At 47.6% G+C, this 101,172-nt stretch overlaps 3 protein-coding genes and 1 long non-coding RNA gene across 7 annotated transcripts; 2 read left to right on the top strand and 2 right to left on the bottom strand.

The window, feature by feature from the left end:
• Positions 1 to 2,522: 2,522 nt before the first annotated feature.
• COL13A1 (collagen type XIII alpha 1 chain) lies at positions 2,523 to 56,607 on the top strand. 2 transcript variants are annotated; one of them, XM_064429771.1, is made up of 42 exons: positions 2,523 to 2,552; positions 3,179 to 3,205; positions 5,486 to 5,536; positions 9,213 to 9,248; positions 10,699 to 10,725; positions 11,507 to 11,533; positions 12,597 to 12,623; positions 12,723 to 12,749; positions 13,020 to 13,046; positions 15,053 to 15,109; positions 16,801 to 16,866; positions 20,367 to 20,483; positions 20,930 to 20,971; positions 21,787 to 21,813; positions 22,548 to 22,583; positions 23,839 to 23,901; positions 24,485 to 24,511; positions 28,129 to 28,173; positions 29,889 to 29,921; positions 30,455 to 30,481; positions 31,002 to 31,064; positions 32,839 to 32,892; positions 33,888 to 33,974; positions 34,420 to 34,473; positions 34,674 to 34,718; positions 35,288 to 35,356; positions 35,913 to 35,936; positions 36,351 to 36,404; positions 37,061 to 37,105; positions 37,391 to 37,543; positions 38,318 to 38,416; positions 39,584 to 39,625; positions 40,118 to 40,144; positions 41,374 to 41,454; positions 43,784 to 43,819; positions 45,859 to 45,912; positions 46,186 to 46,239; positions 47,015 to 47,050; positions 49,803 to 49,889; positions 50,803 to 50,880; positions 53,821 to 53,859; positions 54,303 to 56,607. In XM_064429771.1, the coding sequence occupies exons 1-42, from the start codon at positions 2,532 to 2,534 to the stop codon at positions 54,303 to 54,305; spliced, it is 2,094 nt and encodes a 697-aa protein (XP_064285841.1). In that variant the 5' UTR covers positions 2,523 to 2,531; the 3' UTR covers positions 54,306 to 56,607. The 2 variants fall into 2 exon arrangements, with proteins under 2 accessions (XP_064285841.1, XP_064285842.1); XM_064429772.1 differs by lacking the exons at positions 23,839 to 23,901; positions 24,485 to 24,511; positions 28,129 to 28,173; ... (1 more) ...; positions 53,821 to 53,859; positions 54,303 to 56,607 and adding an exon at positions 52,738 to 53,807.
• Positions 56,608 to 63,575: 6,968 nt separating this feature from the next.
• Positions 63,576 to 68,485, bottom strand: LOC135306187 (uncharacterized). Its single transcript, XR_010367005.1, has 3 exons — positions 68,175 to 68,485; positions 67,218 to 67,344; positions 63,576 to 66,881 (listed from the first exon to the last, which is right to left on the bottom strand). It is a non-coding gene; the product is annotated as an uncharacterized LOC135306187 (long non-coding RNA).
• Positions 67,930 to 88,618, top strand: LOC135306186 (core histone macro-H2A.2). Of its 3 annotated transcripts, none has more exons than XR_010367004.1 (9): positions 67,930 to 68,087; positions 72,949 to 73,182; positions 79,682 to 79,788; positions 80,989 to 81,186; positions 82,459 to 82,569; positions 82,941 to 83,040; positions 83,941 to 84,030; positions 85,768 to 85,880; positions 87,920 to 88,157. XR_010367004.1 is itself a non-coding variant. In XM_064429778.1 (9 exons), the coding sequence occupies exons 2-9, from the start codon at positions 73,011 to 73,013 to the stop codon at positions 88,083 to 88,085; spliced, it is 1,119 nt and encodes a 372-aa protein (XP_064285848.1). In that variant the 5' UTR covers positions 67,930 to 68,087; positions 72,949 to 73,010; the 3' UTR covers positions 88,086 to 88,618. The 3 variants fall into 3 exon arrangements, 2 of the variants coding, with proteins under 2 accessions (XP_064285848.1, XP_064285849.1); XM_064429778.1 differs by having other exon boundaries at positions 85,706 to 85,880; positions 87,920 to 88,618; XM_064429779.1 differs by lacking the exon at positions 67,930 to 68,087 and adding an exon at positions 68,733 to 68,845 and having other exon boundaries at positions 85,706 to 85,880; positions 87,920 to 88,618.
• A 416-nt stretch (positions 88,619 to 89,034) lies between these two features.
• AIFM2 (apoptosis inducing factor mitochondria associated 2) lies at positions 89,035 to 93,560 on the bottom strand. The gene is made up of 8 exons (XM_064429776.1): positions 93,346 to 93,560; positions 92,433 to 92,548; positions 91,652 to 91,771; positions 91,227 to 91,319; positions 90,849 to 90,957; positions 90,511 to 90,663; positions 89,992 to 90,192; positions 89,035 to 89,496 (listed from the first exon to the last, which is right to left on the bottom strand). The coding sequence occupies exons 1-8, from the start codon at positions 93,518 to 93,520 to the stop codon at positions 89,342 to 89,344; spliced, it is 1,122 nt and encodes a 373-aa protein (XP_064285846.1). The 5' UTR covers positions 93,521 to 93,560; the 3' UTR covers positions 89,035 to 89,341.
• Positions 93,561 to 101,172: the final 7,612 nt, after the last annotated feature.

Below are 101,172 nucleotides of genomic sequence, written 5' to 3' on the forward strand. Positions count from 1 at the left end.
TCACCCCTCATTCTTTCTGTCTGACAGTACTTTGATCAGGAGGCCCCCAGCATTCATAAGGTGGTAGAAAGTAGACTTGCTTAAAAAATGGGACATGGAATAGAGTATTGCAAACAGGACATGGCCCATTCAGTGTAGGGACCACAGGAGCTTTGTAGGTCCAAACTTAAAGGGTAGCATGATCCTCATGAACCCTCCTGTGTGTAGGAAACATAGTTTTGAAGATGTCTTTGAGGGTCTGGTTGAAGAGGCAAAGTGTTCAGTGTTCTCACTGATGGGATTTGCTAGTTGCAGCAGGATTTAGAAGGCCTAAGTCACCTTGGGACAAATGCAAAAATCCATAATAACAGTATCTGCATCTGAGTTAGTCATGACTGAGGAACAGCGTGGGTTTTGGAATTGTAGCAGCGTGATTTCCTGGTGATGGTTCCCTGCTCCCCAGGCTGTGGCTCACCTGGAGACTGCACGAGCCATAACAGGCAGTTTCCCAGTGAAGGAAATGCAAACTGTGCTGCTGGCTCTCCCCTGGCTCAGGACAGGGGCTCCTGCTTGCCTTTCATGCTCTTTTAACTCTGATGTGGGAGCTTCAGGCAGCTTTTCATGGCTTTATAACCAACCTACACAGTATCATCCACCCACAAGTGCTCTTTCCTGGCTCCCTGTCCCAGGCAACCTTTCCTTATAAACATCTGGCATTTATTTGCTGTCCTGCTGGGAGCTCCCCCTCTGCTGTAACTCTGCACAGTCACATTCCAGACACGGTGCCGTCATGTACCACTCCAGGTGCTCACGGGGGACCTGACACAGCTCAGCCCCGACCTTGGGCTCTTCCTGCTCGGGCACCAGCCACAGCAGAGACAGAAGAAGCAAATTCAGCTTTTACCTCAAAAACCACGGGGGAAATCAGCCTGGGCTCAGCTCTGGAGGAAAGCAGCATTGAAGGGACTAAAAGCAGAGGAAAGCTCAGTATTATGTTTTCCAGCAGCCACAAAGTAATCCCAGGGCCAGATGCCAACACCAGGAGCTCTGCTCACTGCTGGCACAAAGAGATAGACAAATATTAGCAGGGCTGAGAACCCACCTAGAACCCTAGAAAAAAGCAGTTTCCCATAATATACCCTCAACAAAACTTAAAGTCGAGCAGCTGTTCAGGGTTTCATCCATCTGAAAGGGGTGCTTTTGCAAAGTGTACATGGCTCTTCAGTTTATCACAACATATGCTGCACTGGAAAGGAATGCCCCCCATACCAAACAGCCCCCCCAGCTCTGCAGAGGGAAATGGCTGAGCTTCCACCAGCGAATGGTTTGATCCCAAGCAATAACGTTTGAGTTTGGGATACACAGCCTTTGTGTACACCCAGAAGGACAAACAGAGCTAAGTGCCTTCCCTTTCCAGAGATTTCAGATTATGTTCACACGCGCTAGGACTGAACGTGTGGGGAGGCATAAAGAGGTGGCACCGATGGGGCTGGTGTGTCCAGCTGCAGAAACCAGAAAACCAGGTTGATGTCTACAGACACAGTCAGCCAGGGGCAGGAACATTCTGTTTTACATAAGGAAACCCCAAACATCGCTGGAAACAGAACTGAGGGATTATTATCACGTCATTTTTGCAAAATATAGAGCAAAAGCTACGTGACTGCATAATCATAAAGATCCTTTAGCAATGAGATGCTATCTTGCAGATCTGCACAGCCTTCAGTTTTGGTGACCAAGAATGCAGAAGGGGTAATTTTTTTCTTTTTTTTTGGTAATTGCATAGTACAATTTAGCTGTAAGAGGCAGCCAACTGCCTTGTAGGTAAGTGGGTGAAGAAAATTGTTGCTGGTCCAATGTTCATGTGTTTACGAGGCTCTGTCCAGTATCACCTGACCCAAAGTCATTCCCAAAACCACTGTTAGGATCACTCACATGCTAACAATGCACTGGGAAGTATCTCAGAGGGGTAGAGGACACTGAAAACAGCTGCTCATATGTCTTCTTCCAGACATGCTTTTTCCTGTGTCAGCTTGTGTTCTCACATTTTTCTCTTACTTCTGGACAGGACAGTATTTTTAAGTCTAGAAGAATTGTGTTTTAAAGTGATAACTCTATAAATAAATAGCTAACACCCAGATGACTTTGGTCAAGAAAGAGAAAAATGTGACAGTTGGCCACTGCAGGAAGCCAGTTCCCAGGACCTGGATTTTATGAAGTGTTGGAAATAGGGATAGTACTTTGTTTGACTGGAGACTCCTGTCCTTGTGCTGCCTAAATTGCTGTGTGTAATTTCTGTTGTGAGACGTGTGGGTTTGTCATATATGGAAATGAACTGGTGGCTCACACATTCTAAAGATGGGTTCGGGCACACGCAAACACGTTTTACTCTTTAACTTTCTCCCTCTCAAAATCCCTGGACACTTGCACCACAGTGTGAAACTGCTGCTGTGGCTTAGTTCAGTTGTGCTGTTTTATAACCTTGCTTTTGGCCAATTACCAATTCCCTCTGATTTCTCTGATTTTTCCTTAATTGCCAGGGGGACAAAGGTGCGATGGGAATCCCTGGGCGGCCGGTAAGTCAAACCCTCTTTTGTGTGCCTTGTCATTCCCATTCTCTTCCAACCCCCAGGATTTGGGGGTGGGGGAGGGTGGCTTTCAGGATAATCCTTGTCATTTTGAGCAAAACTACTCTCCCTGAGCCTCACACCTGAGGGGTTCCCCTGGTCTCAGCACGGTGACCAGCCCTGCAAGCCACATACATGCTGGGGAGGTGTTTCCCTTTCACCTGCTGTACTATCCAGGCCCTTCTCTGGTTCAGCATCCCCCTGTTTGGGTGTCTCCCGTTGCCATCTCGTGCGCCAGCTGGGCTTGCTAACCCTGGGTTTCCTAACACACGCCCCTGCTTGCCACTGGCAGCTGCCCCTTCCAAATAACTCTGCCCTGTGCAAAGGGGGCCATCCCCTGCCTGGCTGAGTGCTGTATTTTGGAGCTGCTCCTTGCTCAGGCATCCCATGGTGAGGATGGGGAAGAGGATCAGGGCAGGAGCTGAGGCCACCCTGCTCATGCCAGCCCTATAGCCAGGGTTGTGGGGTGGGAGAGCGTGCCTCTGCCGCTGACGCCTGTGTTTGTCTCTCTCTCCTTTCTCTCTCTCTTCCCTGCACCCTCTTGCATGTGGCTGTGACGGCTGCCACTGACCCAGGGACTAAAAGGGCAATCTGGAGAGAAGGTGAGTCAGCTCCCTGTAGTCTGTAGCACCCCCAAACTGTCCTCTTCTAGGGCCAGCCCGAGCTTCCCTGTCACAGCCATGGCCACTGCAGCCAGCTTTGGGCTTCTGTGGGGTACCAGTTGTTGGTTTCTTTGAGTCTGGAGTGAAGGCACTTGAGACAGTAGTTCATGTTCAGACTCAAGTGTTTATTATTTCTTATCAGTAAAACAGGCTCACTACTGTGAGTTCTAATGTACCTTTCATTAGAAGGTACAAAATGGCCAACAATCTCTTGTTACAAGGTCTTTTAAGACTAAACTATCCAATTAAGAACTGACACCTAGATTATTTTCCCTTTTAACCCAATAACTGATCCCAAAGAGCCCAATTACAAAATGCCACCCAAACCCATGAAGAAGGAAGAAGAAGCATGAAGAAGAAACCCAGGACAGCACCCTGTGCCCTCCATCTTGCTTCCATCCACAACATACTAAAAATCCCAAAACCTAAATTTCTCACCAAGTGATACACCTACACTACTCTCTAGAATCTATTTCACACTTTTGTGGATTCTGGTCTATCTTGAAGTCTAGGAAACTTTTTCTCCATGAATGAGGGTCAAAGTCAGTGCTCCCCTGGGGGTCAGGGCACCCTGAAGCAGACAGAGAAATATTCCCAATGCCCTGGGCTTCCACAGGCTTCCACACCCCTGGGCTTCCCCATCTTCCGTGTCAGTGCAAGTATATTTCCTAAATTCCTTCCAGGCCAGTCAGCCTCCAAAGATGCTGTGTGTCTTGTTTATGACAATTTACTAACAGCCTAAGAGCCAGTGGGTACATGCAGGGCTTCCTTCAAGGCTTCCTGGATTTTAACCATTGACTTTCTCCCCCTCTGGCAGCTCTGCTTGTCCCGTCCAACCTGCAGCTCCCCTCTATCTCCCAGGTTAGCCTGATCCCTGGTGCAGGTGGGAGCAAGGAGTAAAAGTGGCATGGCATGCTCCTATTTCTGACATGGTGGGACCTCTTCCTCCTGAGGAAAGCTGGTGGTCTGTGGGACACCATCTCCCAGACTGTTTGCTGTGCAGCGAGTTGAGATTTGTACCCACAAAGGAGTGCTAGTTTACAAAGTGATCCTACTGCTGGCCCATTTTGAAGTGTTTGGCTTTTCAGTGCTAGTATATTTTCCCCAGGGCTGTACCTCCCACCTGGGAGAGCAGGGAAGTTGAGGTGTTTGGGATTTGGGAATAATTGAATGTGTAGAAATTAAGAAAGGTGTGGATATTTACCTCACAAGGAAGGTCATCTGTGCAGTACCATACCAGACCCATTTGCTCCTCTTCATAATAGGGAGAAAAACACAACAAGGAAGGGGGAAGTAGGATAGAGATTCTTCATCCTTGTGTTCACTGTTTGCTTATTGGAGCCAACCAACATCCACCAGACCAGAATTTCCCACCCAAAGCCATTCTGCTTTTTTCTCTGCATGTCCTTGCATTTGTTTCTGGCCACAGTTTTCATGAAGGGACAGCAGATAGATACAGACAAAAATGGAAAAAAATCACTTCTAATTGCCCCTGCTGCCCCAAAGGCCTCCCTGAGAGCCCTAAGTCTTTAGCTTTGTTTTTCAGAGTGCTTTGCTTTCTTGCAGGCTGCTTGGTTTGTGGGATGCTCTGTCCCAAAGCTCCTCAGCCCTGGGCACTTCTGGAGCTGCCTGTCAGGAATACATCATGCTTCCAAAGAGAGTGACATGTCCTGCCCATCACACACTGTGGGTGGCTAGGAGTTGGAGAGGCAGCTATTTCCTTTTCCAGCAAGCACTTTGCTTTGTTTTCATCCACATCTCAACTGAGTTTGAGAAGTATGCAAGTGAGGCATTCCTGGAGGCAATCAAATAGGCTGCCTGCAGCTCCCATTTCCCTGGAGCCCAGCACATCCCTCTTTGTCTTTCTTCTGCAGGACACAACCCTCCTGGAACTCGCAGGAAGGAAACAGAAAAGGTTTCAGGCCATCTTTCACACTTGCAATGGGGCAGAACATCTGTTTTGCCAGAAAGTGTTTTATGTGTTTATACTTCTCCGTGCTGTGCAGCTTCCATTTTCTGGCACATCTGAGCAGCTCTCAAGGACATCTTTTTTCCCCAAGTGTCAGGCAGGAGCTGGGGGAGGCCAGAACAGCAGCTGCTCCATAAGCCCTGAAGATCTCACACCTAAGGCATCCTCATTTACCCTCAGTCTTGACAGGAATATCATTGTGTTTTCCTCTCCTATTCTCACCCCTTTTCCTCTGCTTTGTCTCTCTGCAGGGTGCTCCAGGAGAAGCTGGCATGTCCATCATTGGGCCCCGTGGTCCACCCGTAAGTGGCTTTTCTCTCTATTTTTGTCTGATGCAGGATGTGGGCTAGTTACTGGGAAAGGCTTAGGAGGGGCATGAAGACTCAGCATCATCTGGAAAGAGCAAAAGCCCTGTATAATGTGGTTCCCATGCTGAACCAGCCTTGGTTTTATACTGCTATTATATACTATATATAATGAAATTATAGCTCATATTCCAGAACAAATAAGGAAGCCTTCCCTTGGCAAGGAAGGGCAGAGTCCTGCATTTAAAAGGAAGAAGCGTATTTCCTTTGTGCAACAGGACTGCTATTACTTCTGGAGAAAATTTGCCCTTTGCCTAGCTAATTTCAGCCTTTGGTTTAATCAGCAGGGAATAAGCCCCCTGATTTTACTAGGAGCAGGATCAGAGCTAAGCCAGTGACTGGGGAGCTCACAAAGACACAGAGTAGTTCAGAGGTCTTAGTCACGTACCCAAAGTCTTGGAAGCTCTTTGTTAGCATGGTTACCACTTCTCTGGCTGAGAAAAGGTAGGATTTTGCACCCTCTTCCAGTAAAAGTGTCTCTACAAGGTGCAACAAGTCAGCCAAGATGAAGGGTTGGAGTGTTTACGTGCCCTAAATGCTGGATGCTTCTTGCACTGTGGCTCAGCCATCAAGCCTCTGCTTTTGTGCGGGTGCAGCCAGACCTCTCCACTCCATCCCTGCACAGCCTCCACCGGAGATTTCCATGAAAAAAGACCTGGAGATTCAATTCTCTCCCTCCCAGTGGGCACTTCCGATTTTGATTAACCTGTGAAGAGCACCGTCCTTGACCTGCAGAGAGGATGGCCTGCTGGCAGCCTTTGTTTCACAGCCGAGGTCAAGTGAGAGAGACCCAGGCAGTGCGAACACTTGGCTACATCTGGCTTTCCAATTAACTTCCCAAAAGCCCCATGACAAGTGTTTCTAATAAAAACCAGCTTTGCTGGTCCCCAGGCCCACCTGCCGGGGATGCTGGAGTTTGAGAAGCGGCAGAACCAAAGCCCGGGACCCAAATGGGTCTCCCCAAGTGTTTTATGCCTAGCAGATGGTCCTTGGCCACGTGTCCAGGCAAGGAAGAGGGGCTGGCAAGTCTCTCAAGCCAAGCTCTGAACAAGACCACCCTGCTCCACAAACAGCAGATTTTGGAGGGTAAGCGCCCCGTTGCTTTTGCTGTTTCTCACAAGCTCTGGCTCTCAGCCTTCTGAACAGAGTAATTATAGTAATCAGAGAAAAAAGCCATCAGGTCCTGTCCATGTAGGTCCTGCAAAGGAGACAGTTTTCTTGAAGTGCCTGGGCTGCAGGACAATGTTGTCTGCTTTGGTGCTGCTGCCTTTGCTGCTGTTTGGGAAGGTGCAGAACACGTTGCGTCTTTAAAGCAGCAGAAAAATTAGATGGCAAATAGTATCTGAAATGGGGTTTTGCAAACTACACCAATCAAAGCCCTGAGGTGCCAAGACCAGCCCAAATCCACACTTTCCCCGTGCAAAGCCTACTGTGAAGATGATCCAGTTTCCTGGGGAGCTGGTGATAGGTCAAAGGGATGGCTGAGCACTGAAGACAAACACGGAAACCCTGGCCAAGGGGCCACTCGGAAAGATGTGGGATGACAAATAGTTTCCAGATTTTTGTTTGGAGGTTAAAGTTTTTGCCTGAGCTGCTTAGCTCCTGGCCAGAGAGGGACAGAGCACCGATAGTGGCAGAAACAGACGGTCTCCATGATTTGGCAGCTCCCAGGATTACATACTTCATACAATCAACATTTTAAAAAGGAGACAAGGAAAACCAGCCACCCAACAAAAACAGTCTCTTGGAATCACTCGCTGCTGAACTGTTGTCTTGGCGTGATACCGTGCAAATCATTCTGCTGTCCTCCAAGGAGAAAGAAGCAGCAGTCTGTAGTCTACAGAGGAAGCCAAATTGCACCATTTCCAGGTTTTCTCCCTAATTCTTTTTTTAGCACTTTTTGTCAGGGAGGTGTCCAGCAGGGAACCAGAATTCTGGCTGGGCTCTTCTTGCTTCTTGCCTTTTCAGAAGCCAGCGGTGGACAGATCCTTTAATTTATAGCCTATCTTCCCTCCTGGTCACTGGCCAACAGGGCCAGGTGGTTTTGTGTGTGTCTTGCAAAGCAAAGCTGACCAAGTTCAACTTTGCAGAACTAAAGAAATAGTGCAAATGTGATTAAGTCCTGCTGGCATTGCGTCGAAAACCAGAACCCTTCAGTGCAGTGTGAGGGATTTTTGTGGTGGGGGCATCCCTCAAACCCTGCAAAGAGGCTCTTTGGGGCAATCCTCTGCAGGGGTAAACCCTCACCGAGTCTCTGCAGACAGAGGGTGGCTGGAGATGTTACCTGAAGGTGAAGGTTTTCCCTATCAGTGCAACTCTGAGGTTTCCCAAAGGATTATTTATTGCTTCACTGTGCCAAACCTCAGCCTCACAGCCCAGGAGCCCCATCTCCTCCTCCCTCTTCCCTTCCCTCAGCACCACATGGGATCACTCTAGTTAAGGCAGAGATGCAGTCTGTTTATGCCTAGCTCTACCCTAGGAAACTCCTGTGGGGCTCCAGTAGTCCAGTCATGGTAGCTCAAATTGCTGAAGAAAGCATTTTTTTCCCCCAAAATGAGAGAACACATAAAGAAACTGGGCATTTTGGCATCATAGCCCAGCTTTCAGGGTAGGCAGGATGCCACAGTGGTCAGCTGATGAGCGTGGCACAGGATTTACCTCATCCGACTGTTTCTGTCTACATGAGAGTGCTTCAAGATCTGCTGAAGTCTGGCCAGATGGACCATATGCTTCCTGACCTTTTTTTTTTTTTTTTTGGAAAACAGTTTGAAAAATCCTTAAGTGAAGTGGTATCTTCACCAACAAAGCTATGGTAACTGTGACCTGGGATGTCACATGCTCCAAAAACTGAAGAACTACGAAAAATTAACAGCCAGGACATTTTCTCCTTTTTTGGTGTTCTTAAGTAGGGCATGAAGAAGCTGCCAAACACATCCCAAGCCAGTATTTGCTGGACCTGATCCCAACCTGGTAGCCATAGCTAGCTAACCAGGAAGGGCAGGGGGAAAAGTGGTGGTGCTCATGTTCCTCTCATCACACAGCCTAACTCTCCTTTTTGTCTTAGCTCTCAGAGGATAAAAATAAAAATTAAAAAAAAAAGAGAGAAAAAAATCATCTCCAGAATTATTTCTGAGGAAAATGAATGAGCTGGGATATAAGATGAGGAGTGGAGGAGGAGAGGGATGGTTGTATTTAGACATCAGTGACCTGCAAGGCTTGTCTTGCACAGAACAGCACCCTGCATTAAACATCTCAGGTTTATGGCAGCAAGAACTGCCATAAAATGAGCTCAGCCTCTGGAATATACTCCAAAAGCCTAACATATGGGCTAGGGACACCCATCTAATTAATGTAGAGACTTCAAGGAAACTGCCTGCAATCCAAACTGGAGCTGCTCCAGCATTTTCTTGGCCCTGTACAAATTGGAGAGGGGATGAGAGATTTCCCCTCCTTCCCAAGACACTTTCCCCTTGGAGGGGAATTGGGTATCTCTTCAGAGAGTTGAAGGATAATTGGTCAGAAGCTGGAGGAAAGGCTCTGTAGAGAGGACTTAGGATCCATCAAAATTCACTTCAGTTCCTCTAAACTGCTGTCTCTGTTTCATCCTTCCCAGGGACAGCCTGGAACAAGAGGTTTTCCTGGATTCCCGGTAAGTGTAACTCTGAATTTATGAGGTACGGATGTGTGATACTACTAGGAAGCCTCATAAGTGCTTGCTGTATCTCATCATTTCTTCCTGAAACCAATGACCTGATCTGATATCACTGGAAAAAGCAATTTTTTCTTCATTTGTTTTTCTGCTACTTTTTTTTTCTTCTTTTAAACGATACTTAGGGAGGAAAAAAACCCTACCAAATCAAGCCACACAACTCTGAAAGGAAATTAATTTTAAAAAATCCCCAAGTGTTAAAATAACATAGCTAAAGCCAGTAAAAGAAAATCATCCTAAGAAATACCCCTATCCCAAACAAAGAAAACAACCCCTAGGTAGGGGAAATTCCAACTTTAATTGAGCTTTTAGATGATATTCCAATAGCAGCAAGTGCCTGGGCTCCAAAAATGGCCTTGCCTGCTGAGGGTCAGCTGGGGACTGTGCTAGGCTGAACACCCTGGTCATGCCAAAGGGAAAGGACATGAGGGGGAATTCTTCTCCAGCACAGTTGCAGGGGAACAGAGATAATGCCCAGGAGAGGACAAAGCAAATTTCATTTCAATCCTACAGTTGCTGGCAGCACTCTGTGAAGTGCTGAGGCTGCTGAAGAGCTCCAACAGATGCTATTTATCCATATGCATTTATCCTGGACAGCTAGGAAGCCTGAGGCAAACACTAACACCCCCCACACCCCTGCTCCTGCCAGGCAGCTCAGCTGCTGCTCCAGGACACTGGACGTGCCAGAGCAGGTCTGCAGGGGGGACTCTCACGCCTGGAAAATGGGAGCAATTGGCAGCCTCCCGCTGTCTGCCCGGGCTCCACGGCTCTGCCCCTTGTGACAGGGGGGTGAGAGCTGCCCCTGGGCTGAGGAGAAGCAGATCTCTCCAGGCCCTTGTGGTCTTTGGCTTTCGGAGGAGCAGAAAACAAATCGGCCCAGCTCATGAGAAAGTGCTGGGTGGGACAGCGCTGTGGAGCCTGTTTCTCATCAAACAGTACCTTCAGCATGTGCTGAGCTGTATGTCACCTCTTCCCTGAGACACTTCTATTATTCTGTCATTTGCAAAAAACCCTTCCCCCAAAGGTGGGTGCCCTTTTAAATCAAAGTCTTGGGAAAACTACTGATATTCAGCTAGTTTACTGAACACCGTCAAATTTTAAATTCTGAGATTTTTTTTTTTGCAAATTGCCTATGAGTCCTTCCTTGCTTCTGTTCCTGTGTCCAGCATTGCTGCTGAAATGTGCTGACAGTGAGCAGGTCCCTGCTGAGGCAGTTTGAAATCTGGGCTGGTTCTCAGTGGGCCAGGACTGGACAGGAGGGCAGGGAGTCACCTCACGTCACCCCAGCCCTGCAGTCTTGTGGCACATAGTGCTTCCTGGGGCAGGTGGACAAGATGGACAGACTCCATGGGGAAAGCATTTCTCATCATTTTTTCCTCTTGTATTTCAGGGCCCTATTGGCTTGGACGGCAAACCGGTAAGTGAAGAACTCTGCAGGATTCTGCCCTGCCTCCTGCTGGGCCCCAGCCTCTGTGTCACACCACGTGTTTCAGGGACAGTGTCATGCACATGCATGGATTAAAAGAAAATTAGGAGGTTGGCAGGCAGGAGGATGCCACAGATGCCTTGGGGGAGATGCAGGAGTCAGGAGATGAAGGAAGGCAGAGTATGGCCTCTTCCTTTCTAGGTAAATCTATAAAATAGCAGTTCACAAGTGCAGCAGCCTGGCTGCTGCAGGGAAAGCCTTAGCAGGCACTCCCACCCAGAATCAGACAGGCAAAGCAGATCCCTGAGGTACCAGCCCTCTGCCTTAGCCAACAGCTTCCTGCTCTCTGCTCCCAGGCAAAAAGAGCTGCAGTAGAGGAGGGAAGGATCCTAAAGACTCTGCGAGACCTCCATGCTGTCCTTAGAGATTTGCAGTAGAAACCCAAATTCTTCCCATCCTTCAGAGCTGGGCACAAAGGAGCTACTCCTCCATGAACCCAGTGGGCATGAAACCCATATCCACGTAGCAGCCATGTAGCCAGGTTCCCCACCACACTCCTCCAGTCCTGTAGTGGAGAAGGAGCTGGTAGCACGTACCTCTGGCTTCTGATTTCCTGTTCTTGCCATGAGCAACTTCACCCCCAAGAGAGATGTGGCAGCACCTTTCTTGCACTGCTGTGGGGACACACACTTCACTCAGCAGAAGCTGTTAAATCAGCATCATCTAGAGTCTGCAGTGGCCAAAGCTGATGTGTATTTCCTTTCTTTTGCAGGGGCATCCTGGACAGAAGGGAGAGATGGTAAAAATCCATATGTTTGTCTGTGGGTTATGGGTTGGTTTGCAATTATGTTGTGCCTCAGCTGGAAACAAGCTCAGGGGCAGGGTAGCAATCTTACCTCAGCTGATGCACTAGCTGCATCCCTAATTCTGTAACTTCATAATAGCAGTGCTGGGATGCATGTCTGTAATTTTTGCATTATGGCTAGCACATTCTTCATGTCACAGCAGCAACTCTCTAGTTACGCATGGGATGTGTTTTCCTTGCACTTAGCAATTATGTTCTTTAAATATATTCTGGGAGCTGACATTTTTCGTGGTTGGCCTCATAGGACAAGTAAAAGTTGATGGAAAGATTTCTGAAAACCCATCTGGCAGCTTTCAACTTATCTAACAACAACCAAAAAAAGCATACTTTTTGTATTAAATGTGGTTCCCACACCACCCCCCCTCCCCTCACCCTCTTGAAGCTCTGTTTCATATGTGCATCATACTAAAATGCTTTTGGTTGAAAATGATAAACTTAGACTGCACTTCATGGAAGCCCAAATGCTGTCTTGTTCCTCTTGACATCTCTGATGATGAAATCCCAAACATGAGTCTGTCAAGAGAGAGGCTCTGTAGTCACCTTCACTCACTAAAGTGTCGAATGTTTTCTTCTGCTAATTCTGTAATTCTGTTTTTGAGCCTGAGTGTCAGCATAGCCCTCTGGCAAGCACATGTTGAAGGTCCCCCTCCCCACTCCCCTGTTGCACAATCCCAGCTCAGGCTTCAGTCCTGGCTGCTTCTGGTTCCATCCCAGAGCGTGGCCGAGGAGACCCAGTCAGCTGAGGTCCTGGGAACAATAAGGGTGTGTTTTCCTCATGGTTCTTTCCCCCTCTCCTTTTAATATTTCCCCCCCTGGTGCAGCCAGAGCATGTGTGCATTTTTCACTCCTCCAGAGTAACAAAGGGAACCCGGATCTCTCTTGGGAATTTTCTTCACAATTGTTTTTAAGAGCTTAGTTTTTCACCTACTCCATACACTGTTTTTTTGTCACTGTAAATGGAAAATCATCCCGTGTTAAATTCTGTGTTTCTTTAAAGGGTGCTGCAGGTCCCAGGGGACAACCTGTAAGTATCCCATCCCTATCCCATCTCTCCCCCTAATCCCTTGCATTCACTGAACTCCTTCATTTACTGAGGCCTTTTTGGATCACTTTTCTCTTACAGGGACCCCCAGGACAAAAAGGAGAGAAGGTAATTTCAGTGGGGGCCTTGTTAAAAGAGAGGAAGGGACGTGGTGGACTTGGTGCTGCTTGATCTGACTGAGTGAGGAGTACTAAGAGCAGAGGGCTCAGGGGATGGGGACAGGAGGCAGGGTGCTTATCGGGTGCAAATTGCCAGAGCTGCACTGAGTTTGATAGAGTCACAATGATTTACACCTTCTGGGGCTGACCCTGCGTGCCTATTTTGGTCGCCTGTGTTTGTGGTTTAAACTCTTTCCTTTTTAATCCCCTTCTTTCACAGGGTCAGTGTGCAGAGTACCCGCACAGGGTAAGTCATTAGCGTTATTATCCTCTGTCCCGTGCCTTCCTGCATGTTAATCCTCCTTCGTTTGAATGGCTTTTTGTTGGAGGTAGAGATCGTTCCATTAACAAGATGCGTCATCTGGGCCCCCGGGGCAGTGCTCGGCTGATTGATGTGTTTCGCAGAAAAGCAGCAGATAAGGTTTTCCAGGAGGGATGTTGGTTCTCCGGTCTGTTCCTGCCCAGCAGAGCTGACCCCTGGATAGCTGCAGTCAGTTCTGCTTCCTGGAGACCCTGCTGTGCTTTGTGCTGGAGAGGGGAGGGTCCATGTCCTGAGCCCAAAACCCGGTGAAACCTGGGGGTTCTGGAGGAGCAGAGGTCACCCACTCCTGCCTTGAGCTGCTGCACGGGCTCCGTGGTGCTTCCACAGCCTCTGCTCTGGTTGTGTGGCCTGGAGCAGTGTGGGGCTTGAAACCTGGGGGAAAATCATCATTCCTCCCTCTTCTCCCTCATGCTGGTGTCATCCCTGCACAGAGACAAGGGGAAGGGTTGTCTCCCTGCCTGAGGGTAAGCCTGCTCTGCCTGGCCATGGTGCTCTGTCAGGTCCCCCGTGAGTTGCTCCCCAAGCCTGATGGACTTTCTCCCTGCAAGGAAGAGGCTGAGCAGGAGGGTTGATGCCAGCAACTGTCTATGAAAGCCAGGATGTTGCCCCACCTGCCCCTTCTTCTTGGCCTGGCCAGCATGTGCTGCAGCCAAGAGTGGAGAGAGAACATCATGGGGTTTGGAGGGGATTTAACCAGTTCTAAAAACAGCCAGAGTGCTGAAAATCCACTGGAAATGCATTGGAACAACATCATATGAAGTGGCTGGAATTTGTAATCTGGGTGTACAGGGAGACAAGCTTAAGAGCTTTCTGTTTATTTTTGATGTGCCTCTGGATAATCAGCTGGGCTCTGGTCCCTGGCCCGGAGGGAGCGGGGCTGGAGCAGCAGAGCACTGGAGAGTGAGCTGGGCTGGCAGCAGGGAGAAGGGGGCTGTGGGGAAGTGCCAGTCCCCGTGCAATAACAGCCGCTCAGCTGTGTTTATTTAGTGAGCCGGCTCACTAGATTGTTATGTTAAAAAGAAGCCAACAGCACTGGTCACCCGAGCAGTGTCCTAAGTTCCTGTTACAGCCCTTGGCTCTGACTGTCCCCAGTGCTCAAGGTGAAAAGCAGTGGCAGGACCCAGAGCAGCACTGGGAAGGGAGCTGGTGCATCCCTGGAAGTAGCCTGGGCTCAGGCCTGGGGGCAGAGGCACACTGGTTTGGTGGGTCAGGGTTGTGGGGGTGGCTGGTGAGCTGCAGGGCTGTGACAGCAGGAAAAGGGTGGGTGCAAAGCCTCACATCCTACCAGCATTTCCTTGCCTCTCGTGGAGATACTTTTGGTCTCATGAGGCACCAAGCTCAGCATTATAAAAAGCCCATGAGTTGTTCACGGCTGAGACACGCTCACAGCAAGGGTGACTGTCCTCAGATCAACTCAAGGATGGGCTGTCCTGAACTGCAAGTTCAGGGAGCCAGAGGCACAGACCAGCCAGCAGAGGTGCAGTTCTCTTTCTTCCTCCCTGAATGAAAATTAGGATGGGTCTTGTTGCAAAAATGTGACACTGCTGACCGAATTGCAATTTATTCTTGCTTTTGTGTTTGATAAGGCTCTTTGTCAGATGTTCTGGGTGAGGAAATGAAAACCAGCATCCTGACAAACCGGGGATGCTGTTTCAGTTTTGTTTCATATTTGTTTTCTTAGGAAGGAAATACAAGGTTAGGATATGTGCCTTGGCTCTTGTAGTTTCCTATTTTTTTGTCTGTATGAGTCTGTGTGGCCTGCACTGCTGTGAGGGATGAGCCCATGCATTGGTGCTGCCCATTCAGGGTGAGAGGGCCCCTGAAATGCTGCCCAGTGCCAGTCAGGGGAACGGGGGGACCAGCCATGCTGCTCAGAAATGCTGTTTGTCTCACTGACCCCGTTTGTCTCGTGTGTGTTCCCTGTTCCCCAGGAGTACCTAAGTACCACACTTGCAGCCCTGCGCTCTAACCAGATCCTCACGCTGAAGGTTTGTGGGTGGTGCTCTGAGGGGACCCAGTTCTGATGCAAAGGCTCGAGGGTGCAGATCCAATATTGCACGCTGCTTTCTGAGGAAACTTCCCATTGGAACACAGAGAGGGCAGGGCAGGAGCTGGGTGGAAGTGCCTTCAGATTTCTTCTCTCCTCAGTCCATTGCAGGGTCTTGTCTTGCCTGTTTTCAGGACTGGTTCTCTCCATTTTCCTCCTTATCCTTTCCAGCATCCTCCTTCAGTTTCCCTGTAAGCTGTGTGATATTTCAGGTGCCCTTCAGCACTTAAGCAGCCAGGCAAAGCCAGCTTAGCTGGCTCTCCTGAGCTAAGGGGCCTCCTGCACTGTCTTTTGGAAAGGGGAGGTTTGCCTTTGGGTAAAATCAGCCCAGCTGAATTTCCAGCAGCGCTGCTTTTGGAGTGATAGCTTGTGGCTGTCTGGATCAGTGCATTTGAACACAACCATCTGGTCATGATGCTGCAAAATTGGGTTACCTCTTCTCTTTGCAACAGAACTGGGTCCTTGCTTTCACCGCACACATGAAGTACAATGTTTAAAGGGGATAAAATGTGCTCCTTGGAAGTGAATGGTTTCTGTGGTGGGACACCTGTGGCACACCTCTGGGATCTGAGTGCGCAGCTCACGTGGGGAAATGTCACATATGGGCACCTTTTTGTGCCCAAGCACAGAAAAGTTCTCTCACCTCTCCCTGTGTAAATCAAGAGCAGCTTCAATGGAAAACTGATAGGAACAGGAAAGTGGATCAGGCCAGAGCAGCATTCCTGGGCCTGGAGCCGACATGGTGGGTGCCAGGGTGACAGCAGCGTGCGTGCAAGTGGAAACTGGATACGGCAAAAGGATGAACAAATGCTCCTGAGCTTTAGTGCATTTGATTTCTGCGTGTCCGGGTCAGCTTTGTGCCCTAAGGCAGCATTCCTGGCTATAAGCAGTCAGAAGGTGATGATACTGTTGAGCAAGGAAAAACAAAGCTCAGGCTGCCAGGGCAATGCCCTGCTTAGATGTCCAGCTCCAAGGCCTGATCTTGTCCCTTGGCTGTGGTGGTTGTGTCTGCCAAGTTAAGTGAAGCAGGCCAGGACCTCTGTGCTGACCCCAGCTAGCCTTTCTCCGCTCCCTTCCACACCTGGAGGAAGGGTTAGGCATGGAGATACAATATCGGTATATTACAGATACAGCGGGTTTCCTGTAAGAGAGCTAAAAAACTGCACTTGAAAATTTGGAGAAAATTATAATTCTGATAGATGCCCCAAATCTGATGGTGATGATGATAAGTTAAGAGAAGCAGTCCCATCACTGGACATCCTAGCAGAGCCAGCGAGGGATGTCTTGCAGTGAGCCCTTCCTAAGGAGATCAGCAGAGCTGAGTCAGAAATCCCCTGGCTAGGTTGTGTTTCGGAGCAGAGGGGGCTGTGAAAGCTCTGCGCAGTGAGGCACTGGGATGGTGGGTGGGCACCCCACACCTGCCAGGCTGGCCCCTGCTGGGTGCCCCGGGCAGCACGGAGCACTCAGAGGTGTGCCAGCAGGAACCTGCCCCGCGCCGCTCTCCCGCCGGGCTTCGATTTCATGGCAATCTCTCTGTTCCACTCTTCTCTGGTCTCTCCCCTGCTGCTCTCTGACTCTCGGTGTCCTAATGGCCTCCTTTGCCCTGCGACCTCCTGGTTTGATCTTCTTCAGCTGCTGCCTCTCCTCAATTCAGTGCGGCTGGCTCCACCTCCGGTCATAAAGAGACGCACTTTCCAGGTAGACTTCTCCTCCTTGTTGCCTGTTTCTGAGCTTATCCCAATGCTTGCAATTAATCAGCTTGCTACCTGTCTTTCTTCCCCTACAGAGGGCTTTCCAAGAGTTTCAGGCAGAGCTGAGGGACTTTCTTTAAAGCAGAGGAAATCTTTGATGTGATAATGTTGCTAAAAAGAAATGCAGTGAAGCCAGATTTTTGAACTAAAAGAAATGGGCCATGAAGCTGTTCTTGGGGCTGTCGACAAGCAGCCTCCTCCCTCAAGGAGTCAGTTCCTGCATATTCAATCTCCAGAAGAGGTTGGAAGCCTCTTGCTGAAATTCATCTAATGTCTGTGAAATTTAACTGAGATGAATGAATAGGCAAACGCTTCTTCTGAGGGCTAGTCTAGTCTGAGGCACTTGGGGAAATGTGTTTAAATAAGCTCTTAGAATGGTTTCATTAAATTGCATTAAATCTTTGTGTAAACACATTTATTTTGGTTTCCAGGGCCATAATTCATGTTTTGTTTATTTTGGGAATGAATTCATAAAGTGAATTACGGACATATGAATAGTGAATAAGAGTGTCCATAGTCAGAGTTCATGTGGCTTTTAATGAGCCCACTTTATGCTCCCTCGTTCCATCAATTGGGATTAGCTTTCCTGTGTGGACAAACTGCTGCAATTACCCTCCTGAAGTGTGCTGGGCACTCTTTATTGAGTGGCTGGGTTTTGTCACCCTGCTGCCTGTCTAGACAATCGGATACCAGCAGGGAACTGCAGGATGCAAGAGACCTTTACCATGAGGTGCCTGGTCCTTGCCCAGCTCTGGACCAATCCTGACCTTCCCACTTGAGCCCGTGGTTTCAGCTCAGTTTCCATCGATTCAGCACTCACACCATGGACACAGAGCCCCATGGACTGCGCTGTTTGCCCTTCAAAGTGACAGTCTGGAGAGCCAGGCCAAGGACTGACCTCTTGGGAAGGCTTTGAAAGCTGAAGTTCCTCTCCAGGATGAAGTGGGAAACTTGAATAGCTGCCCTACATCCTGTCGTCAGCCAGGGCTGCAAATTCCCTCTGTCCACAGAGGAAAACTTCACCGGAGTTTTGCCATGATCTGTTTTGCCTTTGCTGTGCTCATTCTCTAAATGCAACAGGGTCTGCTCCTGCAGATCTGCCAGCACCAGGCAATTCCAGGAGCCCAGCCTATGAGTACTAAGGAAAAAAGTGGGGTGAAAAATGGATGTTAGCACCAGCACCTGGAAGAGAGGAAAATCCTGCTGCTAGCTCTGAGCACATCAGCAGGAGTGCTTTGCCCAAGGTCTGGGGTTAGCTGAGCACGGGCTGAGTGGGGTCCTCTGTGAGGAGGCTGAGCAAGCATTGCATTGCTGGGGTGCAGGCAGGGTGGCTGGCTGACGTTTAAAAGAACTGAAAAATAGTTCCAGTCGGCAGCTAAAAATATAGAATGACAACTGAGGAAAATGACACCTGATCTCCCACTTACTGTATCCACTTAGTGTCCATTTAGCTCTGTGGGGGTCCTTTTGTGCTGAACACGTTAATGAGGCTATAATGATGTGGTAATAACACTTCGTGTGTTTAGGCATCTGCAAGGATAGGCGCTTGCCTAAACAAAGCCTGCTGTGCCCAAGACAGCAAAGTGAGGGTGATGCAAATATGACTTAGGGTGAGCTCCTTCCAGCCACTCCCTGTGCTGGGGCAGGGCTCCTGCTCTGCCATCTCCCTGTCCCCTACCAGCACCGTGCTGCATTTTAGTGCCCTAAATCTAGAGCATGGACTGGGATGGCAGAGAGTAGCTAAGGTGGGAATAGAGAGAGAGCCAAAGGGAGATGGGCAAAGCCCCCTTTGCCTTCCCATGGTGCACCCTTGCTTACAAGATGCACTGAGAGGAAAGTCTTTGAAGATGCAATGAGAAGTTAAGGCAGGAGGAAATCTAGAAATATATTCCAGTGTCCTCCCAACATCTTCATTAGGTCCAAATTACCTTCCCTATTTAAAAGCTCTGAGACCATTTATAGGATAGTTGAATAGCGCTGAGTATGATAAGGAAGCTTAGAAAAGAACCTTTATTCCCTTGCAAGGGCCACAGGATGAATGAAGATCCACTTTAAAACTGGGGAGAAGCAAGGGCACCCCTCCTGCCTGGCCCTGCAGGCTTCCCAGCGTGGGCTGAGGGTTGGGCAGTGAGGCACAGGAAAAGGGCTGTTGCTCCACATATGACCGAGCTTCTCGTGAGCCTGGCCCACGTGTTGGAAATTTTCTTTTAAATAGAGCTCATGGCAGAAAGGATGAAATTTGCAGCTTATTACTTTCATTTATCATTCTAAATAAAGCAAACATCCCTGTATCTGCATGTTTTACTGAAGGCAGCCAGGATAAACAGTGCACTTGGTAGGAACACAGCGGACAGATTTCATGTATTTTCCTCCAATGTGTAAGGTTGTAGAGAGGATAAATGCAGCAGAGACCCAACTGCACCCCCACTGACTTCTAATTGAGAAACAGCCATGTTTGGTTTCTAGATTCCCATGGATCCACCAAGGGAAGATTTTCAGATTTTAATTGGATCACCAGCAGTAGGCTGTGGTACTTTATCTAGGGAGGTGAGGCTAATAAGCGAGCAGCTTAGCACGGGTGCCACAGTGCCCTGGGAGCTGGATTAATCAGTTACAGGTCAGCAGTCTGGTATTCAAACGTGGTGCTTCCAACCCACAGTCTCCTCAGAGCCGCTTGGTGCCACGTCCAGGCCCTTGGGGCCAGATGACATTGCTGAGGCATGAGCCACAGCCACCGAGGGCTACTGAGGGGCCTGGGGAGGAGCTGGCTCAAACAGCTCCATCTCAGAGAGCTGAAAATGGCAGGTGGCTCAGCATGCACTGCCTTGTTAAATCTCAGAAAAACAGGCTCTGCCTGGTGTACATGGGCCTGCCTTGGGTGGGCTCCAGGAATGCCATGATGATCGTGTTATTTTCTTTTGGGTTTGCGGCATTTCTACTTTTGGGCCCTGGCAAAACAGAGGGAGTGTTGTCCAACAAATATAGTATGGGGGGAAACTGGCTGAGGTAAGACACTGTGGCTCTGCATGGAAGTGCCAGTGTCGTCACGAGAGGCTTTGCTTCACATGTGACTGTCAAGTGCTTTGGAAAGCCTCCTCAGAGACTCAAGAGACGTTGGTCTTTGACACATAAGTTTTACTTGGCTGGCTCAATGAAGAAAAAGGTCTCTTTGGACTGCTCTGTCATCACTAGATCCCTCTAGAAGGGAGCTCTGACCAGGTGACCTCAGAAGTCTTTGCAAACCGTTGGGTGCTGGCTGCTGCTCCCCAGGCAGCCCAGCTGTCCTCAGCAAGGCTCTCCATCACTCTTGGAAACTTCTCCTGGCAGTAACCTGGGGCTTGCTTCTATCTCCTCTGCTTCGGTCAGGCTGGCCTGCCTTGGGCCCCTAGGGTGGTGGTGTGAAGGGTTTGCTCTGCCTGCTGGTAACTCTTGTTTTACAAACTGCAGGGTGAACAAGGACAGGCGGGGATCCAAGGTCCCCCAGGGCCCCCTGGTCCACCAGGACCCCCTGGACCAGCTGGGCCTGAAGGAATCCCAGGACATCCTGGACCAGTTGGACCCCCTGTAAGTCCTTACCAAAACTGAAATCCTTCTGCTTCCCCACCCCCTAGGGCACAGGCTGTTTCCTCTGTTGCTTCTAGTGAAGCTGAGATAGGCACGGACAGGAGGCTTGCAGAGAGTGTGGATGTGTGGACAGGAAGAAGTTCCGGGGAAGGAGGGGAGTGAGAGGGAAGGCAGAGATGTGAACTGGGCACTGCTGCTATCTGGACACACAGTGGGTGACACCAGGCTCATTTCCTCCTCCTCAGCCCCTGCAGATGGCCCCGGGGAGGAAGTAACATGTGGGGTGTAATTGTCCTGCTCCCTGCCACCCCTTTGGAGCCTTGTCCCTGTCCTAGCAAGCAGCCAAGGAGGGTGGGAGCAGAAGCACCATTTATAAAATAAAACCATTGCTGAATGGCAGGGCAGAGGACAGAAAGTGCTGCTAATGTACCTCTCTCTTGCAACAGGGCAGAGCAGGAGAACCTGGAAAGCCTGGCAGAGATGGAAAGGTGAGTACCAGAATGGAGCTGCAGGGGCAAATGTGGCATGCTGGCTCTGCAGCCCCTGCAGAATGAAAGGAGCTTCCATCTCCAAGAGCTTTCAAGGCCTGCTAGCAGGAAAAGCAAGTCTTGTCCCTGGAGGCAAGTGCACCCCTCCCCACACAATACAGGGGTCAGCACTCTCATTTTTCTCTGAGAGATCTTCATCTCTGTCTGAGGAGCCAAGGACAGGATGGCTAAACACCTGAATTGCCAAAGCAGGTGGCATAGGCATCAGAAATCATCTAGAGTAGTTTTCCTTTCCTGCCTGCTCACAGGCAGCTCCTGCATAGATATTTTGTTTATTTATATTTACACACACATATGTCTAGTATGCTTCATGGTTCATATCAGGTAAATTGTTTGGGTATTTCTCATTTAGAGCCACAAGTGGTTTGTTTGTTAATACATTCTCTCTGTTTAGCTTGCCAGAGGAAGCTGCAAATGCCTGATTTACTCAGAGCTGCAGTGGGCTGGGAACAAGTTCCCCAAGCAAGCCAGAGAAACAGAAAAGATTCAGAGCATAATGCATAAGGCAAAGCAGCTTTTTAGTCTTCAAATTGAGCAAGAAAAACCTGGGGGGATGGAGCACTGTGGGCATAAGTTTATTTGGGTGTATGCACTAAGACATCTACATGAAGAATAGACTGGGGATGTTTGAGCTCACCAGTGCAAATCTCTAAGGGGTGTTTTGAATCAAACCAGCCAGCATCCCCCCATCACCCTGCTGTCCATGTAATGTCTACACTTTCCAACCCCAGTGTCTGTTTTGATTTTATCCACAGGGCTTACCTGGGCCTCCTGGACCAAAGGTGAGACATCTCACCTCGCTTAGAGGTGTAGAAAGATGATGAACAGAGATGGAGTCTCCTGACGAGGACAGATGTGTACATTTTGATGGATGGAGGAGGGGTAGAAGAGGTTACATCAAAGAGCTGAGAGGGATTTCTAACCCAGCTGAGCACTGCCTCTGGGGCCCAGCCCCTGTGCTGACTCATGGGTTTTGTCCAGGCCACACGTCTGAGTTGCATCTCCACTGAGCCAGGCACGCCTCATCAGCCCATCTTGCAAAATTGTTTGCCACACACAGCTTTACTGGCTTCTCCCATTCTCAAAGCATTTCCCAGTGCTTCAGGAATGGATTTTGCAATGCTATTGTTAACTCTGCCACGGTTTCCCATTTATTCACTTGCCAAAGTGCAAGGGAGGGGGTGGTTGTTGTTGTTTTTCAGCTGCAGCCACCCAACCTAATTTGTTTTTATCTGAGATATGTAGCCAGGGTGAGGAGATAGGAGCCATGGAGTTGGGGCACAGAGCTGACACGTGTTAGCTGTCTGCCAGGGCTTTCCTGCCAGGGCTCAGCCCAGTGCAGGTAGCGCTGGCCTGGGGGTCTCAAGGGACAGGAGCTCACTGGAATCACTCGGAGCAAAAGGCAGATTTTCCCCATGGAATGCTCTCCCATCCCAGCAATACCCCAGGGAAAAGGACAGAGATTTGTCCCTCTCAGGCCAAGCCTCACTTTCTTTTGTCTTCTTGCCTTTTGCAGGGAGATGCTGGGATTCAGGGATACCCTGGCAGAAAGGTAAGGAGGGAAGCTCCAATGTTGTTCCATGAATGAAGTGCTTTCTGGAATCATGGCTGAAAATCTGTGGCCTGTGCTGGAGCCTCCTGTGGAGCTCTGCTCCTGCTGGGTTTGCAACAGGCCCACAGATTCCCTGCTGTCACCTGTGTAAAGAGAGCCTGAGTTTTCTTTAACTCTCCAGCAGCTATGGAACAAATATCTCCCTCTGTGTGTGTGTGTGTGCCTCTCTACACCCAATTCCAGGCTGAAATGCATTTCTTATGCATCCAGACCCGTATGGGAAGCTGAAAAGGGCCAAATCCCTGGCTGTTGCTCTCTGGGATACAGGAAAGGGTCAATCCTGCCCTGGGTTAAAAGGCAGAAACTGGCGATGCCCGAATGCCTTCAGCAGCAGCTGATTAACAGCAGGGCTGTCAAGCCCCGAGGGTGTAATGAAGAGACAGGAAGAGAGACAGGGGAAAGGCACAAAGGGAGATCAAACAGGAGAGAGGGAATGAAGAGATACTGCTAAAGAGATGTCAGCTGGAGAAGGGGAAGGTGAATGTTCCCAGCAGGAAGGAGTCCTGTGTCCCCTTTTATCTCCACGTCGCTTTATGGGTGCTCTGCAAGCAAAATGGCAAGACCTGAGAGCTTTTTAATTAGCTCTGTATAAACTGAGAGGTTTTTGTTATGTCAGGAAGTGGAAATTACAGCCCCTGCAGACCACAGCCCACTCCTGCAGACAGACAGAATTTATTGCCCCTTCTCCCAGCGACCTGTGGGGTTTTCCATGGGGAGCCTGTCCTGTCCCGTGTGCGCAGGGCGGGCGGCTCTGGCAGCGACCTCCCAGCCAGGGCCTCTTCCAGCAGCTCCTCTTGCATGAAACAACTCATCCACTGCCCAGCCAGGAGCCCACCCTGACCCTGCAGGATGAGCCCAAGGCTTTCTCTGGGAAAGCTGGAAGGAATGGCTGAACGTAAGGCACCAAATCCCACGGGAAGGGAAAAGAAGGCGAAATGTTGAGGAAAGTTGTTAACTCAGATATGATGGAGGATATGGGACTGCTCCCTTCACTCCGTGCAGTTCATACACTGAGTATCTTTCTTGGTGCAGAGTGGTGCTCCTCTCCCAGAGACCCAGGGCTAGGTTGGTGTGTGTGGGACACCTCAGTATGGGACATCCCTCTCACACCTCTGCTGGCCTTTCTGGCAACCCCAGCTCCTTTCCTTGCTGCTGTGTTTGCTTCTTCCACTGTTTTCTTTGTTCTCTTCCTCAGGGTGAGGTGGGCGAGTCAGGCCTGCCCGGTGCCCGTGGCCTCCCTGGAGCCTCTGGCCCCAAGGTAACCCTTAAACTCCAGTCAGAGGGGCACCCCTCAGGGGCAGATAACCTGCTACAAGCCTATCCTAAAGGGATATCAAAGGCCAGGGGCTGGAGACAGTTCTCTGGAGCCTGGAATGAACCACGTAGACAGGAACACTTGCTCCTGTGTGAAGAATCTGGGCAATTGTTGGCCAAGGTGATTCCATGCTGTCCTGAACCAGGACCTACATAGTCCCCCATTAAAGAGTAAAACCAACCCAGCCTTTAGAGGCTTTTGCACCAGGGCTGTGAAAATGAGGGTACTCTGGACCATGAAATGTTTCAATGGTTTCTACACCCTTATCATGTACAAGAGTGGTAGTATGGGCAACCTCCAGCATCCACTCCAAGGGCCTAAACTGCCTTTGCACTCCCTGGGAGGGGAGGACTGCAGCCAGTGCTTGACTGGTACCATGTTGCTGTGAGGAGACCCTGAGTGCTGGGGTTGCATTTATCACACCGTCTTTTGGCTTCTTTGTCTCTTGCTGTTACTGCTTGCCTGGTTTCCCTTTATGTTCACTGTCCCTCTCTGTTTCCCCCCTTCTCTCTCCTTTGCTGGGCAGGGTGAAAAAGGGGACGCTGGCATCAAGGTAGGCATGACAAATATGTTTTCCTAACTCACAGTGGATCACCTGGGAGATCCTGCTCCTTGGGCTGATGGATTGCAAGGGGAAGTTGGGTGCAAGGCAGCTCAGTGGGGTGTTTGATGGAGTACACATCTGTGCTCTGATGAACCACAGGCAGGCACTCCGAGCTCAGGCAGTAAACGCTGCCTTCATCCCTTCGGTGGAATTCCATTCTTACCAAAGGCATTTCTCTGACTATGAAGCTTGCTGGTGATTTGTTGCATCTCCCTGTTTGATGGGCTAGGTTGGGGTTTCCTCATAAAATCTGGTTAGCTGACGCATCAAATCCGCTCAAACTCCACCATTCAGGCTGAGGTTTGGCACCAGCTTTTTGTCTGTTTCTGGACACTTTTTACAGGCTCATATGGTCTCTGCCCAGATGTTATCTATTTGACTGAAATTTACTGTACCCATATATTTAAAGTATATTACTCAATGTAGACTGTGCTTAAAACATTACAACATTGGCAAGTGTTCATGGCAGTCAGAGCACACTGTGTCATGCCATACATCTTAGACATCGTGAGGAAAGACTGGTCCTGTAATATTTGGAAAGGCATTAACTGTGACACGTACATTTCAAGTATTTAGTGTGTGGCATGCAGCTCATTTATCCTGCAGCACATACACTTTTTATATCTTTTCCATCTGGATGGATTGCTGTTTGAAGAGAGAAAAGGCCCCTTCAGAGCTTACCAAGGATGCATTACTTGGAGTTTAAAGAAATGTTCTTTGGGAATGTGGGCTCTGGGTACATAGCTGAATAGAGCAGCAGGGATTGTCTTCCTACAGGAAAACACCTCCTCAGAAATACTACAGTGAATGTATCTCCCTGTGTCCATCTCCCCATCAGTGTAATTCCCCAAGCACAAAGGTATTGCTCCTCTTTGTGCCAGTGTGAATGAAGATGGAATTGCACCCGGAACTGATGTGTTCTGAGGGCTTGGACTTTGCTGCTCTCTCAACAGCAGGTCTCCCATTAAACTGAGCTGAAGAATGAACTCTGAGTGTTGCCTGGGAAGGAGAAAAGGCTGAAAGGAGAAGCTGTGGTTTTTTTCATTGCTGAAAGTCCCATGTTTCACTGCTAGCATTGGAACACCTGCTTTGCTCATGCCCATGTTCAAGCACTAGCCAGCTCTTCATGTGGGTTCTGGCAAAGGGGAAGTCTCCAGTCATGTCTCAGGGTCATCCAGAGGGTGAGAGCCTTCCCTGGCTTGGGGCCACCCTGGAGACACAGTCCTGCTACTTGGCCCTTTATTTATGTCTTACACACCCCCCTTCAGGAAGAGCAGAGATGAAACCCACCACACTTTTTGGGACACAGCTCCAAATTGCAGCTCCAAAGGGGCACCTCCACAGCCCCAAAGCAGCAGTTTCTTTCACACACAGACTATCATTTTTTACTGTCAAGGTCACTTTTCTCTTGACTTCCTTTCTTTTTGCTCAGAGGAGTTGAAGGGAAGTGCAGACACATTCTTAAATCAGCAGCCAGACCTCACTCAGTGGCAGTTCCTGAGCATCCAACAGCACGTGCATTTGTTGTCTTTGGAAATTGCTTCTTTCTGTTGTCCTCCCACCTAGGAGGATTGATTGGGACTCTGGAAGACTTTAAAATCTTCCAATTTGGATCCAATTACCTGGACTACATTTTACCTTCTCTTTGCCTTGAGGAGCCCTGGACAAACACTATGATTCATAGCTGTAGTGGCCAATTCTGCATTCACTATCACTCCTTTGGCTGGCAGTGAAGAATATCTCTGGCCTGAAGAAGTTTCTTAGTATCACACAGACGCCTTGTTCATTTAAGCACCTCTCCCCACCCAGTGGCAGGGCAGCACAACCTAGATTGTCTCTCAACTGTTTTTTCAGTGGCCACCATTTGTACTTTGATCATGTGAGGACCTAAATCTGTGTCTCATGAAGGCATTTAAGCAGTGATTGTGATCACCTGGGCCACTTGAATGAGCATTTGACTTCGTGCCCCCAGCCTGTCACATTCAGCTTCACCGATGTTTTCTTACTGAAAGATCCATGGCATAAGGCTTTTTCTCATGCTGAGGAAGGAGCCACAATGTGCCCACAGGTTTCTTAATAAACCCCTGACAATTTGCTTCTCACAGCAAAGAGCAAAAAGGAAGGGTGTCTGCTTTAATTGGCAGCAGATGAGCTGATCAGCGTGAGGCATCATTGGCACCCAGAGGGGATAAAGCTGCTCACAGCAGGTAGAGCAGAGTGTGAGGTTTCTGTGTGAAGGGGAGAGGTGTAGCCTGACTCCAGAGAGACACGGGGGAAATGCTTGCTAAACCAGCATGAGGCTCAGGAGAGCTGCGAGGTGCTACTGGTTGCCTTCCTGAAGCCCCCTGGGGAATTGTGCTGGATGTTTTCCCTTTGGTACCCAGCTCCTGACTTGGCTGTGCCGTTCCAGTGCTGCTTTTGGTGGGAGGCTGCTGCTGCCTGGCACCCAGGGCACGGGGATCACAGAGGGAGCAGCCCAGCGGGTCCTCGCTGTGCTACAATGGCTTTCAAGCACTTAAGGGCTTAAAGATGTTCTGCGGAGTTGTTTTCCCTGCTGTTTGTCCGGCGCTGGGTTTCTTTCTGTTCTGCAGTGGCGCAGTGTCACGTTTGTCGCTGCCCTCTCTAATTAACCCTGTGTGATCCCGCCGGTGCCGGGGCTGTGCCAGCATCATCAGGCTGCTGGCTCCGAGCTGCCCCTCTGGGGGTTGCCGTGCTCCCTCTCACCGAGGGGGCTTTGCTTGTGCAGGGTGGAATAATTAAACAGCTCTTCAGGCGGGCAGTTCTTCCAGGAAAGTCTCTGGGAAGGGGGATTTCTGTCCCAAGCTGGGCTGCCCTATGGGGATGATCTCTGCAAGCAGGGTGGGTGTCTCTCAGCAGAAAGCATCGGCCTTCCCTGCTGGGTCTCACTTAAAAAAAGACAGGGAGCATAGTTGGGAAGGAGGGAGACCAATCCACGTTCTCCAGTACAAAGTATTCCTAATTATTGCTTTTCTTTTCTTACTGCTGAAAATAGGGCAGTTAAGTAGGCTGTGTAGGGCAGGAGGTGCCTGCACTAGGTCAGGTGTGTTATGGTATTAGAAGGTGTTTTACAAAATACAGTTCACAGGATGCTGCAATTACAAAAATTTATTTTTTTTAAAAAAGCATATATATCCCTACTAAATAACCCTTCCAAGCAAGGACTGAACACCCACAACAAAATGACAGCACCAGCATGCAGATTGCCTGAAGATGTTTTATTTTCTTGTTATCAGCAGACAAAATTCAGGCTAGCAGCACGAGACAACCCTTGGATTCTCTGTCTCTCCCAGTATTTTTGTTCACCCCAGAGTCACTGCAGGCCCTGTGCCCTACAGCAGGCTGGGATGTGGTAGCAGGGTGTGGAGGCTGTGGCACTGCAGTGGGGTCAGTCCTGCTGTAAGGCTTGAGAGGGTGGGGAAGACACTGCCTCACCTGGCTCAGGAGGGTTTCTCATCTCCTGTGCCCTGGACTCTCCCACGGAACCCTGGGAGGACTCACCTCCTGTCTCTTGCTGTCTTTCTCTGTGTGTCTTGCTCTGCTTCCAGGGGGAGAGAGGCATGCCAGGGCTGCCAGGAAGACATGGCTCTAAGGTACCTTGTGAGCAGAGGAGTGATGCTTGTCTGCCTGACCTCACCCTAGCACTCGACTGCCCCTGATGCACAGGCAGCTGTGTGTGTGTCTGTGAGCCAGTGACTGTCCTCAGCTGGATTATTCATGCTTCTAAATTGCAAAATGCAGGGCCTAATTTATGAAGGCAGTGGTGGGGAAAGACGTGTTTTACAGAGCAAATGGCATGCCCAGTCTGATGCTGACTTGCAACATCAGGATCTTAATGCTTTACACCAGTGAGAGCAGCCAGTTGCTGATGTTTGTAGGGAATTGGCATTTTGTAAATTGTCCCAGTTGACCACTGCAGGTGTGTGTTAGCCCAGCTGGGGTGGGCAGGGCTGCCCAAGTGGGAGCCTGGGCTAACACAGCCATGAATCAGGGTCAGTGTGTGAGCAGCCCTGCATGTCTGTGGATTGCAGTTTAAGGGTAAATAGTAGAAAATAACATGGTCTGCATTCACTGCTGTTTGAAGGCTGAAAAAATGAGGAACGGGCATCCCAAGGCTCTGCAAAGGCCTAACCAAAGCCACTTACTGCATGCTATCCCTTTCATGACTCCAGCCCATATTGCCTAAAACCTACTGACCCTGAGACAATCTGGAATGCTTTTTACCCCCATTTATTGCATAGAATCCCTGATCTCCATCTTCTGTCCTTGTGTTTTTTAGCTTTGTCCCCGATTTCTGTTTCAGAAAGCTGAGAGGTATGATCCTGCTGCTCTCTGGCTCCCCACTTCTCCTTGTTTGAACTTTTCCAAGCTTTTTTTCACTTTGAACTTGGCTCCCAGTCCTCTGCACTGCCTCATGTGCTACATCCCAACCCCTCATATTTCCCAACTTCTAACACCACTCCCTCCCTTCTCCTTAGTTATCCCTCATATTTGCCTTTTTAACTGGACCTTTACTAACCAGGACCTAATGAACGCTAACACAGGGGACACAGAGATTTCAGAGAGGATGGTTGACAGGGACAACCTGCTTTTTGCATCAGTGCTGTTGAGGGAAATGTGAAAGTCCCTGTGGGAGCAGCTGCCTCCTGAGGCTCCGAGGCACCTGTCTGGGATGGCAGGACAGCCAGCCTGCACTCCACAGTCCCGTGGGGGTGGCTTGCTCTGCACTGCAGAATGACACCTGAATTGCAGTGCTTGGCAGGCTGGTTTTTCCCCTAAGGTGTCTGGCTTCAGAGCTCTCCTGGAAGCATTTTACTGCAGGGTTTGTCTTCTGTGACAAGAACAGGTTGAGGGGGAATAGCAAGGCCAAGGCTCTAGGGTATGAGCCAGCCTTTCTCAGGATGCTTGAGCTGAGGTGTCTGGGCTCAAGCCTTGAAGTGGGGGTTTAGCTCTTGCATTCCTCAGTTACTTGACACTGTTCTGCTTGTTGGCCTTTGCTTCACTTGCAGGACTAAAACCAGGGGTGGTGGGGGTGGGAATCCGTTTGCCTTGACTGGGTTGTGCTCATGGTGCCTGCCTTTGGAAGAGCTTTCTGGAGCCCAGAGCCACTGCCATAGGTGAACAGCTGCTCAGGGAACGGGCACGTGTGCTGTGTGGTGTCACAGCATTACTTCTGAGCTGTGGAAAGGAGAAGATGTGGATTTGGGCATTTTTAGTTTCGCCTGACTGATAAGGTTTCGTTTAAAAAAAAAAATCTGTGTCGGATGAATTTCAAGCAAGGTGTATCTGTCTCTGCTCTCTCTGCCAGGGCGCTCCCGGGACGGCTGCTGCAGGGATGAAGGTCAGTTTTGGGCTGCAGTGCCTCGAGTGGGCACGGGCTGGAGCTGGGAGAGCGCAAGGCGCTGGAAAATGGTCGGACAGCTCCCACTGATGGGGAATATTGGAACTGCCTGCCTTTGGCAGAGGTACCAGACCTGTCTGCAGCGGGTCTGGTGAGCTCGTATGGCACAGCCTTCCTCTTCTGTGAAAACAGAGCAGGGAGTGCCAAATTCCTCTGTGCCAGCACATGAGTCTTGTCTAGCTCTGCTCTTTTGTACCTGGCAAACATCTGCAAGTACTGCAAGGTGGTTACTCTGTCCCATGGAAGCCATGAGTCTGAGGTTGGGTGGTTTCTTACAGCAGCCTGGGAGCTGTCACTCCTCTGGCTAATGAAGATAAAATAAGTTCCAGGCACAAAAATTTGCAACTGAAGCACTTTCGTGCCTTTACTTACCAGCTCAAGGCCTCTATAGATGAATACTCTGATAGCTCTAGGGGGATTTTTACTCTCTCCTCCTGGTTTGTCACTCTATTTTCCTGTCTCTTTCTCACCAGGGCGAGCCTGGGACTCCAGGAGAAAAGGTACTCTCAGAAGGTTTTGCTCTGAGCCTGCACTTCTGGTTGGTTTGTGTATTTTTCCCCTCCCTGAGCAGCTGAGGGAGCTGAGGAATGTCTGTGTCCTTCCCAGTGCCCAAATCCAGGCCCTAATGGCACCTGCCACTCTCAGCAAACTGGTAGTAGGATACAGTGACACCAAGTGAGAGAGGGACCATACTGCAAATATTTCCATCCTGCTGCTCGTGTCTGTGTCCGTGGGAATACCTTCCAGCTGCCAACTCCACAAGAGGCACAGGGCACACTTTGCTTAGGAAGCAGGTTCCCTCTGCCCCTTCCCTTGTCCCCTTCTACCTCCCAGCATTTCTGTGCCCCAAATTCTTCCCGTGTCCCTGCAGAGGGCTGTCCCCGTGTCAGTGCAGCACTGCCCCATCCCTCTCCATCCCAGAGCAGCTGCCTCCTCTTGTTTGGGGCTGGCTGGCTTATGTTACAGCATGTGACAGCCATGTAACACACACGTTCTCTGTCTCTTTTCTTCCCCACCAAGGGAGATTCTGGAGTGCCAGGGAGGATGGGCCCCCCAGGTTTGCCAGGGAAGAGGGGGCAGCGGGTAGGACACTGCGTGTTTGGGCTGGGTGTCCTGGCAGCAGAGCTGCTGTGTGCTGCATTGTGCTGCTTGCAGGGGATTATGTGTCCTGTGCTGGCTCTGGCCCCTTGGTGAAGTGTGTTTGTGTGTTCCTGCCTGCAGGAGGTGGGGGCTGGAGGCAGGCAGGGCAGCATGAGATGCCTGGGATGTAGTCTTGTCCCGGGAACGATTGAGGACAGTGCCACTTCTCTTGACTCCAGAAATAACACCCTAAACAGGGATTCAGTAATCTGACCTCCTTCCTCAAGAAATTCACTGCTTTGCATCCTAGTTCTGGCAGCACAGGATGTTTTCAGTAGTTCTTATGGACACGTGTATTCAAAACAGTCCTTGAATGAAAAGTGGGATACCAAGGCAGAATCAGGGATTCACAGAACCCTGGGACAGGATTAGGAATTATATTTTTACAAAAACCTTCAATGCCAAACCTGTTCCTTGTGTATGAGGTCTTGAAAATGTTTTCCCCCTTTCCAGGGAGGGAAGCATTAATTTAGCATTGTGCATGCTCTGGCAGGGAAGGAAACCTGGGGAAGTGGGGGGGCTTGCAGGTGGCTGGAAGCCAAATTACCTTGGAGAAAGGGGTCACTGCACTCTAGAATTGCCTGACAAAAATATTGCTCCTAGTAGATTATTTTCCAGGGAGCCACCAGTGCATGTCTGTTCCTGGAGCATTGATGCAAGTCCCCTGCATGTGAGATGAGTGCCCTTGAGCTCTGATGAGCAGCACCAGCCTCTGCAGGCCAGCAGCATGGCTCCAGGAGAGAGCTGGCCACCTGTGGGGGGAAGCAGGGTTTGAGTTATTCTGTATAATCTGTACCAGTGGCTGAGTCTTGGAGCTGTGGGGATAGTGGCTGAGAACACACCTTTCCCTGGTGATGCATTTGAAACATCTCTTCAGGGTAACAGAACCTCCAATGTCTCTCTCTGTCCTGGCAAAATGCAGACTCCCAGACAGGACACTGTGCCTGGAAAACAAGGGTTTAGCAGCTGGGTGGAATGGTCTGAAGAGAACTTCAACATAAAGACCAGTAATTGAGCTCCAATATTGAAAATATGGCCCAGGTGCCATGGTGAACTGAGCAAAGCCACTTCACCAAGGGAGTGCTGGATGCTCTCCGTTGCTCACTGCCCGTGGCATCCTCTATGGTGCCTCACACAGCTCAGCCTGCAGCTCTGCAGGCATCACCTTGCACCATCAGCTGCTGGCTGTGCCATTTTTGCCACTGCTGCCTTCACTGCTTATGACCAGTGCGTGTCCCAGAGCTTGGCTGCCAGCTGTGATGCTGCACTGCTTGGGTTTATTTGAGAGCATGATGGGTCTGGGATTTGGAGCTAGGGAAGAGGAGCAGGACATGGAGAAAGTCCTGCACTCCAATTGAAATTCACCCTGGGCAGCAGCCTCTGTGGGCATATGGATCAGGGAATTCTGTGCAGAAGAAGTCACAAGGAAAAGTGTTTGGCAAGCCAGAGGGATAAGGAAGATGCACAGGGGGGACTTTGGATCCTTTTCTTGTTCACCTTCCTTTGGAGAGAAATGGCAGTGATGTGCAGGGATAGTTAAAAGGGTGGGCAAAAACATGTAATGTATTGAGCTGGTACTGCTCAAGGTCTGTGGCCAAAATAAAATCCCTCGGGAAGGGAAAGAAGGTGTGAAACCAAGAGCAGATCACCCTTTTACTGCTCCTCCAGGATGGAGAGCCTGCAGAGTCAGCCTTGACCATGTCTGTTTTGCCAACAGGGTGAGAAGGGACGAGCTGGTGACCCTGGAATTCCTGGACTTCCTGGCCCAAAGGTTTGTCTCTTTCCTGATTTTTTTTTTTTTTTTTTTTTTTTTTTTGGTGGGGCTGCTCTCACCCCTTTTCCTCCCTCCCTCCTGTGCCCAGCTCACACATTCTTAGCTGACTGTGGCAGCATGCTCTGCACTGCTCAGCTGAATGTCATCTGCAGTCAGGGATATGAGGGAGGCACACAAAAAATGCTTTTTGTAGGAATGTGGTGAGGGAGAGGCTGTGGTCCTGGGAGCAGGACCTTGGAATCGTGTTCCAGTAGTTCCCCATTAAAAGCATGACCCCAGATGTAACGTGGCATTTCAGCCTCCCTCCTGCTCCAGGATCCATGCATGATGAGGAGCTGAGCTTTTGGGGAGCTGCTCTGCTGTGCTCTGAGCTGGAGGAGTAGCTTTGTGCTCAGAGGGACCCAGGGCAGGTCTAAAGCTAAGCCCTGAAACTGGCTTTTCCCCTGTGCTCTGAGATTTTCAGATAGAAATCACACCTTTCAAATCAGACTGGCACAGGGTGCTTTTTCTTTGGGAAAGGGGACACTGCAGTGAATGCCAGTGGCCATTTCATGAAGGGCTGAGGGTGTAGTGGCAAAGCTTTCCTGTTACTGCCTTACTATCTGCTCTGTGCAAAGGATATGGTGTGCAGGGCTGAGTGGCTGCTGACTGCAGCTCCAGAGGGAGGCATTCCAAAAGAAGCCATCATCAGGTGGTTTGGTCAGCTCAGTTTCATCAGCAGAAGAACACAGTGTTCAAAGGGAGGCTGGGGATGAGCCCTGTGCTGCCTGGTGCAGCCAAAGGGGGTGAGTGTGGCTGTGGCTGCTGGCAGGGCTCCACAGGGACCCTCAGGCAGGACGAGCTGTCCTGGTTCCTGGCCAGCTGCTGCCTCTGGAGCAGTGCTCTCTGGTGGATCTTGTCTTGGCTGTGTCTCTCTGAGCCACTATTTTGGCAAGTGAACTTAGAGGTGCAGTCTGAACTGAGACACATGGCTTGTTCTTCTTTGCAAACAGGGAGAGAAGGGAATTGCTGAGAATGCCTTGGTGGGAGCTAAAGGAGAACCTGGCCCTCCAGGTCTGCCTGGACCCCCTGGACCAAAGGTGAGTGATTTTTCTTTCACAGAGTTGTGTGTTTGAGGGACTGCACTCAGCACAAGGTATGTGGGAAGGAGCAAAGGTTGTATTCATCAGTGCTCATCTCTGATCACTGCTGGAGGGATATCAGGTTCTGCAGAGTGTTCTAGTACTGTTGTTCTATATGCTGCAGTTTGTGAACTGTTTTTGGAAGGAAAATACCCTTATTGTGCTCAAATAACTCCCCTGTAAGCTCTGTGAGAAACCAGTCTGAACACTCCCTCTGCACTGGGTGGAACAGCAGGGTGCCTGGTGGGCAGTGGTGGCAGGAGATTTGGGCTGCCTGAGAAGGTTTGGGTGCTTGGCTGGTGCAGTTCTGCAGTTCTTCCTCCTGGAAATGCAAAGGCAGCAGTGAAGTTGCACCCTCTCAACACAACACAAACCCATGCCTCTCCCTTTCTCTCCCTGGCAGGGAGAAGCTGGTGATGTTGGTCAGCCTGGTGCTGCAGGATCACAGGGAGAAAAGGTATGGAGTGCTTTTGCACAGCCCAGCTCTGGGTTCTGAGCTTCGCATTTGTTCCTGTGTGTACAAAACTTAGCTGAGAAGGAGAATTTTAAATCAAGCTGTCTAGCCCAGACTGTTTCAGAGAACCAGCAGAGTGAGATCCTGGAGTTCAAGAAAGTGCAGGGACAGGCTTTGTTAAAATTGTGATCTTGCTGTTTCAGGGGGAACGTGGTTCACCAGGAGACCAGGGACCCATGGGCCCAAGGGTAGGTGTTCCTTCACTGACATTGTGGCCCTTCAGAGGGGTCTGAGGATAGTGGGAGCACACTGACAGTCCAGATTGGGTCTTGCTGTCACTAAGAGTACTCATGGATGGGCAGTGGCTAAGTTTGAGCTGGGCTGTTTCTCTATACCCTCACCCCTACATTAGAGGAAAACTCCCAGGCCATCTCAGGGTGGCTCATTCATAGCAGGAGGTGGGTTTGGACAGCCCCATCTGGGCTCAGGCCCTTGACCTACCATAAAAAGGGCAACAAGAGGGTGGATGCATGCACACATCTAACAATTGGTCAAACAATCCAGTTCCTGGATCCTGGCCTCAACTTCACCTCTTCCCAGACTGCCAGCTCTGATGGCTGTGACATGGTGATCTGAGCTGGGCTGGCTACAATTCTGTAGGATCTCCTGCACTGCAGGGGCTCTCTTTAATAAACTAAGAACTGGACACTGGTGAAATGGACCCCTCTGAGCCCCCTTTTTCAGAGTGAACCCCAGCTCTGAGCCCCCCAAGGGAAGGGCAGTCCCAGCCCCTGGCTGAAGAGCTGGTGTTTTGCAGGGCCCCAAAGGAGAGCCTGGGAAGGATGAAATGATGGACTATGATGGGAACATCAGTGAAGCTCTCCAGGTGAGCAGCTGCCCTCCTGTCCTGTGAGGTGACTGCTGGGTGCTTGACCATTTCCCACGGGATGCAGACAGGGAGCAGTGCAGCTCTGCTTCCTTGGCAGAAGCAGCAAAGGGAAGCTTTGGTTGTGCCACAGTCCCCTTCATGCCACAGCTCACTGCCTGCAGTGTTTTGGTGAATGCCTGTGCACTGACTCTGGTGGACATAGAGGTGACATGAACGCCTGTGGGAGTGGCCCAGAGGTGAATAAAGTCACCAAAGCTTCCTCACAAGGAATGAGAGGATGGGGTGCAGTGGGTGAGTGGCTGTGCCCAGCTCTGGGCTGGCCTGGGCTCAACTGGGAATAACAGCTCCACTGTAGAATAACAGCTCTGTGGGACTTGGAGTGAGTTTTTAGTCTGGGTTTATTTTGGGGTTTTCCCCCCTCTTCTTAATTTTGTAAGCTCCTTACTCATCTGGGCCAGTGTTACATTAGTGGAGAGCAAGCCAACTCCAGGAAAAAGCTTGATTTTCCAATGGTTGTTTTCTTTTTTAATTGTTTTCACCTTTTTTTCCCTAGGAAATACGAACTTTGGCCTTGATGGTGAGTTGCTGTCCATGCTGTGGGGTTTTACACAAGTAGCCATATGTCCATCCTAAGCAGATGGCCTGACAATTTAGGTGCAGCTAAAACACTTGGCCTTTGCAATTGGGAGCTAAAGCTGGGGCAGCTGACAGCTGAAAGAAGAGCTCATCTTGCCTTCTGATCTTGGCACTTGAATTCTTATCAGGCTTTCATCTCTGCTTTACGAGGTCATACATGCTGCTCAGAACAGGCAGTGCTCAGAAGGAGCAGGGAAGAGCAGCTCTCAGGGCTCTCCACTGCTCATCTTCCCAGCAAAATATGATTTTAGGAATCCCTTGGAATATGCCTCTGTGATTGCCCCTTAAACTTAAGAGAGGTATTTGGTTTCAAACCACAGAAATGCAAATATGAAAATTTTTTTTCTTTATCTAGGGACCCCCAGGACGTCCAGGTGTGGCTGGACCCCCAGGGCCACCAGGACAGAAGGTATTGTCCCAGTTCAGCACTTGCAGACCTCAGGGAAACACAAGAGTGGCCCAGGCAGAATTCCCACCCCCAGATCTCCCCAGTGCTCCTATATTTCCTGTCCAGCACTATCAGGCTGTCCTGCTGTCCTCTGCCACTCCTCCTCACACACAGAAATCTCATTGAAATCTCTTTTCCCACAATGATAATGCCTAATCTGAAAGATGAAGGATCCTTTCTACTTGCCCTCCCCTTCAGGAAGCAGCTTGTGGGAACCAAACTGTGGGATGGTGTTGGTTGGGGACTGCATGACTGCACTGGGAGCTGGCAGTCAGGATCAACGAGATTGGGAAAATGCTCAGGCAGTCACATAATGTAATGTTTCAGCGGGGATTTTTTTTTGGGGGGGTGGTTATTTGTGTGGGGTTTTTTTTTTTCTTTTTTTTTTTTCTTTTTTTTTTTTTAATTCTATGACTGCAGCAAAACCCAGGGGTTTCCATGCTTTATTTTTGGTGATTACAGGAGAAAAAAAATTGGATTTTTCATGTTTTTTTTTTTCCTGTGAGTAGTCCATGCAGGCTATTTCTGCATTGCCTGCCCTTTTTCATCACAGTGCCCCACAGAAGGAATCAGAATAGCTGCTTCCAAAGTGCCCAAGTAACAATTCTGTGTTTCAGGGTGAAATTGGCTTGCCAGGTCCTCCAGGCCACGACGGAGAAAAGGTAAGGAATGATGCTCTTCCCTTCAGAGGCCTTACCTGGGGTCATCTCTGTCAGACATCACACTGTTGCTGTTCCCACGAGGAAAAAAACTCTTTTGCTTCACAGAAAGGAGCATTAATGGTTTGTCAGTGTCCTACATTTGTCATGGCAATGCTGCTTTGTCCTGTGTCCAAAGGGCATAGCCGGGAGGGACAGGATGAGCAGAACAAGAGGCTCTGAGCCAGGCAAGAACAGCCTTGCTCCATCCCTAAGTGTTTCCCTTTATCTTGTGTGAATTTCATTCAGGGACCACGTGGCAAGCCTGGAGAAGTGGGGCCCCCTGGGCCTCAGGGACTGCCAGGAAAGGATGGACCTGCTGGGATGAAGGGAGAGCCAGGCCACGTCGGGGTCAGAGGAGAGAAGGGTGACAAGGGGGAGCCAGGACAAGTGGGCTCACCGGTGAGTCTGTCAGAGCCTCTGCAGCTCCTGCTGGCTGCCCAGCTTGTGGGGCAGGGCCCCAGGGCTCCCTGGGAGCCTCAGAGCCCCTGCAGGGTGGCTGCTGCTGTGTGAAGTGTCACACACAGTGTGGGGGACCCTGCCTTCCTCTCACGTGTGTTGTCCTCTTGCTGGAGTGGCTGTCCCCAGGTGCCTGCCCTGCTCTCTGGGCACCGTGTCCCTTGCTCAGCTTGCTGCTTGTGTCTTGCTGGCCCTGAAATGCTGCTGGAAGTGAGCAGGTGTGGCTGTGAGCCAGGAGGTTGGGGCACCAGCACACCCCCTCCTGGGAGGGCAACCCCTCACAGTGCCAGCCTCCCAGCTTCAGTCTGTCACAGCTCCTGTGTGCCCAGCACTGCTCTGGGGGTTTGTGCAGCGACCTCCTGCCTCTCCATGGGATTGCCAGGATGAAACTCCAGCTGTCTCAACAGCTGGCTGTGGGGAGTGATTGCCAGCCCAGATACAGCAAACTGCATAACCCTGAGCAGAGCTTGGAGGCAGGAAAGCAGCACCCCATCCCCACTCTGGGGACTGCTGCATCCACAGTGACAGGAGGATGTTCAGCCATTTGTCCCTCTGCTTTCAGTGCTAGTGAAGCCCTGCATTTCCCTGGATACCCAGTGCGTGTCCAAGGTTTTCAGAGTACTCCTGGGATTATCAGAGCCACTCTTGGCTCTTACACTGATATATGTCTGCCTGACTTAGCTGAGCAAAACTCCACGAATCTTTCTTGATCTATAGGGTCTAGATGGCCCCACTGGAGAGAAAGGCGAACAAGGTGACCAAGGGATACCAGGACCACCAGGATTGCCAGGGCCCATTGGACTTCCAGGACTGACAGTAAGAATGGAAAAGAAAAGGCTGCTCTTTCCTGCTTGGTGAAGAGAAAATAGCACAGAGCAGCACATGAGGGCTTGTTTCCCAAAGTGCTGAGTGTCCTGGGAGCCTCAGAGCCCTACCCCTCTGCTGGGTGTCACAGAATGTCCCTGAGACCTCCAGGAATGTGAAACATGTGGTCTGTTCCCATTTCTCCTGGGGGAGCTGCTGCCTGCCAGCACATGGGTGGTGCACAGGAGTGCGCTCACTTCTCCTGAGTCTTCTCCAGGCAGCTTCAGTGGAGGGAGGCTCCTGGGCACAGCAGGTGGTGATGGGCTCTGCTGTGGTGTGCAGGGAGAGAAGGGGGAGCTAGGGAGCATGGAGACAAAGGGAATCCAGGAGAGTCCGTGGGTCACTGCTCCATGCTCCTGTGGGATCTCAGCAGCAGGGGAGGGGTGATCTGGCAGCAGTGCTGCTGGAAACTGTCACCCCCCTCTGGTGACACCTTGGCTGAGGACAGCAAGCCTCTGCTGTGGGGCTGCACCAGCCACCTCTGGCTCCTGATGCCCTCCTTTCCCTGACACAAGAACAATCTGTCTCACAACCACCAATCAATAAGCAATGCCTAGGGAAGAACAGATCTTGGAAAGCATAACAAATTCTTTCCTCAGCATTTGCAGTAAATTATTTCCTGACAATTATTTCCATGTGTATATGTACACATGTATTTTTTTTTCCCAAAAAGATTTCGGTGTTCTTGAATTTGCTTGTTCTTCCCTCAAAGCTCACCCCTAGCTTTGGAGTGCCCTGCAGCAAGAAGTCCCACAGGCTATTGACACATGGTAGAGCCAGCCACCTTCTTTAATATCTGTTACTCTTTGACCCTATGCCTCCTTGTAGGAATGGTGGTAGAGAAGTGGAAGTGGACCTTTCTTTGGAGAAAACCTCACTGCTTTCCCACCTCTTAAAGTTTGGCAACTTCTGCATAACCCTCCCCTGAGTCCTGCTGCTGCTTCCCAGCCACTCAGTCCTGGACTGCTGCTGCTTCCTAACGCAGTGCTTAGGTGGAGTCCAGGTTTCCCAGCCTGGTGGTGGAGCTCTGCTGCACCCTGTGTCCTGTCCTTCTCTGAGCAGCCCCTTTGCCCCTGAGGGCAGCACATTGATGGTGGTTTCTCTTGCATTGCTTTCCAGATATCTGGGCCCCCTGGACCCCAAGGGCCTCCAGGACCTCCAGTAAGTTTGAGTCATTCACCTGAGGAGCCAGGGAGTGGGATTAGAGCAGGCAGTGGCTGGGGAGGATTCTGTGTGGAGGAGACAGAACCACTGCAGTGCTGAAATGGGAACGTGCTCAGTATCACTTCCAAACCCACACCCGGGGTAGGGCAGAGCTGCAGTGGGCTGGGAGGGCAAAGAGAGAAAGTTTGGTTAGTTGGAGATGAAAGGGAAGACAGTAGTGAGATGGGATGGATGGGATTAAAGGGATCAACTGCAGAAAGTGTCTTAACAGCACACCTGGCCCCCTGCCAGGGTGTGCTTGGCAAGAGGCTCCTGGCTGGGGATGAGAACAGTACATGAAGTGCCCGTTGCACAAATAAAGAGGCTTTTGGGCTGAGGGTTCCTGCCCCACAGAGCAAAACCTTTGTACTGCATGCTTAACTGGGAAACCTGGAGTTTAAAGCCCATCCTGAAGCATTACTTATATCTTGTCTCTCATCCCAAATACAGGGTCTTCAGGGTGTCCCAGGACCCAAGGTAAGGCCATATAAAGTATTGCATACTGAAATGTAACAAAAATTGTCCCTTTAGTAACATCTTTGTAGTTCAGGTGGTACTTTTCTTCCGTCTTGGTAAGAGGATAAATCCTTCTGGATATTTTCTTGAAGGAAATGGATTAGCAGCTCTCATTTTAGGACCCAGAAAAATGTCATTCCCTCCAGTTTTCACCCAGAGAAGTGGGAATTCACTGGTCTGTGGAATTCTGCCCATGAGAACACAGTTGAAATCTTTGTCTGGAGGGTGGAGGTCTGTACAGTGGGATGAATAGTCTGCCACACAGTCCTAAGGAACTGAGCTCTAGCTAAAAATTAGTCCTAAAATTAAAATTACCCTGTACATTCTGCTGGAAAGAAGTTCACTGTCCTTGGTGGTGAGAATCTTTCTAATCTCCATCTAAATGTTCAGCCTGCACCATTGGCTTGCCTGCTGTAAAACTGTTTCCTACACAAAAAATAGGGGAGTGGAAATGTCCAAGGAGAGCTGTGTATTTCTGGTGAGGTTCTGGGCAAAGATTGGAAAATGTGCTGTGTCTTAATTTTAATTATTCTTAATATTTGGCCATTAGCATTGTTTGGGTACTAAAACGAATGGATAGGTTTCAAAAAGCCTTCTGAAGAGCATTGAGGAGAAAAAAGGTTTGAGTTACATTTTGAATTTAAGAAAAAGGAGTATTTTTAAATATTGCTTTATAGTTTATAATAGAGAGTTTTAAATATACAGCTGGGAAAAGAATGCTGAAATGTTGAAACCGATGCCTCAGCATTTACAAAAGGCTCTCCAAACATTATTTCTGTGTGATTTTTCTTCAAGGCCTTTAGACACCTGTCATTCACTTCCAGTGCATCCACATCTTAAAATGTAAACCCACCGTATCAGATAACTTCTGGTTATTTATATTTATATATAAATATTTATACAGCAACAACAGCAGGGAGAGCAGCGCCAGAGTGAGCTCAGCTCTCCTCTGAACATCTTTACCCACAGGGCCTGAGTCTCCTCCTTTTGCCACTGATTTGAAGCAGGTTTTCACACAGGGGTAATTTGAATGACAGTGGTTTTCTTCAGGTTAGGCTGAGAATTGATCTGAAGCATTACTCTGCTGCCTCTTGTATTCCCTCTGCTATCCAGTGCTCTCTGAGGGGAGGAATGTTTGTTATATAAGTGCTGTTATGGTGGGTTTATTTTCTGCTCCATCCTTCCTTTAGGGGGAAGCAGGGATTGATGGAGTGAAAGGAGAGAAGGGTGCCCAGGGTGAAAAAGGAGACAGAGGGCCACTGGGATTACCCGTAAGTATCCAGGAAGCAAGCAGCACTTTGTGAGCCAAACTTAATATCAGCTGTAAAAGGATCCCTCAATAGGAGACGCACGTGGGGATTTGGTATGTGAAGTCAGAGAAAGAGATGGACTATAAATAACTGTGCCTTTGCTTTTTAAACCCAAAGCCTCAATTCTGTACTGAGCCTTCAGCTTCTAGATCTGTTGAACAGATGAGTGATCACTGTATTTCCTCCTGCTTCTGGCAGGACTGGAAAAATCCAGCAGTAGCTTTCCTGGAAGTTCTCTGCACTTCAGGCAAGATGAGAAACACAAGTCAGAGATGGGGAAAGAGAAACCCCTTCCCCAGCCGTTTGTCTCCTGGGCTAAGCTTTGTACAAAGCATGGTGGTTCTTAGTGCAACCAGCTCCTTTGACAGCTGAAACGTTCCTGTCCCTTCTGCCATGGAATCAGTGCTCCCCTGGCCCAGCGTGCCCTGCAGTGTGTGAACTCAGTTCCATTAGCCTGATGTTAGAGGCTTTGGGGCACAGTGTATTATAGAGGGCTTGCAGGAGCTTTAGATACAAATCTGATGATGAGTTGGTGGTACCTTAGTCCCACCCAGTTGTTCCACCAGCCCCCAGGTTCTCTCATCATAAAAAGCACTAGTGACACAGTAGATCTTCCCCCTTGCCCAAATGTTCTGCCTGGAACAAACACTGCAGAGTGCATCTCATGTGCTGTGTGGCTTCTTGTCCTGTGTTTGACCACCCAGATCCCTTGTCCCTGACTTTGCGTGTCTTTGTTTGTAAAATGTTTTCCTCCTTCAGTTGTGCTGAGCAGTGGTTCCCTTCCAGAGCTTGAATGAATCCCCTCTAGCTCCAGGCACTCAAATGAGCCCAGCATTACATTCCCTGGGGCTCCAGGCAGAGCAGTGGGGAGAAAGGGCTGCTTTTGGAAGGCTCAAAGGCCAGGGATTGTGCCTCAGTGAAGCCGTGAGGAGTCAGGACCAGTCCCCTGAGAAATGCAAATGCAAGTTTTCTGTATAAATGGTTATTCCCTCAAGCCTGTGGGGTATCCAGACAGGGGAAGGAGGTCCTTGTGACAGCCCAAGCAGAAGGTGCCCCAGCAATTAATCCAACAACTCATCTTTGTGGCAGGGAATGTGCCAGCTGCTTCTACAGCAGTGAGCCCCATGGGGGTCCAAAGGTCCCTTGGCTTTTCCCATCACTCCTCCTGAGCCATGGAGGTGGGAGATGGCTCAGAAGGGTCCTCTTAGGAATGTTTTGTTTGGATCAGCAATACTGGCTGGCCAAGCAGGCAGCACAGCTCATAAGTTCAGATACTGTGGAATTTGTATCCTTCTTCAGAGCCACTGAACTCTCTTCATAAGCTTTTCAATGCCTGACCCAGTGTATCTTCAGCCTGTCAAAGTAAATGCAGTGCCAAGCAGGTTCTGAAATATTTCAGGCTGTACAATCCTGAAGCTGGATCTGCTGCCATTTTCTCTGACTTGGGGCTTGACATCACGCTGTAATTCCAGTCCTGATTATCTGCAGTAGCCTTGGGCTTCTCCATGGCTGACAGGGCGAGGAGCTTGTAACGCTCAAGTGGAGGAAAACTCAGTATTTGGTTCTTATATCCTATCACAGCTTTTCCTCCAGCCACTGTCTGAGACAAGCCACTGGGACTGATGGGCCTTGGGCAGAAGCACTGTTAGGCCTTGTGGAAGGAAACGCAGGGCAGGAGCTGAGCAGACAGCAAAGGGCCCCTTGATCTCAGTCTGGTGTAAATCTGCCCTGGTGACACAGGGAGATGAGCCACCTGTTTCATAAGCCCCCAAACAACTGCATGTGGAGTGGAGCAAGCCTGCAGCTGACCTAGTGGGCACCACAAGCCCCGGGTTTCTTGGTAGCAGCTTGAACAGCTGATGGTTCTGCACTGCCTGTAAATGCCTTGGTGAGCAGCAGCCTCTGAGCCTTGTGTCTCACCTGTGTTGCCCAGACTGCCACAAAGGCAATGCAGATTCCAGCTCCACTGTCACATTCTCCTTTTTGCCACCTGTCATAGGACAGCTGCTTCCCCAAGAGTTTTCTTGGTGGCATTGAGTGAGGGAAATCTACACTCTTAAGAGGATCTGAAAGTTGCAGGTCAACATTGTATGTATTCAGTGTTTTTGTGTTTTTGTTGGTTTGCTTGTAAGTGCCATCACCTGTCCTTGAGATCTTAATTTTTGTTAATTGCAAGCATATGTTTGTCTCAAGTCACTGCTTGACTCACCTCTCCCCTCCCCTCTCCTTTCCCCTCACCCTCCTCCCCTCTCCTCTGCCTTGTTTTTGTGAACCCTCCCTGCCTGTTCAGGGTGCTTCAGGTTTAGACGGCAGGCCTGGACCACCGGTGAGTTCCATTTCTCTGTTTCCCCATGTTTGTCCTCCCAGTATCGTGACTCTTGTTGTGTCTTCCACCCAAGCCTTGTTTATACCAGGAATAACCTTATTTTTACCAAAGCAGGGTTGGGAGGGGGTTAAACTTAAAGTGAGGAGTGATATCACACACTTGTCTTCATTGATGCTACAAGTCTGGATCCTGGGATCACCGCCTGCTTGTTCCACTCTGTCTCAGTAACAAGAGGAATGAAACCTCTGCATGATTCCATGATGCTCTGTTCTCCTGTCCCCTTTGTCCTGGCAGGTCTCAACATGTCATTCTCCATGAGATGGGAGAGGAACTCCTCATCATGACCTGTAGTCACAGGACAAAGGGGAATGGCTTCAAAATGAAAGATTTAGTAGATTCAGATTGGATATTAGGAAAAAGTTCTTTACTGTGAGGCACTGGCACAGGTTGCCCAGAGAAGCTGTGGCTGCCTCTCCTCTGGAAGTGTTCAAGGCCAGGTTGGACAAGGCTTGGAGCATCCTGGTCTAGTGGAAGGTGTCCCTGTCCATGGGAGGGGGTTGGAATGAGATGATCTTGAAGGTCCCTTCCAACCTAAACCATTCTATGATTCTAAGTAATGCCAACCTGGTTTTGCAAACCACTCAGCTATTCTTGGGTAACAGCTGTTAAATAACAGCCAAATATTTTTAATCCCTCTTGGGAAATCACAGATCACCCATGCACAGTCCATTTGGCTATTTAAAAACAAAAAGCAATTTCTCCTCCTCAGTGTAGCTGGGAATAATTTCAGCTGCTCTGACTTTTGAAGAGAATCTGAGTGGCAGCTTGCAGAGTCACTTGTCTGGGGAAACTGTAGACACAATTTTATAGAAGTGCAGGGCAGATTTCAGTGTATTCCTTAGCAGTAAATGATGCATAAGTGAAGGCAATTAAGATTTCCATGATTGTGCAAATCTAAAGAGAGCCTGATTTTTCTATCTTCCTTTGCCACACTGAAGTCGTGTGTTGCATGAGCTACTCCTCAACTTATGTTCTGTGGATCTTGACTTCTGAAAAGCTCTCCTGATCCACATGAGCTGTCCTGCTCTCATCAGAGGGGCTGCTTTAGTGACTAAGCATTGCAGACTGACATTACAATGTGTAAGAGCCTTTGCTTCAAGGCTTTTAGAAAAAAACTCTCCCATTTGCAAAGTTTGTTTCTCGGTTCTTGCTAGGAGTCAGGCAGTGTGCCTCAAAAGTATCCCTTTATTGAGGCTCCATGAGGGGATTGTAGACCCATACCTGTGTGTTTTAAGGAGTGTGAGTTGGAGGTGCTGGAATCCTGTTCTCAGCCAGAGGGGTATTACTGGTGACATTAAAGATCACTTTGATTGATTTCCCAGAGGCCAGGCAAGTCTCAGGAGCACCAGCAAGGAAGTTTGGTGTGCTGGTGGGAGATGGGCTCTGTGTCAAAGGGTTAGGAGTCACAGGAGCAGAGGGACTGGAGGATGCTCCTGCCAGCTCACACCTGTGCCTGTGCACACCTGCATTCAGCTCTGCAGCTTGGGCTCTGTCAGCTTGCATGAACCACTGACCCAACTCTCCCCATCTCCTCAACTACGCTGGCTCTGGGAGGGGGTAGAGAAATAGGGAAATAAGCAAAAAGAAAAGCAAATTGTTTATCGTGTGTGAAAATGGCCTTTATTCTGCTACAGCTTTCAGCCTTGTCTGGTATAAACTGGAAAGAAAGAATTCCTGTTTGTGGAGCTGGTAGAAATGCCTGCTGAAGTAATTGTCAGGAGAGAGCTTCAGAATTAAAAATGAGGCTCTGTGCAGTGGTGCAGGTGTGATCTAACATAGCAGTTCCCATGTTTTTCAAATTGCCTTACCAACTACAAATCCATCTCCACCAACACTGAAAGCTGTAGTGGTGCTGGTGCCTTCCTCCACCAGCCTGTCCTTCCAAGCTGTGCTTTTCCTAAGGGAGCAGCAGTGTCTCCTGGCTTTAAGGAGGCCCTGGAATAAAGGTGTCCTGATGTGTTTTCCTTCTACAACTGCAGGGTATTCCAGGACCAATTGGGGTTTCGGGACCAGCAGGACCAAAAGGAGAAAGGGTGAGTTTTCTTCAGACAGATGCTCTGGAATGTCTCTGGAGATACAGCAGCTCTGAGGGATAGAAGAGCTCCAGGCTTTTTCTAGAGCTGGAATTGCCCTCTCCTTGTTCATACAAGAGCTTCAGCTGAGCCTCTTTGGTGCTTGAGTGGCTCATCCTTGGGGGTTTTCTGGTGCTTTGAAATGCATCCTTTGCTTTTTCTTTTATGGTGCTCTGCTGCCTGTTTGTGCTAAATAGGAATGTGAACAGTTTGTACTCTTTTGTGCCATTTCAGGGCAGTAAAGGAGATCCTGGAGTTGCAGGACCAATGGGGCCAGCAGGGCTTCCTGTGAGTATGGAAATCCTAGGGATTTATCTCCAGAACCTGTTTTCTTGACAGCTGAAGGTGCTGCTGTAATACAGTGTTTGCAGTCACAGCTGGGTTAGGTGTAACTCAAGTTACAAGACTTTATTCACTATGGGAGTGACAGAAAAAGCTGAGTAGCTTCAGAGCAGACTCAGAGTGATGTGGAGGAAGCTGAAAGGAAATTGTTACTTCACCTTGGTCCTTGAGCTGCCTGAAGAAGCTGTGTGGGACTCCCAGGATGTGTCTTAGTCCAAAATGCTGCTTTTGAGCAGCTCCCTTTGCCTTTCACAGCCTGGGTGTCTGCCTCCCACCTGTCTGAGAGAGCCCTGTGTTGTCATTGCAGGGACAAAAGCTGCCTTCAGTGAGGTTCATTCCACTGTCTGGGATTGCTTTTGGCAAAATGGGGCCAGTGTTGGTGATGCGGTGTAATGCAGACATGGAGTGGCTTTGTTGTTTAAGACAAAATAGAAGTTTGTTGCATACTTATAACTAATTTGTTTCATATCTGAAGAGTCCATGGGGTAGGACAAGGAGTAGTGGTGTTACCACCTGGATGATCTGATGGAGGTGGAGAGAAGGTTGCCTGTTGTAAAAATTGTGTTTATTTTTGACATAGCCATTGGTCTCTGGACAAATAGAAAAAAACCCCAAAATCCAGAGCACACATTCTTCTCTTTAGTGGGAACATGGTGAATCTGCTTGTTTTCAAGTGTTTCTTTCTGTGCATTTCAAGTGTTTCTTTCCTGATGCATTTCAGGGTTTACAAGGCCTACCTGGTGACAAGGGAGTCCGGGTAAGTTACCAGGCCAGCTCCTTGTGTTTAGTTGCTGACACCTGTACTCAGTGTCAGCCCAGTTAACTCCTGTACAGCCAGCATGTGTTTGTGTGCCACACCTTTACACCTGTGCTTCAGAAGGTGAGACCTGTAGCTCCCTCCATCACCTGGAACGTTGTGCTACATCTGGCTGAAGGCTGTAGGAGGGACTTTCTAATGTGCTCGTTGTGGTCACACCTCTGTTCTAACTGAAGCACAGGAGTTAGGCCAGCATGGTGTGCCTTAGGAAATCCTTATCTGGTTACTGATGTGTGTAGGGATTCCTGGAGAATTAGCTGAGGTGCAGCCAGCAAATCTTATTTCAGTACTTCTAAATTGTCCCTGAAGCATGAAAAAGAAGGTTGTCTTCCAGCAAACAATCCTGCAGAGGATTTGAAAGATGGAAATTTTGAGAAGATAAATTAAATTTGCCTGTCTTGAAGAATCAGGCCTAAAGTCTCCTCAGGCATTGTCCTGATGTGATGGTGAAGAGCTGGGTCAAACCCAGGAACAGGAATGGCAGCTTTCCCATTGTACCACCAGTGTCATGGAAAGATAAACATTGCAAAGAAGAGTCTGTTGAGAAGCTCCTTCTTTTTCATCAGGTTTTCTTGCCTGTTAAGGCTTTGAATCTGGATCTTTTTGATAAAAACATATAGGAGCTGTGGTTGGATATAATTTATATTTAGAAATATAAATTACTTTTGGATTTGAGTCTGTAATATTACAATTGTATAAATGTCAAGAAGTTCAGTGCAGTACAAGTATATGTAGTCACACCTTTTATTTATAAGACTCTGGCATCACCTAAATTTATCTGGAAGTGTAATTTTTTATAGTGCATGTGCCCATGTGATGATTTCATTTTATGGATTTGCTTTTGATGTGTAGTGAGTGTTCTCTGTCCTCTGTCTGCAATGGATTTCTGGCCTTACTCTGCACAGAAAGGACAGTTCTGGACAGCACTAGCCAACTGGCATCTTAAACTAGGGGAGAAAGGTTCAAGTTTCATGGAAACACCCAAGTTCTCCCCTTTTTTAATTATTGCATTTCTGGCTTTGCTTCTTAACTTTCCCTTCACTTTTGTTTTGCTTGTTTGGCTTCTTCTAAAAAACTGCCATTTTTAATTCCTAGACTTTTTCAGTTGGTTTTTGAACTGAGTGTCCTAGTTAAAAGAAGGATCTTCCATTAGCTTTCATTAATGGGATTTCTCTGAGCTCTGGCATAAAAGCAGGTGAAAACTGGGAGAAATTGCAACTCTTTGTAGAGGATAAGCAGGAAAGCATGAGTGGGGAGTTTTGCTGGTCCCTTGAAGCTTGCATGCACTCTGCCTCCCTGCAGCCCATGGTTTGCAATGGCAAAGTGTGAGAGACTCAGGAGTGTAAATGGGCAAGTGCAGTATCCTAGGGGACCCTAGAGAACACCCCTTTTGCCACTGAGCCTTTTACAGGGATTTCCCCTTACTCTGGAGTCCCAGTTTGCCAAAATCCTCTCTTTTCCTCTATGCTTTTTAAATACCAGAAATGTTCCTGCTGCTCTCTGCTTGGAGCAGGAGATCAGCATAGCTGTGCCTGGGTTATGGCCCTAATGGCAGTGGGAACAGGCAGCATTTTGTGAAAGCCAGCTGAAAAAGTGTGAACCCTGAACTTGTCCTGCTGTTATTTTAATGCTGGGGGATTTGTGTGTGTTTGTGCATCTTCCTTGCTCCTACAGGTCCACCTTTGTCCCCTTTATCCCTTCCTCCTCTTCCACCTTTCTTCCTGGTTCCTTCCTCCAGAGCAACCCATGCTGCATTTTTCCTGGATTATCCTCTCCATTCCAGTCCTTGGTTCTGGGTGACTTCTCCTCATTGCCTCTCCTCTCCCATCCATTTCTCTTGCCAGCTTTGGGTTTAACACTTTTTTTTTTTTTAAAGAAGCAGCAGCCTGTGCTGTCTGATTTTTATCCCTTAATTCCTTTAACACTCCCCATGAGGACCCTAAGTTCAGTTCCCTGTGCAGCAGCCCCTTCCCCCTGTTTGATGCTGAGCACCTTTGAGAATTTCCTGTTACACAGAAGGATTTGGTGTGGATGTAACTGGCAAATACCACACTATCTAAATACACAGTAATACTAAATACACAGCCTTGTGCTGCCAGTTGAGGATCAGGGACCAATTGCTGCCCTGTGGCTGTGCTGCCTAGGACTGCTCCCTGGTGTAACAGGTTTTTTGGGAGAGCACTGCTCAGAGGACAAAGGACAGCCAGACTGTGCAGACTCAGAGCTGAGTACTTCCTTCATTCCCTGGCTGACAGTTTCCTGAGTGAGACTTTAAGAATGGGAATTCAGAGGGGTAACAAAAGCATCCCAGAGCCCCGGTGGAAGAGGGACCTTCCCAGGCAGCTGGAGATGGAGATAAGGAGGCACAGTGCTGGCCAGAGGGGTGGTTTCCCATCCTGTGTGCCTGGGCTCAGCCAGGTCTCCAAGGTGCCCTCTCTGATGTGTGGGAAGCCCCGAGGAGTGGAGTGATGATCCCTTTGATGCCAAGCCCTTGCAGCCTGTCTGTGTTTATGCAGCTCAGCTACAGCTCAGCAGCTCCAAACATTGATCTTCACATCTCAGAGGGAGATTTATTTTAGAATGTTTCCTAAATGTTTATCCTTTTTTAAACTATCGCTGACATTTGTTTGAAATGGATGATCCTAAAGCTTTTGTGTATTCTTTTTTTCTTGGACTAAACTATTATTTACAGGGGGAGAGGGGCAAGAAAGGCTCTAGAGGGTCTAAAGGGGATAAGGGAGACCAAGGAGCACCTGGATTAGATGCACCCTGTCCGTTGGTATGTCCTGTTTCATCAAATGTATTGTTTCAAGATGTGTTGATGGGGAAGACAGAAGGAAATCATAACATAAATAATGGTCTTGCAAAAGTACAACATTCGGATAAGCCCAGCTGGGTTCCCACCACAGCCTGTGGCAAAGCTGTGGGACCAACTGATCCTCTGAGAGATCAGGCTGCTGGGTGACCATGGTTATGTTCCTTCCTCTTCCAGACAAAGGTTTGGCTACATGGGGTGTCCCATGTGCTGGGAGCTCAGGGCTTTCTCCTCTGTGGATACAGCCCTGTCTCCTTTGCTGCTGGTTCCAGCTCTTCTCTGGAGATGCTCGATGGGATCAAAGCTATGGGACAGCAAAACTGCAGTGCTGGCTTCCTTGCCTTGGAATAACAGCCAGCTGATGTGATGGCCTGACAGCACACAGGGCACTTGAGCTGCACTACCCAGAGGGAAAACAAGTCTCAGTGGTCCTAAATGGGATGTGTTTCTGTCAAAACTGATTGGCTATAAGTCTCGACAAATGAATAAATACAGGAATATGTGTACATTTTAATCTAAATTCATATGGTGCAGTAAACACTGCCAGAAATCTGCTAGCAGTGCCACAAATTCCAGGAGCACTTGGAGACCATTCTTTTAGAAAGCCAGCTGCTGGGTTTCTCAGTGAGGATCGGAGGAATGGCTGATTTTGGAATGGAGGAAACGCCATTCCCATCCTCTCAGAGAAGCATCTCCCAGCCTGTAGATGACAGAAACTGCTGCTGCTGCAGACACAGCTCACTGTGCAGACAGCTCTGTGCTGGGTGTGCAGCTGAGTGCCCCGTGCCAGTCCCAGCAGGCACTCAGCCTCTCCTCCTGGGGCGTGGAGCTGGCTGGCACTGACTGAAATAACGATAGTGGTTGATTTCATAAACAGGGTCTGCGAGGTTTTAAAGGCGAGAAGGGTGAGCCGGGGTTACCTGGGCTGGACGGCCTGGATGCCCCTTGCCCATTGGTATGGTGTACCTTCCCTTTCCTGCATGCTCGTTTGCTTTTTGGCTCTTGGTGCTGTTTTCTGATCCCCCCAAACAGCTGCATGCCCTAGAAACACCTGGCAGTTCCTTCCTTACCTATCTCCATACTCCCTCCCTCTCGTGGCTGCTGTCAGAACCAGGCCCTTCCCTTCACTCTGATTCCCAGCAGGACTTTGTGGAATGAGAAAAAATAGAGTTGGGATGTGGTTTTATTTACAACTGCTTCACTTCTTCCTTTGGCTTCCTTTTGACAATTTCCAGTAAACCAGTGTATGCAGACCCAACTCTGCACTGGCTTGGCTTCCTCACAAGGAGCTGCAGTGCTTGTGTCCTTCATTAACTCTGTTTTTAATTGCTTGTGTGTGTTGAGCACAGCCTGACATGGTTCTGTATGACCTCAGTCACCCCATATATGAAGATGACTGAAAATAATAGTTATCCCATTAGTAGCCCATGTGAAATATATTAATGGGGACTTAACCTCCCTGCTGAATAATTCCTATTTATGGCTCTCCCCAGAAGTCCAAATTGTACCCATAGCATCCAAAAAACTTGAATTTAGGATTGCCTGTTTCCCAATATTCAAGTGATAAAATGATTATTGTAGTAGTGCCTGACCTAATCAATGGCCCAAATGTTGTAGGACAAAAGTATTCAGGAACATTTAACCCCAACTGATTTCTTAGTATCCAAATAATGGTCACCATTTTATTCATTTTCTCTGAGTTTTCTGGAGATGCAGCATTCAGGTGATGTTTTTGCTCCCTGGCAGAGTCTCAACATCTCCATTATACAAAGAAACTTTTACACCCCTGCCCATCCAGCCCTGTTTGTTTGGCATGACAAGGTGTGCTTGAGGATGGTCTTTCCAAGCTTTATGCTCACTTAAGGAGGTTTGAAAGGTTTTCCTAGTTTCTTGAGGGCAACAAAAAAAAAAAAAAAGAAAAAAAGAAAAATAAATTGCCAGTAAAAGCCTGAGCTTTGTGAAGAGCTGTCATAATTCATAATTTTCCTTCCAGTGTTCCCTCCTTTGGGTGCTGCCATTGCCTCTTTGGGACAGGGACCACTCTTAAAGTCTCAGTTGCTGCTCTGTAAATTCTGGGTAGTAGAAACTTCTGCCAGTCCCACAGGTGAACCCATCCCTGCCCAGAACAGTGCACAAAGGAGGAAGACCACAGAGCCATGTGTTTTGTGTCCCAATGATCACAGCCAGGTTTCTGTGGAGTAACTTCTGGCTGAGTAAATCACTTAATTTCACAGGTGCAAGGATTCCACCAGTGCCCTGGCAGGTGACATTTCTGGTTTTGTCACTGCTCCCAGTGAGGATGCATCCCACATGGCCATATTAGAGCTCACACTTCTTTTCATACCTATTTTCATTAAGGGAAACTTGCCAGAAAATCTGAAATATGGATGCTGTTATTTTTTATACATGGTGTTGTGGCATGCCAGCTAGCTTGGGAACGTGAATAAGCATGTTTTTTGATCCAACTAGGTTAAAAGCTTGGCATCCAGCTGCCACATCCATGCGTGTAGCTTATGGAGGCTGTGAACTAACTCTTTGCACATCTGAGATATGTGGAAGGAGATCCTTGGTCCTAATAAGCATGTCATGTTTCCGTTCTCGGCACATTGGCCCGCAACAAACACTTCCTTGTGACCCTGGTCTTCCTTTGATCCCTGGGCTGTGACTCCCTGGCCTCCCATGCCTTCATACACCTAACCTCCCATCTCCTCCTGCCATGCACTGTACCAGCCATTCCTGTCACCACCAGTGTACCAATGGGAACAGCACAATTTACCCAGTAAATAACTTGTAATTCCGTATTTCCACGTAGTTGGGGGAAGGGGAGGAAACAGCACAAGGAGACCAAAGTCCAAAAAATGCATTTGAAAAGCAATACTGTTCTAACATCATGGCAACATTCAGTACATCACCCCCCTGGAAGTGCATCTCCAGTAAATAGTTCATTTCTCAATATATTGCTGTGCATTTGCTTTTCTGTTTGTATTTTTTTGGGGTTTCCTGGGGAATAGTGATAAACTATGAATCTGCCACGTGCACAAAGCACAAGAATTTGACTTCTTGTGTCAGACATGTATTTCCTTACACCTGACTTTATGTGCTCCAGAGCACCTTAAGCACTGGTGTTGTATCTAGCCCATCAAAGAGGGCTGCACAGGGTTGAAATGAATGGCAGTAATCTACAAAAGCATTTCCCAACCATGGAGCCCAAGACATCACGGTTGCAGAAGTGCCAGGGGGTTTCCACAGAAATCCCACTGATGTTTTTGAAGCCAAAGTCCCTTTTCAGGGAATCAGCTGAGACATCCTGAACCAGCAGAGGTGCTGTCCCTTCCTAATTTCCCTGGGGCAGGATCTCCCCAGAGGCAAGAGAGGATAACTGTGCAGCGTCCCACATGACAAAGCAAACCCTTTAACAGGGCAGAAAGGAAATGGAGATTTTTTTCTAGACCCTCCTCAGAGTCTGAGGTTAGTGCTGACTCTGGGATTGGTTTTTAAGCTCAATGTTACAGAGCCAAGCCTGAGGACACAGAGCAGCCACCTCTCACTTTCTGCTGCCAGCCCCTGGCAGTGTTTATCTGGCTGAGTTGGACTTTCCTTCAGGGAAGCCTGGATGGGCTCCTTTCTTCCTGGGGGAGGGTGGTTCTCGGGTACATCAGTCCCTTGCACAGCCTGCAGGCATTTCCCCTCTTCACCCCAGCCCCTGCTTCAGGCTGCACTGCTTGTGCCAGCCAGAAGTCTGGGTCATCTGAGGGATGAGGAATAGCTCTCAGACTATTCCTCCAGCCCTGGTTCAAACTGTTTGTTGCAGTAACAGTTAACCCGTGCCGTCCTTTCTCCATCTCTGTGCTGCTTTCTGTGTCCTAAACTGCTATTTCATCCCTCTTTTTCACAGGGAGAAGATGGCCTTCCAGTTCAAGGCTGCTGGAATAAGGTGAGGTAGTCTTGGAAGTGTTGCTGTGCTGAGTTGGCAGTGCTAATGTTTTCCATGAATCTGGCTGAGGGTAGAAGAGGTGTGGATGCATGGATGGGATTTCCAGGATTGTATCCCAGAAAAGTGGCAACCAAAACTGCTCCTTATTTAAATATCACAGTTCAGCTCTGTGGGCTACAGAGGAGAGAACTGTGCCTGTGGCCTTTGAGCTGCCTGCCCCAAAGTGCTCTAATCCTTGCACAAAGATGAGATTTCCACCTGGGTTCTCTCAGACACCCCCCACACTCCCCAGGGTCTGGCCCACCTTCAGGAAAGGTGGCAAGGGTCCCTGCTGAGATCCATCACAGCTCCTTTTCCTCCTGGAGAGCCCAGAGCCAGCTTCCCTAACAGCGTCCTTCCCCCTGTGAGCTGTCACTAACATTTGTTTATGTTTTCTTTTGCAGTGATGATTCTAACCCTGGACTGACCTGTGTGTGTTACTGTACATAGAATATTTATTTTTATACGGTGTTCTTCTCTGAAATGCCAAAAGTTATGCATTTTTACAAATTATCAAAAAGTGGCATATTTTTTTGTACAGAAAATACTAGATCTCCCTTTTTTCCCATTTGTCAGTTCTCTGTATGATTCTATGTCTGCATTACGCTTGTTTTGTCATGGAGTACAGCTGTAATATTTACATGATATTTGTGCACACATGATGAATATAGGAACTTAATAAATTATTGCATTTAAAGTGCCCAAAGGAACTGCCCTGTATAGATTTAAAGGTCATTTTCATTTTTCAAGCTGGATCATTCAAGAATATTTCAAAATATTATGTATTTTTTATTAAAGTGAAATATTAACACTTGTGTTGTGATGAATTAAAGTGTTCCTGGAAACCCCATAGTAGTCCCCATGCACTGGGAATGCAGACACCATGATTTACAATTATCCTGCCATGAGCTGGAATAACCCTCATGACAAGGAGCCCTGGTTGGCAAGAAATTCTAAGCCCTTTCTAAATTGTAGGCTTTCAAGCAGCTTAATGAAAGCCTTATTTAAAATTAAGCATAACACAGCATACCTTGATATCCTAACAAATGTTTGTAAAATCAATCCAGTGGCTTTTTAAAATGTTAACCAAAGGTTGCATGCAAATTTGCAGAGTGTGTAATTTTTATTTGCATATGCACATCTTAATTATCCTTCCTGACCTACCTTTGTTGATGTCTCAAGTCTAAACTACCCAGAGAGGAGGAAAACACTACCAGACTAAAGGGAGCATAACAGTGTGCTTTCCTTAGGGTATGAGGGGGAAAGTGGGAGCCTGAATCTATTCCCTAGAACGCATCCACTTGCCTTGGCCCTTCACACAGGGGGCAAAGGCAGTGCAGGACTCTCAGGGGGAAGCTACCAGTATTCAATGATCCCACAGGAGAAACACAAGTGGTGATTTATTAGTGAGACTTTAAATATTATTGATTTAAAGTCCTGCTCTTTGCATGATGCTGCCACTCCAACAGGAATTTGGCTCCTCGTGGCTACTTCTGTGCCAGTGGAAGGGGTCACCACCATGATGCTCCCTATACTCAACTGTTCATCTGTTCACAAACTATTAATCAGGTATTTTTCCAGATGGTTCCAAGCAGCCTTTTAGCACCATCATAATAAAGTGACAGAGTAAGGGATGTAGTTCTCTTGTACACTGGGAAAGGCCTGCTGGGGACTGCCCAAGGATCCCAGCCCAGCCTCGGACTGCTGCAATCCATCTGTCACCTCACCCTTTCAGAAATTTATTGAGTTTCATCTGAAAACCAGTGAGTTTTCCACTGCCCTGTGTCCTTTCCCTCCCCGCCCTGCAGGCTGTTCCGACTCCAGTGCCCTCGCAGTTAGGAAACTCCTTGCAACTTTCGACCTAAACTAATTCATGGTATTTCCAATCATTTGTTCTCATGCCAACATTGTCCTTGGGATGAAACGTTTCCATGCATGATGTTTTCATGAGATGCTTGGTGTACTGGAGCTGAAACGGCACAGAAAGAAAATGAACCACAAAGCAGTGAGGGATTCTCCCTGGTTTTCTCAGTAATAGATGTCGTTAATGTAAGCCCCAGCTCCGTGTTAAAAGGCTTTGCAGCTGAGCTAATTGGAACAGCTAATGGCCCAATTGTGTTTTAATTGCACACCTGTTAAAGCAGTTACTAAAGACCCAGCCAGGTGTACTCCTCATGCCTTGGGTTTGGGAGGTTGTAGTAGTAGCAGTGAGTTCCTGCTCTGATCTTGAAGGTAGGATGTCTGAATGCTTCGGTCCCTTCTATAAATCCTGTTATTCCTAATCCTTAAAAATACAGAGATCCTTAGGAGAAGCTGCTAATGCTTTCTGTTTCCTTTGGTCTGTGTAGCATGGTTTTTGTGTAGTTGGTTTTTGATTGCACTGCATGAGATTGTTGGTTGTTTTTATCTGATCCGAGAGCAGAGCAAGTGCACATCTGCCACCTTGTCCTGACACAGCTCCTCAAAGATTAAGGAATCTCGAGGTGATGCTGCACCTGTTCTATTCCTTGGGCTGGTTTTTGATTGCTCTATTTGTGAGAAAGCTCTTCCCTGAGGTGTAAGGGAGCTTGAAGTGAAATTGCCAGAACTCTTGAAAGTATCTGGCTTGAGTCAGCAAAGATTTACCTACTACGGGGAAAATGTTTAGGGTACCCGCCCGTTTAAAAGATGGAAAAAAGGTGACAAATGTTCCCTGTGGCTGTGGCAGATTATAGCCTGGGAAGTACCAGATAAGCATTTTGGACTGCCGCTCCACAGCCCCAATCCTGATACAATCTCATCAGCCGCTGGGGATAGACAAGAGGGCTCAGGTCAGTGATACCGCACTGATCTGCTGCTCTTCCCAAACCTGAGGTCCTTGAGTGTCAAAAGAAACCCAAGCAGGGCAGCTGGGTTTGTACCACCCCGAGCGTGGCGATTTGTCTCAGGCTCTGTCCCTACTAAAGCCTGTAACCCGGCTGCTGTTGCTGTGGATTCCTGTCAATTCTGCCTGTCTGTTTTCACGTGAAACCTTTTGTCTGCCACTTCAAGGGTCAAACTCCTTGGCTGATAGCCAGAAAATGAGTCTGAGGGTGGAGAAGCTTGGGAAATGGCAGCAGAGGGAGAGGAGGACCTTCCTGAAGATTTGCTGGAGATGTTTTGCGAGTGGCCTCCCTGGAGTTTGGGAAGAGTTCCTCAGCAGTGCAGCAGGAATGTGTGCCCAGATGCTGGAGCTGCAGGAGCTCGGCGTGCCAGCCCTTTCTGCTTTGCTTTCTGTTTTCTCCCAGAGGCAGGGGTTGAGAATGGCACCATTTGTGTTCTTTTTCTTTGGTCATTTTCGCTTCATTCTACTATTGTGGTCAGACTCTTCAGATGAAGAATTAGGCTCATTTTCCAGCAGCAGCTACATAAATGAGTGCAAGACATAGACAGTATTTCTGGGAGGGGATCCTTTGATCCAAGAAAGAAACCCTTCTTGAACATTTCTCTTTAGAAAGGCAGAGAAACCCCAGAACTGTGTTCAGTTCAGGGTGCTGCTCAGAGAGGATGTGATAACACTTTTTGCTACCGTTTCTGGTTACCAGGTGACAAACTTCCACCTGTATCGTTGATGATTCCATCTTTAACCTTTTAATCACAAACTTTTCTTCTCCCCTTTAATTATAAGGAAATGACATTGGTTTGTTTGGGTTTTTTAAACCATACTGGATTCTGAAGGCATGAAATATGTTGTCGGAAGAGAAAAATGTGGAGTGTGAAAAAAGTCTGGTTTCACTGACTAATTCCTTTGCTTCCTGTGCTTGTGCTTTGGTCTCCACTGCACCCTCTGGATGTGCTTTGTCTGGAGCCCTCCGGAAATGTTTTCTGCTAGCCCATTAAGGCCCTTTTGTGGGTACATCTCCACAGATGCACAGATGGAAAAGAAGGATCACAAAGGTTCAATTCCACTGTTACATGTTTTAATATGTTCACTAAAGGGAAATAAAGATTCAAAGTGCTGAGGGGTTCAGAGGACGTTTCCCAGCCTGAAGGGCAGAACGTACAATCCTGGATACTTCCCACCAGCTGCCATGCAAACCTGGCATCCTTTACTCAGCCCCCACTGCTGAAGGTTAGCATGTGAGCTCAAGCGTCTTTCCACCACAGCTCTTGCAATTTGTTTTTAAAAATCCCAAATTTAAAATAAGTGCCTATCTTTTGAACATGACAAAACATCTCTATTTTCCTGAGTGCATTGGGAGTCCCGTTTGCCCAAGAACTAAACCACATATTTAACTTTGAGGGTGTGATTCCCCGCTGGCCTAAATGATGCCATTTACATATTGAAATGCTAGGGTGAGCCAGGGCCATTGTTATTAGAGCTAATGAATGATATTATCTCAATCATTAGACGAGTCCAAGTGCTAAGCAATTCACATTACAGCTGGGGAGAAAGTGCTGACTTCAAGCTCAAAGGGATGCCATTAACCCAGAGCAATCCCAGACTCAAAAGTTCTTTGTCAGCACAAGTGGAATCATTCTGATCTTCTGATAAGGACACCCGTACCTGACACCCATGTCCTCTCCAATGCACAGAAAGTCTGCTGTTAAAATAAGTCCAGGTTTGCAAAGATCGGGGGGAAAGTCCTACTTTCATATCCGTCTGAAGAATTGCAGTTTTTTTTAAATTGAGGTTTCTAACAAATGTGTTCAGGAAAGAGAGTAGTGGGGGAAGAAATTGTTTCAGTTGAGAACCAGGCTGGTAGAAACATTAATTTATTTTATTTGTATTTCTTTTTATTTTTACTTTTTTGGGGTGGGCGGAGGGAGAACCTGACCAGAACTGCAGGCGGTAGGTGTGCATTTTTCCTTCTTTTTTAATGAAAACCATTATATATATAGTTTGCTAATGTTACTTTTTCTTTTTTGTTAATGATTTTTGGGGGCAATTTGTTTGCTCTATTCTGTTTTCCTGTGTTTTCTTTTAGGTATATTTTTAATGGGCTTTTGGAATAAGTGCATAGAAGTTCCTCACCCCAAATGTCCTGAGGACATTCCTATCGTGTTTTTTCACCCCAAGTTCAGTAGTGAAAAGGTGCTTTCTGTCGGCAAACGCATTTTTAGTGGGCATAAACATATTACCAAAGGCCACGCCGAGGGACCAGGTGCCAGTGACCTCTCCCAGACAAAACGCTCCCTCCACAAGGCTTCATTTACATTTACAAAGATAGAAAGGGCTATGTTAGGGACCAGCCGGTTGGAAATGGTCTCTCCCCACCTGAGGTGGTCTGTCTGAAAGCAGTGAAGTCTGGCAAGAGTCGCTGTGTCCTCTTCAGCAAAACCTTCTGCAGCCTGAAATAGCAGGCTTGGCTAGACAGAACTGAAAAATTAAAATTCAGTTAGGAAGACGTTTATCTGAAGATGGCAAGTTCATGGGGGGTACCTGCTCAAGTATTCCTGTCTGTTGCTATTGTTTTCCCTCCTCTGAATCCAGCAGCACACGCGGGTTCACGCTTAGCTTTAGGCTGTGCTTCACCCTGAGCCTTAGCTTTAGGCTGTGCTTCACCCTGAGCCTGTGTGCAAATGCTTTGCTGGATGAAGGTCTCCCCGTCTTTTACGCTTAAGGTTTTTTCTTCCCGTCTCTTCTTTTTGTACCTATATCTTCCGGATGTCTTTGATCCAGACAAAATAACTGCTCTCTTTTCTGCATTTTCAGAAAATCTCTGTTGGTCACGTTTGGATCGTTTTCCACTCCCTGTTATTATCTACCCTTCCTCCTTCCTGCTATTTTCCCTCCCTCCTTGTAGGCCTGCTTTGGTAAACATTTTGGTCTGATGAGAACATCGTGACAAAACATGAGTTAAGATTGTAGATGTTTGTGATTTATTTTAGAGTTGACTGTAAAGCTTTTACTGTTTAAAAGGCAGCAAGGGCAGTGTAGTTCTCTAGCTTTCTTACGATTTTGTTTGTTCTTTTTTTAAATGGAGTTAGAATATTGCAGATTTTTTTAATGAAAAACCAGCTAAACTTTTGTTTTTCCTGCAAAACATTGAGTTTGTTGAACTGCTGTGTAAAAGTTTAGTAAGTTAGATACTAATGGCAGGTACGAGAGGACTGATTGTGGAGGTTGTGGAGTACTACTTACACTATTGCTTTCCATGGTGTGCTGTTTGTCAGTCTCTTGTCTCCAGTGGGGGTTTGCTGGGAGTGTGAAATTCCATTTTGTGATAATTCCATTGTTTTTTCACAGTAATGTTTCAAAACGTTGCTTCAGTAAATCGTCCCTTTTGCTCTCCTGCAAAGATTTGCTTTTACCCTGATGTTGCACCCCACCAGCAGTGCCACAGACCGAGCAGATTGACCCTTTTTTTTTGAGCCTTCCAAAGGAAGAACGTTAGCTCCATGAATTGCACAGCCTTTTCTGGGTGATGGCAGTGAACAGGAGAGGGAGACACTTGGCCTGCCATAAGCAGACCCCTTCTCCAAGCCTGCTCCTTCAGCATTCATTCCTGAGCTGTCCCATTCCCACTCCCTTGACTCTGCTATTCCTTGTCCTCACTCACCGTTACGTTTAAAGACGGGCAAGCTGAGGCAGAGCACTCATTGTTGTGTTCACCCCACCCCAAAAGGGCTGAGATCACCCTGATGCAGGGAGGAACGGCCTGACCCACGCCGTTCTCACGGCTTTAGTGATGCAGAGTGAGCTCCAGAGGCTGGGCAGGGCAGCAGTGGGAGGGAGCTCCTGATTTATGGGGCTGTCACGGGCTCCCCACGCTTCCATCAGCAGTGGGGGCAGTGAGTGGCTGTGGGGTTTCTCTGGATGCTCTGCCGTCCCCCATCCCGGTGACACAGCTCCTGCAGAAAGTCCCACTGATCCCCCTTGGCGTTCAGAGGCCTCAGAGCTACAGGAAACACGGCCTGATGGCCTGTCCCACAGCTGGAACGCTTGTGTCATTGGCACTGCTCCTGTTTCTCATCTTTGTGTCACTTGGACACCAAGTTCTTTGGCACTGGGACACTTTCTGTCCGAGATGTGCTCATCAGCCAGCACCAGACAAACACGAACAACTTGCAGGAGAAGATTTCTGAAGCAACTGTGTCCTTGCATATCTGGTTTCCTTATATTTTACAAGAGAGATTTTTCCCCTTTGATGGCATAGGATGTCGAATATTTATTGTAGCTGTAGCAAAGTGATGAATTGTGAGTAGACTTGACAGGGCATTGTTTCTAATGTTTCTCTTGCAGACACTGATTGAGATGTTTAAATCTGAATACATTTTGTACACTTTTTTTTTTTTTCACATTGAGCTTTTTAGCGTCTATATTGAATAGCCAATGTTATTTGGCATTAATTCACACATGTGCTGTGGATGCTTTCGTGTTACCAGTAATTTTTACTGTCATTGTGCTGTTTCTAGGACATTGTTTCAACTCCTTTTGACATAGTTTAGCTACTTGGAATTTTTTGGACTTCCACAAAATTCCATGCTTAGTAATTGCTAGAATGAAGAGAACAAAGGGATGTTCTTTCCCACAAGCTTTTCAACCTCAGTAGGAGCTTCTTCAGCCAAAATGAGCGTTTGACTTTTGTTTTTCACTTTTTTCTTGTTATTATGATAGTGCTGATTTGTTTGGTTTTCAATCCTGGGAATTCTGAATTCCATGTTGACCATTCCTAGCAATATTTTACAAAAGCAGAGATAGCTGTGCCATAAGGAGTTATACTGATCATAACAGAATTGAAACCTTGTAATTATTTGGTGTTTATTTATAAATATTTTTTCCATTATTAGGTTTTTAAGCAAATCTTTTCTCAGTGTGATATAAGATTAAAAAGACACTAAAGGACTAAGCACTCAACATGTACAAGGAAAGGGATTCAGGTAAATGATTTCCATCTGTATGAGTGAAAAATGACTGAGGAATTTTTGTCAGAACAAAAGCTGAGTTTCAGTTACACATTTCCTAATTTCATTAATTAATCCAGTGATTTCAATGAAACCATCCCTGTCCTGGAAACCAGAGATAGATTTAAAGAACCCCCTGAATCCACTCCTCAGTAGTAAATAAAGCTGAGTTTTGTAAAAGTAAAGTGTTGCTTAAATACAGGACCTTCAAAGCATTTCTGTCTTCTTGTAAAAGATGAGAATTTCATCTTTAATCACCGAATACCCATTTATCAGATAAAGAAGCCAGTGCTGATATTATCAGAGGTGCTGGTTATATTGTGGTAAAAACTGCTATGCAGAGCTGTATTCTTACTGTTTTAAATACCTTACCACAGTATTTACATTAATTATCTATGTTAGGAGAACAAATAGGTGAGATTTTAGGAGGAAGTTTGTTTGGGGAATTGGTTTTTGGATAACTAAAAGTGGGCTAAAAAACCAGGCAGGAGGTTATGAAAAATATCTTTGACTGGGGAGTGGTTGTAATGGTAAACATGACATCATATTTAAAGTGTCATCCCATTGTTTTCTAAGAGGAATCTGATGAATTCCCTGTGCCTTGTGTTGAAGCTTTACTCCTTTGTGTCAACATTTTAGTGAGGTTTCTACTTTAATTTATAAATTAAATAGATACATAGATAGCTATTCCAATACAGTCTGGATTTGTTCCCTACGATGTACATACTTTCTTCTCCTTTTATAAAAATGCCTGTTTACCTGCACATAGTTTGTGTCTTTTGTGAATGACACCACACGCAAATCATAGTCCGTAAATTCACTTACAGGTGAATTCACTTTCCCTTTGCGGGTGGGTTTTGGGTCCCTGTGCTGAGGCAACCACGCCATCTGCTGTTTGCCAGTCAGGCCCGGGAAACGTCAATGGATTTAGGATAAACCTCAGTGGATTTAGAACGACAGAAACCTCAAAAAGACTGTAATCACTATAAAATTAGATGGCTGGAGAGAGGACAGAGTCCTGCTAGTGCCTGTGCTAAGGGAAAGGCAGCAACATCCACTGAGCCCTAGCACTGTGGAATCTGCACAGGAGAAAGCCTGAAACCTCCCATGGCAAGAACAGCAGCTTGCTCTTACAGCAGGAATTAATCAACCATAAGTCACAAAGCCACACTAATTGTGGAACTGAGAGAGCAAGGGCAAAGAGGGGAGAGACAAACTCTCTTTAGTTATGGCCATGCTAAAATTCTTGTAATTATGAGCTTTGTGTGTTGCCTTTCCCTGAAGCTGGAACAATGGGGGGGTGTCCATCCCTTTGTCCCTTCCCTCAGCTTGGGGGTACAGCCCTTTCCCTCCTGTCCCCTCTCCTGTATGCCTGGCTGCATTTCTGTGTGAGCCCACTCACCAGTGCAGTGGAGGTTCCTTGGAATTAGTGTTGTGATGAAAAACATTAGCTCTGAGTGGCCAGACAGCAAAAATGTGCTTCACTCCTGAACTCCTCTGGGTACAGACAGTGAGCTTGGAGTGAGGCAAAATCCTCAAGGATCTGGATGTTTAACAGTGGCTGATGCATAAAGTTATATAGCAAAACAAACATGTTTTATGATCCAACTGGGAATGGAGTATGTGTTTGAAAATTTGGCTTTTATCATTCCTTAAGGCTTCAAGGGCACTCTTGTTAATAAAGTGATGGTTCCTGGACATGTGTTGCTCTACCCTGGGAGAGCAGTGAAATCTTGCACGCACTCAATAAATAAATGTTCTGGAGGTTGCCCTGTCCTGCCTGAGACAAAACAAAGGTTGAGACCCAAAGGTTGGCTTGTTTAAAAACATTTTATTTATTTATAGGACACCGCTGAGATTATTTTTTTCCTTTAGGGCTATGCAGTTAGCAGGAAAAATAGCTAATGAGGTAAATTGTTTTAAATCAAACTCAGGAACAATGATGAAAGCAGACAAACAAGCAGGGCTGTGCTGTCCTTACCTGTGAAGCTGCACTGAAAAGAGCCTGGAGCTGAGCCAGGGAGACAACGTACTTGTCTGTGTCACCAGAGAAAGGAAATGTGTGTCCCTGCTCCAAATGACAGCAGAGGGTGTAACAGCAAAGGGCCAGACACCCTTATCAGCACAGGAACAATCAGTCAGCTCTAAGATCCCTTTGCAACAGGTGAGAAGTAGGAAGTGTGATGTGTTCAGTGCAGATCTGGAGCAGTGACTCGGGGCTCAAACAGCGCAATGACACATTGCTGCATCTTTGCTCCTCTGACAAACAAGTACAGTTCTGCAAATGCCAAATCATCGCATCAGGAGTACCCAGACAAAGAATGTGTCACTTTCTGCACCAAAAGCTGTGCCATAGTAAATGCACATTGTTGCAAGCAGTCTTCTTAAAGAAATTCACAGGGATAGAGGCTTTTCTGCCTCTTAGCTTGGCAGTGCCTGGTTACCACATTGATCGGTGGCCAAAAGCATCACTCACAAATGTATGGTTTCATCCATCTAGCTTTCCTCAAACTCAGAAACTGAAATGGGTATTTTACTAATTAATGTAAAAATTGCAGTCCTTGGGAAGCACAGAGCACCAAGCCAAGAGCATCAGTCCTTTCTCAAGCCACCACTCAGATTCCTTAGCTAGAAGTCTTGACTTGTTTTAATTCTTTGGAGAAGCCATTCTGTGCTCATGATTGCCACAATTTTCCCTACCCCCTTCTGGCTACTCTTTCTGAGTTGTGGAGAGGGATCCTACAATGTATTCCTCAGCTGAAAACAGTCATTTTCTGGGGTCTGTTACCTTATTCTTTTTTTCCTCATTCTGAAAGATATATTTGTAAATCTCCATTAGACAGAACAAACAAAAGTTATGTTGATTGTGATTAAACATTCAATTGGTATTTTTACTTATATGGCTAAGGAATACTTAAAACATGATCTTAGCTGCATTTAAGGATAAGTAAAAAGGATTAAAATCTCCTTTTAAAGGATGAAAAGACATCTTTGATATTTTGCTAAGCTAATAAGCTACATTTGACCTCTAGAATCAGTTGGTGTTTGGGGAAGAAAGACCTTTCCCCTTGCTTACCCACTACAGCTAACCTGTGACTGCAGCTAGTCAGCCCACGTTAAACAAAGTGTCAGAATCTGACACACACAAAGACTTTAGATTCTGAAGTCTGTGGGATGGTCTAATTTAAGAAAGTACTATTAAAAGAGAGCTCTCCAGAAAGTTAGGATGTAGGTTTTCTGGATTCTTTAGCCCATTGTACCCAAACTACTGGCATAACAAGCACATAAGCAATATGAAAGGTGGAGGAAGGGTTTAAAATGGCTAAAAAAATGGGAAAAATAATTAATTTTCATTACAGAAGTATAGATTAGTTGCAGAACTTGGCTGTTACAGCTGTTCACAATGATCATCATATAGACACACACCAGCTTTGATTGCATTGGGTTATCCTAATGTCAGTAATCAATGCTTACACTGATTTGATCAAGCTCCCTGATGATATACACACATCAAATGGAGCTTTTGGAGTACTTGGCATTCCTGTCCTGCCAGGATGACCCTGAACAGCTGCCAGCCCCAGCGAGAGCCAAGCCCTGTGTCTGGAGCTGTGAAATATTCATTGCAATGTTTGAGCTACAACAGCTCCTGCCCCAAAATGAGAGTGCCATAAACAGGCTGTTTCCCCATAGCTGGGGAGTCAGGCAGGCAGCAGGCTAGAAGCGATGGGATAGATGTGTTGTTTGTTTTGACAAAGTAACAGATTGCATTTGCGCTCGGGAGGCAACAGGCAGATGGGCTTGGCACAACCCAGAGAGGGCAGGCCCCGCTCCTGCTGAGTGGGGAGAGCTCTGCTCGACTCCAGCACGGCACAGATCAGGGTTGGGAACAGCTCTTCCTCGAACAGCTCCATCCCAATGGCTGGAAATTGCAGGTGCTGTGACCAGAAGTCTCTGACTGCTCTAAAAAGCAGCTGGTTCCAAGGGTGGTGTTAGTGCAGAACAATTCACACCCAGTAACTGATCCAGTGCTGCCTTGCTCTGATCTGCTCTGCTCAAAAATTCCTTATTGTGCCACAAAGCGACCCCAAATCTTCCAGAAAATATTTGAAGCAACATAAAATATCTGTGTAAATGCTATTAATATTTAGATTAAGGATAGGCTGTATCCACTGGAGAAATAGAGTGGAATATGAGCTTATGGTGAGATTAATAAAAATCACAGCACAAAATTGGTATTAAAATGCAGACATCTATGACAGACTTAAAAAGTGTTACACTGTGAAAATTTTCAATGTCCTCTCTCGCACTTCTCCAGCGCTCCTGTTTCCTTCAGGAGAATGTTGTTTATAAACAGAAAAATGTTGTTATAAACAGAGGGAGTTCTCCTAATGTTGAAAGTTTGCCTCACACAAAGACTTTTTTTTTTTTCCTTGAAAGACCTCCCACATGCTCGTGTTCTTATCACACAGCAACTATTTGATGTTAAACTCTAACGAACTGGGAATGTTTTCAAAAACTTGGGATGCTTACTTTGCCTCATCTCAAATTATTTTAAATTCCAAAACCACACACCACATTGTACGGGTTTGTAAGGGTTTTTGGATGCAGTTATTTGTATCTGGAAATAGAAAAATGTAAAAGCTTTTTTTTCTTTTCACATGGGTTTTACATTGTCATTAATGTTTGTGCTTAGTGCTTGAAAAGCTTCTTGAGCTTCCTCCTACCCTCACAATATGGTTCAATACACTGATATCTTCTTCCTTTGATAAATTCCAAATCCCAGTGGGCAAGATCAAGGTAAGGCTTCCTCTTACATGCAAAATAAGTCAAATTCATACATGAGTTTTTCTCCTATGGTCTCAAGGCATCTTGAACTGGTTTTCAAAAAGAAGTGAGGAAGAGAACAGACTCCAGGGAATTAATCCACACCAAACATTGAGGCTGTTACTCAATGCTTGAAAAGAGAAAAGGTATTCTTTATTTCCATTTTAACAACAGTCAAAATACTGTGTAAAGTGTGTAAAGGGAACTGCTTTACCCAAGGCCACAGGAAAATGCAGGTCCTGAACTCATGCCCTCTTTCTTCATGAGATGGTGTGATCCACAATAAACATAACCTGGGGAAATATTCCATTGCTTTTTTACCCACCAAATCCCATTCTGTGCAGACATAAAATTGCTTACTTTGGCAGAGCCAAAAACCAAGCTCAAGTGAATCTTTTATGATTTTTTACAGTGGCAAAGAGAATGCTGAATGCATGAATGGTTCTTTCTCTCTGTTGTTCCCAGACACCCTCCTAAAGTAACACTGCAAGCAAGCAGGAGTGGCCTGTGTTAATAATGTATCTCCTAGTGCACTACAGTAGCACCCAAATGTCTTTATAGCAAAATCAGTGCAACAAAGTATTTGTATAGGAATGATGATACAAACCCGGTGTGATGTAAAAATGTACCTGGGAGCAGTTAAAGAGGTGGAGCCCTGTACTCTCCTGTTTGCACCAGCCCCTGCTCACGGATTTGGCTCTGCCAAGACTCACGGCACAATCGCTTATTGCGTCTCTCGGAGCTCGAGCTCTTGAACTGCAGGGAAGGAAAGAAAAGCCCTCAGCTTCCATTCAGGAGGGAACTTTGCAGCCCTCAAGGACGAGCTGGGAAGCCTGTGAGCGGCCAGAACGCTCCAGTGCAATACAACACAAAGAGCTGCCGGCACTCTTTGTTACAGCCGCTCCGAGCCCACTTGGGGATGCTGGAATATTCGGGTTCCAGGCACCGCAGCGAGGCGCTCAGGCCCCCCTGCCAAAGGGACAGAGGGATGGGTGGCTCTCTCTAACAAAAACCAGGCACTCCTCGAGCTTTAGCCCAGTCTGGGATTGCCTTGAGACCTCTCCATCTCCAAACTCCTCCACCCTGGGAAAGGATGGGAAGGCTTCCTGCCTTTATGCTCCCGGCTACCACAAGCCCGCTGGGACCAGGGTCAGGGGGGCCCTTTCTCTGCTGGGCGGGGAGGGGTCCTGCCCCCACTGCAGCCCTGGGGCCCGGGCGGGGAGGGCGGCAGCCAGGAGAGGGGGGCTGTAGCGGGCCCGGGCTGCAGTGACTCCTCCTAGAGGCGGTATGTGCGGAGCGGGAGGAAACCCCTGCCGCCCCCCTCAGCAGCAGCCGCCATCGCCATTGAAACATACAATACGGGGAGAGCGGCTGAGGCGGAGCCGAGAAGGGAAAGGGGGAGGAAAGGGGAGGGGGGGCAAGGAGAGGAGGAAAAGAGGGGGAGGAAAAAGAGGAAGGGAAGACAAGAAGGAGGAGGCGGCGGCGGCGGGCGCCGGCAGGTGAGGGCAGCGGCGGCGCGGGGGTTGCGGGGGCCGCGGCGAGGCCCTGCTCCTCTCCTTCCCTCTCTCCTCGGCCGCACGACCCACCTCCTCCTCCTCCTCTTCCTCCTCCTCTTCCCGGCGCCGCTGCCGTTCTGCGGGCGGGCCCGGCCATGGCCGAGGCCGTGAGGGGGGCGGGTGAGGGGCGGCCATAAAGGGAGGGGGGGGCGCGAGGCGGCAGCGGCCGCGGGTAAGCTCTGCACGGGGGGGGAGGGGGCGGTTCTTCCCCGCTCGCTGCCTCCGCTCGGCCCCCGCAGCGCTTCCCGTTCCGGGGCCGAGCGGCCGCCGCCGCAGCCGGCCCTCGGGCAGCGGGCGCAGCCCCCCGGCGGCGGCGCTCGCTGAGGGCGGCGTGAGGGAAGGGGAGGGGGGGCGTGAGGGGGGGGCGTTTGCGCGGGAAAGCGCCGGCCACACCCCCACACGCACACACACACTCCACTGCGCCGCCCGGCTGCTGCCCCGCCCCTCTCCCGTCCATCAAACGGCTGGCAGCCAATCAGCGCGCTCCCCGCCCGGCCGGGGCTGCCTCAGCGGCCAATCAGCGGGGGGAGTGGGCGGGGCGGCGGTGTCCGGGCAACGGCGCGGCGTGCGCGGGGCGGGGCGGCCCTGAGGGGGCTCGGGCGGCCCTGAGGGGGCTCGGCTGCTCGCAGCGGGCTCCGGAGGCTCGCTGTGGGGCCGCTCCAGGCCCGTCCTCGCAGCCGCAGGGTCTCCCGATGTTGTCTGTGAGTGGGAGCTGCCCCTGCAGGGCCCCCGGGGTGTGGGGTGCCCTGGAAGCTCCTTGGGCGGGGAGCGCGCTCTGTGTGGGGGGCTCTGGGGACAGCCCGCCTGCCCCCTGAACAGCTTTGTGCTTTGGGGCCTTAGCAATTCGGGCCTTCTGCGTTATTTTTTCACAGATATTTAGTTTGTAAGTGATTGTGCAGCCCAAGCTGGATCCAAGGTGTGTCTGTGGGTTCCCTGTCAGCTCCTAGCTGTTCTAACAGACCTTCAGCTGGCGATGGGGGAAGCGCAGCTGTGTGGGTAGTCCTGCATGTCCCTTATTTTGGCCTTTGCTGAGCTGGAGTTCTCTCAGTGTTTGGAAGTGAAGGGGCTCTGAGGCTGGAGCCTCTCTGCTCAGGACACCTCTCCATCTCCAGGCTGGGAGAGCTGGCCATGCTCAGCCTGGCTGTGAAAAGGCTCTGGGCAGATCCTACTGCAGCCCTTTAGTACATGTGAGAAAGAGGGAGAGGGACTTCTTACACGGGCAGATAGTGGCACGGTGAGGGGGAATGGTTTAAAACTAAAAAAGGAGAGATTTATGTCAGATATTATGAAGGAACTCTTCTTTAATTCTTCCCTGTGAAGGTGGTGAGATCGTGGCACAGGCAGCCCAGAGAAGCTGTGGCTGCTCCATCCATGGAAATGTCCCACTCTACACTGGGTGGGGCTTGGAGCAACCTGCTCCAGTGGAAGATGGACTCTTAGGTATTTTTCCAGGAGGCAGAAGGAAAATGTCACTGATTGCCTTGGGCTTTGAAGAAGGCAAAAGTCAACAGAGGAAAGCCCTGCTTGCAGTCGTATTGTAGAGAGCTCCGTGAGATGTTGTAGCTGCTCAATCCCCCATAGCAACACAGGGATGTTGGAGTCATGGCAGAGTGGGAGTGTGCTGTGACCAATTAGGGGATAGGGACAATAATTGCTTTAAATTGCCCGAGCCTGATGTCATGGTAGCCAGACAGAGACACAGCCCTTGCAGCTCAGTGAGGACAGACTTAACACCAATGGCACAGGTTTATTTTTAAATGGAGGCTGCACTTCATGAGGAGAAATGTAGAGATGATGAATCAGCTGGCAGAGAGGGAACCAGTGTGGGTAGAATTTTCAACTGATAAGCCCTTGAGGTTTGGCTGTGTCCTCAGAAGAGAACAATTAGGACAGCAGTGCTCACCTTGTAGCTCTTTACCTGTTGGTTGCAGTTCAGGTGAGTGTGGCAGGGCTGAGCTCATGTGCTCCTTCCTGCAAGGAAACCAGATCCCTGTCTGTGGGATTTCTTTGTCCAGGTCCACAGGAGTTTTCTCCACATGTTTCTTTGTCTGGATCCTGTTGTGACTGTGCCAGAGCTTGGCTTTCTACCAAAAATTGCCTCCTGTAGGAGTCAAAACAAGACAAGAGCGTGCTGCTGTGTTTGTTGCTCGTCAGTGCACCCTGGTCCATGGAAGTTGCAAAGCAGAGACAGTGTTAGCAGAGTTTTGAAACATCTTGTATTTAGGCTTTCACAAAATTATGCAAACATAACCTGCAGTGTCTTTGGAAAATATTTTGGGATTCCAAGAGCTGGCTTGGCAGCAGGGGAGTAAATAATGGTAGAAGGTTTCCAGTGAGCGAGAAGGGAAAAGTAAAGGAGTAGGCAGGGGTGGAAAGTTCACTGATGGCAACAGAAGGACGAGCCAAAAAAGAGTAATTAAACATAAATTTATACAATGCAGCAGCATGGCTCAGAGCAGTGTGGTTAATTGTACACAAATATGTTTTGATTTTCTACCATGGAGATCAAGTGTAACGATGGTATTTTCTGTGGATCTAATCCCTTGACGTTTACCTTTTTCCCACTGATTTTCACTCAACTGGGATTTGATGCTATAGGAACAAATATATGAGAGGTTAGCTTAATATAATTTTGATACAGGTAGTGTACCCTTTCAGCATGGCTCTCTGTAGGGTTTCAGTGCTGGACTGAACTCTTGGGTGATGCAACTGTCCTGCCAGCATTGCAAGAAGCTCTTTGTACCCTACTGCATACATTTATTAAGTTCCACTTCAGAAAGAGTTATTGTTGCTCTAAAGAGAAGGCTGTTCCAGAAACTGCCTCCTCTGATGGCTAGGAGCCTAATTCCCAGCCTAGGTTTATTATTTGGATGTCAGTTGTCACAAACTGAAAATGACATGTTTTAAGGGCTGTTATTATTAGGAAATTGAAAGTTTACAAAGGGTTTGTCACAAATTGCAAGTTTCATTAAGGAAGGGACCTTGGAAGATCACCTGATCCAGCCTGCAGCCCTAAGGCAGATCCAGCGCTGCTCGATTTCTGGCATAGATTCTCAAATTGTTCTGAAGTTGTCCTGATGGGAAGATTCTGCTGCCTCCCCTCTGACCAAGCCCAGTGCTGCTCTCTCTCCTCTCCTACAGCTTCTGTAAGAGTCACTGCTGTAGGGAACACTCACTCTCTCCACCTTCACACATCTCTAAAGACCAGTACCATGCTTCCTCACTTTTCACCTTCCCTTTGAGCTCTGTTACCACCACTCGTGGTTCCAGGCTGGCAGCTGGCAGGGAATTCAGAGTGGGATGATGAGCAACACCAATTTTGACGTGTCTGTGTCTGATAGGTTTACTGGTTTAATCTTTCCCAACTTTTCTCATCATGCCCACATGATACATTGCTCACAGAAAGAAAAAATTGTCGGGCTGATACACAAGAGCATGCCAAGATTTTACAGCTCTCTGCTGATTTTATACCTTTGATATCATAAGGATAAAACTTAGCAGTATCACTTAGATTCATTTGAATGCTCTTCAAAGTGTCTCCCTTGTGGTGTTTCCTTGTTTCACTGAGGTGAATGGATGCTGGCAGTGAGGTAACTGTGCCTTCCTTGGTAGAAATGCCATCTCTGGCAGACCTGCTCTGTGTTTGCTTCCAAGGAGTAGCCAGGCTCATAATTTTGCCTCTGGAGCAGCTATCAAAATGGAGCTAAAACTAATTTTTGTAGAGTTAAAACTTTCCCAAACATTATTTGTTTGAGAGGTGAGAACTGGGGGTGTAACTGTGTGTCACCATCATATTTTCTGGAAAAATCCCTTCACCAGGATTTCTCTCCTGGGAAGCTGAGAAGCCTCAGAGAAAAAGGGAAACAATATTATCTCATTTGCTTCTCCTGTGTTTTGCTGCTTTGGAGATTGTTTACCAGCAGGTGATTGTTTAATTGGTTTAATGTGAATTGTTTTTACTAATTGGCCAATCACAGCCAAGCTGTGTCAAGGCTCTGGAAAGAGTCACGGGTTTTTCTTTAGTATCTTATAGCCTCCTGTCTGTATTCTTTAGTATCATTTAGTATAGTATTCTTTAATATAATATAGATTATAAAATAACAAATTAACCTTCTAAGAACATGGAGTTAGATTCATCATTTCCTTTCTTCATCTGGGAACCCAAATATACGCTGTGACCACATGCTAGCTTTGGAGTGGAGTGGCAGATTCCAGGGTTTCTTGTCTGCTTATCCCTAATCTTGTGGTTGCCAGAAAAACAAGGATTGTTTTCTTTGCTCCTGATATTGCTACACTGACAGTGCAGTTTAAAAGCGAAGCTATAGCAAATATTCTAATTATCTTGCTTTTAATGAATAATGCCTGCACTTTAACAGGTGTTAAGGGTGGGTTTGGATTTTTTCTTCTGGAGCAGCAGCAAGGCATGAAGGTGAAGGTTTTTCACCTTCCTCTCTATGCAGCAAAAGGATGATAAAACAAAACTAAACTTGTATTTAGTAGCTAACTTGTGTTTTGTAGCTAAACTGAACTTGTGTTTAGTTTAAAACTAAAACATCCCCTTTCTAAGTTGCACATTTGTTTTTCAGAAACAACCTCACTGACTGGAATGACATTGTCTCAACCTCTTTTCAGAAGAAAGGAGGGAAATGCTGAAGTAGTTTAAACTTAAAATTAGGGCAAGAAGGGCACATAAGCGTGGATTCCATGTGCTCCTTTGCACTCTGCACAGCCAAAGCCCAGAGAGAGTCAAGCCTTGAGCTGCACGAAGACATTTCTCACCAACCCTGTTGTTTTTCTCTTGCAGCCCTCTGATTTGGAACAAAACACTGGGACCCACCAGCAAATTGAGAAGCACGAGGCTGCAAGATGTCGGGGCGGAGCGGGAAGAAGAAGATGTCCAAGCTGTCGCGCTCGAGCCGGGCCGGGGTGATCTTCCCCGTGGGGAGGATGATGCGCTACCTGAAGAAGGGCACCTACAAGTACCGCATCGGCGTCGGGGCGCCCGTCTACATGGCAGCTGTCATCGAGTACCTGGCAGGTAAAGCCTGAGCCTGCTCCTGCCTCTGCTCCTCACGCAGGCGTAGCCACGGGAGGGGATGTGAACGTGTGGAGCACTCCTGGAAATCAGGGTCTGTTGAAGCCTGCTGAAAACGCTAAGGAGGTTAATTTGTTTTCTGGGGAGGCTGAGGATGGATATTCTCTGCTTAGTCACCAACTGAGAGTGTTATTTTTTATTGTTTTGCAAAGTGACAAGTCACTTCTGTGACTCTTTTCTCTTTGTCCCAGAGAAAATTGGTATTAATTAGGTTTTTTTGATACACCTGAATGTGAATAATAAGTGGAAAGAAAGCAAACCCACCTATAGGAATGTGCCCCCTCTTGTACTGCTTCTGTGCTTTTTAAGTGAGAAAACTGTTTTGCTGGCTGCATTTCTCCTTGCAGGAGAGTGTCCAAGTGTTATGAAATATAAAGGTGTTTTTTTTTAATTTAAAAAACCCTCTTGCTTTGCCTAAGTGTATAAAGAAAGTGTTCCAGGGTTTTAATCTTCCCACACACCCTGATTTTTCTTTTTCCTGCCTTTCTGACATTGAAGTTTGAAGAAGGGGCAGGTGTTCCATGGTGATGCAGTATACTGTGATTCTGTACAGAAATATTTCAGAGTGTCCTTTGATCATATCTGAGGAGTTTCTTGTTTAATTGTGGAGAATAACACTTCAACAAATTGTTAGAATTCAGGGTGCAGAGAGGATTCTTGTTCAGGTTACTTGGGGGTTACAGATCAAGACTGAGGTGCATTAGAGAATCTGTGAGGAGTCACAGCCTGGATGGAATCAGCTGAGTGAGTTGTGTTTCAGCAGTGTACTTTATTGCCAAGGTGGCATGAAGAAGCTTGCATGGAGTCTGGCTGTCCATACAGCAGATTTTATGTAAACACTGCTGTCTTTTATACACATGAAACTTGTTCTCACTACCAGACAATAAAACCACTATTTTCTTTCAAAGGTGTGGAGAAAATCTGAGATCTCACTAATAAATTTCACTATTTTCACAATTTCACTATAAAAATTAAATTTATCATCAAGCCTACTAGTAGATTGCAAAAATTTCCATGTTTATGGCAGTACATTCCAGGATAAGAATAAATTTATTTTTCCCCCCCTGAGGCTACTTCTGGAGCTGGAGTGAGAAAGTATTGCTTGTGTTGAAGAAATCACAATAACTTTTATAACATAATGTGATGCATTGTGACTCTGCTGACCTTCTGTCTGGAGGGAGATACTTTTTTTCTTCTCCTGCTCTACAGGGAGATATTTCTAGGATAAACATTTGGAGATGCTTGTTCTGAGCTGTGGCAGTTTTTACAAGGTGCAGTAATAAATTGTCAGCAGCACATCTGGTGTGTGCAACATTTCAATGGTGCAGACTGACTTGTGGTCAGCACTGTTTGCCTGTTACCTGAACTAGAACAATGTATGTCTTGGCTCTGCTCCTGGGTAGTAAGTGCAGTTTAATTTAAATCATTAATCTGATATGAGCAGATTATGTGTGGGCCTACACTTTGCTTTAGAAAAAAAAGAATGTGTAGTCAACCAGGCAAGAAGGTTGCTAGAGGTGTAGGCTGGGAGCCCACATAAATTGTAAGGGAATGCTATTTTCAGCTGCTTGGTTCAGCAGAGAACTCCTGTATATATTGTGGTAGAATGGAGTAATGTTTTGGAGCAAACATCTATTGCTGGTCTTTCCAAACCAAAGTTCCTGTGCTCTGTCCAGGGTTTTGTTTGGAAATATTACAAAGGTGGAGAGTTCAGTTAAACAAAAAAAGTGTTGCAGCATCTAGCCCTGCTGATCTAGTTATTCCTAATATTACAGGTGTATAAAATCTTTGGTTTTGGGAAGCCTGTGGAAACAAAATAGGTTTTTCCAAGGATGTTGTGGAAGGGGGTATTATATGTCAAACAGCTACATTTTCTTAACATTATCTGATCTTCCTGTTACAAATGTCTTTCTTTTCTCCTGGATTTGCAGCTGTGAAGTGATGGTTCCTCAGGATGAAAGGCTGCATGCAGGAGAACTGCTTCAGGCTAAATCTGGGAGGGTGGCAGTAAGGGACTGTCACTTTTTAGCTGTTTCACAGAAGCAGGACAATTTATTTTTTTAATGTTAAAACATTCATGAAAACTCCTCCTCTAAACCCCTGAGTGCTTCTGTGTGTTTGAGCAGAGATTTAATGCCTTACAAAAGGGGAAGGGTGGTCCCTGCCACCTCAGAGAAATCTGCTCTCTTTGGCCAGGCTCTAACTTGATAAAACACAAGTTGCTCATGCTCAGCAGAGACATCTTTGACTTTAACATCTAAAGTCTCTGAAGACTTGGTCCTCACTGAACATGTTCCAGCCTCTCTCTGCTCCCAAATCATAACATTGTGGGGAGGCAGTGGCTATGGAAGAAGAATATTGATGTTAGAGACAGGGGCAGGGATAGGTCTGGCTGCTGGGGAGAGCTGGACTGGTGACCAGTGGGCAAATAAATGCTGAGGAGTGCCTAATATCCTGCTAGGAAGCTGGAGAGCAAGTTGAAAAAATAGGAGATAGGCCAAGGATTGGATAGAGGGGGTGCTGGCCATGAATAACCTGGGCAGGAATATTGAGCCAGAGTAGACAGGAGAAATGGTGACTGTCCAGGAAAGGTGCTGATAGAAGTCTTGGTGTGGATTGCCAGGGAAAGGAGATTGGAGCTGTGGGAAAGCAAGTCAAGGCTGGGATAGGGGCAGGCTGGATGAGGCTGGAAGGGTCAAACAGAACCAGAACCACCTGAGTGCCTGCATTCCTCCAGGGCTGGCATGGACCAGCAGATCTCTGTGAGTGACCAGTGCTGTGTGGTCTCTGTTGGCCTGTGTTTGTGCTGCCCCAGGGCACTGAGCCTCGTGGCTGGCATCATCCAGAGGCTGCACATGCATCTGGAGCATCCTTACTCCCAGTTTGTGGAGCTGAGGCTGCTGTTTGGCTTTGGTGTGTGTTCTGTGTCACAGAGATACTAGATCCTTGTTTTTTCCCTTTGTTTGCAAGATTGATCATGGCAGCACCTCACAGCCATTATCACCCCCAAATCTGCACTTTGCCTCATCAATCCCATTATTGGATTGATAAGGCTCATTAAAATGCCAGCAATGGTGGTGGAATCTCAGGAAGAGGTGCTTTTACCTCAGCTGATCAGCTAATTTGAAGATCTCCTCACTGTTCTAAACCTTTCTTTTTAATCTCCCTATGCTGTTTTACATTTTAGGCTTGAAAATCATATTGTAAAATTGCAGTTTAATTCCTGTCCAGAAGGTTGTGTTTGCTGAGAATTCCACTGGCTTCAGAGTTCAAATTCTCTGAAAAATTGGCCTGAGTCCCATCTGATTGATGGATTTTGCAACAGCCTCATGCTCTGAGTGTGCACAGAGCTGACTGCAGGCACAACCACCTAAATCAAACATCAACTGCATATGTCCCACAGGGCATCTCCCCAAAAAGTAGGCAGAGAATACAGAAGCCCCTTGATGAGGGAGCACAAGTCATGCTCAGAGGAACTTTTGGAAGATCTCAATGGAAAGCCATCCTCTCTGAATTAGGGCAGAACACACCACCAGCAAAGGCTTCCTCCTTCACAGGAATCACCTGGAACACTATTCTGCCTGTTGTACTCATCTGGAGACACATCCAGCAGGCAGCTTTCCACCTGTAAATGGAGGACAAGGACTCCATCATCAATAGATTTTTGCAGAGTAAAGGTTTTGCTGGTAGATTTTATGTGGTAGTGTAACAGGAGCTGACAGAATTTCTCCTGAAGGGGAAATGGAAAACAAGACAACCTGTATGAAATCTTTCCAATTTGCTATCAGTAATTCTAATAGATCTTTCTTAGCAGTCCACCTTCCTACAAGCTCAGCTGAACAAAAACCTTTGGCATGGCTAGGATGCTTTAGTTCCCAGACATTTCAAATCTGCTGATCCATCAGCTAAAGAAACCTCTTTTTCCCTGTATGTCACAGGGTGACAAGATGTAATCCCTTTCAGGGCATAGCTTGGCTGCAGCTTGTCTCTGCTGGAAGAGAGTCATGTGCTTCTGAAGATGTCTGGATTTGAAGTTAAACTTCTGATGTGGAGGCATCTTTGTGGATTTTGACTCTTGCAGGAAGCAATATTATTTGAGATTTCAATGTAATTCTTAATGCCTGTAGTTAAAGCACAGAGTAAAACCAATTTATGGCTGAAAATATCAAGATGCCCAGTTCCAAGACAGCTTGTTATGATGTAGGACCTATATTCTATTTTCCTGTACTCTATATTCCTCTTTATGATAGGACCTATATTCTCAGACTAGTATTTTTAGCATTTAGGTAACCTCAGCTGTTAAGAAGTTTCTACTTCAAATATAAAGCAGTTTCTTTAGGGATCTGTTATTGTTAGCAGAGCATGTGATAGCTGAAGCCTCCAGTTTTGATATTGCATTTTGTAAATGCCATTTTATATTCTTAAGATTATGAGCCCCTACCTCCATCATTAGAAAAAATATGCATAGAAACCTTCACTAGAAGGAGGTAAGGCAATCATTTACCATGCAAATATTTGGCATTCTTTGGTAAGTCATGTACATATTCCACAATCTGCCATACATCACCTCTGCCTTGGATTCCCTTCTTCCCAGTGTCCTGTGATGGATGGCTGGCATTTGAGTGTTCTGCCTTTTTTGCTCTTAACATTAGGCAGAGGACTAAGAGTGCACCATCAGGATGCTGCTGGCCAAAGGACCCAAACCTGGGGCAGTGGGGTGAGCACACAGGTAGCAGGGTGTGCCTGTTGTTGGCACACCTGAAAGAACTTCAGTTCCCACACAGGTAAGTATGTGCTGGTTTTTGGATGGTTTTTTTCCCCCCTGATGCAATTTTCCTCTGCTGTCAGCACACATCTGCAAATCCCACTGGAGGAGCCTGGGTCTCTTTTCTTGCTCTCTGCTGGTCTGCACAATGGATGGAATCTGTTCCTGCTGTCTGCTGCTGTGTTAGCTCTGCTGGCAGAGGTCTGGGAGAGGGTCTGACATTTCCAGTCCTGTGGGGTTGAATATAGCTGGGTTGTGTGGGATCTCTTTGTAGTTTCCTCCTTTAAAATCCAGGACAGACTAGGAAATGCTAGAGCTGAGAGGTTCCTGCCCTAACTTTTACAACTCACTGTGAATATGCATATAATTTTTAAAAAGGCTTTTACATTTCCAACATTCAATTAAGTATGTGTGCTGCATAGCAGTGAAAACTGGAAGACAAGTTTGTACTTTTGTTTTTCTGAGTAGAATTGAAAGCTTGTATTTTTCCCATGAGCCAGAGCTAAGCCCCATGTTGAAATCATCTGGATTTTAGCCAAACATTATGTACATTTCCACTAGATTTTTCATGAAAATCCTTCTTTTTATAATAGTGATAATTCTTTATGTAGTTTGTAAAAAGGAGTAGGATGTAATTAAGACATCAATAAGTTATCAACAGGCTACTGATTGGCTGTAATTTTCATATTCCTGTTACTGACAAGCACAAATCCAAAACCCAGAAGACAGGGACACTATATACTTTTAAAATTAAAAAAAAAGTGTGGATATGATTTTTAGGAGTAATTGGAGGGAAAAAAATCTCTTTCTCCTTCCTTCTTAGTGTTTCAGTACAGTTCTTATATGAGAAATAACTTCTGAGTAGAGGCCAAACTATGTAAACTAATGAATTATACTGATTGCTACAGTCCAAATAAACTTAGGAAGATGTGTCTGAAATTCTGTAATAATTAGGAAAAGCTCAGTGACTTAGAGAAACAGTAACATTTATACTGTAACCAAACTGGTAGTTAGAAAAACTGCCTTTGGAGTGACCTCCTGTTCCCACAGATGTGGAAGGACCCTTCTATCAATATTTCATGCATTGAAGCTCTCACATTGTCTCTGCTTGCATCTGGATCAAACCTTTCATGTCTTGTTCTGAAATGAAGCTTCTCACAGATTTTCAGTGCCCTTTAATGCAGAATTCCAGCAGTGCCTGGCTAGTGTGTTGGCTTTCCAAGTATTTCTTCAAATGCACCTCAGTCTTCATCTTCCCTGGTCCTGAGAATCCTTGCTGTTTGTCAGAGCTGTCTGTTCCAGGTTGAGGGTTTCACTGCATGCTTGACTGTTCTGTTGGCACAGGGCTGCTGATAAATTTTGGACTGCTGATGTACATTTTTAGGGGTTTTTTTGCCTTTTTGCAAGAGAATTCTGACTTGAGACTCTTAAAAGAAAATATGTGAACCAAGCCTAGCATATTTTCTCCTTTAGGGAATTAGGAAAGACAAATTAATTTATCTAAATTTACAGATACATTGAGTGGGGTTTGCTTTCTGCCTTTCTCTAGTGAGAACCCTTTAAATCTGGAAACATCCCTGAGAAGGTAAATGGATATTAAGAAGCAGTGTAAAATGTGTAGGCAGCATGTACCTAAGCTGCATTTTTGTTACTGGTTTTTGTCTTGATGTGTTACAGCTGAAATCCTGGAGCTGGCAGGAAATGCGGCGCGGGACAACAAGAAGGGAAGGATTGCCCCCAGACACATCCTCCTGGCAGTTGCAAACGATGAGGAGCTGAATCAGGTGCCTGTTTCCATTTTGGTGCAGGAGTTGTGTGCTGTGGCTTGAGTGAACTGCTACCAGGGAAGGTTAGAAACAGCTTAGTCTGAGACAAGAATGAGATCACAGCTATTGGAGAAGATTGTGCTCTCTTAAAGCAAACAAAAATTAAGGTTCTGAGATACCTCATCTTAAATCTTATGGACATAAAAACTTTGGTTCTTCTTAGCCTATGAGTCCTGTTGAAACTAGTCTTGATGCTTCACTTTTTCCTCAGGGACATTCAGTACTTAAAGAAAGTGTGCAAGACCTTTTCCCAAAAGCTGTAGAAATGTGTGTTTTCTATTATACTGGCTGTGAGGCCCATGTTGTGTAGGGATCTGGCTCACTCTCTGCTATTGCTGCCTCCCTGTCTGTTTGCCCAAACTGTGGTTTTCAGCACTCTGACTCCTGGGATCACTTGTGGGATCACTTGTGCTAAACTTGTTGAGTGAGGACAGAGATCACAGCATGGGCTGCAGATTGTACTATTCAGGGCTGCTGAAAAGGTTCAGTCAGCATCAGAGTATCTCCTCTGGATGAAGATGGATGATGTCATTCACACTTTGAATACTCCTGCACTTAATATGACTGCTTTAAATAATGAAAATGTGGTGCCCATGAAGTCATGTGGCTCTGTTTCCAGTCAAGTGGAGTAAAAATACAAAACAGGCCAGAAGAGAAAGTATGCTCACACCACCAACCCTTTCCCAGCTCCATGTTTCTAGTCAGTGACCTGTGAACTGGGATCTAGATCCAGTGTTGTCTCTTAGGAATTAGCCAGACTTTGTCCCCTACATGGTATCACAGCCCATTCCTGTTGTTCCCTCTGCAAAGCAGGTCCTTGGAGCTTTTCCTTGCTTTCACTGCATCCGTCTTCCTGCCAAAGAGATGTGCATCCAGTCCTCCTCTGAGCAGGGCTGTGGTGCAGTCCTTTTTTTTAAGTAGCCCACAGACACTCTTCTTCTTTTACCCTTATTCACTGCTTGTGAGTCACCAAGGGCAGAATTGCACTAAGAAGGGGTAGGGTTGATTGTACAGCAACAGAATTCTCCAGGATGTGCTGGCTGACTTTGCTGTCACCTGCCAAGTTCCTGGTTATTGTGGATTTTCTCCCTAATTGTTTTTGGTGGTGCAGACTGAGAGGATCTGTAATATGCTTCCATGCCCTGCTTGTCCTTGCAGCTGCTCAAAGGTGTGACTATTGCAAGTGGAGGTGTCCTGCCCAGAATTCAGCCTGAGCTTCTAGCCAAGAAACGGGGTGCCAAAGGCAAATCTGAGACCATCCTTTCCCCTGCTCCTGAGAAGAAGGGGAGGAAATCCATGGTGACCAAAAAGAGTGGGAAGAAGGCAAAGTCTACCAAGGCCCGGACGTCCAAAAAGGTAAGCACAGGGCTGGGACAGATTCTGTGTCACCCTCTGCAATGTTCTCTTGAAATTGTGTGAAATCTCTTATCTCCACACTAACTCTGCAGCAGTGAACCCTTTTAAAATAAAGGAAGCTGTGTTCTAAAACATTTTCTACCAGAGAGATGTCATGCCTTCAGCATTGCACAGTTACTGGGCTGCTGTTAAAGATTTTTCACTGTCCAGAGAATTTGACATGGAACATCAATGTCATTGTGACCAAGCTCTTTTTTTCATGTGTTCTTAGCTGTGCTGTTAGTGAGTTTTAAAACAAGAATAAATCAATCAGAACTTGACACTGCACTTTCCCTTAAGGTTACCCATCTTCTATCACTATCCAAAATGGATTAATTTGGTAAAGCAGTAACCCAGATCTGTGCTCTTGGTTTGTCATTCCAGAGCATGTACCTTGAAACACTGCTGAGTTTTTCATTGGGTAGGGTTAAATGATACCAAGCTTTGCCTTAAACCTTTAAAACTTGGATTAAGCATATTTTTCAAAGTTTTAATACAGTTCCACAGCTGATAATAGGCAGAAACAGCCTTTAAAAAGAAAACAGAGTTGCTTAATGAGATGTTTAATTGGATGCCTCTGTGCATTGATCATCTACCACCTTACTTTGAATTGTGCACATGCAGAGTTTGGACTTGTTAGGAGGTGGCAGCTCCTTGACATACCTTAAAGCAAATATTGAGAGATGTGAGGAGATGCTCCTTTAGCCCTCTAGGACTAAACCTACTCTAGGACTGGTAGGTTTGCTACTCCTGAAAATAAGCTATAAGAAGGCTTTATCACTTAATAACTGAGACTTAAACATTTGTTTTTCAGACCAGAAAGTTGTTTTTTCTTCAAATTGGAGCATTTGACTGGGTTACTTAGTGACTAAGTTTGATTTAATATGAGGTTCTGCTCTGTTAGCAACAAAAATAAACCAACACATGCCCACCCATGTAAATACAACCTTAATTGTCAGTAAATCTACAGATGGGTGTGGGTGCCCTGCCTCTGAATGTGACTACAAAAGCATGTAATGCCTCAGATGAACCACTGATTTAGCATTATATAAACAGTGCAGACCTCTGTTGTTACATAACCTTAGGGGATTACAAGGCTATGAGTAATGTATTGATCCGAGAAGATAAGATTTGTAGTAAGTTATTAAATCTCTCCATTATTGAATTATGCTAGATGGTGATTATTTTGTTTCCTTTGAGAAGTCTTGCTTGTTTTTTTCTCCCATCAAATAGAACAAACAAAAGGACAATGAAAAAGAAGGAGCTTCTAATTCAACAACTGAAGATGGACCTGGGGATGGTTTCACTATCTTGTCCTCCAAGAGCCTTGTGCCAGGACAGAAGGTAATAAAGAAAAGAAAAAAACAACAGATTGAGGCTTAGCATGAAGGGAAGGATGCTTTTCTCTTAAACCAAAGCATTTCCAAAATCAGCCTTTTTTTCTTCAAATTATGATGTTAGAACATTTGTTTTCTAGCAATAACTTCCTCTGGAGCAAGCTTCCAAGTTGTGGGCATATCACCAAATAATCTGAGTGGTGTGCAAATTAATTAATTAAAAGCTAAAAGTCAGAGTCACAGTACTGAACAGAACAAAATAGCTGGTCTCTGAAAAACTAAATCCAGCCTTCTTTCATTTCAGCCTTTTGGTATGAAAATGATTTTGCACTGGGATTACTATGTATTTGTTCCTCCCCACTCATTGTTATTTTTCAGCTCTCTCTGACACAGAGTGACATCAGCCATATTGGCTCCATGAAAGTGGAAGGCATTGTTCACCCTACGACTGCTGAAATAGACCTCAAGGAGGAAATAGGTGAGGCTCTGTACATGCAGAAAAAACAGAGCTAGAGCTGGAACACTAGCTGGGCTACTGGCTGCCTGCTGAGATCCCATCCTGTTTCATCTGAGTCTACCCCAGGCCATAAAATATCACTTACAGCTTCTGAAAATCAGGCTGGGTCTGACTAGGTACAACAGGCTAATCACTCATTTGTTTGCTTTTAATGACAAGCAAAACACAGATAATTTGTTGGAGCACATGAGCAGCAAAGGTGTAAATAATTATTACTGAGGTGTTTATTGGCTTATTTTTACATTTGCATCTGAAAATTGCATTGCAAAATTATATGTTATTAACACTTCTAGCTATGACTTTCATTGTAGGATGTTACATAATTTAGAAAGACTCATGTTCAAAGCCTTATGCTGCTCATGCAAAATAAGGAAATACTGTTATTCCAAATCTGGAAATTTAAGCAGGAGGGAGGTAAAAAGCTATTCAGCCATTCACATAGGGGGCACAGAATCTAGTAGCAAGTTTTTGCATCATTGTTTTTTACTCATCAAGACCTTCACTGGCATCTCAGCTGTGTTTGTTTCAGTAAGTAGTAGGGTTTGTATGCTGGGTTCCTTTTGGAGGCTGAAAGCCTGAGTCCTGGAAATCCCACTCCACATTATTTTAGCCATGAGTCAGAGTAAATAGCATTCTTACAGATATTTATATTAAAGTAATTTCCAGTAACAGCATACAGGGCTCTACAAAACCATGAAAAGTAAACTATCTGTGTCTAGGCAGAGTGGTAAACATAAAAATTAGCTGCTGCTGATAGAGGGAGACAGGATAGTGTGTGTACAGTGGTTTTTTAAATAATGTAGACTTGTTTTTCCACACTGATACTCTGAAGCCAAGGCCTTTTGCTCTGTGTCCTTGCAGGCAAGGCACTGGAAAAGGCTGGAGGCAAAGAGTTCTTGGAAACTGTGAAAGAGCTTCGCAAATCTCAAGGACCTTTGGAGGTAGCTGAAGGTAAGAAGGATACTCTGCTCTCTTTTGGACATGGCTCATTTTATATGTTCTTTTCTCTGGACATTCTGATCTGTTCCTGTTGTTATGTGTCTGTGCTTATGTGATGTGTTTCCTCAAAGCTGTTGCTGATATGGGCAGGTTCCTGAGGGGGGAAGAAAGGAAGAACTGGATATCTGTGGGCTGTACATTCTGTCTTGAGACTGATCAATTTGTCTTAGGCAATTTCTGTACATGGCAGCCCAAAAAATAAGGAAATCTTGTGCCATCTTTCCTGCCCTGTTTGTACTGCAGCCTTAGTGAGAATCAGAAACAGCTCTCAGCCTAAAATATGAGGCATAGCAAAAATTAGTGATATTTCATCAATTATTCTCCTTTATGCATATTTGATGAATGTATATAACCCACATAATTACCTTACTTTGAGCACAAATGAAGATGTGATATGATCTGCAGAACTGGCAAGCTTTTTGGAAAAGCAATTGCTCAGGCACTGCAGCTTCTTTATTAGAGCAGCTCCCTTCAAGGGTTAACACATTTGTAGCAGGGAATAGTTTGGACCCTCATATTGTGCTTCCTTTGTGGACAGATTAAACCAATTGAAGGTGTCTGGAAGACAGATGGAGAAAAGTTACAATATGCCTTATTTGGCTTAGTATCTCTATAACCCCAAAAATAAGTGCTTTAAATAGTCTAGTTTTGGAAAATTCCTAATTGAGTAGCCTAATTTTATCATCTGAAATGATAGAGAAATTTTTATACAAGATAATTTGCTTGACTTTCATATCAAATCAAATTTATATGCCATAAAATCAAAGTAAACTACTTTTCTCTGTCAACATCACTACCTAACTAGAAGATAGACTCCTTTTATACTATTAAGACAGCTGGTTAAAATTTAAGTAGCACAGAATCCCTCTGTGCCTGCAACAGAACTCCTCTGTGATGGAGAACAAGTGAATAAATCCAGGATTTTCATCCTTGGGCTAATTCCATCCTGCACAGCTGATTTCAGAGTGTTTAACCTGAGATTACCAAGACACCCAGACTCTCAGCAGTGCTGATGCTGACAACTGCAACAAAAGCAAACTGATGCTGTGCTGTAAGCTCTGCAGATCCTGGAGAAATATTACACTTTCTGAAAAATTAATCTGAGATTCCTAATTGGACATAACTGGTGGGGACTTTCAACAAACAACTTTGATTTTTATGTCCTTGTGTGAAATTACCCAGCTGCAAAGTGAGTCTACATATTACTCCCCAACTCTCTGGAATTGTAAAGGTGATGATGATGATGCAGGATATTTGTACAAAGCACTCAGTGACAGCACTGCAGAAATGTCTGTGGGGATTACTGATACTGTGTTTAGGGTGAGCTTTTTGTACTTTGCATAAAACAAACCCAGAGGCTGTGCTGAATGAGAGAGCTAAAAACCATTATTGAGAAGCTGTGTGCTAACCAAATGAGCCCTGGCTTCTTTGGTCTCCAAAGAAATAACAATTGATCACAGAAGGAATGGTGAGACAGGTTATTATTGCAAGTGAGCCATTGTGGTGTATTTTAATCCCAAATGTGTTTCTTTGGAGAGGTGAGGTAATTAAGAAGGTACTTTGGGTTGAGAGGTCGTGCAGGGCGGTTTCTGTTCCAAACTAAATGTTATATTTTCATTTGTGTTAGCTGCACTCACTCAGTCTAGCGGCCTAGCAGCAAAGTTTGTCATCCACTGTCACATCCCACAGTGGGGCTCGGACAAGTGTGAAGAGCAGCTCGAGGAGACTGTCAAGAACTGCTTAACAGCTGCAGAAGACAAGAAGTTGAAGTCTGTGGCTTTCCCCCCGTTCCCCAGCGGCAGGTAGGACTCCCTGTGGCAGGTAGCAGAGGTGGAATTGGCTGTCAGAGCTGCTGCTGTGACAGAGAGGTGCCCTCTGCTCTGTGACCCTGCCTCTGCTGCTGCCATCTGACACAGAGCTGCTCCAGAGGAATCCAGCCTGAAGTGCAGTGTTTGCATGAAACTGCCAGAGAGCCTTTGTAGAGAGAAATTAGCCAACCCACAGGAGAGCTGAGTGGGCTTGCTGTGTTTTCTATTGCTAGGCAGTCATTTTCATTCCTCTGCACCACCTCGGGTTCTGTGTCCCTTCATTTTGCTGTGGGGAGTCTTATTAAACCTGCATTTGTGCTAATGAGATTATAGCAGCACAATACTGAAGGCAGGTTACAGTGGTGCCACCTGAGCTCCGTGGATGTGGGGTGTTCACTTAAGCCCTCCTGATAATAGATACTGAAATGACTTGTCACACAAAACCTTTCAGAAGAAAATCTGGTTCTCAAATGTAGATCTGTTTTCAAAAGGGAAAACTGTTAAACCAAGTGTGAAGCCACACGTTTCTTTCTTAATAACTAGCAGGTGGAATGTTCTTGACTAAGAAATCTGAAGTATTTTTCTTTTTTTTTCTTTCAAATTTCTTTTAAAATCAATGGTTTGTTGGTCTCTGATGACAAGAGATCTTACTGCTAACTGCAGTAGTTGTTGTTTTGTGTTAGAATTTGTGTGCTTATATCAATTTTGAAATGTATCTATTGATTTTGGTAGTAGTGCCCATAGAGTAGAGTACATAAGAGAGTCCTGTTGTGTTGGCCTGACAGTGAATAAAATGAAAGTAAAATTGCATTTGATCAGTGAAATCACCACACATCACTGAGTACACAGGAGGCAAAAATGCCATTTTTATACAGATACTCATCAAAGCAAAAAAAATTTTTATGGATCAGGACAAAAGAATAAATAGAGGGCTAATTTTTAGCAATTTTTTAATATACAGATCTTTTTGGTTTTGGTTTTCAGTGAAAGCAAAATGTGATGCATTGTTTTAACAGTCTTTAATATAAAAATTAACTGTAGCTTTTAATGCCAACAGAAATCGTTTCTAGACTTCATGTCTTCTAAGAGCACAGAATCAGAATAATCCATTCTTGGACCATTAATCTTAGTGCAGATCCTTCTGCTGCTTTATTCCATTTCACCCTGCTTCTCTTACAATTACTCCTCCTAACAGAAATAGAGAGACTTACCAGGTACTGCTGGTTTACACTTCATTGATCAAAGTACCTCAAAATTTCCTGAAAAAGGCAGTTTTTCAAACAGGACTTTCTGGTTTTGCTGTCATTTTACTCTACCTCCATGTCTGCACCTGAAATGATGGTTTTGTGGGTAGATAAAGATTTATACTATATCAGTTATGTGAATTTTCATTTTCCTCTGTCCCATCTTAGGGGCTCTTCACAGTAACTGATGTAACATTGGGATACTTCAGTTGTGCCAGATCTTTTTGGTGGTTTTCAATATAAATATGATTGTAGGTTAGAGAATATTACCATCAAGAGGAGTGACTGAATGCATCTTGACCTTAATATGGCTTGGAGTTGTAATTTCAGTTATTTTCACAGGAAACCCAAGCAAAGTATTTTAATGACAGAGCAAGTAAGTCAGCTAAGTAGGTGATATTTTGGGTTTGTTTTTTTTTTCAGTTCTCAGCTAAAAAAAAAAAAATAATCCTTTGAAATTTTTAGCCTGCCCAGCCTGGCATGGAAAAATTTAATTCTAAGGGCAAGCTTAAAAAAAAAATTAAATAATTGTAAATAAAAAATAAAAATAAATACAAATAAAAATTTGTAAATAAATAAATTCGGTCATAAGCAAATGAAAGCAGATGAAAACAGAAGGTGTGCCAGTGAGGAAACTTAATTCAGCAGCATGTGAATATTGCTATCAAATCCTTGGGGTTTGCCAAACTGCAAGGGGCACAAACTGCAAGGGGCACAGAAGCCTGGCTGGCTTCTCTCAGCATCCCTGCCCAACACTCACCTGCTCTCTTTTCTTCCCTGACCACACAGAAACTGCTTCCCAAAGCAGACGGCAGCCCAGGTGACCCTCAGAGCAATTTCCACCCATTTTGATGGCACCAGCTCTTCCTCCTTGAAGAACATTTACTTTCTGCTCTTCGACAGTGAAAGCATTGGCATCTATGTGCAAGAAATGGCCAAGCTAGACACGAAGTAGCAACGGCAGCCAAATGAAACTTTATTTTTCAACAAACTTGAGTAGCATTAAAAGCATTAGAGGTGGGTTTTATTTTTTCAATGTGACGATGAGGGGGAGTGGTAGTAGTGTGATGTGTTGTGACTCGATGGAGAGCTGTGATTAGAGATGAGAGGGGTTTAGTCTGATTTCTTCATGCCATTTTTATCACCTTAAGCAACTGAATTATCATCCGGCTTCAGGAGTTTAGTGTCCTTTGTTACTTTAGTTTAGAGGTTTTTAAAGAGTAACCTCATTTTAGATTTGTAGTGATGATTTCTTCACACACACACACATGCCACTTTCAAGAAAGCTCTTAAAAATGTTCTGCTCCTTTTTCATCTCCCTTGAGGGTAGATGGTAAACTTCTGCCTTCAGCCCATAGAGAGGTGAAAAGGGTTTTAGAAGTGATGCATGAGGAGCTTCTGTTTTGCTTTTAACTCACAATAACCTCTGTAATTACTGAGAATATTTCATGGTGATTTTGTTTGTTTTATAAGAAAAAAAGAAAAAGATGTGTCAAGTGTGGTTATTATTATAAACCCTAATTTTGCTCTGGGGATTTCTCACCCTAAAAAAAAAAAAAAAAGGAAAAGAGAAGGAAAAAAAAAGCAGCAGCATCTGTAATTCAATGCTTGCCCTATCACAACCAGCAGCTTTTCTGGCTGAAGTTTGGTGCTGTAAGTGATGTAATTCAAGCTGCTGAAGAGATTTTGACACAAAGCTGAATTATATTCTGTTGCATTCCAGGCTTACCATATCCCCTTCCAGGTTTCAGACAGGCATTACCCTGGCAGCACTGTGAGCCATTCTCCCTACAAGCTGCAGAGCAGATGCCAGATCTGTAAGAAGCAGCTCCTTCTTAGAAGAGCAAGAATAGAGAAAGCCAGGGGAAAAAAACCCAGCCCACATAACAAACAAACCACAGAGATTCTGAAAAGCACAGTGTTTATTCAGTGTTTATTGTTACAAATCAAGGTAAGCCAAGCTTGTTGCCCAGAGCTCTCTCAGTGGGGGGAGTAAAACAAACATTTCTTCCCTGGTTTTTATCATGGCAACTTCTGTGCAGCTCATTTGGGAAGTGCCTCCTTCCCCTTCACAGCAAAGCAGGCACCCCTTTTATGTGTCACAGTGACAGGTGGCTTGAGGAGGTGCTGCAGAGGACAGAACCAATCAGTCCAAGCAATAGAAGTGCACTCTCACCCTCTTCCAGCTGCTGGATTGTTCCTGGTGCCCTCTCAAGAGGGCATTGTCTGCCCCATGGTCTTCCAGCTCTTGGAGACAAACAGATCCCGGCTCTTGGCAATGGTCACCAGGAGACGTCCCACATAGTAACCACTCACCTGGCCCACACCATCATTCCTGCCCATGGAAAGCAGGAATGTTAGTGACCCTGCAAAGAAGATGTAGAGGTGTAAGTGAAGCAGCTGTTATCCAGCTCCCCTGCATCCATGTGGAACAGCATTCAGCATAGCTCTGGTAAGTTTACATCAGTGCCCATTACCCAGCTGGATTTTTGAGACCAGATTGTTCAGTTTGTGTTTGTTGTAGTTTAAGGGGAGAAAGAAGGAAAAGGGAAGCCATCTTACTCCTGAAATTTAATTGGGTAGTGAGCAATTTTAAGAAAAGAAAATAAGTTTCGTGAATAGCAGACTCCCACCAGTAGATTTATCAAGACATTAGTGAAGAAAGAACATGTATGGTAGACTGACACAGGTAATACCTACACCATGTCTTTGGCAAGGACTAATATGAAGCTGAGCTACAAGCTGACATTGTCTCAATTTTGAGTTCCTTCACAGTGAGTTCAGTCTCATGAATTAAGACAGCTGTTCCTTGCAGAAAAGCAGCCCAACACCTAAGGCCAGGTGCTAGGAGCTGACCTTACCTGGCTCGTAGGTTTTGAGAGGCTTCTGTGTCAGGCTGTTGATGATATTTGTCACCACGATGTTGGCGTGCAGCCCAGCATGGTAGGCCATCTTGGGCTCTTTGACATCTGCACAGTCCCCAATGGCATAGATGTTCTCGTAGCCTTCCAGCTGGAGGTGCTTGTTAACTTTCAAAGCACCATTACTTGCCATTTTGTCACCTGTTTTGCCAAACAGCAGGTTTTTAGAAGCAGCTTTGTGTTGTTTGTTGTGGCCTGAGACTCCAAAATGCTGCAGATGTAATTGAGACAAAGTGAGGGGTTGTTTTTCACCCTCTTTTCTATGTGGCAGGGAAGAGCTGCATTTTGCCTTGCTGTAGTTAATCACTGCAGTCTCGTGCAATGCATCATCCTTGGATATTTCAGTAGAATCACCCCGCAGGTTGTGCACAGTCCATTCCCCACCTCACACCCCTCAGGCACCACACACTGAAGAACTGCTGCTTCTCCCCACCCTGTGGTTTGGTTTTTTGCACTTACCAAATGCAGCAGCATATGCAGAAGAGTTAATCTTTATCCCTGTGCACAGCACCACCATGTCGACAACCACCTCGGTGCCCTTCTCTGTCCTCACTACCGTGTCTTTCTGGAACTGGTTTGGCCTGAGGCTTTCTATGTCGCTGACCTTTTCACCTGTTGCAACAGAGAGCCCTGGGTCACAAACCTCTGCTAGGCTGTGGTTTCCAGCTGACCCAGAGGAACAGGAATTCAGGGGAGAGCCATATGTAACCAAAAAAGTCAGAAAGAGGACACCAGAAGATGCTTTGGCTAAAGGAAGAGCAGCTTGTAGGTGTTCAGAGGCACCGTTAAGGACACACCTAACAGCAGCCGGACTCCTTTCCTGAGGAGAATCTCTTTCACCACCTGACGGACACTGGCTAGCAGCTCCACGTCAGCCAGTGCAGTTTTTGAGTGAATGAGGATGACCTGTTGGGGACAAAACAGCAAATGGGGACACAGGAACAGAACAGGACTCACTGTGTGCAAGGTGGGAGCAGCTACAGCTGGCCTCCCTCCACCCTAATTGGTTCCTGCAAGAACAAGCCAGGAAGGGACACCTAGTGCCACAGCCCTTGCTGGTGGCTGGCTACAGGCTCAGCAAGCAGGTGTGCAGTCATCTCAGGTGCCTCCAGCAGCACCATCATGGAACAGCATGAGAAGCAGGATGCAGTTAACTGTGCTGAAGATCCTCCCACCTCTTTGTCCGGGTACTCCGTTTTGATCTCGGCAGCCATCTCCACTCCAGCTGCGCCACCTCCCACTACCAGGATGCGCTGAGATTTCTCAATCTTCAAGAGAAAATCTGTGTTACAAGAGAACTGCAAAGGGCAGGAAGCCAGACACCTTCAGCCACTCCATGAACATTCTGCCCAACAGCAATAAACCTCTTAGCTCGTTAAGAGGCAACAACAAAGGAGTGCCCTGTGAGCTCTTCCTGCCTGCCCTGTAATACTGCTGAGCATTTCAGCTTTCCCCTTCTGCTAGAGAAGCTATGATGAGCTCCTTGTCCTGGCTGTTCCTTGTGTCCCTTTCTCTTAGACACAGCTGACTTACACAGTGGTATCTGGGACAGGGAGGCTGAACAAAGGCAGGCAGCATTTCCCAAGAGTTGATTCCTCACCTCTTTAACCATGTCTTCATAGGTCTGGATGGCACTTCCCATGTCAATGACTTGGTTGAACTTCCCAGGGAATGGCCCATCACTGCCTGTTGCAATAATGAGATGGGAGTAGTGAAGCTCCTGGGAGGGCAGAAGGTAGAATGGGACATTAGACCTCTTAAAAACAGAGCCTAGAATGCAGTGGTTGCCTCCTAGGTATTGGTCACTCAGTCCCTCATCTCCATCCCTTGCTGCTAACCAGGAAAGTATTTGTCACTGTCAGAAAGTGACTTTAGGAAGAGACCTGGTCCAGGTCACACCAAATAACTGTTCCTCAAGGTCTGAGCTAAGCACCATTCAGGTGAGTTGAGAGCTTTAAAGAAATTAACCTAAATTTACAGAGAATATTTTTGCTGGACAGTCACAGCTGATTCCAGAGACTTTCTTCTCTCCTTCACTCTCTCTTGAGCAGAGGTGAGATGCTCTGGCTGAAAAGAGTGATTGATGCTGCTGCTCTTGGCTCTTCCTGCAGTTAAATAAGGATCTGAGCCCCAGGTTTAATTGTTGAGCTCTAAATCCAGCTCTAAGAATAAAAGCTCAGCTGAGCAGGAGATGGGGTTGGGTATTTACTGCACACCCACATTCCAGCACAGCTGAAGGCCACTTAGCTCGGCTGGAAGGGATGGGGCCATGCAGGGAAGGATGCCAAGCTGTGCAGGAGGATGGAACACACCCTGCTGAAGGCTGGCTGCCTGCACTAGCAGGTGATCCCACAAGGCAGCCAGGTCACGGCAACACCCACCTCACCATCACTGAGCACGACTTGTTGCCTCCCAGGGTCTATGGCCACGACCTTGCCCTGTCGGAAGCTCTCCCCAAAGGTGACCGAGTAGGAGATGAAAGTCTTCTTGGCAAATCCTGCGGGAAGAGGAGACAATGGGAGAGCTCTCCTTCTCTGGAGGCTAACCACCCCCTCTTCTCCCCTCACGCTGTTCTTACTCAGACAAAAGCATGCCATGCATTTGGGACTGTGGCTGGGCTTTTGCTAGGTGTTATCTGCCCAGCAAGGAGCTGCAGGATTTGCCTCAGGTCAGGTGATACTCTTGGCTACATTGCTTTGTCTCTGCTCCTCATATCTCCTGTACTGGTTTACCAATTAATGTTGGTTTCTGGCTGGGTGTCAGAGGCTTTTTTCATGTCATGTGCCCCTCAGACCAAACTTTTGCTGTCCTTTTGATGCTTGTTCCCAGCCTCAAACGTACTTTACCCCTGAGTTCCCCAGTGACTGGAGGAATGGGGCTGGCCCAGACAGGCCCGAGCAGCTCTGACAGGGTTTGATCATCCAGGCCTCGCTGCTCCGCTGTTCCAAGTTCCAAGGGCTAGGTACAGAAAGCCATTGACTCACCCCTTCCAGCTGCTCTTGCTTTTAGCTTAGTCACCTTCTAAACTCTTGAAATAAAAAATAAAATAAAGGGGGGGGGGGGGGGGGCAGGGAGGAGAGATGGTCTGAGCAGTTTTTGCTCAGTTTTCCCAGTGGGTGTGCAATTAGCTTAACCACAGACGGGCTGTGGGTCCTCCCGGTGCCAAGCATTTGTTTTCCTGATGGAAAACATCACGTCTTTCACCAGGGCAGGGCGGAGGCGGTGCGAGCCCCGCGCTCCCCGCCGCTCCCCGCGTCCCGATGCCGGTGGCACGGGGGCTGCCCGAGCCCTTACCGCTCTCCACGGCGGCCCGGAGCGCGGCCACGTTGTGATGGAAAGCATCTCTCATGTCCACCAGCACGAAGGGGACGGCCCAGGACTTGAGCAGGCTGGCGGCCGCCATCCCTCCGAAGCCGCCCCCGACCACCACGACCCGCACGGACTCGTCCAGGGACAGGCGGGAGCCCATGGCGAGCGGCGGCTGCGGCGGGGCCGGGCCGGGCCGCGCTCGGCCTCCCCGGGCGGAGCCGCGGGCGGAGCCGGGCTCCTGGGCGCTCAGCCCGGCACCCGGGGCTGGGAGAGCCCCGAGCCCGGCACCCGGGGCTGGCAGAGCCCTGAACCCGGCACCCGGGGCTGGCAGAGCCCTGAACCTGGCACCCGGGGCTGGCAGAGCCCCGAGCCCGGCACCCGGGGCTGGCAGAGCCCGGCGCTGCCGGTCCGGAGAGCCGCGGGCAGGGGATGGCTCCTGCCAGGCGAGCAGAGCGCTTCACCTTCCCTAATTCCGCCCCCCCTCCCCCGGCGAGAAGGGACCGAGGGTTTTACGGACTGAGAGCTCTGCTCTGAACTTCACAAAGCTGCAGGCTGGGGGATGGTCCACTCCACCCGAACAAACAGCCTTTTGGAGAGCGAAATTTAAGGTTACAAAATTACAGAATGAATTAGGAAAAGACCTCTGGGATCATCAAATCCAACCTATGAGCAAACCATGCCAACCAGACCGCGGCACTCAGTCTCTCCTCAAACGCCTCCAGGAATGGTGAATCCGCCACCTCTCTGAGCAGTCCATTCCAATGTTTAATCACCCCTTGTGTAAGGAAATTCCTCCTGATGTTCAACTAAACACAGAAAACATGTATCTGCTCTGAGTGGAGCAGGAAAGGGAGCCCACAGATGGCTGTGCAAGAGAGAAGATCACAAAATCCCGGAAAGGTTTGGGTAGGATGAGATCTCAGAGGCCGTCTGGTTCCAGCCTCCCCACCATGGGCAGGGACACGAGCTCAGCATCAGCACGGTGGAGACAGTGGGACATAAAGAGAGAAGGGCCGAGGAGCTGGCAAAGGGCCCAGGGGAAGGGGAGTAGGGATGGAGGAGGTGGGCACTATAAAGGACACCCAGATCGTGTTCTTCCGCAGCACGGAAGTTGCCCCGAAGACTTTCAGCTCTTGTGGCATCCTGGATAAATATAGCTGCTGGCCCCGTGGATAAAAATGGATAAAAATAGCTGCTGCACACACTGCGGTGCTGTGAGCTGGCAGAGCTGCCCCCGCCCTGCTCCTCAGCCCTGCCTCAGCCAAACACAGCCCGGTGCCAAAACCCCCTCCCAGCAAAACGCCCTCCAGCCTTGGGGGGGAGAGACAACGAAGGAATTTTCCGGGAAAAGCAGGGCCTGGACCCAGGATTGCCGCCAGAGGGTGCAGCCAGCTAGCTCGGCCGTGGGGACATGGGACACTGTGTCCCAGTCCAGCGCATCCCTGCCTCAGCTACAGGAGGGGATCTGGACTGGGGAAGGAGGGTGACAAAGGGGTGGCAGGGGTGCGGGACGTTCCTGCACCCCGCGCTCTTCAGCCTGGAAGAGAGCTCGGAGGGGAGGGATGGAGCAGGCAACAATAAAGCTGGAATGGAATAAAGCCTTGCTGGGAAAGGCCATGGCTCCGCTGAAATACACCCAGGGCAGGTTGTGCTGTTTGTTACACAGGACTCAGCTGGAAATGCTACCCTTTTCAATAGGAGAAAGTCTTGATTAATCTGTGCGGTATAAACCTTCAGAGCTGCTAAACACCTGTGCTGCCCAGGAGGTCTGGGAGCTATGAATGTCCAGAGGCTGGGAAATATGCCCAGGGTAACTGCTTCAGATCTGTCTGTCTTTTCTCCTGGTACTGGCATGGTACCTGTGTGAGGAGGCTGCTGGAAGAGCCTGGCAATGGCTGGCTTTGGGAAAGCACAATTCAGTGCAAAAATAGTAAAAAAACCAAACCCACCTCCATTTCTAAAGGGATGAACTCTGCAATTTGAATCTGGTTTACCTCTTTTGCAAAATTACGTGGACAGGCTTGCTTGGCACCCCTTGTGTGTGAAACCATCCCAGGGGCAGGGTTCTCCTTACCTGTATAACTTCCTTGTTGTTTCACCTTCCTGGAGCAAAGCTGGATCAAAGGCCCATTCCCAGCAGATGAGGATGCTGAGGATGAGTTGCCATTTTCCAAATGCTGCTTTCCTGTCCCCCTTCCTTTGCACCTTTGTGCCCAGCTCTGTCTGCTCCAGAGGCAGTTTTGGGCTTTTCATGACAGGCATTTTCCTGTATTTTACAGCACATCCATTACTCCAGCAGTACTCTGTAAATTTCCCCTGTCCAACCTGATGTCTTCCCCCTCCAGGTATACATGAGGGCTACCTTCAGGTGAACCCAGTTGGACAACAGAAGATCAGAGCAACCTTTCAAAAAAAAGGAGGAAAAATCTTCTGGGCCAGTGAGTTGGAGATGCACCAACAAGCAAGAAAAGATCACTGGCAAAAAGAGTGCCCAGAGCAAACAGGGAGGGTAAAAGAGACCTTTGTAAAAACCTCACTCCCAACCCCAGGCAAACAGGAAGAAACTCGGAATACCCAAAGCTGAGGCCAGTGGGAGCATTCAGTGTGCAGGTCAGGGCTCAGGTTTGGCAGATGGGATGTTTGGATGATAATTCTCCAGCTGAATGCACACAGGTGGTGAAAGTTCATCAGCCTCAGAGAGGTTTTTCTGCTGCTGGTGGTTGGTGGGGCAGGGACGGGTGGGCAGGCCTGGGGCAGTGATTGCCCTGCCCTGCCCTGCCCTGCCCTGTTGCAGGCTTCCTGGCCTTTTCCTCCCAGCTGCCCCACAGACCAAATGCTCCCTGCAGGATGGCAGGGGGAAAAAGTGTAGGGAAGGGGCTCTGTGAGATGCTCTTGCCCCAGTTTGCCACTGTGAGACAGGCAGCAGGGGTACCTGTGCCTGTCTGTGAGTCCTCTCCTCGTCAGGTGTAATCCAGCATCATCCAGAGCTAGGAGACATCCCTCTGAGGATGATTAATCCATGGATGGGTACAACAGTGCTGTGTGGGGAGACTTTAGGGTGCCACAAGTGCCCCTGCTCTGCATTGGCCCAAATCCCTGTAAACCTCTACATCTTTGTCCTGCCCTCCCTGATCATCAGGGCAGCTTGGCCTCCCTAACTTTGCAATAACCCAGACAAGCTGATAGAGGGATAACATTCCTCCCTTCACCCTCCTCTGGGGAGCAGCTCTCCCACCTGGGCCTGGCTTGGCCCTCTGCCAAGCCTGAGTTGCTGGAGACTCTTTTCCTGGCTCACAGCCATGTCTGCAAAACCCCAAATCCTCTCCTGTATCAGCAGCCTCGCACACCACATTCCCTCTGCCCACAGACACGTCCTGCACATCATCCTGTGACAGCCCCAGTGGCACCAGGGTGGCTGCAGCTCTCTGGCTGTGCCCCTGGAGGCTTTGCTTCAGGAAAATGAGGATTTCCAGTCTCCCAGGGATGAGGGGTTGCTCTAGACAAACTGCCTGGTCCATCCTTGCTCCCCAGCTCCCCATTTTGCCTGGGTGAGCTGGTTACCCCCCATGCCTCAAGGAGCTCAGCCAAGGTGGAATTGTGTCAGTTCAGGGCAAAGAATCACCTGGAAAAACCAATTCAGTCAGTTCCTGGCTGCTTTTAAGCATCAACATTAGGTATTTTATACCTTATACTTAAAAATCTACTTTTATCAGAAATCAACAGGGTTCCACTTACATTTATTCTCTCCGTGACAAACCTCATTTTTCATTTCCAGTTTTTCAGTGCTATGAGAAGACAAGCTGCTTCCCATGGACAACAGCACCAAAATCACCCTGTTTTGGTCAGGCTGGACCAGTGATGTGTATTTATAGGCAGCATCTCTGTACATGCCAGCCCATAAATTGTTCACAGATCCCAGCCAAAAAAGGGTGGGAAAACCCCAAGGGTGAAATGCAATGGTCTCTGCAATTAAATGGTCTTTGTATCCATGAGAAGAGCCACGGGGAGCTGGGATCTCTCTCCATCCCACCTCAGAGCTGTGCCACAAAGCTGTTCTCCTTTTTCCTGGGATCACAGTGAGCTCTGTGCCAAGGTGCTGCCCAGCTCCTCTTTTCCTGCAGGATGAGTTTGCCAGGCTCAGTGTGCTGTGGTGACAGGCTTCACCTCACCTGCCTTTGCCACCTACAAATTTGGGCTCAAACCAAGGCAGGTTTTGGGGAAATGGGGGTGCCCAGGCTCACATCAGCTCCTGGCATGGGCTGAGCAGGGACCAAGCAGGGCTGTCCTTCCCCTTGGAGGAAACCCCAGCTCAGACAGCTCCTGCTACTGCCTTGGGGTTTTGTGCCATGCAGACCTTTCCTGCTCCTCCAGAGCCAAGCATGCAGCAGACATTGGGAATTTTACAGGAATGCTATTTTGTGAGAATTCATCCCTTATTGTGATGTGATCCAGGCAGGTGCCTACAAGAAACTTTATCAGCTTTATTTGTGTCAGCTGCCTGGCTGTAAGGATTGCAGGGATCTCCTTGGAAATTCTCTGGTTCCTCCAGCAGTGGAGCCCAGAGATTGACAGTGTGGTGGCAACTCTCTTTTATGGGATAACATGGTTTGTGGCATTAATCCCTGTGGGGTGGTAGAGAAGCATAAAGGATGTCAGTGGCTGGGGTTTCTTTGGGAAAAAGAGAGGGCTTGTGCAAGCTCCTTTGCTCTTGGGGCAGCTTTTGAGAAAGAACAGCTTTCACTCCTGATGTGGGGAGTTTTCTTCCCCTTGCCCCCCAGATTTCATTACAGTGAAAGCAGAGCATAGAATAAAACTGTGTCCTGAAAAAAATAGGCCTCACAGACAGGCAGCCTTTGTCCAAAGGTGTAATTACAGGATAAATATGGGATGCCGACCAAGAAATGCAGTCTGGTCAGGCATGCAGTCTCTTAGAAAAACACAACAGAAAACAAGGTTGTCATTTAATGCTGAAATATCCACATGTGCTACAGCCCTTGGGGGTCCCTCGTTGGGCCGTGGATCTCCCCACTGACCTGGTGTTTGGTTGTTTGGATGGTGCAGCTGTATCCATGGGCAGCTTCCTGAAAGGACCATGATGGAGAGGAGGAAAGGGTTGATCCAGCCTCCAGCAGAAGGCAGTGGGGCTGGGTGAGGGCATTGCTGGTGTGATGGATTTCCTTCAGAAATCAGGCAGAAATCCTCTCCAATAGGGCTGTGAGGAGACATGGGGGATTAGCTCATCCGATCCCATTAAATGGAGCTGGAACAAGTGAGGAGAAGGGTATGGGAGGTCAGGACAGCCAGCACAGCAGCCACCACTTCTCTTGTTTGGGAGAAACCTCATGCCAGGCTGGAAAAAGGCCTTTTTATGGATTTCTATGGACCTGCCTGGTGGCTTGGCTTCATGGCCCAGCAGGGCCACCTGGGTGTTAAACTGCAGGGCATCTAAGGTGGCACTTCAGAGACTTGGCCACCTTGGCTTACCAGCAGGTTCTGCCTCAAGAACTGCCTCTCCACAGCAAGCCCAGCCACGCCAGCATGGCCCAGGCAGCTCTGAGGGCTCTGAGAGGGAAGCAGAGAAACAGCAGGATGTACCTGCTGTCCAAAGTCAACTCCGGATTAGTGGGAGGGAATAATTTTCCAGAAAGATCCCGTTTAGAGGGGAACATCCATCATTTGTTAAAGCTCTCACTGGTGTTACGTCATCTTGTGTCACCTGCAATGACCCCAAGGAGAAGCAGTTTTGGCTGGTGGCCCTGTTCCACAGGACATATGTCCCCTCACTCTTCTGGGCTGTTCTGGAAAAGGTCTCTCTGGTGATAATTAGCATCACCCCAATGCTCCTGAATTCCCTGCAAAGCACAGCTGCAGCAGGCTTGGAGGTGAGCCTGGAGGCACTACAGCTGCAGGTGGGGGTTGTTTGATTTCCTTATTTTAAACCAAGCTTTAGGCCTGCTTTATTTCAGAAAGCTTAGATCTTTTGACAAGAGGATTGAAATTAATCTTTCTTTTTTGCATTGGTGTCTATGAGAAAGGGTGAGCCTGCATCCATTGCAGCTCCTGTTGTGTCCTTCCTGCATGGTCTGTCTGGATGCAGGTATGTCCTTGCTCTAAGGCACTCTCTTACTATGACCTTCCCAATCTGTTCTTTCCCTCCCAAATCCATGCCTTTCATCCTCTATGGAAAGAGGCAGGCAGCAGCCAGAGCAGGCTGAGCAGGAGGCCCCTCTTGTGGGGGGACAAACCTCCCCCCAGCAGCTCAGGGGGAATTCGGCTGCTCCAGCCTCGAAGGAGCCGTGTCCCCTGCGGCTTCCCGATGCGCCTGGAGCCCTGGGTTTAATGGGAGCAATTAGCCCCGCGGAAATCTGCACGGGTCGGGGGCATGTTTTCTCTCTGTCCTGTGATGGTTTTGACGGGAAGCTGGAGGCTGTCCAGGAACAATTGCTTATGCTTGGCTAGCAGTGCGGGCTGGAGCTGGCCGGGGCGGAGGCAGCGCAGGTAAGAACGGGTGGCTGTCACCATTCCCTCTGGAATGGTGTGGCCAGCAGGAGCAGATCATTCTGCCCCTGTAGCTGGCACTGGTGAGGCCACACCTGGAGTGCTGTGTCCAGCTCTGGCCCCTCAGGTTGGGAAGGACGTTGAGGCGCTGGAGCGCGTCCAGAGGAGGCAACGGGGCTGGAGAGGGGCTGGGAACACAAACCCTGAGAGGAACCCCTGAGGGAGCTGGGGGTGCTCAGCCTGGAGAAAAGGAGACTCAGGGGTGACCTTATCACTCTGTACAGCTCCTGAAAGGTGGCTGTGCTCAGGTGGGGTTGGGCTCTTCTCCAGACAGCACTGACAGAACCAGGGGACACAGCTTTAAACTGCACCAAAGTATAGGTTGGATATTAGGAAAACGTTTTTCACGCAAAGGGTGATAAAGTTCTGGAATGGTCTGCCCAGGGATGTGGTGGAGTCACCATCCCTGGATGTTTTTAAAGAAAGCCTGGATATGGCATCAGTGCCATGGTTTAGTTGAGGTGTTGGAGCTGGGTTGGACTTGATCTTGGAGGTCTCTTCCAACCTAGTGATTCTGTTCTTATCTGTTCTGCTCTCTGGCCTCGGCTCAGCCCAGCTCCCACTTCCCTTGCCGCTTGTTTTCCATGCTCCTGGATTTGCCTGTCCTTGCCCCCTGGACCCGGCTCTCCAAACCCCAAAGCACCTCCACCTGCCGTGGGATGGAGGGGGATGCTGGCCACTCTCCAGTGTCCCCTCTTTGGCTGGGGCAGCTCAGTAGCTACTCACCCCTCATGCTGTTTCACAAACAATTACCCTAAAATTATTTTCTCTGCAAAAGCCAACTGAATGGTGCTTTTCCAGAGACATTTACCAGGACCCTGCATTCCCCCTCATGCTGGCTCTGTGGGCTTTTCCCAGCGCGCAGCTGCGGAATATCCATCTGACCTCAGTGACCCTGCTGCTTTCCCAGCAGGAAGCCTCCAAACAAAACCCGATTCACTCAGCAGCCCCAGGGCTGCTTGTGATGCCGAGAGCTGCGTGTGAGGCGGGGAGGAAGCCGACTCTCTCCATCGCCTGTGAGCGATGAGGGTATGCCAAAAACCTCCACTTTTGTGTCCTTTCCCCATCCAGCTGGCACCGAGCACTCCGAAATCACACCTTGAAGCCTGGTGCTGCCCGGCCCTGCTCGGAAACCCTCCTCAGCCGGGGCGGGCGGGCGGATGGCTGCCCGGGGCTCCGGGGCTGCTGCTCCCCGCCGGCCGGCCCCGCGCTCCTCAATGCCTCCTCTGTTCTCCCTCTTGGGTCGAAAACGCG

The sequence above is a fragment of the Passer domesticus genome, chromosome 8 (genome assembly GCF_036417665.1).
Source record: "Passer domesticus isolate bPasDom1 chromosome 8, bPasDom1.hap1, whole genome shotgun sequence".
Classification (NCBI taxonomy): domain Eukaryota; kingdom Metazoa; phylum Chordata; class Aves; order Passeriformes; family Passeridae; genus Passer; species Passer domesticus.

Bases quoted from the DNA above. Each gene is read 5' to 3' on its own strand.
- COL13A1 (XM_064429771.1), top strand. From the start codon at position 2,532: ATGGGAATCCCTGGGCGGCCG. The intron at 20,972-21,786 runs GTGAGTACCAGA...TTTTATCCACAG, and splicing joins AGCCTGGCAGAGATGGAAAG to GGCTTACCTGGGCCTCCTGG. The intron at 24,512-28,128 runs GTAGGCATGACA...CTCTGCTTCCAG, and splicing joins AAGGGGACGCTGGCATCAAG to GGGGAGAGAGGCATGCCAGG.
- LOC135306186 (XM_064429778.1), top strand. From the start codon at position 73,011: ATGTCGGGGCGGAGCGGGAAGAAGAAGATGTCCAAGCTGTCGCGCTCG. The intron at 73,183-79,681 runs GTAAAGCCTGAG...GATGTGTTACAG, and splicing joins TGTCATCGAGTACCTGGCAG to CTGAAATCCTGGAGCTGGCA. The intron at 85,881-87,919 runs GTAGGACTCCCT...CTGACCACACAG, and splicing joins CCCCCGTTCCCCAGCGGCAG to AAACTGCTTCCCAAAGCAGA.
- AIFM2 (XM_064429776.1), bottom strand. From the start codon at position 93,520: ATGGGCTCCCGCCTGTCCCTGGACGAGTCCGTGCGGGTCGTGGTGGTC. The intron at 90,958-91,226 runs GTGGGAGGATCT...TGTCCCCAACAG, and splicing joins CGGAGTACCCGGACAAAGAG to GTCATCCTCATTCACTCAAA. The intron at 89,497-89,991 runs GTAAGGTCAGCT...TCTTCTTTGCAG, and splicing joins TCTCAAAACCTACGAGCCAG to GGTCACTAACATTCCTGCTT.